At 52.2% G+C, this 102,388-nt stretch overlaps 1 protein-coding gene across 1 annotated transcript; it reads left to right on the forward strand.

Moving 5' to 3' along the window:
* The first annotated feature begins 27,642 nt into the window (after positions 1 to 27,642).
* ZCCHC24 (zinc finger CCHC-type containing 24) lies at positions 27,643 to 88,587 on the forward strand. Its single transcript, XM_025850560.2, has 4 exons — positions 27,643 to 28,080; positions 39,825 to 40,025; positions 77,107 to 77,271; positions 84,401 to 88,587. The coding sequence occupies exons 1-4, from the start codon at positions 27,835 to 27,837 to the stop codon at positions 84,512 to 84,514; spliced, it is 726 nt and encodes a 241-aa protein (XP_025706345.1). The 5' UTR covers positions 27,643 to 27,834; the 3' UTR covers positions 84,515 to 88,587.
* Positions 88,588 to 102,388: the final 13,801 nt, after the last annotated feature.

Genomic DNA, 102,388 nt, shown 5'->3' on the forward strand with positions numbered 1-102,388 from the left:
AGGGTCAGAGGGAGAAGCAGACTCCCTGCTGAGCAAGGAGTCCAATGTGGGACTCGATCCCGGGACTCCGGGATCATGACCTGAGCTGAAGGCAGTTGCTTAACCAACTGAGCCACCCAGGCGCCCTAAGTGAATAAAATTTAAAAAATAATAAATTTACTGGGGCGCCTGGCTGGCTCAGTCAGAAGAGCATGCGACTCTTGATCTCGGGGTCATGAGTTTGAGCCTCATGTTGGGCGTATAGATTGCTTAAACAAACAAATAAACAAACTTTTAAAAAATCAAGATTAAAAAAATAAGTTATTTTGGTACAACTGAGTTTTTAAAGTCTTGGGAGTTAGATAAAAATCATTCTGACTTCAGGTTCAATATAGCAGATGAAGACACACAGCGGTGAACAAAACACAAAAATGCCTGCCTGGTGGAGCTTACAATCTAGAAATTCCATAGATTTTATATTATTCTTGTGACACTGGAATAACCTAGGAGGAGGGCAAGATAAGATAATGTGAGGAAAATAGAAAGGCAATTATCAAAAAAAAAAAAAAAGAAAGAAAAGAAAGGCAATTATCAACTCCAAGAAAAAAAAAGGCAAGAGAAACAATAAAGGCAATGTAATTATAGCATACTATTGATTACACAGTAAAAAAAATTTTTAATTTCATTTTTTATTTAAATTCTAGTTAGTTAACATATATGGTAAAATTGGTTTCAGGTGTAGAATTTAATGATCCATCATATTTTTTATTTTAAAAATAACTGGTAAACAAAGCATAGAAACTTAGGATTAAAGACAGAATGTCAGTGTTAATGATCTTGATAATATAAAAATACATGTGTAGTCAATGGAATACTTAAGTTGGGGCGGACAATGAAATAAAAAGTGGAGGAGTTAATAGCCTAGTTTTTGAACAGATTGTCGAGATATTGAATAGCGTTGAGAAAAGAAGAAATAGAAGTATAAGTACATTGTTTAAAAATGTTCAAATGTAAATAATAGAACACAGAGTTAGATGATGATGATAGATAGAAAGATAGATAGATAGAAAGATAGAACAGAGAGGAAGAGACAAAGGAGGGAGTTTATGTGAACTAAATTCTTGTTTTTCTTTTTAAAGATTTTTATTTATTTGACAGAGAGAGCACAAGCAGAGGGAGGGAGAGGGAGAAGCAGGCTCCCTGCTGAGCAAGGAGCCCAATGTGGGACTCGATCCCAGGACCCTGGGATCATGACCCGGGCCAAAGGCAGCTGCTTAACTGACTGAGCCACCCAGGGGTCCCAACTAAATTCTTGTTTTTCATACTATGAAGTCAATAGACTAAAGTCAGTAAATCAAAAAACAGATCCATAAACATTTTATTCAGAGTTTCGGAGACTAAGCACTTCAATAAACAAAACATAAATGATTAAAAGAGGTTGCCTTAGGGACATAAGTCAGAGGTAGGGAGGACTGGGCCAAGAACTTGTTTTTCATCACACCCAGGTATATAACTTGGGTTTTCTTTTTTTTAAGAATACAGTGTAACATATTATTTTCATGTTGTTTTAAAAAATTCAAATCTACTTTCCTCATTAATCATATGAAGAAACTTGAGGCCCTGAGAGTAGAGGAGACTTTCCTTAGGTCATACCACCAGCAAGAGGAAGGACCAAGAATGGAGGCCCTGTCTCATGACATCCGCACCTCTGAGCTATATGGGACTGCTCCAAGCAACCCTAGAGTTCTTTCTCACCCTGCTTCTATGATTAACCCATCCTTCCAAGCCACTATGCCTTTGCCACCTGCTCTTTTCTGGGCTTGGGGTGGGCCTCCCAGCTTCTTTCCCTGGCGTGTGCCTGTTCATTTTTCATAACCCAGTTCCATGTCAATTCCTTCAAGACTATGACTCTTGTCCTCCTGCTATACTGCCCCTGCCTCTACTATTATGTTTTTTTCTGGTACCACTGGACCATAAATATTTGGATACCCATGTGTCTGCCCATCTTATTGTCTCATTTGCTAGGCCATGAATCCCTCAAGGCAGAGGTTTATGTCTGATTCAACACTGTACCCCAGCTCCCACCCCAAAGCCTGCTGCTGGGCATTCAAAAGTGTTTGGGGAATTTGTGATGGGCGGAGCACATGAGTCTCTGCCTCTAAGATTCTGGGCTGGTGGCCCAAGCCCAAACCCTGGCCACAGGCCTCACAGCTGTGCAGGAGGCTCTCCATCAGGTTCAAACTCATCCCTAAGTGACTCCCCCACCCCCAAACTTCATATGCTGTCACCCTCCTGTCTTCTTGCTCTCCTCTCACATCTCAAGGTTTATCTGCAAATCTCAGCACTCTCAAAGGGCACGCTTTAGGAGCCAAGTGGAGCCTTCCATCTGGATTGAATTAAACCACTGACAGAGTTACGTCCCCAAGTCAGCAGGGGCTGGAGGAAGGCATTGGGGAAGGGACCAGACCTTTACTCTTTAGAGGAACTAATTCAGAAGAAAAATAATGTGTTGGTAAGAGCTGCCCAAAGGGGTGGGAAGAGGAGATGGACAGATTGAGTAGTTTTTGCTGGACATCTGTCCCCAGGCAGGGTCTTGGTGTCTCTGGGCCTCTGTTTTCTCACCCACATCATAGGGGAGGTGATGCGTGCTCATGGTTGGGGGCGGGGAGAGTCAGTGAGGAAAAGTACGAGGAGGTGTCTGGAACAGTGCAGGCTCAGAGTGGTGCTCAGTCTACGTGTGAGCTTTCTTTCCTCTCCAGTTCTTTTTCTATTTTTCTTTTTTTGTTGTTGTTTTTATTTTTATCACATTTATCCATGGACATAGTCAAAGAGGCAAATTGTTCTTTTGTTACAACAAAAGCTAGTTTCTTATTCTGTCTTCATTGTTTATTTTTCTCCAGAAGTAACTACTTCCAATTTTTTTTAACAATTCTGCTGGTATTTACTTCCATATTTCAAAATAACTTGCTTGTATTGATACTTTTTGAATGCACCTACTGAGGAACATCTTGGTTGCCTTTAGTTTGGGGCAATTATGAGTACAGTTGCTATAAACATTCACGTGCGGGTTTTTGTGTGGACAAAGGTTTTCGACTCATTTGGGTGAACACCAAGGAGCTGGATTGTATGGAAGGCTATGGTTAGCTTTGCAAGAAACTTCCAGACTGCATTCTGAAGTGGCTGTACCACTTTGCATTCCCACCAGCAATGAATGAGAATTCCTGTTGCTCCACATGCTCACCAGCATTTGGTGTTGTCAGTGTTTTGGATTGTAGCCATTCTAATAAGTGTGTAGTGGTGTCTCGTTATTTTAATTTATAATTCCTAATGATATATGATGTGGAGCAACCTTTCATATGTTTACTTGCCATCTGTATATCTTCTTTGAGAAAGAATCTGTTCAGATTGTTTGCTTATTTTTTAATTGGGTCGCTTGTTTTCTTACTGCTCAGTTTTAAGAGTTCTTTGTATATCTTAGCTACAAGGCTTCACCACATCTGTGTTTTGCAAATATGTTCTCCTAGTCTTTGGCGTGTCTTTTTCATTCTTTACGTACTGAACTTTTGTTCTAATTATGTGTTTAATTTCTAAGGGCTCGTTTTTTTCCTTTGGATGCTCTTTCTTATGGTTCCTCTTTTCGCTTCATGTATGGAATTATCCCTCTCATCTCTCTGAAGATATTCATGACCATTTTTCCTATGTTTTCTCCCTACACAGCCTCTGTTTATTCCAAGTTGCTTTTGTCTCTTAGTAGAGGCTTTCCTCAAAAGATAGGTGATTCTTGGCTGTCTTCTTGTCTGAGGAAGACCCCAAAATCTGACTGGGTGTTGTGCATGCGTGCGCGTGCGTGCATGGGTGTGTTGAAGGGGTGCTTGGTGACTATGGGCTTCTTTCTAGGCAATCAGGCCAGACGTTTTGTCAGGGAGTGCCTACATAGTCCGTGCCTGGAACCTATATGCCTCACTGCTGGTGCTCCAAGATTAGAGTGGGGGAAGAAGACTGAAGGTTTCAACATCTATTAAGTAAACTTACATTTAATCCCATTTTTAATACTCCCCACTCATCCGTGCCTGCTGTCTTCCTGTCTGGATATCCTCATTTTATCCTGTCCAGAAAATGAAGCCTCAGGCTTCTGCTGAGCTGAACAGACAGTCCCCAACCTGTGTAGTGAGGGAGGGAATGGCTCCAGGGGTTACACTTGTTCTTAGATTATTTGGGGGGGCAGAATATATTGAGTTCATTCCAAAGAGAAAATTTCATTTTCCCCCAATGTTTTCGTATTCTACAAGAATAATATCTAACGTCTTTTTATGGCGCTCGTGGACTTAAATTTAAAAATCAGAAGTGATGATATGAGAGTATATGTACTTTACACTAATTTCTAATAACTCCCTTTTAATACAAATATGATAGAATTATTTCTCTGTCATCCTAAGATTAGATTTTACTAAAATTTTTACTTTTCTGTCATGTTCATCCAAAGATCCAATTTTTTTTTAAATCCTTGATCTGTTCTTATAATGAGTGAACTTGAACAAAATACTCTTATCAGAAAATATTTCTATATCTGCTTGTTGAGTAGATTCTTCAAGTGTTCTGGGTTCTAGCTAGTCTTATCTAGGATTTATTGCTTCCATGGATTTAAAAAAATAAACTTTCTGTGTCCAGTCATATCTCCTTAGTCTCCTCCTGGCGAGAACTGTGCTCAGACTTTCCTTGTTTTTGATTATCTTGACAATTTTGAGGAGTACTGGTTGGGTATTTTGTAGAATGTCCTTCAGTTGGGACTTTTTCCTGAAGTTTCTCTAGTGATCAGGCAGGAATTATGTGTTCTTGAGAGAAAGACTACAGAGAGGCATGGTGCCATTTTCACCAGATTCTATCAAGAGTACGTAATATCAACATGGCTTATCACTGAGGAGGGTAACTTTGGTCGCCTGGCTGAGGTACTATTTTCAGGTTTCTCCATTCTAAAGTGGCTCTTTCCACCTTCCCCCACCACCATACTGTGATCTTTGGAAGGAAGTCACTGTGCACAACCCATATTTAAGGATTGGGGAGTTATGTTCTACCCCCTTAAGGGCAGAGGATCAATATAGATTTGTGGAATTCTTCTGTGCAGGAGATTTGAGTGTTCTCTGTTTATTCTTTTATATCATTACAGACTCATGGACCTTTATTTTATACTTTGAGTTGTAATTCAATGCTGCTTTATTTTGTTGCTCAAATTGTTCTAGCTTTGGCCGTTAGGAACTCTTTCACTTGGCTCCTATGTCCTTTGACATGTCCCCATCGGTGTGGGTGCAGTGTATGTGTGTGCGCGTGCGCGCCCACGCGTGCACAAGAGAGAGAGGGAGAGAGCACACAAGAGAGCACTTTCTTACTTTTTAGCACTGCAAGATGCTCCTGGCTCATTTGTGTATTTCCGGCCCCAGTTCTAGAATCAGCCATTTCTCCAAGGAGTCCTGGTTCCTTTTATTGGAGAGTAGTGTTAGAAACCAAGATCTGGGTACCGGGTGTGCACACTGATGTTGGGATGCTGTTGCTTCCAGGCTTGCTCAGTGGATAGAGCAAAAAGATATCTGTATGTATATTAAGCCATGTGTATATACATATCTATAAATATTCCTATATGTAGCCATCTATATGGTATCTATATTAAGCCAAATATGCATTTAGCATTTTTATTTCGCATTATGCATTTTTAGCCTCTTCTTCCTACCTATTTGTAACCTCCTACTCTGACAGTGAGAAGTCAGTCTCCATCCCGTAACCTAAGTGTTCAAGTCCACGCATAGCATTGTCAGAATGTTCAGCTGTACTTCCATGGGGGGGTGGGGGTGGGGGCGTGTCTTCGAGTAGAGCTAGAGCACAGTGGTTACATCCAGCTCCTTTTGTCTTTATTTTCTTTCGTTTCCAGAATGCCTCAGGTCAGCGCCTTCGCTCCATCCCTTCCAGTCAGGTTCACTCACATATTTGTAATTCAGTTAAATTGTTCTGTCACATCCTGCATTCTGTCCTGGAATCTGATGACCTTCTAGATGATTCTTTTAAATTTGCATAAATTAAGGTTCATTCTTTGTGTAAATAAGTTCCATGGGTTCTGACAAATGCACCACTACAGTATCGTTCCAAGTGGTTTTGCAGCCCTAGACACCCCCACCCCTTCCCCGTGCTTTACCTGCTCAGCGCTCCCCCAATCCCTGGCATCACTGAGCTCTTTACTTCTTCTAGAGTCGTGTCTTTTCCAAGACTCCATCTGTTTGGAATCACACAGTATGTGGTCTTTTGGACTGGTTTCTTTCCCTTAGCAATATGCGTTGAAGTTTCCACCATGTCTTTTCACAGCTTTGGAGCTCATTTTGTTTAATAACATGCAATTAGGGGGATATACAATTTTGTTGGTTTGTTTATCCATTCACCTATTGAAGGGCATCTTGGTTGCTTCCAGCCCAGGGCAGTTATGAAGAAAGCTGTTGTAAACGTTTGCATGCAGGGTTTCAAAGTGTGGGCACACGTTTTCAGATCAGCTGGGTCATTCAACAGACTTGTGACCGATCATTTTTTTGTTGGCCCCACCTTCACACCCACTTCCAGGGGAAAGGGATGCCGCCTGTTCTCAAGCCTCTGGGGATTCTGTGGTGTAGATCCACTTGCTTCGTGGCTTTCTACCTGCGTGCGTGCGATTCAGCTTTCTCTGGTGTGCTAAGCTGGTTCCACTGTTCCATCAGCTTTCCAGCCTGGAATATGATGTTGCTTAATCCCCTCTTCTCCTCCCATTATCTTTGTGGGTTTATACCTTCTCTTGACCCTTTCGCTGTCATTTTAGTGGGAGGGAGTGAAAATGTCAGTGTTCAGCCCACCAACTGCAACCACCAACTTCCCCTTGCCTCTCTCCAAGGCTGCGAGTTGATCTCCCTGGGTGTGGAGTGGGTAGAGCCCGTGTTTGTCAAGTCATGGCTGCTACCACTCCAGTTATGGGAGAAGACCCTCTGCTCCCAGTCTGTCTCCCGGTCCCTGTCCCAGCCGGGGCCTCAGTCCCAGCTCCCTGCCCTTGGTGATCACTGCCTTGGGGATTTGAAGGCCCACACCTGTGGAGAAGGGAGGGGGTGGCTCAACATTCTGAGCTGGAGGCAGGGACATGTCTGGAGAAATGACACCAGTGTGGGACAGCCGGGAAGGGGCAAAGAGAGCAAGAGCCCCATGAACACGAAACATCTTCTGCTCTCTGTTTGGTCCATCCATCCGCATCTTCCCAACAAGCAGTGTCTTGCTTGCAGAAAGCCTTCTGGGGAAATGACCACAGCAGTGAAGTTCAGGGTTATAGTCGAGAAATTGAATGATTAGTCATTGAATGGAATCACCTCCCTCTGCCCATCCTCTAGTAATCTTGTCCTCATCTCTTTTCACTCTACCGGGAGTACCTTCTCCCTGGTGAGTCCTTCTACTCAGTATCCTCACTTGCAGCCTGTATTGTATCCTAAGGACTCTCTGACTTGTATCTCCGGCCACAGTCCCCTTCCTGCTCTAGCTGAGTGGTGATGGTTTGCCAGGTATAGTAGCTGTGTGTGTTCTGTGCCATGCTAGCCCTTTCTAGATCCGGACCCATCATCTGTTTGGGTTTCTTAAGGATTCCTCCAAGTTTCTGGTTCACTTACATATCGTCTTCTTGTTTCTGAGAACTGTTCTGTATTAATTTGTTAGCTTTTAAATGTCTTTGCTATAGTTTTTTAGGTCTTCGAGCTGCCGGGGTTGGAGGAGGGGCAAGACAGCTGTGTGACTTGAAACTTGAGAGAACACCTACCTCCTCTCCTGGGGTTCATTTTTGAAGGGCCTTGTGGTATTCCTTCAGCCCTTAAACCATCTTAAGATGAGTCAAAGTCTGCTTTCTTTGGAGAGGGAGGTTTCCCAGCCTCTTATGACAGCACAGTTTAGGGCCTCACAAACATGCGCGAGTTTTTCTTAGAGTTTATTTTAACCTCCATTTTTTCTCCTACATCATTAGCTCATCTCTCAGTGGGGTTAAAAACAGCTTCCCAGCTCTCTGGTTTCCCCACTGGAAAATACACAGGAGGTCTTGTTCCCATGGGAAGGATGGGATGAAAATCTGGTTCCTAGAATGATTCCACAGCCATTTCACCAGTGACCGGGGGCTTATGCAATGTTCTCACTGTTGCCAGGCCTGTACCAGTAAATCTGCGTGGCCTGTGGGAGAGAACCCGTCCTGTAATTAAAGCCACTCGACATCTGCAGGGATGGCCTTATCTTGGGGCTGCAGTCAGGAGAACACAGAGGTTAGGAGCGGGGAGCGCCTGCGTGCCAATCCGACTCTGCCCACACACTTGCTGTGAGACTTCGGGCAAGTTACTCAATCTCTCTGTGCCCCAGTTTCCTTCTCTGCAGACCAGTAAGTGATGGTCATAACAGTGTGTGTCTCTTGGGTTTTCGTGATGATGAAATGAATGAACAAGGGAAAAGGGGCTCAGAATAGTGCCTGGTGCTCAGAAGGTGCTCTGCAGCTGCGTCCCGCTCTCCTCACCTCCTGTGCGTCCCAAGATAGAGCCCCTTCCCTGGTCAGGCCCGACCACTCCCTGTTTCCCTCCCAACTCTGATCTGTACCGTGGAGTCCAAGGGCAAGATGAAATCCCCCTCTTCCTTCGCCTTCCTTTCTTCCTCCTTCTCTTATTATCAATGATAACTACCGTGTATTAAATATTTGCTATGTGCTGCCAACTTTTCAAGAACTATCCATAATCCTGAAAGGCTGGTAACACTGTCCTGTTTCAGGGAGGAAGAAGCAAGCCTAGGAGAGGCCAAGTAAGTGGCTCTGCTGGGTGGCCGAGCTGAAGGGTCCATGTGACATTGATCTCCACGGCATGCTCTTTCCCTGTCTCACCCAACATTCACTGCCTGCCACCCCAACCTCCAAGGCCATGCTTGGGGGCTCTCCTTGTTGTGAATTAGATCACCCACGATGCTTTTGGGTGCAAGTGATAGAAGCCCCAACTCAAGCTGGCTTAAGCTAGAAAGAAAACGTGCGGTTCACAGAAATGGAATGTTTAGAGAAAAGGCAGACTTCCAGCAAGTGTGGATCCCATAGCTCGTCGATGTCCCCAGGGACCCACTTTGCCTTGTTCTCCTGCCCCACCTTCTCCCGTGGTCCTGGTCTCATCCTTACACGAGCTCTCACAAGGCTTCAGGATGGCTGTCAGCAGCAAGCTGGGTACTTTAGGCTAGATTTCCTCCAGATCCTGAGCCGAGGATGTGAGATTAAGTAGTTTATTTGGGACGTGATCCCAGGAAACACGAGCAGGAAAATGGAAAACTGACTTGGGAAGGGAAATAGCCCATCAAGGGTTATCTAGACAATTAGAGAACTGGAGTGCAAGGCCACTGAGGAATTTGGGGGAACAGTGTAGAACCATGTATCACTTATCCCACCCAGTGGCCCTGGTACTTCTGGCCTGTGCCGACAGCAGGCACAGTAGGCTCCAGCAGCCGAAAAAAGCCTCAGACCGAAAAAACAAGACCAAACCAAATAAAAAAGCCAGAGTTGGCAATTGACAACGGGACAGGGGCTCTGGGGAGGGCGCTGAGTGTATCTGTTACCCCAAGTGTGTGCCTCCTCAGTCCTGCCCGCTGGGAGAGGGAGCAGTCCTTCCCACAGCTGGTGCACCACAGTCCTGGGGTGTACTGAGGCTTGTCCTGCTGAGGTCCCCCATGCCCACATATGAACTGAAACCCGTGTCCAGGAGAATACTCGGTCCTGATTGCCTTTGTCTTCAGTTACTGCCCACCCAGCCACCTATCACTGTGGCAAGAGATGGGCTCATGCTCCTTGGCTGAGGTGCGCCCAGTCCTCCCCCTGGCGCTGGGGTGGGGCCAGTCCCACCAGAACGGAAGAGCAGCTGTTCTGGAATGCTGGGAGGGCGGGGAGGATCCTGGGAAGCAAACAGCGAAGTTCATCATCTAAGTATTCTCTAGAACAAAAAGAATGGAATGGAAATAAAGCTTCCAAGAGGAAGACTACAGACACTTGCAAGCTCGGGGCTGGGAGAGGACTAAGAATGTCACCTAGCATAACCCACCTGCATTGCTCCTCGTCTGTCCTCCAACGTGATACTCAATCTCAAAGTGTATACGTCCAACGCTGGGGAGCCCGCTCTTCACCCAGCAACACACCTTTGTCCTGGAGACATCTCTAACCACTGGAAGTCTCTCATTACATCGGGTTGGAATCTTCCTATGTCTTCTCTGGGGCTTCCAGGACACATCTGTTTCATCTGTCCTAAATCTGAGTCCCACGGGGATGTGTAAACAGTGATGGCATTTCCTCCAAGACTTCCCTGGAGCACGCTGACCACCGCCAGGCCTCTCATCCCCCACATCATGGCCACAGAAGGGCCCCAACATCTGGAGTAGGGGGTTGGGGGAGGTCCTTGGGCAGGCATCTTGGAGATGGTGGAGCCTCAGATGGGTTTCTTAGGAAGTATCAGCCGGTCTCTCCAGGTCAGCTACAGTTTACTGCTCAGAAGCCGATCAAACGGTCTCAGTCACAGGGAGGCGCCCCAGTTCCCTCATGGATGTGTTTACTTGGAGGATGTGAACTCCCAGACACACAAACACTCTGCCTGCCTCCCACCCCAGCAGTTCCCATGGGAGCTCTGGAGTGCCCCGCGATGGCCACATGCCCTGTGGCTGTAGTCTTGAGGTCTAGGCTGCTCCCGTCTGGCCACATTCAGCAAGGCCCCACACCCAGCCCCAGCCCTGACCTCTCCTCACCTCAGGGGTCTGCAAAGAGGGAAGCAGTACACAATAATGGAAAGACTCCAAGCTGGAGTCACAAGTTCTCCAGTGAGTCCTGCTCCACTGGGATGAGGGACTTTGCCCCTCCGAGCCTCAGTTTCTCTTATCTGAAAAACAGGGAAAAGAACGCATTTGGAGACATTCTGGGAAAGTGAAAGCACCCGGCGTGGGCCAGGTTCTTAACAGATGTGTATATTATGGAGCTTTAGTGGTGAAAGCTTCCTTCCATGCTCCCCGGATTATCAGGATCTGTTGAGACGGTTATTAATCTTTTGTTCTGGTAGCCCTGCAACTTTGAAGGCATCAGATGGTAACTCTTCTATCACGGGAACATTCCTGAACTCCTACCTTTCTCTAAGACACCCTCACATAATGAACAGATAGGGCAGTGGTCCTACCCTGTCCCCCACCTCCAACTTCTATAGACCTTCTAGAAGACACCTGTTGTTCTGATCCCTCTCTCTTCTTGGGAACTGTCCCAACCCCGTTCACGTGTGTACAGAGGGAGCGCTGTGCCAGATTACTACTCATCCCCCGGGATCCTGTTGATCTGACCTTCTCCGTGACCTAAGCTGGGCTAACCAGGGTTCTTCTCTGGGACTCATCATGTTGAAAGTGGAAGCATCTTTCTTTCTTCAAGGCGTTTGGTTTCGAAGCTGTTGGAAGCCACATGGGGAGCACCACCTGACATACAGAGAGAAGCAGAGACAAAAGACACAGCATGACTGACTGAGTCCCCGGCTCAGGGGTTCTTCGGCCCTGCCTGTCCCACCGCTTAGCGGCGCAAAGCATCCTGAGATTACCGAAGGAGTGGCCCACGTCCCCCAGCCTCTTCTGAGGTCCAATTGATGGGACTGTGGGTGGCTTTTTGACCCTGGGGGAATCAATCCAGAAGCTGGATTGATCCAATCAGATTATGTCTCCTCGAACTGGAGTATAGATGGTCAGGGTCAGATGTTAGCCGATGCGGAGCTCTTGAGGTAAATAGGACCTTTGAAGGTCAGTCGTGAGGATTCTTACATAAGCCGAGGTGAAGCTTGGGGCAGTGCTCCGAGGGAGGCTGGGAGGGGGCCTGCCCTGGGTCCTGACAGCTTTCCCTTCCTGTTTTCACTCCTCCAGAGTCCTGCCCTGCCACCCCTCAGGTAGCATGAGCTATTCCTGCATCTCTCTGGCAAATTTTCCCTTTTGCTCAAGCTACTTCGAGAGGGCTCCTATTCCACGCCCCCTCCCTCCACCAGCCCCCCTGCTATCCTGTTTCTTCGACACAGCCCAAGATGGAGGCAACAAGCAGGAGTCTGAGTTTGCCCTACGGGAGCACTGGAGAATGGGTCCCTCCAGGACCTGGGAGTGCACACTCAGGCTTTTTTAAAAAATTGAGATATAATCCACAAACATACATTCATCTTTTTAAGGTATACAATTTAGTGGTTTCTTAGTGTAGTCACAGATGTGTGCAACCATCACCCCTCTGTAGTTGCAGGCCATTGTCATCACTGGAAAAGAAACCCCGCACGCATTAACAATCACTCCCCATCCTCGCCCCTGCTCTCCCTAGCCCCTGGCTACACCTAAACTGCTTTCTCGATATCTATCCATTTGCCTCTTCTGGACATTTCGTATTAATGAAATCACGCACAATGAAGTCTTTGGCGTATGGCTTTTTGCGCTTACAAGAACGTTCCGAGGTTTACGTTGTAGCGTGCTTCATCCCTTTCATTCCTTTTCATGGCTTGGTGATCTTCACATTTTGCTTATCCCTTCATCAGCTGATGGACATTTGGGTTGTTTGCACCTTTGGGCTACTGGGAAGAGTGCTGCTGTGAACAGGTGTGGACAACTGTTGGTCAGAGTCCCTGTTTTCAGGTCTTTGGGGCATCTGCCTAGGATTGCCAGATCACATGGTAACGCTGTGTTTATGTCTTTGAGGAGCCGCCAAACTGTTTTCTACAGCAGCTGCACCATTTTCCATACCCACCCCCAGTTTCTCCACATCCTTACCAATGCTGGTTATTTTCCTTTTTCAAGAAACAGCCATCCTAAGCGGGTGTGAAGTGGTATCTCATTGTGGTTTTGATTTGCATTTCCCCAATGACTAAGGGCATGAAGCAGCTCCTCATGTGCTCATTGGCCATTTGTTGCTCTTCTTTGGAAAGATGTCTATTCTTTTTTTTTTTTTTTTTTTTTTAAGAGAGAGAGAGTGTGTACGAGAGGAGGTGGGGAGGGGAAGAAGGAAAGGGGAGAGAGAGAGAGAATCTTAAACAGATTCCCCATTGCGTGTGGAGCCCGATGCAGGGCTTGATCTCACCACCCTGAGATCATGACCTGAGCTGAAATCAGAGTCTGATGCTTAACCAACTGAGCCACCCAGGTGCCCCTGGAGAAATGTCTATTCAGTCCTTTGCCCATTTTATTTTAAATGGTCATTTGTCTTTTAGTTAATAGGTGACAATAGTTCTTCATACGTTCTGCATACAGATTCTTAATCAAATGTATGATTTGTAAATGTTTCCTCCCATTCTGTGGGTTGCCCTTTCACTTTATGGTGCCCTTTAAAGCACAAAGATCTTTAATTTTGGTGAAGTCCGATTTATCCAGTTTTTTCTTTTGTTACTTATGCTTTTGGTGGCATATCGAAGGTATACTCAGTCTTCAACCTTAAGTTCAGATTCTTTCCATCTGTGTAGTTCTGAATTCTGCCTGAGGTTTGTAAATGTCTTTTCTATTACTTGCATCTTGAACAAGTCTATCTGTCTCAGATTACGAATTCCCAGGGCAGTGACCAATTCTGAAAAACAAGTTCACAGTGTACAATTAATTAAAGCTTTAATGACGAGGACGATAATGATCCAGAGGCCAGTAAGTCCTCCCTTGGGTTGAACCTCATCTTGCAGAACAAATCCATTTCCCCTTCACAGGTACTGAAGATGACTTTGACATGAAGGTCCCAGAGAAGGGGGTGGCCCCTGGACACCAGGGAGGGGGTCAGGAGTGGCTGAGCTGCTTGGATCATGCTCACCAGTAGAAAGAACTTCTGCTAAGTCTGGCTTTGTGCCAAGTCAGGGGCAGCAGTTTGTGCTGGGGTGATGATGGGGGCTGGGAGTTGGCATTGCCTCTCCCACTGCAAGAGGGTAAACTGTGCTCCCTGAGCAAAATCAAGTCTCTAGCGCCGTCAGCTCAGGCTAAGGGCAATAACACAGGGGAGGCAATCAGACGGAGGGAACGGAAAAGGGTGGTTGCTCAGCTCCTAGTCTCTAGAGACCCTCTGTGGCGGCAGCTCTTTCTGGTCAGCTGACTTAGAGCTGACCCCTGTGGGACTCTGGGGATCTTCCTAGGCTGTGCCGGGGCAAACCAGTCCTGAGCAGTGGATGGGGACCACAACTGACCAGCTTCAGATTCCAAGCTGCCCACACCCATGGGCTTTGGCAGGACTCACTAGCACATTCCAATCTGGCATCATTTAGAAAGCTCCTACCAAGCGCCCGTGCCAGGTCCCACAGGGCTCTCTGTCTTGGACCTCAGCTCCCTCCCTGGCGCATTGTGGGTATTTGGGTTGGTGTTTGGGTCAAGAGTCCCATGTCCCTGCTAAACTCAGAGGCCATGGAAAGAATCCGGGTTTTGTTATGAGAATAGTTTCTATGTTGGATTACCACTTAATCCAAGTGTGATTGGGGATAAGTCATTTAACACCTCGGTGTGTCTCCCCCACATCTGGGAAATGATGTGACTGATGTCCCACGGTGGCTGTGTGAGCAAATGAGGTGAGGTCTGTAAGTGTCTAATGTCTGATGGGATGGGCTTGCTAAGTTGTAATCATTCACTGCAGAGCCAACTTTTCGTCCGATCTTGCTTTAAGCTCTTCTTTAATCTCCCACATTGGCACCTCAGCCCAGATATCTTTCCCAAAGACTTGCATATCCGATTAGTCCCAGGCCTATCTACCTGTTCACCTGGGGCCTGGGTGCCCAGGCTGTCCATGCTGGGCTCCTCATCCCTCCCTGAAAACTCGCTTCTCTTCTCTCCGCATGTATGCAGTCTCAGTAAGGCCTGACCATCCAGACAGTGACCCAAGCCAGAGAGCTGGGTGTTTTCCTAGAGCTTTGCCCTTGCAGATTCCCCGTACCCCACCAAACTTCCTTGACAACTCCCGATTGCATCCTTCCCTCTCTGTCCCATGGCCCATGCAATTAATTAAAGCTTTAATGATGACTGGGATGATGACCAAAAGCAGGTACTCAATGAAGTCTTGGTGAATGAATAACTCCTCTCTGGTTTCCTGCCTGCCAGGCCCTCCCCTCCAGTTTCTGCTCCACATTTTAGCCAGGGCATCCCTCCAGAAGCACATATTCCTTCCTGCCTTTGCCAAGACCAAACATTTAGTGACTTCAGACTGTCCGATTGTGTGAGGTTCTCCAGCAGCCCTTGACGGCCCAGGCCGGTCCAGAGAAGGCTGATGATGAATGAATCCGTCCTGCAAATTTCTCACCCAGGTGAGACGGCAGGGCCGATGGGACCAGAGGGATTTTTACAAGAGGGATTGACAAGGTGTGCCAAGACATGGAAGGTAGATGGGGAAAAAAAGGGAGTAAGAAAAGCTAGGCTATCACCCAGTCAGTTGGAAGGAGAGCAGTTATGGTCAGAGTGATGTTTGCATTCTCAGCGTCAGAGGCAGGGTGGCTCTGGGTGACATGGCCAGAGTATGGGGACCAGAGGGCAGGGGCAGTGATGGTCCTTGGAGAAGGACCAGTCAAGGACCTGAAAGGGTAGGGTGGCGATGGGTCAGCATATAATGCATTGTCCACTTTTGCAAGTGAAAGGAGGCTTTCTTCATGTACAGTCCACATAGGAGTAATAGGCATGAGCCTGGATTGTCCTGAGCAAACTGAGGCAGGTGATCGTTCATTTCTTAGCCACTCAGGCCAATGGCAGGCCGCAGGATGGGGAAGATGAAGATGAAGTGCCAGGTCTGATGTCATCAGACACTGGTGGGGCGGGCAGGCAGTTGAGCACAGAGCGAGGTAAGGTGGCACGACCGATGCCAGGAAGCTCGCCGAGCAGGGGCTTCCAAGCGGTGGAAGAGCCTGGGTGGGAAGCTTGGCTGGGGGACAGTGGAAGACACAGATACCACCTCCAGACCTGGGGGAGAATAAGATTTGCTCAACCTCATAGCTGAGTCATACTTTTTTGGACTTTCTCAAGCATTTTTTTTTTCAGTGTCATAACTTTCTTGAAAATTATCTGTTATGTTTCCTTTTCAGAAAACAAAACCAAGGCAGAATGTGATGTAGGTTGATTGACCCGAGGCAAATTGAGGAAACTCCTGAAGTAGGGTTGCCAGATAAGGTACATGACACCCAATTAAACTTGAAATTTCAAATAAACAACGAATAGTTTTTTAGTATAAGTATGTCCTAAATATTTCATGGGACATACTTAGATGAAAAACATTTTTTCCTTCTTTGTTTATCTGAAATTCAAATTTAGCTGGGCAGCCTTATTTTTTGGTTTATTTGTTTTGTTTTGCTAAACCTGGCAATCCAGAGGAAGATGAGGAGGCTGGAACGGCCATAGGAATCAGAGAGCCTTGTCAGTGGCCCGGGAGGCTGGGAGGGCAGGGCCAGGTCTGAGCATGGCTGAGAGAAGAGTATCAGCCTGAGGAGGGTGACCAGCATGGGGAAAGGACTCAAAACCAGCCAAGTCAGCTTCTGGACAGGAGTGTCCGTGGGGTAAGAGACTGATTTCTCTTCATGACTGTGCGCACTTGCTCACTATCAGATTGAGCCTCAGAGTCCACGAAGGGTGCTCAGACGTGCGATTTTAATTGGATCCTCTCAGCCTCAGGAAGTGGGCACAGCACAGATCCCAGTGCCAAAAGAGCTGATGCGAACACCAAGGTCCAGGGAGGTTTTGTTGAGGCTCTGGCGTTGGGGCCCACAACGTTGGGAAGGGCATCAGCTCTTGTAGGGCGGATGGGGGAGCTGTGGCAAACCCTGAAACTCACCCGGAAGGGGAAGGCCCGGGGGGCGGGTGCATAGTGCCTTCTTCCCAAGCCAGCGGGGCACGGGGGGGTGGGGTGGGGGGACTCAGCCTGAGGGAGCTTTCACCGGGGAGGGAGGGAGATGAAGGGAGAATAAAAATGACCAAAGCTCAGGATTTCCTAGTAAATCATTAGCCTTTGCCAGAATACAGAAGCTGTGGACTGTGATTATAAAATCCTGAGATGCAATGAAATACAGCCCAAATAAAATGCAATAAAGCAAAATAAAATAACAAAGCTAAAAGGAATAAAGGTGTCAAACCATCTGATAAAGGTTCAGAAGAGCCAGAACTCCCACAGGACTGGGGCCTGAGGTAGGCTCAAGGACAGAGCCTTTGGCTACCGGCCGGGGAGCCCAGGGGCAGCAGGGGACAGTGGCTGCACTCCTCATTCTGCACACTCGCTCAGTGACCTTATGGCATCTCTTATCTCTTTTGGCAGGGGAGGGGGCGGCGCGGTGAGTTAGGTAGTGGGTCACAAGGGCAGTTGTGCGGAGGTGCTCAGGGAGAGCTGCGAGCTCATTTCCAGGTGTGAGAAGACACTGAGGGCTGTCCTAGGTGCTGGGGTCAGTGCATTGACCCACCAACACACAGCGATGTCCTACTGTGTGCCAGGCAGCGTGCCACGTGCTAGGCAAGGCCCCTTCTTCATGGGGCTGACATCCTGGTTTGGAGGTGGGTGAAGTTGGGGGGACACAACCAATACGTAAGTGAACAGATACGTGAGCAGGGAGGCAATGTTCGAGGTAAAGCCCGAATGAAGCGTGCAGCCTGGCACATATTTGGGGCTGAGCGGTCCAGGCAGTGGAGTTGGCTCGTACAGAAACCCTAAGGGGTAAACAAGCTGAGGATGTTCGAAGAACGAAAAGAAGGCCAGCGTCTAAAAGAGAGGGTGAGATGAGAGGGAGGGCAGTCCCGCAGGGTCTGGGGAAAGGGGAAGGTCTTTGGGGTTGGTTCAAGTGGGCTGGAAGCTGTCGGAGAAGTTTGGACAGCACCGTAGTGGCGTCTGATAGATGTTTTAGAACGGTAGCTTCAGAAATACATGTTGAGGACTTTGTGCTAAATGAAATAGGCCAGGCTCAGAAGGACACATATGACTTGATACCACTTACATGAGGAACCTAACATAGTCGAACTCATAGAAGCAGAGCGCAACCATGGCTGCCAGGGGCTGAGAGGAGGAGGAAATGGGTACAAAGTTTCAAGTATACAAGATGACTAAGTTCTAGAGATCTAGCATACAGCAGAGTGCCTGCAGTTAACCATATTGTATTGTATACTTAAAAATTTGTTAAGAGCGTAGATCTTATGTTAAGTGTGCTTATCTCACACACACACACACACACACACACACACACACACATAGGAAAGAAAGAAATACACGTTATATCATGACCAGGTACACCAGGTATGTATACAAACATGTTTTGTAAACATATCAAAATAAAACAAAAGTGTCACAAAACAATAGATATTTGGTGCCGTGTATTCTGATAGTCCCAATTCTTCTGTTTCATTAAAATGAAAATCAGGTCATGACCCACTGAATTGATTTCACACCCACTAATTGGTTGTAACCTACAGGTTACACTGCTTTTAGAATATTGCTCTGGCCCTTGGGTGTAAAATAGATTGCGGGGGGAGTGGGGGGAAGCAAGAGGAGTGGCAGGAAGACCAGTGAGGAGGGTGTTGCACAAATCCGGACACAAAAGGGTAGAGGATTGTACTGGGATGTTGGCGGTGAAGACAGAGGCAGATGGGCAGACATGGGATGTATTTTAGAAGCAGCATGGACAGGACTTATTAATGAATTAGATGTAAAGGGAGAGAGGGGGAGGAATTAGTAATGACTTAGTTTTTGGCTTGGGTTGCTGGGGAACAGCAGTGTTGATTACTGACATGGGTTACCATGGGGAGGGAGCAGATTTGCAGGTAATCAAGAGTTCTGTTTGGGCAATGTCAGTTTCAGCACAATTTCACTCCTCTTAATTGTTCCTGCTTGAGGCTTAGCATCAGCTCCTGAGAAAGCACACAACAGGTAGAAAGCAACCCATGGTGAAACATTAAGGCAAAACGAAAAACTTAGTTAATAGCTACTCAGAGCTTCCTCTCTGCCCAGCAGTGTTAAAAGCATTATGCATCTTCTTTTAATTCTCGGGATAATGCAATGAAATAGGGGCTATTACTGTCTTCATCTTATAGAAGAGGCACAGAGAGGTTACTTTCCTGGTTCTTAGTCACATAGCAAATACCTGCCTGAGCAGAGATTTAAACCAGTTCTGCCTGACTGCAAAAGGTAGCTCTTGTCAAGGAAAGAGGTACTCAATCTTTTGGAGAAGGATAACTCTTGACTTGGAAAGATGGCATATTATCTTGCAGAGCTGAAAAACAAAAATAGGATTCAGACAGTAAACGGTACATGCAGTTTTTGATCTGCTTTAATGTTAAAAGATAAAGAGAAAAGACTAGAATGATGTATATCACAACGTTAACACTGGTTATTATTGGCTGGTGGGATCACAGGTGGCTTAAATTTTTGACAGTGATAATATACAGCCATTGTAAAAGAATTTCCTTTAAAAATGGAGAAAAAATGAGATAGTGTTCTGCATATCTAGAGAGTTTGCAGCAACACAGACCCACGGGACAAGTGTGGTGTGGGTTGTGATGGAAGCCTCAGAAAGCCTGGACTCTCCTCTCCGTACCACCCACGACTCACTGCGTGGCCTTGGGCAAATCTCAAGCCCTCTCTGGACCTCAGAGGGGGGATTTGGAGGAAGTGCCTAGGAGCAGTGGCATCCTGGTTAATGTTTAACAACTAGCTCTCCAAAAAAAAAAAAAAAAAAAAAAATCCTTGATTTGTAGCATTCACTGATTTCCATGGTATAAATACTCCTGCCAGTTTCAAGGTTGGATTCAGGTGACCAGTGTGTACCGGGAAGAGATGCACAGGAACACACCATTACATAGCATTTCCACCATGAAAATAGAATGCTCTTGTTATCAAGAGCGCAGGTAACAGTAAGACATAATAAAATAATTAGGACTTGATGAGTTTTGAGTATTTACTACCTTTGTGTTCAAAGTAATTTAATTGTAATCTTATATAATTTAATGTTTAATAATAGCGGTGTTTAACAACTGGCTTACAAAATCCATAAACACGTAACAGTCTGCTCCAGTGAGTGCGTGTGAGCCTGCTCTAGCTCACCACTGCCCTGGAGCTTTGAGCTTTGACACGCGGAAGGTGCAGGGTTAGATGGAGCTTGGAGCCCACAGAGGTCATGACCTGTGGGAACTGAGCTCACCCTCCATTCCTCCACCCCACACAGCGTCTGGGCCTGAATCACGGTCTCTGGAAGGAGAGAGAGGAAGGAGCACAGGAGAGAAGGACTCTAACCAGAAGGCAAGGGGCAGGAAGGGCTGGTGGCATCAATGTTTCTGTTGGGGCTGTTTTTCTCTGTCTTATCAATGGCAGAGACCAGGGTAAACAATATCCTTGACTTAATATCACTTCAGGAACCAACAGGAAAAGCCCCCAAGCCTGGGTCTGTGAGGAGCTGGCCTCTCGGGAGGGCCTGAATCTTTTCCCAGCCCTGAGCGCTCATGTTCTGCCTGCTTCTGCTTCCCGTATTCCAGCTGAGCACCCAGCTCTGCGGGTCAGATGCTCCTTCTCTGCAGTGGTGCATCCTGCCAGGTCCCCAGGCTTCAGATGGGAGTAGCGGCCAGCTGTGAGGGCCACGGCAGAAGCAAGGCCGCCTTTCTGCTCCTTGGCTTCATGTCTCCCACACAGACACCACCCAGTCTCTACGTCATCTTCAATTTGGGAGCTTTGGAGGCCCTCTGAGTATCACCTCCCTGCAGCAGATTTGGAAACTGAAGTCCAAGGAAATCGGGGAGCCTGCCGCAGTGTCAAGAGGACTAACTGCACACACATTGTGGCAACATTAAAAAGTCTAAAATCAAGTGTTGGGGAGGGTGTCGACCCACAGGACCTCTTATGCTGGAAAACATTTAGCAGTATCTTGAAAAGGTGAACCTCTACATATTCTACAATGCAGCAAATGCGTATACTCAAGAGATGCTCTTATGAATGAATGTATGTCAGGAAGAGTCCTAGCTGCACTGTGTCAAGAGCCATCAGTCGGAGAGTGGCTGAGCGGAGGGTGAGCTCAGTTGCACTATGGGCTAGGATATAGCATCTTAATGGATGAATTACAGTGGCATGACTTTAATATGATTCAACTTTAGCAGTACTATGAGAAGGGGAAGAAGTAAGTCACAAAGATTTCAAACAGCATGACTCCCTTATAATCATGTAAAAGAACAAATCAAAGATATATTTTTAGAGTACACATATATGAGGCAGAACTTTCTAAATAAGAAAGCAAGGAAATGGTTCCAGACGGTGATTATGTCGGGTTGGGAGCCTGGGGGATTGGCTAGGGGTAGACCTCATAGGTATATATAAGTCATTGCCAAGGTCCTAGTTTATATGTTGGCTGGTTTGTTCGCAGGGGCTGATTACATTTATAAATAATTGATTGCAAAATAATGTTACAAAGCTAGGGTTATGGTTAATGCCCTTGCATGCAGCTGGGCTGAGGGAGAGGGACAAGGTTGGCATTGGACATCAGAGACGTGACTGCGGTCACCCCCTAATGTTTCAGGGGCCAACTCAAAATCACAGAGCCAGAAGCCACATGATTTTCCTCTTCTCACTAGTAGTTTTCAAATGGGTAAAAAGAGGTTTTTGAACCAGATCATCTTCGAGCCCCTCCATTAGCTGAGCTAGAGCAGACTCTGCTTCTGCAGCAAATAAGCCCCCAATCTCAGGGGCCGAAGAGCAGGAAGTCTGTCCGTAGTGCACATCGCAGTCTGGGAGGTTCTCTGCCTCAGATCTCCTGCAGCACTGATTCAGTGATCTGCCCTCTTCTGTCGTGGAGTCGTTCACTTCCCATCTCAAGAATGGGAGAGAGAAACCACGGGGAAACCACACCTCATCTTGCTGCCTCATTAGAGACACCTTGCTTCTACTCACTGTCCTGGTGTCGAGAACAAGTCCCATGCTGTCTCCAGCTGCAAGGGAGGCTGGGAAGTGGAGAGAGGACATGGACGCTTAGTGAACAGTGACCCTTCTTGCCAGAGCCCCCCTGCGTTCCTGCAATCGTCGAGTCTCTGAGTTGTTCCAGATCAGATTTGACGGTCTCCTGTCTCTGAGTCCACAAACCACAAAACCTTGCTGAGTTTATTCACTCATTCCTTAAGTAAACAGACGGCATGTTCTGCTCCAGTGCTGGGTCAGCCAAAGGAACTCATAGTCCAGTAGTGTTGCTGGGTGTAAGGGGGTGGGAAGGGAGGACTGACCATTCTACGAATATCATAATGCCATGCAAACACCCTCTAGTCAAGAATAAAAGAGAATAACGAATGGGCAGGTGTGAGGGTGAGAACGGGGGTTATGATTACAAAATTCTTCTTTGAGAAAGTCATTTTTTCAGCTGGGTTTTGAAGGGTGAGAGCAGACTGCCAAGAGGCTAACAGATGAGACTATTCCTGGCAGGGGAACAGCATATGCTAAGGCCTGAGGCAAAGAAGGCCTTGCATGAGTGGGAAAGGCCAGTTGTTTCATTTCGCTGGAGGGTGGGGAACACATGTGGTTTAGAAGCTGGAGGTAGATTGGGCTGGCAATTAGGGTACAAAGGAGGTCAATAGCCAGAGGCCCACAGGGCCTTGAACACCATGCTCTGTAGGTGTTTGGACTTTATTCAGTGGGTGGCCATGGAAAGATTGTCTAAGTAAGCAAGAAAGGCCAAGGGGTGCCTCGAGGGGCAGGTTGAGCCCCTCCCAAAGTCTCCATCAGCCAACTTTCTCCATTCTTTGATATGGGCAAGACTTTTCCCAAAATAGTGTAAAGTGCTATGCACTCAACTTTAGGGTGTTTTAATTCACATTTTCCAAACAGATGCTTCATAAGCCTAAATACATGGAAATTCCAGAGCCACTCCCCCAAGTACTCTACAAGAAGACAGGACCATGTTTTGATCACAGGTCCTGAGTGACCAGGCATCTTCTTTCCAGCCCTGGGGGCCCGGGATATCTGCACAGATTGAGGTTTGCTAAGGGGCTATTGATAAAATGTATATAGCTTGTTTTTTGTTTTTAAGGAAAAGTTGATGTGAAATTGAAAGGAGTGGAGGAGAATCATGGCTTCCTCTAGCTCCTGTGTGAAGAAGGACCCATCTCTGCCCCAGCACTTTTCTGAGGGCTATTCCTCAGGGAGCAGGGGCCTATTAGGCCTGCTCCAATGACTTCTGGGGATCAGAGGTCCAGGGCCTTTGGCCAGCTTGCCCCGGGCCATGCACAACGGTAGGTGAGAGAACCCGAGGCTTCTGACATCCAGACTGGTGCCCCTCATGCTCATGCACATGTCTAGCCTTGAAACCCAGCAAGCACCCTCTGAGGGCCTTCCAGAGGCCAAGGTCGTCAGAGCGTCCAATGCCTTCCTATGTCTTAGGGTTCAAGTAAGGGAGAAGATTTTGCACATGAGCAAGTTGTCAAGCAGAGGATAATCAATTCACCAAAGTCACAGCTGGGAAATGGACCATCTCCAAAGGCCCAGGCACTTTCCACAACTCAGAACCGACACGGAATGGGTGGCTGAGTTTAAGGTTCATGGATCCCCTCACCTTTTGTGGTTCTTTTATCAAGAGTCATGAGTCTGTGGGTGGGGCCCGGAGTGGTCAGGCTGCCCCCATGGTTTGACGGTCAGAGCCTTGCATGAAGACGCTGAAATCGAGCTAGCAGTCACTGAGTTATATGCCCTGGCAACAAGGACGCTGTGTCCACGGGAAGAGGAAATAGCAAATAGTCTTCATCTTCTAGGTCAGCTCCACCCTTCATGGTGACACAGAGTGCTGTGTTGAGAAGGAATCTGCAGTCATGTCTGGGGAAGAGTTCTGCACTCAGTGATTTCTGTCCTGGGTGGGGGGATGGGGCAGTGGCGTATGCAGGGAGAGTCTTTGCCATTTTGCTATCACTGCTGTAAACCGACACCTTCTGTGTCAACACACAGTCCAAAGGAACCCAATGCCTAGCCCTGGCCCAGAGGAGAGACAACACTCAGCCTTCCCAGGGTGCACTTTGCTGTTTATTGCTGAGGCATGGAGTGTGGGCAGGTTCAAGAGGGCTAAGGGTTCCAAGTCACCATGCTATATGCTTTAGAGAAATAAGCAGCATCAACTAGCACAGGATCGTGAAGACCCCTCTTCTTCCTCTGCTCATGTCTGGTTGCCTTTCAAGCTCAAACTGAGGCTGATTCCCCCATGGAGACCTCTGCTTGCTCTTCTTTCCAAAGTTCCTCTTGCTTCTCTGAGCTCAAAGCTCTTGGTTTGAAACTTCCCCCAAACATCTATCAGACTGTTGTCTGGGGAACTTTAGGGACAGACACTCCCCTCCACGCACCCTTTTCCTCTCAACCACCACTCCAGATAAATTGAGTATTTCCCCTTTTTCAATTATTAATACCACGCTTCTCTTTTGAATGACGGCTTATTCAGAGTTAGCAAAGCACCGTGCTCCTGTTCATATCCTCACTTGACCACCTCAGTCAGTAATTGAGAAAATGGAGGTTTAAAAAGAGATGGCAGAGACTTGCCCAAGGCCACTTGGCCAGGTCTCTGTTTTCCAAGTCCAGTCTTTTCTCCATTGTCCCATTCTGGACACCATGAGGTAGACCAAGTACCAGAAAGGGAAGGGGACAGGGACCTAAGTAAGCCTCACCTGGGATTCCCTCCTACCTCCGTTTCTGGGACCAGAGCTGCCACACCAGTAGACTGCCAGATGAGGACCAATGAGAGGGGAATGAGGATGTGGAGTGGATTAGGAAAAGGTGGCTTAGCCATCAGGCTTCCAGGGTGAGCTTGGGCAAGTTGCTTTCCTTCTCTGGGCCATGAGGCATCCTCCTCTCTGAAGCGAAGGCTTCGGCTAGGACCTCTGACATTTAAATGCAAGGCGTCTTGATGGGTACATGACGGGGTGAGGGGAGGCACAGAGTTTGGGCCTGGGTGGGTCTTTTTTTTTTTTTTTTGGATGGGTCTTTTGAGCCTGGTACCCAGGCCCCTGATACCCATCTGGCCCTCCGCACCCATCACCTCCCATCCCACAGGAGGTGCTGTTTCAGGGACTCTTTGGGGACGGGCTGAGGGGCTGACCTCAGGGCAACCAGCTGCTACTCAGGCAAACTGCCTGTCAGTTGTTCACATTTATTGATTACTCATTGGGTACAGAGCTCATGTGTTGGGCAGGTGTGCTGTGGGCAAGAGGAGGAAGCAAAGTGCAAAACCAAAGGAGCCATTCAGGCTTCAAAGGGGAGCAAAATCAGGCCACCCCTCCCACCCTCCAACCAGCCCTCCACCTAGCAAACATTTGGAGATCATCTACTTTCTATGCAGCAGGCCCTGTGTGGGAACTATGGGGCAGGGGTGGGGGTGGGGAGGGGGAAAAATGGGCAGAGACCACCAGCATGGTTGCCACATATGACAAGCACCCTCACAGCAGCCAATCATTGAAGAACAGGGAACCCCAGAGCAGATGTCTCTCTGGGCAGGTGACAGACTCAGATTTTCAGGCTGAGAACCATGACAGAAAGGTTTTGAGTAGCTAGCCCTTCTCCATAAGGTTCACTGCTTCCTGTTTATTGCTTTAGCCTTGGTGGTACCTGCCTGGCCCGTGAAGCAATGTGAATGTGCCACCCACACTGGGGAAAAATACCAGCACTGCTACGTAACAGGACTCCCTTCACCCAGAAGGAGAGTGGGGGGCAGAGACAGAGAGCTCTGGGCTGGGCCTGGGTGCCGCAGGGTCTCCTCTGTGCTCCCCGACTGCCTGCTTGTGCAGTTGGAAGATGTGCCCTCTGTGAACAACAGTTTTCTCTAAAATGTCCAGGGAAAGTCTAAGTTGGTGGTTTAAATACTATTCCTCCTCCTCCCATCCTGGAACCTTAAAGATAGTAGTGGAGTCCCGGAGATGACTCCAAATATTTCCAGGAGTTATTACATGTATTTCTAACAAATGTATATCTTCTGTTTAAACCAATAGATTGAACACTGATTTAAAATGTAAAGGGATAGGTCTCTGAAAAATAAACATACATTAAAATATACCTGACATACGTACTATCATTTGTATTAATAATCACAGATCGTTTGATAGACAAAATCTTTGACATCATCGAATGATCTGAGACAAAAACATTGAAGGGGTTCTTCGTGACATGGTGGGCAAGGGGGACACATTCCTGAAGGTCATTCAGGTCCAAGCACCCACAGATGCTGTCTGTGCAGATAGTGGGAGAAATCCTCGTGGAGGGGGTGGTGGAGAGCTGACTTTTATGGAATGTCTTCTGCTTACCAAACTCAAACTTGTCAGCTCGTAAACATCCCCAGAGGGACGGTGACCATCCCCATTTTACAGAGGATAAAATAGGCTCGTTCGCAGAGGTTAGGCGCCATGGGGAGGTCACTGAGCTGGAAGGTAGCCAACCTGGCACTTGAACGTCTGGAGGAATGGCTCCAGAGCCAGGGGTGAGGTGAGAGAGGTGACTAGGTCCCCTCCAGACGCCTTGCCTCCAATTCCCTGGCGATGGCGTAGCGCAGGCTCTGGATGACTACCCCAGACTGAGAGGGTGAAGGCCCTGGGCTTCGGGGTGTGTTAGGCGGAGGACGGGACGGGGGCGAAGGTTCCCCCCAGGCATACTTGGAGTAGCTGGGTCGTCCTGGAAGATGGGTGACAGTCGTCTTCCCGAGCTCCCCCAGTCCCATCTGGGGTCTTGGCGGCCCGCGGAGGCACCGGGTTGGGCTGGGGCCAGGGGTCTGGGCGGAGGAAAAGGCCGTCGCAGAGCAGAAATAGGAGAAGGGAGAGGGGGAGGGGGGAAGGCGAGGGAAGGAGGCGGGGAGTCCTTCCTGGGGCAGGAACCCGGGCCCCCCTTGGCGGAGCCGGCCCGCAAAGCGATTCCGCAGATGGAAGGAATTAAGTGGGAGGGGGAGGGTCCTACGGTGATAGCGGAGGACGGAGGGAGGGAGGCGCGCGCGCGCGCGCGCGCGCGTGTGTGTGTATGCGCGCGCGCCCGCGTGTGTCTGGGAGGGGAGAGGGAGAGACAGAGAAACATATCAGACTAGACGGAAATAGAAAAGACGACACACACACACACACGCGCGCGCGCGCACGCGCGCGCACTTAGACAGAACCACAGAAAAAGACGACGAGCCGGACAGAGACAGGGACACAGGAGATACTAATCTGAAAGAGAGCGGAGAGAAAATGAGAAAAGAAGAAAAATAGGGCAAGAAAAACGAGTGAAAATGAAATAATTGCAGAGGATTTAGAAGAACGAGAGACAGAAGAGCGCCAAGCATAGCGAGAGCAGATTGATTAGGTCGGGGTAGTCCTGAGCTCCAGCAGGCTCCGGGAGCGGGGGGGGGGGGCGGGGGGGGGGGGGGGGGGGGCCGGGGAGGGGCCCGCCCATGGGCGGGCCAGCAGAATGCTGCAAACACAGATGAGCCGTAATTCCCCGGCTGGCCCCGCCCCGCTACTGCTCCATATTCAATGAGACAGCCAATGGAGGGCAAGGACGGTGGATAAGGGGCGGGGCCTCTCTGGACCCCGCCCCGGGAGCGGCTGCCGAAGGGGTCAGCAATGAGGCAGATAGCGGATCGCGGGGCGGGGCGGGGCGGGCGGCGCGGAGGGGGCGGGCCCAAAAGTTTCCTGCCCAACTTTCGCTGCCTCCTTCCTCCGCCCGCGCGCGCTGCGGCTGCAGTCGGGGGGAGGCGGCGGCGGCGGCGGCGGCAGCGGCGGCGGCGGCGGCTGCGGGCGGAGCGCAGGGCGCACGGCACTGGGCGATCGCCGTCGGGGCTCGGGCGGTGGGCAGCGGGCTCAGGCTCCCCGGTGCCCGCCCCTCCGCTGCGGGGGGGGGGCGCAAGCGGGTGGCCGGGGAGGGGCCGGCACCGCCGCCGCAAAATGAGCCTGCTGTCGGCCATCGACACGAGCGCCGCTTCGGTGTACCAGCCCGCCCAGCTGCTCAACTGGGTCTACCTGTCGCTTCAGGACACGCACCAGGCGAGCGCCTTTGATGCTTTTCGGCCCGAACCGCCCGCCGGCGCCGCGCCCCCAGAGCTGGCCTTCGGGAAGGGCCGCCCGGAGCAGCTGGGCTCGCCCCTGCACTCCAGCTATCTCAACAGCTTCTTCCAGCTGCAGCGCGGAGAGGTGGGTGCCCCCGCGCGCCCCCGCCCTCCGTCTACCGCGCCGGGCCTTTTCCAATCGGCCCCGCTCTTCCTGGCCTGGCCCGGCCCGGCTCCGTATTGCCCGGCCCTGCTTGGCTTGGCTTCGCTTTGCTCTGCCAAACTCGCCGCCCGATGTCCCCGGGGCGCCGGGAGCGCGTCACCTCCCGGCTGAGCCCGGCTCGCAGCAGCTCGGGCGCGGGCGGGGCACTCTTGCTCCCTCTCCCAGCCCGGGGCGCCCTGCTCTAAGGGGACTGGGGGAGCCCCGGCTGGGCGGGGGGCTCCGGATTCTCTCCAGACGGCCCGGGCGCGGCCAGGGCGGAGAGCCCCTTCCAAGTGTCCTTCCCACGCCCAACCCCATCCCCCTCTTGGCCACCGCTCACTGGGACCGGGAGTGCAGATTCTGCTCAGAGCTCCTCCGCAGGGGCCTAAAATCTTTTCTCCTCCGACCTCGGTGGTGGCCGACCCGAAGGGCACCCTGGAGAGCAGGGTTTTTCCTGCTCTTCTTACACAGGGACCCCCAGATACATCCTCCAGCTGCTTGCCCTCCCCCAGCCACATAGGAAGTGGTTTGTGAGGGCTTGACCCCACAGACTGCGCTGTCCCCCGCCCTCCCAGCCTGGAAGGAAATGAAAGGGAAATCCTCTTGAGCTCTTGGGAGGGGGGCTAGCCAGGGGGAGAGGTTTCAGCTGCCCAGTGCCTTCTCCAGAAACCTGGGCTGGCTGCTTTGCAAAGTCCGCCTGTTGGGTGGATTCGGTTACAAAGTGGAAGGGGCAGAGCCGTCTTCCCCAGCCAGATAAATACACAGATTGCCAGGACCTCCCAGCCCCTTTTCAGAGGTCTTCTCCAGAGCTTTCCTAGATACCACTCCTCTCTGCTTTGAGCTGGACTCCTCCTCTCCCTCCCCTCCCATTTACTCCTGCCTCTTTTGGGAATGGCAGATACCCTTCTGTGGCCTTCACTCATCCATCTTCTGGCAGCTCTCCCTGCAAAAGTGCAGGGGGAAGGAGTGGAGGAGAGGACACACTTGAGGGTTCCTTTTCCTTCTGGACCTGAGCACAGCATTTAGTTTTAGGAGAGTCAGAGTCCTGAATGGGTCAGGGAGAAGGGCCTGTGAATGTGTGAGTGTGCTAGGGACGAGATGGGGAAGGCAGAGGGTCTCCCTTTCTGGTCCCATAATGTGTTCAGCTCTGCCAGTACTGACGAGGAGGGGGCATGGACATATAAAACACTGGCCTGAGGCCAGTACCGGGCGAGCTGAGGGAAGGATTGGTTGACCTTTGTTGGGCTGGTTGGGCATAGTGCAGGGAGATGGGTCTGGAGAGCCACCACTTGGTGCCAGGCGAAAGCATTTGTCTACCAAAGCTCTTTGTAAACTGTAAAGCACTCTCTCCATGGGAGGAATTATTCTTGGCTGGGAATCCTTCTCTCTTATAAGAGACCTTGCCACCTCTTCAGGGAATTGATTGCAGTGACCAGTGACTTTGGAGTACAGGTTCTGGGTGTTTCCTCCCTGCCGGGGTCTTTTTAGTCGTTATCTTACCAAACATTTGTTGAGTTCCATGTGGACCCTTGGGGAAGCAGGGACAGGCCAATGGGGGCCCTGGATGAGAAGATAGACAAGATGATACAATGTGAGTGGTAGGTAATTTCACAAGGGTGCTGTGGGAATCCCAAGGGAGGACAGTGACCATGACCCACGTGACCGTGAACTCTTACCCTTCACAGGTCAAGTGGGGGGTCCATAATCATCAGCCTCTACTAGCCTTTCCGAGCTCCTACCTGATGGTGGTCTTCTTCCCCAAATGCGGGTCCCTGCTGAGAGGCCTGGGAGTTTGGGGCCACCCAGGGTCTTCTGTAGGAGTAAGATGTGGTGCCTTCTCTTGGAAATGTCTAACATCCAGGATCCCAGCTGGACCTTAGTGAAACTTGTCTCTGGTCACTTTACTGCTGCTCACCCCAGTTTCCCTGTGAAGAGGTACATTCCTTCTCTGGGACCAGTGTAAATGGAGATGGTAAAAGTTATGCAGAGCAATGGTAGAAAAAAGTCTTTTATGACCTGACTTTGGGGGAATACCCTGTCTCTGTCTGGACCTCAGTTTACGCATCTGTTGAATTTAGTCTCTGCTGCCCCTTAGGGTGGTATGTATGGGATTTGAGAGATACGTACGCAAGCAGACAGGCTGAGTTGGGGGAGGTAAGAGGGGCTTCTCCTACGCTTGCAGGCCAGTGGCTTCCTTGGGGGGCTGGAGGGCTGTGCCGGCTAACTTCCGGAAGGCTTTCTTGGCTTTAGACTCACTTGCTCTCACCCCTCACCCGCTTCGTCTCCTAAACCCTCTTGGAGCCCCAGCTGTGCTCCTGGGCTTTCCTGCGTCCAGGGCTTAGCCAGTGACCTAATATGGCTCCAAAATAGCAACTGGCTGAGAAGGCATGAAAAAATACCCCCCACCTGAATGCCACCAAGGGGCTGGTTGGAGAAGAAGCAAATCATGTGTGGGCCGGAGGGGACTCTGCGAAGGGACCCAGGGACTCAGGAGCATCGCCATTCTGTGCAAGGCCTGGCAGGCCTGGTGGCAGTGCCTGCGGATGTGACTTGCATGCTGACCGCTGACCATGGCCTGTCTGCACTGGTCCCTGTGCCAAGAGCCCACCCCCTCCTGCACCACCCCCAGGGCTGCTCCCACCACAATAGCAAAACACCATGAATGCAGCTGGGATTTGGGCGGGGGGGTTGAGGACATGGGGGCACAGAAGCCCATTGTGCCCCTGGAACCTCAGCTCTGGAAGCTGAAGATAAGCCAAGGGTTCTGAGCGGAACACTGGCCCCGGGAGCTGAGAGAGATGGCAGAGTCCGTGTACGAGGGCAGGAGCGAGCACCAGGAGGTGTCTTGGATGCTGGTGGGGGCTCTTCGGCATCTCAGCTTGTGGTAAGGGTGCCAGGCCAAAGCAGGCACAGACAGTGTGCAGTTTTTTAAAAAGGCCTCGGTCTAGAATATGGGCCCTGTGAGCTTCAGTTTCAGCCCCTGGCCTGTGGCAACAACTATATGTCTTTGTAGAGAGACTCCTGGGGCTCTTGGCTGAGCCCCTCCTCTCTCCCCTTAGGTACCCAAGGAAGGCCGTTCTTAGAGGGAGTGGGGGTTGGGGTGGCTTGGGGGGGAGGTCTTCCCTGCCAAGTTTAGCTTGGAATTTAAATTCGCAGTGGCATGGGGGCTGTGGGACTCTACCTCCAGAGAAGGAGATGTACCCCTCATTGTTGAGCATTAGCTCTCGGGCCCCTCAGAGGGACGCCTGCGCCCCTACTCCCTCAAGGGGAGCTATGGCTGTCCCGTTCCAGGTCAGAGTCTGAGGGGGGCTGTTATCTTTCCCTCTTCCTCCACGGATAGACAGACATGGCCCTACAGTCAAATGATGGTTTGTGGAGGCCGGGGGATGGGCTTTGGGGTCAAATATGTCTGGAAAGCCGAAGACTGTCCTCCCCTTGGAGACACACAATGCTCCCCCCCACCCCCCTGCCCAGCACTGTGAAGGCTCTGAGAAGCCCTGCAGCATGGAAACTTATTTACCTTTCTTCAGCCCTGCACTTCCATCAGTATTTGACTGGACAATGTTTTTGGCATAGAACATTTGACAGTGTTCTTCTGAACATCACTAGGCCCAGGGACGGCTCCGTTGAGGCACATCTCTTCCAACCCTTAGGACGTTCTTCCAGGAGCTGTTGACCCAAGCCCTCTCCCCAGCGCAATCAGCTGCAGCACTGAAGACCCCCTCTTCGCAGCCCTGGTCTGTCCACGGGAGGCTCGAGAACAGCAGGAGGGGTGTCACAAGGCTTTCTGCAGACAGGGCTTTTAGACACTCCAGGAGCCACCAAGGTGTCCTGTTTAAAAGGCCCCCAGGTCTTGACAGTCTTGTGAAGGTTTTGTGTGTCACCTGTGCCGTCCACAGGTGTGGGTGAGTCCAGGCTGCCTGACCAGTGTGGATGTGTGAACAGAGCCACATGTCTGTGTGAGAATGGAGGTTTGCCTCAGTGGGGCTGAGAGTGGGCTTCTGGGGCTGGAGTTCGTTCCTAGCAACTTTTGTGGTCTGTGTGGTTGGCGGGGAGGGAGCAGCGCCCGGTCCTAGGAGGAATGGGCCTTCCGGCCCAGCAGAGCTTGGGAGGCTGCCTGGCTCCCTTGGCCAACCCTCGGAAGCTGAGCTCTGACTCAGGCAAGGAGGACCGTCATTTGAGGGCCTGCAGGCTGAGGTGGCCTGATCCTCCCTCCATCAAATTGAGTTGAGTGGGCAGGCCTGGACTCAGGGGGGAGACCACACCTTATGGACCTTCTGAGTCAGGTGGGAGGGAGGAAAGCAGGCAGGATTAGTGATTTGTAATTAGCCAGGCTCTGTCAGCACGCAGAGGGGCTCCTCGCAGAGAAGATGGCCCCGAGTCACAGTCCCCTACTCTTGGGTGGTGCTTTCTTCTTGCCATCTCTTTCTTCAGAGCCCCCATTTTACAGAAGAGAAAAGAGGCCTGGCAAGTGACCCTCAGAGAGTCAGTGGCAGAGCCACATCTGGAACTCTTCCAGATTCCAGCTACAATTGGCTCTGTGGCTCATGGTGCTGGCTGTCCCCTGATCATTCTCGGGGCCCCAGTGCAGGGCAGGCAGTCACCAGGGACTGCAGTCCTCTGCTGTGTTGTCTCTGGCCTCAGACCTTTTGAGGAGTGGTAGGCATTGGTGCATTGGTCACAGGGCCCAGCTCTCCTGCTGTGTCCGTACCTCAGTGGTACCCACGGCTCCAGCCCCTCCCCAGGAACCTGGCGTGGGGCTCCAGGGGATGGAAGTCCAAGGATGGCCTGGCTTGAGAGTCAGAGGATGGCCGTGAGCATTTACTAGATTTTTATCTCATGTCATAGTCTGTGTGCAGCGTCCCCATTGTCCAGGTGGGGAAACTAAGGCTCTTCAAAAGGAGGGTGACATAGTCAGGGCATCAGTGGCAGGACCTTGGTCTGTGCAGTGTGGGTGTAGTTGTGGTGGAGTATAATCTTTTATTCTGTCCTCTGGCCATACTGTGAAGCTTCGTGAAGACACTAAGCTTTGCACTGGCTGTTGCTCGTACCTCAAACACTCTTGCCTGCCCTCAACAACTGACAGATTCCAACTTCTTTCTGGCACAAGAGGCTGCCCCTTCTCTGAGAGGCGTTCCCCAGCTGCGATGGGGGAGCACACCTCCCTCCAGCGTCCGTGGCCCATGACAGAAGAGCTGTCCATGTTTCTGGTGAAGCGTGCCATAGAATTTGCTAGTGCGGAGGAACACCCGCTGTATGTGGGTCTGTCACATCAGCTATGTTGTGAGCACGCTGAGAGTGGAAATCCTGTCTTTTCCCACCTGCTGTTGCTTGGGCAGTGCCTGGGGCCGACTAGGTGCTCAGGTGCTAAGTGGTTAGGTGGGTGGGTGACTTGTGACCACGTGAATGCTCTCCTCGGCCTCTTATCTCCTGTTTTATCTCGTCGGGGGAATGCTTAAGAATTGCTTGATAAACTGGAAAGAGTTGACTTGGGAGATCGTAAAGCCCTGTCCTTAGAGGTGTCCCAGCAGAAACTTAGGTGCGCTCAGGGTTCTTGACCTTCTCTGGTTATGGACCTCTTCGAGAATCTGAAGAGCGCAAGAGTTCTCAGCGCTCATGTACAGAGCACAGACATATGTGCACACACAGACTCACGCCTTTGCACATGATTTCAAGGGGGTCATGGCACCCCCTGTGATGACAAAAGACCCCAAACCGAGGCCCCCTGCTCTAGACACTGCAAACTTCAGTGGTACTGGGGACTGGCTAAATATTAGGGTCCCTTTCAGCCCTTAGGTTGTCAAATTCATGCTTTCTGCTTTCATTCCATGACTACATTCTGGAAGTGAGAGGCACCTGGTCCCCAGCGCTTATGCTCTAGCTGGGCAGAGGGCATATGGCTATAAAATGTGGGCACCAGTCAGGTGAGCGGTGAGCTGGGTGGGAGCCAGAGGGATGGAGTCCGGAGGGAGGGTCTCCCTGGGGCTTCTCTGCTGTGTCCTGCTGCCACCGAGCTCCTCCCTCTCGGGGTCTTTTCCCCATTTCTTTCCCCTCCCCCCCCCCCCCACCAAAAGGCACGCGGACCGCTTATTTAAGTTAGAATCTTTCATTGAGCTCCGGCTGTGTATGGGGAATTGTGTTTGGCACACGGGGGTGAATGGGCCTCCAGGAGGCCATGGAGCCCTTGGGGGTCTTGGGCGAGGGGTTGCTGCCTCTGGCCATGGCTAGCCCTGCCACCTTCCTGGCCCACAGGTCAGCTTTGCACCCCAGAAACAGGAGCCAAGCTGGGCTCTGACCGCACACGAGAAATCTTTAGTCAAGGTGTGAGTTCACTTTCCCATCAGCCAACTCCTTGCCCTGCCAAAGGGTTGTCTCCTTCTGTCCCTGAGCGCAGCACACATCCACCTGTTCTTGTGGATCAGGGATGGGGGTGTGGGGGGTGTGACTCTGGGGGCTGGAGCCCCAGAAAGACCCTAGGGGTAGAAGTGCAGCTCCCCTTGGAGAAGGGGTGGAGCCATTTGTGAAATGAATGGCTTCTTGTGTTAAAGAGAGGGGTGTGGGTGTGTATGTGTGCACGCGTGTGCGCGTGTCTGTGTGTCTGCAAGGGGGTGTGGGGTGACTTTTTGGGATAAGAAAGCAGTTGTCCAGCTGATGAAAGAAGAGCTGGGGACTAGGATCAGAGAGTCCCTCCCCCCGCTTCAGGGCCATCTCTGGCCCGGGGGAGGAGGCAGGACTCAAGCCTTTGCTCCGGCCACACGTCCTCAGACGCTCCCCTTCTCATGGCTTTGCCCACTGCCATGTCCTATTCTGTGGGTGTGCTTCTACCTCTGCCGGCTATCTCTCCTCTCTTCTCTGCACTGGTTTCCTCTCTCCAGAGCAGACTTCTCTGCACTTGCCCTCACTCCTGTCTGCCCCCCTCCCGCTGTGCCCTCTTCCTGTCCTGGGAGGGGGGAAAGGAGAAAGCACAGCATGGCAGGTTGAGTCAGCCCTGGAAATCTCGGCCTCCACACCCCAGGTCCCTCCGCAGAACCCCCAGCCCGAGGGCCCAGACCCCTCACACAGCACAGAGAAGGTGGTGCCTCATCTTGCCAGGGCCGAGGGGCTTGGCAACATGAAGTCGCAGGCCCAGGGAGAGTGGTCCCCACCTGTGTTTTCCTCTGGCTCTCCTTACTGTAGGAGAAGCCAAGCCTTGGAAGCCATGTGGGAGCTGAAATATAACAGGCCAGCTCATCTGGGTGGGAATCTCCCCTTAGCCCCATGCTGGCTCTTTTACCGTGGGCAAGTTGCTCAGCCTCTCTTAGCCTCAGTTTCCGGCTCCGTAAAATGGAGCCAATAATGCCCATCCAAATAGTGTTCTTGCAGGTATAAGAAAACCAAGAAAGCGAAAGGATCCAGTGAAGTCTATGACACAGGCAGAATCAGAATAGATTTCAGCATCTTCCTTTCTAACTGTCCCCAACAGCCAAGTGAGAGCCTCGGAGAAGTTCCAGTGATGGGCAGGAGCCCGATGCTCTGTCCCCTGGATATGGTAGGAGGATCCCACATTCCTGCTAGCTGCTGGGAGGACGGAGGAGGGAGAGGTGGTCTCTTTCTTCAGGCTGGTGATTTGGGTCCAGTGGCTTCCATCCACCACAGTAGTGGGGCTGCCCTTAACCAGTGCCCAGAGCAGCTTAATCTTTAGGGTGAGAGTGCCTTTGACTTAGTCCATGACAACTCGGAGACCCCCCACAACCTAAATCTTTAAGGTGTTAGGGCATTCATTACCTCATCTGTCAAGTAGGGTTCCCAGACCTTTCTCTGCCTGTGATGGTCTGCACCCAGGACAGTGTCAGGCGTGAGGAATGGCAGAAACAGTCTGGGCTCTGGGGGTGACCGAATGTTGCAGAATCTTTGCCTTTCGATATGTCCAGCCTTGTGGGGGAAATGAAGGGGCTTCAGAGCTCCTTCGGTCAAGGGTCAGCAGAGTCACAGGGTGATCCCCACCCAGCCTAGCCCTGCCGGACAGGAGGCCGTGAGGTCCAGGAGGCCCCTGGAGGAGGCAGGGGCATCTGAGGCCTGAGTAAGCGGAAGGGGTGGGTTCAAGGCCACACCACTAGAGAGTTCTGACCAGATCGAGGGCCAGGTCCTGAAGGGGGTTGGATGGACACAAGAGAGGGCATCCTGTGGGGGGGGACACCAGTTCAGAACTAGAGGGAGGGAAGCAGGTGCCCTGTGGGACACCAGGAGGAGCAGCGTGGCTGTTTAAGAGTTAGGAGCTACCTGATGAAGGGCCTCTCCCGCTGGGCCTCACCCTCCAGCTATAGGCAGCAGGACTCGGAACACATGGTGCCCATGGGGACCAAGTGCCCTCTGTGTGTCAGGCTTTGGGGGTGTCTTTCAGTAGCTGGTGTCTGGCCCCTGAGAAAGCAGGACTGCCGGGATCGTCCATGTTGCCCTCCGTCCCTGTTCTGGGTTGCAGTTTATAGATGGGAAGCCCGAGGCCGGGCTTGACTCCGCAGCTGGAGAGGAGGGAACACGGCGTGTCCAGTCCCCACAGGCCGTGGAGAGGGCTGAGAGGCAACTCGCCTTTCACCTCCATGGCCGGAGCTCCTTGGGGCTTCGGAGAGGAAACAGCTTGCTGCCGCACCCGCCCTTTTAGCCAGCCGGCAAGCAGGACTCGTGGCCCTCGGGCCTGGCTGTGTGCCCTGGTCTGTGCCCCGGGCTGCTCTGGGCCTCAGTTTCTCCATCTGGAATGTGAGAGCAGTTGGGTCAGCTGTCTGCTCTGTCCTTCCTGCTCAAAGGTGGTGTCCTCTTGAGTTGGGGAGCCGGAGCCACCAGAAGGGACAGGCCAGAGCACCCAAGGGAGGGGGGAGAGGCGGTGAAGAGGAGAGCTCTAACTGCGCTTCTCTCCCCGGAGCTGCTCATGGGACAGGAGCTGTGACCCTCGTGAGGTGGGGGGTGCGGGCGTCAAGCTGCTGGGGAGAGGACAGGCTGCTCGGAGGCCTCTGGCTGCCCAGGGACGCCCGAGGGGTCACCCGTGGGCAGGGCAGTGTGGCCACAAGACGGGGGAGAGGCTGTTCAGGGTGTAATTAATGCACTTTCTGGCACCCACCAGACTTCCCTTTCCTCTTGACAGTTTGCTGCCAAAACAGTCCTGATTCCTGTGAACTTGCTTAAATCTTATCCAGAAAAAAAAAAAAAAAAAAAAAAAAAAGAAAGAAAAAAAGAAAAGAAAGAACGGGGGAAAAAATGAAGAGGGTTGTTATTTGTGAAATTGCATTTCCCAGCCATGAGGGTGAGTCACACCATTTGGAGCTTGGAGTTTCTTGTTTGGTTGAACTTTTCTCCGGGAGGCCGTGGTGATGCTGTCCTCCCTCAGGCCAGTTTGGGTGAGGAGGGGCCTCCACTCAAGCTAAGGAGAAACCTGGGTGGGTGGAAAGTCCAGGTGCTCCTGAGGCCAGGTAGGGCCTGGCGGTCGGGATAGACGGCCCCGGGAGCTTGAACATGCAGATCTGGGCTGGGGGAGGGAGGAGCGGGGAGTTAGTGTGTCAGCGGGAGAAGAGTTGCAGTTTGGGATGATGAAAAAGTACTGGAAATGGATGGTGGTGTTGGTCTCACAGTCACGGGAATGTACTCGGTGCCATGGAACCGTATGCTTAAAAACATAATTAAAATGGTCGACTTTATGTAATGTATTTCTTACCACAATAAAACGGTAGGTTCTAGGCTCTCGGTCCCAGGTGACCGACTGCTTTGGTAGGTAGGTCTGAGGTGGGGCCTAGAAAAGTGTATTTGTTAAAAGTTTCTCAAGGCGTTCAATGCAAGTTTGGACACACTTGCCTCCTCTGTAAAATGGGATAGTGACTCATAGGGTTGTGGTGAGCATCAGCTATCTTAGTAAGTGTACAGTTTCCAGTACCTGGGACATTGTAAGTGCTCAGTAGATGTGACTGGTATCATCGAATCCCATGACCATTGGACCCCTCCGCACAATGCTTAAGGTTGTCCAGAATCAGCTCGCACACCTCCAGGGATGGGAGACTGTCTGCCTGTCAGAAGGGACCACTCTCTCGGCTCCTCTGAGAGCTGGAGAATTGCCCTCACACTGAATGCAAGTTTGTGTGGTATTTTCCACTGGTCCTGGGTTTCGTGGTAGCCCTGGGCAGTGGTAGAGTGGAGATGGTCATCAGCAGCCTTTGAGTTTCGTGCCCAGACATCATAGGCTGACTGACTATGTGTTTGGCCTGGATGCCTTGGATGTGGTATCTGTGTCTTTTTTTCCAGATCTTAGGCTCCAGTCTGAACCTATAGGAGAGGGAAAAGAGGCCTGGAGAGGGAAAGGACTGGCCCCAGGCCACATAGCAGAGTGTCCAGGGAGCCAAGAAGAGTGGTGGTCCCCAGATGGTGAGGGCTGTGTCCTCTAGGAGGGAATGCCAGGCCCCAGAGATGGAACAAGTAGGGAGGCTGAGGTATACATGTGTGAGGGGTGGCATCTGTCCTGGTTGGGAGAGGGGTACTTGATCTCCTGGGGCCTGCTCTCAGCTCCCCTCCCTCCCTGCCCACACTGAGGGGACACAGGCAGGACTGTGCCCACTCTGAGCCTCCACCTGCCCCATCTTTGTAAGGGAACCTGAGGCCACCTCCTCTCAGGGGCTCTCTTCCCCTAGCGGCCTGGGGACTTCCAGGAACAAGGCTGTCTTCCCATTAGACTCAAGGCTCCCCAAGGTCTATGGTTCCCTCCTGGAGTCCTTGAGCACTTGAGCTGGGACCAGAGGATGCCCAGGCCCCATGCCCAGGTTTGTCATTGACCCTCCTGCAGGAGCTGCCTCTTTACAACCTTGGCCTTGCCCCAGGAAGAGGGGACCATGGCTGTTCCCTGCCAGCTTCACCACAGGCCCCACCTTTGCCAAATTCCAGTGTGCCTGGCTGCCCAGAGCCCGTGACTCCTATAAATAGAGGCTGTATACACCAGGAGGGGGCCTGGGCCGCATCTGCTTTGAAGCCAGGCAAGACATCTGGTTCCTGTCAACTGGAGGTGGGAGAGGTGGGCCGCTTCCTCCCAGGCTCCCAGAGGGCGGGCCTGGGCCAGCCCTGGGGCTCCCCGGACACAGTCTGCACGGGCCTCATGCCACAGGAGACCAGGCAGAGCGCTGAACCTCAGTCTTCTCTTCTGTACAATGGAAACAATCCTACAAGCCGATGCTCCTCTTTCTTGTAAGATGGGGAAACTGAGTCAGCTCAGAGCTAAGTGACTTGTTTAAAGCCCTAGTAAAAGGCAGAGCCCCAGATCTAACAGGTGGCTTTCTGCTATGCCTTCTTACCTCCTGGCAAGAACTAATAATCCTCTTCCACCTCCTCCTCCCCCGCCTCACTGCTTACTGAGTGGTTCCTAAGTGCCAGGTGGGAGATAAAGGGACCTCACTTTAGCCTCATAGGCACCCCAGGAGGTGGCTATCGTTACTTCCGGTTTTCAGAGGGGTACTCTGGGGCCCAGAGTGGTTCACTGGCTTGCCCACGGACGTACAGCTACAGTTAGAACATGAACTCAGGCTCCAGGAGGCCGGAGCCCCCAGGCGGCTCGGGAGTCAGTGTGAATTCAGGAGCGTGCATGTGCGTGTGCGTGCCCGTGGACATTGCCCTGAGGCCACAGCCGCAAATGAGCTGCAAATGAGGCCTGGGCAGCCCTCACAGCCTCTGTCTCCCCACAGGCGCCAAGCAGCAGCATGTACAAGAGCGCCTCGCCCTACGGCTCCCTCAACAACATCGCCGATGGCCTCAGCTCCCTCACTGAGCACTTCTCGGACCTGACCCTCACCTCTGAGACCCGCAAGCCCAGCAAGCGGCCCCCACCCAACTACCTGTGCCACCTGTGCTTCAACAAAGGACACTACATCAAGGACTGCCCCCAGGTAAGGCGGCCCCGCTTCCCTGGGTAGAACAGGCCCAACAGCCCCCCACCCCACACACTCCCTGCCCCAGGGCCCCTTCCCCAAACAAGTGGCCCTGTGGTCCTCTGGTCTCTACCTATTTCTCCCCTCTGGTATTTCTGAGGCAAGGTTGGTTGGCGTGGTTGGGACAGAGCCCCAGCCTGGGCCTGCCCTGGCTAGTGAGCAATTGGGGTGAGGGCCGCCCGAATGAGGTTCCAGGCCTTCACGTCTCCACCAGTCTTCCTGCCAGGGTGCAGCCTGTTACAGTGGGGCAGGACGGGGGCCAGCAGCCTCCTCGCAGCTCTCCCGAGAGAGACCCCATCTCCTCACACTCACAGGGAAGGAATGCGGGCTCTGGGCCAGGAATCCAGATGTGTACCCCCTCCCCCAGACCCCACTTCTCTCTCCTCCGCTGTAGTGCTTCCTCAGTCTCCTGCCTGTGAGAGGGGAGGTGAGAGGTCCTTGCCCCCCTCTTTGTGTCTCCAGGGTAGGTCTGGGTGAAGGCCTCAGACACCGCAGGCTGGGCATCTCTCATGGGGTGGGAAGGGGCCAGGAGATCGGGAGTGCGGGGAGCAGCCCCTGTCTCCCACCCAGTGCTTCGCTGTGACAGCATGGGGCTCCTGGGGTCAGATCCCACTCACAGAATGACTCCTGACTCCGAAAGACATGGCTTTGACCTCCTGGGGAGAGAGGTTAAGGTCGTTTTAAATACAGTACAAGATGGATCCATGATTCTTTTTCTTACTATTTTTTCATATTTTCTAATGTTTTTATAATGTGTATTTTTACTTTTATTTTACATATGTAATGGAAATGGGATCTTGGAAACTCAGAAAATCCATGTAGTCTTACCCTCCAGATGGTGGAAGCCCAGGCTGTGGTTGGGTGGGGCTGGGTGCCTCCGGACCAATGGAGGCCGAGATGAGCTTGTTGCTCTTTGCTCCTCTCAGAAATAGCTGTGCCATGCTTTAGGTCCTTGCTGCATCAGTGTCATCTGGGAGCTTGTTAGAAATGCAGAATCTTAGGCCCAACCCATAACTACATTTTAGTAAAAGTCCTGGGGATTTGTATATACCAGTGATCTCAGCCTCCACTTACCCTTGGTCAAGAGAAGTCCGCCCCGACCCTGAGTATGGGAGCTGGCCCACTGATGGCTGTCCTCCAGACCCCACACTCTAGTGGGCCCTGTCTGCCCTCAAGTATATGCAGTAAACGAGGGGCCCTTGGCATGAGGAGATTCAGCACAGGGTAAGGCCCCTACCCCCCAGGGGTTCTCCGGATGGGATGAGGAGCAAACAGACAGCTAGGGATCTGGTTTGTCCTCAAGGATGTGCCCCTGGCCTACCCAGGCAGCAGCCCCTTGTACCTTCCCCAGCTGAGCCCCTGCGAGGGGACTCTCACTTACTGTACCTTGGAAACTTCCCTCATCATCTCCTGCCTACAGCCTGTGCTCACAGTTACCCAGTGTGTCAAGTCTCTCATTAGCCTCTTGTTATATAATGCTTTGAGTGAGTCAAGCACTCATACAGAATCGTTGAGCCAGTCTTGGAGGTGCCGGAATTTTAACCCTAGCCAGCAGGTGACATTCAGACACCAACAGGGGCTCTTGGGGCTCTGAGGAGGTGTGCCTGTTCTGAGCTGGCAGCCTGGGAAAGCTTTCAGGAAAAGGACGGCTTGAGTGGGCTTGGCAGGTTGTTGGAAGAAGGGTGACCAGTATCCAAAGGCAAGGGATGATGAGGCAGAGGGGGAGGGATGGTGAAGGTGTGTGTGTGTGAGTGTGTGTGCATGCCTGGGCCCTCTACTAAATGTGGGGGCAGACGGTCCCTGACCTCAGTGCCTCTTGATTTCCAGCATAGTGCAAACCCCGGTTCTTCCTTTATATTCCTTTATATGGATTACATAGTGTCTTCACTCTGCAGAAGAAGTACCGGCCCCATTTTACAGGTGAAGAAACAGAGTCTCAGAGAGCTGAAGTGCTGGGGAGAGGGCAGAACGTCTCTGAGAACCCCAGTCTTGGGACCTCCGTGCTCTTTGCTTTCTTGAGCATCTATACCAATCCAGGCTGAGACGCTCATGGCCTGTGGGGCCTCAGTTTCCCTCTTGAGCTGGTAGAGGCCCTCTTCCAGCTCCGCCTCAGACCTGATTCTATCAGAGACTACTGCAGGCCCAAGGACTTCCTCCACCTTTCATGAGAGTTTCATCAGCTGTAAAACAAAGCTGATGAGAACACTAACACATAGCAATGTTGTGAGGATTCAAGGAAGGAATGCATGGAAAGTGCTTAGCACAGTGTCTGGTAAGCACTTAATAAATGTTGGCGAGCATTATTTTTTTCTCCCTTGGGTAACAATGGAGAGTGTGCCTATTTGGCAAGGTAGAAGGTATTTTGGCAGGCTGGAATATAATTAGATGTTCCCCACCCCTCAGCTGACTACAAGCTCCAGGGGCAGGTGCTGGGCTAGATTCATCTCCGTACCCCCATGCTGGCCCAATATACCACACACAGCAGGTGCTCAGTATAAGTCTTCCGGAATGAAGGAATGGGCAGACAAAGCTTTTATAAGCCATGGAAACCTCTGTTTCAAATGAAATATTATGAGCTCGGCATATATAATATTTAAAAGTGGAGTGGGAATGCTTGTTTTGGTAAGACCTTTAGTGAGATATAATTCACATACCATATAATTGACCCATTTAAAATGTACAAGTCAATGATTTTTTAGTATATTCACCGAGCTGCTCAACCATTACCACAATTATAGAACACTTTTTTAAAAGATTTTATTTATTTCAGTAATCTCTACACCCAGTGTGGGGCTTGAACTCACGACCCTGAGATTAAGAGTTGCATGCTCTACCGACTGAGCCAGCCAAGTGTCCCAATTGTAGAACATTTTTATCACCCCAAAAAGAAACCTCATACTCTTTAACTATCACTACCCCCTGGTTCCCCAACTCCTAGGAACTCATATTCTACTTTATATCTCTATAGATTTGCCTATTCTGGACGTCTCATAAAGATAGAATCATATAATATGCGGTCTTTTGTCACTGGATTTTTTCACTTAGTATATTGCTTTCAAGTAGTAATTACCAGTTCCATGATTTGGGAAGTGTTCTATCCTGTTCTATTTTCTGGAAGAGTTTGTGAGGAATTAATATTAATTTTTCTTTAGGGGCACCTGGGTGGCTCAGTCAGGTGAGCGTCTGCCTGGGATTGAGCCCCACATCGAGCTCCTTGCTCATCAGGGAGTCTGCTTCTCCCTCTGCCCCCGTCATGCTCTCTCTTTCTCTCTCAAATAAATAAATAAAACCTTTAAAAAAATAATTCTTCTTTAAATGTTTGGTAGAATTCACTCGTGAAGCCATCTGAATTTGGGTTTTCTTTTTTGGGTAGATTTTTAGAATTATGAATTCAATCTCTTTTTGTGTTATAGGTCTATTCAGATTTTCTATTTCTTCTTGAGTCAGTTTCTGTCGTTTGTGTATTTTGTAGAATTTGTCTGTTTCATCTAAGTTATCAAATTTATTGGCATACAATTGTTTGTAATATTCTCTTATAATCATTTTCATTTCTGTAAGGTTGGTTATAATGTCCCCCTCTTTTCTTCCTGATTCTCATAATTGAGTCTTCTCTCTTTTTTTTTCCTTGGTAAATCTAGCTAAAGGTTTGTCAGTTTTGCTGAACTTTTCAAAGAAACAAATTTTGGTTTATTTGACCTCCTGTACTGTTTTTCTGTTCTCTATTACATTATTTTTCACTCAAATCTTTTAAAAAATTGTGGTAAAATATATACAACATAAAATTTACCATCTTAATTATTCTTACATGTCCAATTCAGTGGTATTAAGGAGAGTTGACCCTTGAATCATTTTGGTTTGAATGTATACATAGATTTTTTTCGGTAAATACAATATAGTACAATAACTATGTTCTCTATGATTTTCTTAATAACATTTTCCTTTCTCTAGCAAACTTTATTATATACAATATAGAATACATGTAACATGCAAAATATGGGTTACTTGACTATTTATGTTACTAGTAAAGCTATTAGTAGTTAAGTTTGGGGGGAGTCAGGAGTTATACACAGATTTTTGACTGCTCCGGGGTTTGGCACCTCAAACCCCACGTGGTTCAAGGGTCAACTGTACATTCACATTGTTGGGCAACCATCACCACCATCCATCCATGGAACTCTCTTTTTTTTGTGAAACTCTGTACCCATTAAACGATAACCCCATCTCTTTCCCTCCCCCAGCTCCTGGCAACTACCATTCTACTTTCTGTTGCTATGAATTTCACTACTCTAGGGACCTCATATAAGTGGAATCACACAGTATTTGTCATTTTGTGATTGGCTTAGTTCGCTTAGCATAATGTCCTTAAGGTTCATTCACGTTGTAACACGTTTCAAAAGTTCCTTCCTTTTTTTTTTTAAAGATTTTATTTTTATTTATTTGAGAGAGAGAGAGAGAGAGAGAGAGAGAGAGAGAGAGAGAGAGACAGCATGAGAGGGGAGAAGGTCAGAGGGAGAAGCAGGCTCCCCGCTGAGCCAGGAGCCTGATGTGGGACTCGATCCCAGGACTCCGGGATCATGACCTGAGCCGAAGGCAGTTGCTTAACCAACTGAGCCACCCAGGCACCCAGTTCAGTTCCTTTCTTTTTTAAGGCCAAATAACATTCCTGTGTGTGTGTGCCTGCATGTATGTAGACCACATTTTGTTTATCTAATTATCCATCAAAGGACAGCTGGCTTGCTTCCACCTTTTGACTATTGTGAATAATGCTTCTATGAACATGGGTGTGCAGATAGCTCTGAGTCTTTGCTTTCAATTCTTCATTCTAATCTTTATTATTTCCTTCCTTCAGATTGTTTTAGGTTTAGTTTGCTCTTCTTTGACCAATTTCTTGAGATGGAAAGTTAGGTTACTGATTTTACATCTTTCTTCTATTTTTAATGTAGATATTCACAGGTATAAATTTTCCTCTGAGCCACATCCCATAATTCTGTGTGTTGTATCTTCCTTTTCGTTCATCACAGAGTATTTTCTGATTTCCCTTGTGACTTCTTCTGTGACCCACTGGTTATTTAGAAGTGTATTGTTTAATATCCACATATTTGTGAGTTTCCCAAATTTGTTTTAAAAATGATTTCTCCTTTTATTCCACTGTGGTCAGAGAACATACTTTGTATTATTTTAGTGCTTCTAAATTTTTCTAAATTCTAAATTTGTTGTGGTTTGTTTCATAGCATTTGGGCTATCCTTGAGAATGGTTCGTGGGCAGTTGAAAAGAATTAATTCTGCTGTTGGTGGTTGTAGTGTTCTGTAGGTATCTGTTAGGTCTAGTTGGTTTACAATGTTGTTGGTGTCTTCTGTCCCCTTGCTGATGTTCTGCCTTGTTCTTGTAACCATTATTGTAAGTGTAGGAGTGTTTAAATCTCTATTATTGTTCAATTAGCTATTTTTTTCTTCAATTCTTTTTTTTAATAAATTTTATTTTTTTCTTTAAATTTTTATTGTTATGTTAATCACCATACATTACATTATTAGTTTTTGATTTTTAATAAACTTTTTTAAAGATTTTATTTTCTTTATTTGACAGAGAGAGACATAACGAGAGAGGGAACACAAGCAGGGAGACTGGTAGAGGGAGAAGCAGGCTTCCCGCTGAGCAGGGAGCCCGACGTGGGGCTTGATCCCAGGACCGACCCTGGGATCATGACCTGAGCCGAAGGCAGACGCTTAACGACTGAGCCACCCAGGCGCCCCTTTTTTCTTCAGTTCTGCCAGTTTTTGCTGCATGTATTTTGGTGTTCCTTTGTTAGCTATACCTATGTTTATAATTGTTGTATTTTCTGATGAATTGATCCTTTTATTGTTCTATAGTGGCCCTGTTTATCTCTAGTAACATTTTTGTTTTAAAGTCTAATTTGTCTGATGCTAGTATAGCCAGCTTCCTTATGTACATGATAGATCTTTGTTCATTTTTACTTTCCTATCTTTAGATCTAAATTGTGTCTCCTGTAGACAGCATGTAGTTGGATCTTGGTTCACTCTTTATTCACTTTGGCAATCCCTGCCTTTTGCTTGGATTGTTTGATCCATTCATGTTATTGATAATGCTATTATTAATGCTCTTTTGATATATGAGATTATTGCTATAGTTGGATTTAGGTCTGCTGTTTTACTTTTTGTTTTCTGAATTACTCATGTCTTTTTTGTTTCCTCTTCCTTCTGTACTGCTTTCTTTTGCATTAAGTGATACTTTTCTAATGTGACATTTTGATTTCTTTCATGATTTTTTTTTTCACTTTTTAAAGCTATTTCCTTAGTAGCTGTCCTGGGGCTTATTTTACATACTGTAACATATAAAATCTGCTTCAGACTTATACTAACTTAATTCCGATGAGATCTAGAAATATGACTCCTTTATAGCTCTATTCTCTTTCCCTGATTTTTGCGGCATTATTGTTATACGTATTACATCTTTGTATGTTGCAAATTCAACAATACTTGTTATAATTGTTCCTTCATGTAATTTTATGTGTCTTAGAGAAGCTAGAAGAAGAAAAGAGAGCAGTTATATGTCCATAGCTTTTGGCATTTTAGCTCTTTTATTTCTAGCTTCTAGGTCTCTTCATTTGTTCCTGTGGGACTCAAGTTACCACCTGGAGTCATATCCTTAGCCCAAGACAGATTTGCTTCTAACTGCCTCCTCTGTGCTATCACTGGCAAATATCTTACATTTCCAAATGTTATAGGACAGATAGTACAGTAATATATATTCGTTTTATACGTTTGGTTTTTCAATCAACTAAGAGAAGAAAGGAAAAGAAAAATTCATTTGTGCTGTGTTTTATAATCACATAACCACCTTATCAGAGCTCCTGTTTCTTTATGTGTATTTGCATTATGTCTGGGGTCACTTGCTTTCAGCCTGAAGAACTTCCTTTACTATTTCTTGAAAGGTTGGTGTGCCAGCAATGAAATCCTGTGCTTTTGTTTATCTGGGAATGTCTTTATTTCACTTTCATTTCTTAAAGGTAGCTTTGCAGGGTATAGAATTCTTGGCTGACAGTTTTTCCCTCCTTTGAGCACACTGACTATTACCCCACTGCCCTCTGGCCTCCATGTCTGATGAGAAGTCAATTGTTAATATTGTTGGAATTCCATTGTAAATGATGTGTCATTTTTCTCTTGATGCTTTCAACATTGTCTCCTTGTTTTAGCTTCAACAGTTTTACTACAATGTGTCTATTTGTGAATCTCTTTGTGTTTATCCTACTTGGACTCTGTTGAGCTCCTTGGAAGTGTTGATTAAGGTTTTTCGTTGGATTTGGGAACTTTTCAGCCATTAGTTCTTCAAATAGTTTTTCTGATCCTTTCTCTTCTCCCCTTTTGTGGGATGATTTTTGAGTGGTCTAAGTGCTTTTAAAATCTTAAATGGTCTAACTGGGGGTAGAATGTGTGGAATCCTAGGCATTCACTGCCAACAGCCTGGGTGGTGGCATACAGGAACCAGGAGATACTCTGTGGCCCCCGGTGCAGTCAAGAAGGCCAGGGTGGGTTGGGGCTGCCAGCTCTGGTGGCAGGAAAAATCCCAGCTGGCTCTGAGAGAGGCATGGTTGCTGTCTGTGGGGCCCACCTGCAGGCTTACCTGAGCATTTCATGTTGGCTTCTACGCCCCACTGTGGCAGGCTGTGAAGACCCGAGTGGCAGCATTTTGCTCTGAGCCCGCTGGAACCTGCATGGGTATGGGTGTTTGTGGTGGGGGCTTGGCTCGGTGCCACCTCTGTGCCCAGGATGCATAATCTGCCCAGGACAGAGCTGGGCCCAGGACGTACTACAGAGTGTACAGGAGCCTGGTACTCGGTTAAATGATTCTTTTCCAATCGTAAGGGTGGAGAGAGGTGTCCAGAGTTCAGCCATTGGACTGATGGGGCTTCTCATAGGTCCTGGGGGGCAGTGTGAGGGGGATTGGGCACTACAGGAAGACTGGGAGCCCCCTGAAGCAGATGCAGAAGGTGCTGGAAAAAATCACCAATGGTGCTGAAGGGCAGCCCCTTTTTGGGGGGTGAGGCTGTACCTGGGCCAAGGTCCATCTCCTGCCAATGTCAGCACTGACCCTAAAATGTCCAGGAGTTAAGAATGTCTACCATTCAGTTCTTGAAAACCCTGTGCCTGCAGCTGTCTCCACCCTGTGCCAGGTGTCGAGTTCCAGGGCAATAATAATATTAACAACAGTGATGCTAGTCTGTACGTGCTGCGTTGACCACTAAGCTAGGTGTGAAATATGCATTAACTCATTTAATTCTCTCAAAAGCTCTATCAGGTCAATTGCCAGATGATAAAACTGAGGCCCTGAGGAGTTAAGTGACTTGCCTAAAGTCATGTAGCTAGAAAACAGCAAAGATAGAATTGGAACGTAGGCCTTCCTCATTCCAGAACCCATATTTTTATTTTTTAAATATTTTTTAAGAGGGAGAGGGGGTGGGGAGAGGGAGAGAGAATCTCTAGCAGACTCCCTGCTGAGCATGGAGCCGGACTTGGGGTTCGATCACACGACCCTGAGACTAAGACCTGAGCTGAAATCAAGAGTCAGATGCTCCACTGACTGAGCCACCCGGGTGCCCCCAGAGCCCATGCTTTTTAAATTAGGGTCTATGATCTGCCTCAGCAGCCAGCCTGATCTCCACTGTCAATCTCAGAAAGTCAGGGTTCTTTATTATTTTTTTAATTTATTTTTTATTTTTTTAGATTTTAGTTCACATATAGTGTTATCATTAGTTTTCAGAAAGTTGGGGTTCTTTATTTATTTTTGTTAGTCAGGGTTCTTTACAAAGGTGGGTTACTGGAAATGAAGAGGGGCAAGGACGATGTGAGTAGAGACCATAACAGACCTGGTCTGGCCAAGTTGTTGTGTCTGGAAGATCGCAGCACTGGCCCAGCCCCAGGGTGTCTGCGGCCCCCGGTGCAGTCGAGAAGGCCGGGGTGGGTTGGGGCTGCCAGCTCTGGTGGCAGGAAAAATCCCAGCTGGCTCTGAGAGAGGCATGGTTGCTGTCTGTGGGGCCCACCTGCAGGTTTACCTGCACATTTCATGTTGGCTTCTGCGCCCCAGCGTGGCAGGCTGTGAAGACCCGAGTGGCAGCATTTTGCTCGGAGCCCGCTGGAACCTGCATGGGTATGGGTGTTTGTGGTGGGGGCTTGGCTCGGTGCCACCTCTGTGCCCAGGACGCATAATCTGCCCAGGACAGAGCTGGGCCCAGACACGCTACAGTCGCCCAGCCATCTCTGAGCTCCTACTGTGTGCCAGGCCCATGCTCGATAAGGCTCCATCCCTGTCCTCAGTGGGATAGACAGAAGCACTGAGGGCTGTTCCGGATGACCAGGGCTCCGGTTGAGGTTTGCGGCGCAGGACCGGCTCGGCCTGTGGCTTCATGTGAAGCCTCCGAGAGGACGAGCCTAGAACTGGGGTGGGGAAGTCTTCCAAGCAAGCGTGTAAATGAGGGTATGCTTTCCGGGAAGCACAAACCCTTGGCTGAGGCTGGTGCGCTGGGTGCCTAAGGGGAGGAGAGGGAGGTGTGGCCACAGCAGGTGGTGAAGGGCCTGCGTGCCAAGCTGCACAAACTTGGACTTTATCTGGAGGGCAGGGGGCAGCCACCCAAGGGTTTAGGTGACATGCTCCGATTGGCATTTTGAAAGCTCACACTGGTGGCAGTCGGAGGCCGGGCTGGAGGAGGCGAGACTGCAAACAAAACCAGTCCAGTAACGTGGATGGATGATAAGACCAGATGTTGGGCAAGGAAGGGTGAGCAAAGGTTGGAGGTGAGGGGACAAATTCCAGACACTTGTAAGAAGGTACCATTTCTGGGGCATGGTGACCACTCTGGGCCACCTTTCCTCATCTCCACAATGTATCTGCGATTTGGGGGTCTGTGCAGGACTCCCTGCCCTGATGGCTCACTCACATCTCTGTAGGGAGGAGGCAGGGGGTGTGGATGAGGGCAGGACATCCAGGACCCGGTGTCCTTGCCCTAAGCCCTCTGTCCACCCTTCATGGCAGTCAGGCCCAGCCACACTCAGCCTGGCAGCCTCCCATCAGGCGCTGAGCTGGGAGCAGAAGTCCTCCAAGCTCTCAGGCTCTCTCACTCCCAGGACGTTCTTGGTGGTGGTGGGGAGGGGGCTGCTTATGTCTTTGAGGGAGGTCTGAGGGGTGTCATCACCTGTGCCTCCTGTGTCCAGGGAAGGACCGGGCCCTGTGAGGGGTCCGGGGAGGGCCTGAGCCCAGGGGAGCTGCCATTCCTGAGTCAGCATGCCCAGGGCTGCTAATGAAATCCAGATGTCAGACAGAAAACAATCATCGCCCCCACCCATCTGGCGGCTCGGGTTACTTGGAGATTGCAAAAGAAGAAGAAAAATAGAGCAGGGAGAGAATCGATCCTAGAACAGCTGAAACCTTAGAGGTGGTATGTAAATAGTTTCAGGGTCTTGCTCAGGCAAGGGACGAGAGGTGAGGGAAGAGCAAAGGCTAGCCCAGGCCCCCTTCTCCCCCACTCTGACCTCGGCAGCTGCTGGACCCCAGCCCTTGCACTGCTCCCCAGGCCAGAGCAGGCTGGGGTCCCTGGGGGGCTCTGAAGGAGGCAGGGAGAGGTGTGACCTCCAGCCCATGTCTGACGCCTACCTGGGATTTCCAGCCCCCCCTTCCAGCCCTGCCCTCACTGCAGGCCCAGGTGTCCTCTGGGCCCAGGGGGGCTGGAGCCTGGGAAGGGGGCAGGCAGAGAGGGACTGAGCATACGCAGGATTTTCCCTGCAGAACCTTGGGCTCAGGATCCTTGATTAGTTCAGAGCCATCAGTATGCTGGTGGGGAAACTGAGGTTTTCTGGCAGCACGGGGCCAGGACTACATGTTATGAAGGATCCATAGAGTGAGGAAGGAAGGAGGAGGGGAGAAGAAGGAAGGAAGGGAGGGAGGGAAGGGGGGAAGACAAACAGCATCATTATGTGACTCCAGCAAGGAAGGGCCGGCCTGGGGCTGGTGGCCTGCGTGTGTACAGAGTAGTTTTGCAGGGGTTCCTCCGGACACTGGGGCTGGCTGCCCGGCCAAGGGGCTTGGGCTGTGACGTCCTGGCGCTTGGCACAGGACCTGGAATGTGTCAAGCGTTCGGGGAATGTTAGCCGGGATGGGTGTTGGTGGGGGACGGTGGAGGGCCTCCTGGTCGGCATAGGTGGTGACGCTGGAGAAGGACCCCAGAGCCAGTGTGGCAGCCTCTTCTGAGACCCCGTCCCTGTGGCAGGGTAGTTCTGAGCACAGACCCTGACGCCAGCCCTCCTGGGTTCGACCCCCGGCCCTGGAATGTACTAGCTGCGTGACTTTGGGAAAATTAATGGAATGTCCCTGGGCCTCAGTTTCCTCCTCTGTAAGATGAAGATCGTGGGAGGTTGTGAGGATAAATGAGTTCTCGCATCTGTGGTGCTTAACAGAGAGCCCGGCACCTCATACACACGCCAAGTGTTAGCTGTTGTGATTGTGTTAATGACCATCCTTACTGTTAGGCTCGGCTGTTTCAGACTGTTTTAAGACATTCCAGAGGTCTGAGGAGGTGCTTCAGGTCTATAAGCTTATCAGAGGGGGCCCAGTCCTGCCACCCGATCCTGGTCCCAAACAGGGGGCTGCTTCTGGGATGGGCCAGAAAGGGGCTGAGTGATCGTGAGTGAGCCTTGGGATGGGGGCAGGGGCAGGCTCGTAGGACTTTGGGTCACCTGGGTTTGTTTGAAGGACAGGAAGGTAGGGACTGGGTCCTGGAGGCTCCATTCTGCCCAAGTGGGTGCTCTCGGAGGAGGGCGCTGGGGGATGGCTGGAAGATGCCCAGTGCCCCCTGTGGGCTGTCAGCTCGCCTCTGGCCCAGCCAAGTGCTGGTCCTGGCACAGACGAGTGGGAGCAGCTGCGGGGGTGGGGGCAGGGGGGAGGGACTGAGGGGCGGGGTGCAGGGCGTGGGGGCTCCCTGGGTAGCCACTTGTACATCCTTCCTGCTGTCCCGGGCCTGGCAGGAAAGAGTCTGAGAGGGCCAGTTTCACATCCTCAGCGGCCAGTTCTCCTTTTAAATGGACCACAGATGGTGTCTCGGAGCCCCCAGCGATCTCGCCGTGTCAGTTGGCCTTACCTTCTCAATCCTCTGCCCCTGGGCCTCGAGGGACAGGGATGTTGGCAGAACGGGGAGCCAGGACCCATCCCTGGTCCTTGAACCACCTGCAGGGCTTAGTGGATGGAGGGCTGGAGCCAAGCAGTTGCATCCTTGGACTGAACAACTCCCCAGTGTCCCTTCCTCCAGACAGCCTTGTCTGGTTTCTCCGGTTCTCCAGGCCCAAAAGGACTGCTTTCCTCCGAACACCGAAGGACCCCATTCACTCACTCATTAATTCCTTACCTGCCCATGGCCTCTTGTGTGCCAGGCTCTTGGCCTGCCCCCTCACATAGTTTTTTCCTCTTGGAGAAGCTCAGAACCATGGAAGGTTCTGACGGGGTCATCCCTTGGCCCCCTCCACCTCACTGAGGATGGGAGAGTGCAGGGCAGTGGAATCTCACAGAGCTGGGCTCAGTCAGCTCTTCTGCCCTTTCCCAGCTGCATGTCCTTGTGCTTGTCGTACAGTGTACCCGGTCATCTGTAAAATGGGCTCACGCACCTTGCAGGGTGTTTGTGGGAAATGTGTGGGCAAAGCAGGTGGTACAGAGCTTGGCATCGCACGGCGGTCAGTAAATGGCAGCTCTTGTTAGTCCTACACGGTACACTGCGGGGCCTCCTGAGCCTCATCGGCCCTCGTTGGTGAAGAGCCTGGCTTCACAGTGTTGGCATGAGGTAGATGAGAAGCAGCCTGGGACGCAACGGGCACTGAACCTTCCTCCTTCCTCTTCCCTGCCCCACCCCCGCCAGGCCGCTTAACCACACGCACAGGTGCACACCGCATCTGCGCCTACACACGCACACCTGCGACTCTCAGCCTCTGCCTTGGCTCATGCCATCGCCCCCACCCGGCAGGGCCCTTCCCTCATCTCTTCCCTCCTACCCCCTTTCAGGGCCCAGAGGAATCTCCCTCCCTCAGGCACCTTTCCCGCCATCCTAGACCCACAGGCTCACCTCTCTGAACCCCACTTTTCATAACCAGCACCCCAACCCAGGCCTTCAATGGCTTCTCACTTGTACTGCCCCTCCATCTAGTGCCCAGAGGACAGACCAGGCCCCTCATGATGTGGGCTCTGCTCTGTTCCAGGCCTGGAATGGGGCCCCGGCGCGGCTCCAGGAGGCAATGCCCATGTGTTGGCCATTCGAGATCTGAGGCTTCCCATGCCCCAGGACTTTGCTAGTGCCATGCCCTTGGCTGGTAATTCTCTCTGTTTCTCCTGTCTTCTCCCAGTCCAGCCCACATGTCCCCTCTCGTGTGGAGCATCCTCCTGTGCCCCTCCATGCCCCCCGCCTTGCTGCTTCCCTGTCCCGCTGAGCCCTGCCTAGCCCTGGACTGATCCTCACACAACGCTCTGTCCTACTTTCTGGGGGCCCGGCCCAGGCGGGGGCTGTGCCTGCTTGGCCGGCGGAGGGGCATGCGTGGGCTATGGGGGCAGCTCTTATCCCAGGCCTGCTTCTCAGTGGCTGGTCACCTTTGGCCTAGCCTGTCCTGCCCTTGAGCCCTCACACTGCCTGAGCCTCTGAAATGGGGTCAGCCGGGGAGCCCACGTCAGGACCTGTGTGAGCTCCAGAGGTGGTGAGGCAGGCAGATGGGTTTTGAAAGCTGTCTAGTTGTGCCATTTGCCCCCACTGCCCGTCGAGCAGCCAAGTGCAGCCCACAGAATGTTTGCCTGAATGACTAGAGGGTATGTGGGCTTCTGATACCTGCCCTCTTCTGTGCCTGGGCCCTGGAGATACATTTGTGAGGGCAGCAGCATCCCTTCCTACCATGTCTGGGGTGGTGCCCAGGGACAGAGCCTGCTTTGGGTCCTCCTGCACCCCGTGGTTTTGTCTGGGGAAGGAGGTGGCCCGGCCTCTGTGTGCAGGGATTGGGCACCACTGACCTGGCTTGCCTTTAAGAGCTGGGCTCTCTCCCCACCATGTCGAAGATTGGGCTGCAGAGAAATTGGGCAGCAGGGGCCGGGAAGGAATGCCCATGGAGTGGGGTGGGGAGCCAGGGGAAATGAGACCTCCCTCTTGCCTGGCTTACAAAGCACCCCCGTCACTGGCTGATGCGATTCTCACTCTAGCCTGGGCTGTGTCTGCAGTCCGTCTGCCCACCTTCTTCTCTCTCTTCATCTCCCCCTCACTTCCTTTCTTCCTTCTTTTGTTTTGTAACAAAGCAGCATGGAGAGGGTTAAGTAATTTGTCTTACAGCTGGCGAGGATCAGGCCAAGTCAGCCCCCTTCCAGGGCCCAGCCTTTCCCACTGCCCCTCTCGGCCCACAGAGTGGTTCTGTCCACTAGGACACACTGTGCACCTGCTGTGCTCTGACCCAGGCAAAGATCAGGCCGTGGGAGAAAGTGTGCCCCCTTCTTGCCCGAGGCTTTCCTCGCTGCCTTGTATCCTGGCACTTCCCTGACTTTGGCTAGGGAGGGAGGCTTGGTATGGGAGCCAGTCTCTCATCCCACAGGTTGGGGTGACAGTGAGGAGGGGGTTGTGTTTCCAAGGTGGTGAGCATGATGACAAGGAGTAAAAGCTGCCAGAAGCCCAAGCTCCTCTGCCCCTTGCTGGGGAGCATGAAGCTCAAACAGGGCTGGGGGTCCCCTCCTCCCACCCGCCTTTCGAGCTGTCCCTATTCATCAGTTATGCCCTCCTTTGTGTTCCCCAAAGATCTGCACACAACCGGCTTAGTATTTTGTGTTCTGATTATGATCTTGGGGCAGGGGTGGGTGGGCCCAGGAAGTCCTGGTACACAGTGAGTACTCAGCAAATGTGAGCTGCTTCTGCAGCTCCAACCCTGGATGCCTGTGTCTGCTGTGGCATCTGCTGCAGAGCTGAGGCCGTCATCTGGAGGGGCGAGAAAGCACATTAGCTGCCTGTGTAGGGAGCGTTCACTACGTCCAGGTGCTGCTCTAAGCACTTTACGCATGTTGACTCATCTACTTCCTGCTGCAGCCTTCTGGGCTGGGGATCCTATTTTCCCCATTGCCCTGAGAGGATAAGTGACTTGGCCAGGGTCACACAGCACAGATGGAGTCCAGGCAGTCCTCCTTCAGAGGCTGTGCTGCCATAGATTTGTGAGGAAGGAAGGAAGAAATGAACAAGACTCCATTGGAATGTAGGGAAGGTAGGGAGGGAGCTAACATAGGCTGAGCATCCTCCATGTACCAGGAACCGCGCTGGGTCCTTGCACATCATCGATGTCCTTAGAGACATTGAAGAATTCCCCTAGGGTCACACAGGAGCCAAGGACATAGCTGGGATTTGAGCCCAAGGAGTGTGGCTCTGCAGCCTGGCTGATTCCTAATCCCCCCAGAGTTCCACCTACTCAGCCCATCAGGAGCTGGATCAGTAACCAGTACAGTTCAATGAGGGCCCCCTGGGGACCCCCGAGAGGCCTCAGGGCTGAGGAGCTGGCTTCTATCCCCAGGCCTACACAGTTGCGTGGTAGACAGGACAGGGAGTTGCTAGGTGAGGCCACTCATTGCTAAGCTGTGTGGTTCTAACCAACCACAGGAGGAGTTTAGAGGAGGGAGTACAGCCAGGTGGGTGACTTAGAACAAGCCCCTTGCCCTTGCTCTACCTCAGTTTCTCCTTCTGTATATCTGTATAGATGTGATATACATCCCATCTGCCCCTCAGAGCTGCTGTGTGGATCTCACGAGCCAGCAGGGCTGGAACGAATTGCAAGTCAAGCTGAACAAAAGTAAAGGGTTCTTCAGAATAAATATATTTTATTTATGAACATCTAAAGGCCTGCTTCTCAAAGTGTGGTCCGTGGACCAGCAGCAGCATCACTAGGAGCTTGCCAGAAATGCAGAACCTTGGGCCCTCCCCCAGACCTGCTGAATCAGAACAGGCATTTTCACAAACTCCCGGGTGACTGTTGGGCACATTACAGTTCGGTCTAAGGAATATCTGGACTCCTACTTCCCCATTTCTGAGCCTGCCTCTTGGGCCACCTTTCCATAGGCTGATAGGGGTTCTTGGGTGGAAATCCCCATCTCATTTTAGGAAGCACTCTGGCCCAGCAGGGCTTCTGTCCCTGATAGGAGCACATCAGATTCAAACTCTGACAGCCTCTGTGGCTTTGATGAGGCCACCCCCATTTGTTTGGGGGTACAACCCCCCTGTGAGTCAGCAAGGCCAGCCAGACCTGCAACAGGGGTGGGAAGGGGGGCATCCTCAGCCAGGGTGCAGGAGAGCTGGGGATTGCCTTTGAGCCAGGGAAGGGCGTCTGTGCCCAGACTGTCTCCATCTTCATGCAGAAAGGCAAAGGGCTGAAACAGTGGCTGGAATGTTTTGGGTTGGACATAAGAAGGAACTTACTAATTGGGAACAAGCCAGCAAAGGATGTTGAGGGCCCCCCATCCCCTTAAATGTGTAGCCATGTTGCGAGAGGTCAAGAGGCAGAGCTGGAAGAGATTTCCAGAAGTTCTCTGTCCAGCTTTTCTGCCTTAGGCTGTTTTGACATGGGCCAGGTGACTTGTCTAAGGCCACAGAGCAGGCTAGTGACAGCGAGGACCCCAGGCTTCTGACTCCCCATGCCTGGGGCGTTTCTTCATTACAGGCAACTCTAGACGCTTGGGATTGACCTTGATGACCTTCCTAGTGTCCTTCCAGCCACTCTTTGAAACGGTGTAGAGGGCTTGGAGCATGCAGGTGGGGGGAAGGGAGGGGCTGGCTTTGTGAGTCCAGCAGCTTCCAGGTGTCTCACTCTGTCCTGGCTCACTTGGTCCCCAAGACCACTGGGAATACCCTTGGAGCAGGGGGGCTATGAGGTAGACACAGCGAGTTGGGAACAGGGCCCCTGGAGATAGAGGGGTCCAGGTAGAGGAAGCAAGGGAAGGCCAAGGGGCCTGACCTTGGTGGAGGGACCACTGCCGTGGTCCTTGGACCATTACTTGAATTCTGTTTGCTTACCTGTAGCATGGAAGAAAGTTGGACCAGATCAATGATTCTCCATTGGAACTTCACAGAAGAACCGCTTTGAGAATTGTTTAAAAATTTGGTGCTAGAAATTGATTCAGGAAATCTGGGGTAGGCCTACCCATGGCATTTTTTCAGCTCTCCAGGTGATTCTGGTGTGTACCTTTGCCCAGGTCTGAAGTGGTGGGGAGCTCAGGCAGGTGCTGCAGGGGAAGGGCCTCTGCAGGTGAGCACACCATCATTGTCCTTCTGAGGTCCCAGGAATACAAGATGACAAGATTCCATGAAACTTGGAAATGGACGTTCCAGTGGTCCCCCTTCTAACAGTGTATGATCTTCAATCCCAGATTTCTTAGATCACATGATTTCAAAGTGTTACTGTTCTGTGGGAGTAGGCTTCTACGCAGGATGATTGTGACACTTGGTTATTCTGAATTGTATGATTTTAAGAGTCTGAGGTTCTATAATCATTCCATATCTGAATCGTGCGATTCTGCACTCATCCATGCTTCTCTGTATTTCAACCTGCTGTTATTATTGTCCTTTAAAATGAGGATCCCCTGCATCTCTGATTCTAACATATTATTAGACTGACTTTCAAGGATCCTAAGAATCTAAGCTCTTAACAGTACTAACATTTAAAAACAATTCTAAATTCAGCAACTTTGTGATCTATCAATACATCCAGGCAGTTGGCCGCCAGGGCCTGGAGCCTGGCATTTGTCTCCCCAGGGAGAGCTTGGATGGGTGCCCCCTCCCCTGCTTGGCCTGGACGACCTCTCTTGGGGGAAGGAGTGGGGGTGGAGAGAGCAGAGACCCCCCCCTCGCCCCAAGAGCTCTCTGGGCTCCGGCTCTGGCTGTATCATCACGGTAGAGGAGGGGAGGGCAGGGTGAGTATGAGGGCATGTCTGACCTCGCAGTGGAAAGGCTGGTGGGTGACATGCATAGCAGCATCTTGGGCTCACTTAATGCTGTCGTCAGCTTTGGCTCAAGACATTAGGGTCTATCCCATCCAAAGCCCCGCCCCCAAACACACACATGCACACACCCTGATTCCGGATGGGAAAACTGAGGCCCAGAAGCAGGAGGTGACTTGCCTGACAGTGCTGGTGCCCAGGGCCTGGACTCCTCTAAGCATCCAGCTACTGCCAGGTGCCCTCCAGCCAGTCCTCCTTAGGCCTCGCTTTCTGCACAGAACCACGGACCTTCTATAGGACCAAGTCAATGTTTAGGTCCCTCTGAGGTGATGGGGACCAGCCCAGCAATTCAGGATCACACATTCCTGGCCGGTAGCATGGCGGCTTTCACCAGGCCCAGGAGCAGCTCTCCCTGCCCCACATGACCTCCCCTGGCCATTTCCTGCCTGCCAGACCCACACCGTCTTCCGTTACACTCCCGCAGGACTGGTGTTGGCATGCGCCAGAGCACGTCAGGCTGGGAGACTGGGAGGCAGACGGTGGACTGGGAGCAGTGGGGCGTGGAGTGGGCATACTCACTGTGTCACCTCGAGAAAGCTCCTCTCTGGGGACCTGTGGATCCCAACCTAGATTCTTTTTTTTTCGGTTAGAGGATTAACTGAGATTCTGTACAGGAAACCCTGACAGGGACAGGCTGGGATGGGGCAGAGGCCAGCCTCATCCATTGCCCGCTCCGCACCCGCAGCACTGAGCCTGGCTCCAGCCTGTTCCTCGTGGTTGCTGAAGGAGACTGAAACTGGGCTTATTTATATTCACTGGGGAGGGGGGGGGGGGGGGGAGGGCAATTTGGGATTTCAGACACTTTCCCGGGTTTTAAAAAGTTTGGCAAGATAGGGAAGAAAGAGTATAGAGGCCGTGGGCATCTGAGCTTTTAGGCAGGTATCATATGACGATCCCCGCTAGGTCCTGGGTCCCAGCTCTGGGCCAAGCACTTTGCATTCATCAGCTCATTAAATCTTCTTGGCTCCCCACCCAAAACGCGTCATTCTTCCCCCTAGAGCCATGGGAAACCGAGGCTCAGAGAAGTTCAGCAACTCCCCCGGGCGCTTGCAACCGGTCACGGCAGAGGCAGGACAAGAACCCAGGTCAGAGCTGCCCGGCCAGCGCCCTCTTGCACTTTGCACCTGGCTGGCTCAGGAGCTAGACGGCGGCCACCTCCTCAGGCCGCCAGGGAATAGAAAGACATTTTCCAGAACAGGGAAGGGCGGCTGCAGTTTTCCTTCCTTCAGCATGGTTCCCTTAGCTTTCCAGGCAGTCCTTTGTGTCCTTTTGAGAAATCCAGAGCTGCCTGGGGCTGGGCCTCCCTCCCTGCCCCCCACCGAAGCTTGTGGAGATGGGTGTAGAGCAGGGGCTCTGTGCACGGAGCTCCGAGTGTGCATGCTGGCACGTCCGCCCCTCGCCGATACGCTGGTGCACACACTCGCACACGGGCTCACGCTGCTGCCAAGCCCCGGGGAGCCGCGAGGTTGGCCGGAAGCTTGGCAGACCGGCCTCCCTTTGGGTCCTGGAGCAGTTTGAAGGGCCACTGCTGTCCTCCTGACCATTCGCTTCCCTGTGGGTTGACTTAAAATGGTGCTGGCAGGGCATCTTAAGGTGTGTGCCCTTGGGACATTCCTGTGCGTGTCATGCCCTGTGGGGGGTGTGTGCGTGCGTGCGTGTCTGCAGACCTGTGGCTACCCAGGGCCCAGCTCGGTGCACGGGCTCAATGCCCCTTTGTGGGCAGAGCAAGGAGGCTTTGCTCCAGGGCCTCCACATGTCAGCATCTCCTAGGAGCTTCCTGCCATCCCTGCCATCCTGGCCTTCTCGGCTGCTGGGAGTGAGGCGTGGGTAGGAGACCAGGACCAGGAAGGAGCACGTGTGGGTGAGCGGCAGGGCCCGGGGATGTTGGGCTTCTGGGGGGGCTTGTCTTGGATCCTATACCGAGTTACTGCCCCGCCGTCATCCCTGGGGAGGGGCGACGTGCCCTCTTGGTGACGTGGCCGGAGACAGGTTGAACAGCTATCTCCTGGGCGTGGAGGCTCTCAGGGAGCGTGGTGGGGTCCCAGCCCTGAGAAGGTGGTTCCAGGAGGTGCTGGGAGAGCTGCCTGGAAGTGGCCTCCCTCCCTCCCTCCCTCCCTCTCTGTGTTTGTTTCCGACGTTCCCCTAGCACTGGACTGGGCCTGGGGGTCTGCGCTCTGTCCTGCCCCTCACAGGCTGCGTGATGCTGGAGGTCGCCTGGCCTCCCCAAAGACCGCATCCGGCTCTCTCCCCTCCTCCCGGGCCCTCTCCCTTTTGACACTCAACCTCTCCCACTGACTCCTTCTGGGCTCTGAAGAATCAATTGTTCTGGGGCTGAGCGGGCAGCTGGGAGCAGTGGGAGCTTCCCGTGGCCTGGCTGTTTCCCGCGTGGCCCTTCCTGCACTGAGGCTGTGTGCTCCCTGGCAGGGGAGTGTGTGTGTGTGTGTGTGTGTGTGTGTGTGTGTGTAATTATAGCACCACGGCAGGGTAGCTGCCCCCCACTTCCACGTCAGCTCTGGGGTGGGTCCTGTCCCCAGGGGCATCTGACATAGGCGCAGGTGACAGGTTTATAGGCAGCTCTTCAGGGCAGGCCTCAGGGATAGAGCCAGGGCAGACAGCTGCTACTGTGCTGTCCCATCGACCACTGCTGCGGCCGGTCCCCCTTCCATCATCACTACCAGCCGCAGGGCACTGCTGTCACCCTCCCTTTGTCCCCATCCCCTGGCCCCAACCAGCAGCCAAGAGGGGGTCCCTGGCCGACCCCCATAGCCACATAGGATGGTTGAGGCCCGACAGCCTCAGAGTCGTTCTTGACTCCTGGCTCTCCCTCTCCAGGGCCAACCCAAGTCTCCTGTCTGTCTCCCGAGTCCAGCACCTTCTCCTCTCTGCCACTGCTCCCCACATGGGACCAGCGGCTCCTCTCAGCAGCACAGGGCAGTAGTTCCTCCCTAGCTGGTGTCCTCACAGCCAGTCCCGCCCCCCATTCAATCCGTCCTCCATGCGCAGCTGGAGACCTTCTGGAAGTGCCAGGCTAATCTGGCCACCCCCGATTTTAAACCCTTGGCTCCTGGACTGCCATCCAACTCTGCAGTGTAGCCCCAGGAGCCTGTGCGGTCTGGCTCTCCGGAAGCCCCCTGCGCTTCCTGCCACCCAGCCCTTTACACAAGAGCATGCCTTTCATAGGGGTCCCCCTGCACTTGGTCCCCATCTGGCCCTCCTGCATCCCCACGGCCTCCTCCCCAACCATCCGGTCCTGTGCTCCCAGAACACAGGGCTCTACCCTTCAGAGCACATCTCTCACTATGTAGATGACCGTTGAAGTGTGTTACTTTCCTCGGTTAATTTGGCATGCGTTTATTGAGTGTCTAGTATGTGCCAGGACGCTGTTCCTGGTACTGGGGATGTACCACGGTGAGCAAAAAGACAGCAGAAGAGTGCGGCTCACACTTTTGTGGGATGACAGATAGTGAAGAAATAGATACAAATGGATATGCTAGGGGGTTAGGTCAGGTTCAGCTAGGGTTGTTGGGGACAGCCCCTCTGAGAAAGGGACAGCTTGCTAGAGACAGGTGAAGCAAGGAAGGAGTGATGGGAGAGGTCTATGGGAAGGGCAGTCTTGGCTGAGGGAACAGTACGAACGGAGGCCCTGAGGTGAGGCAAGGATGTGCTTGGCCTGTTCAAGGAAGAGCAGGAGGGCCAGAGTGGCCCTCCTGACAGCTCCAGCTCAGAGGGAGGGCTGGTTGGGAGGAAAGGGGCTGAGGCATAGGAGTGAGCAAGTCCCCAGCACTGCTCTCCCTTCTCCAGCCTCCTCCCCCAGCTGGGCAGCCTTCCTCTGGGGGACATAGATGGGCACTTGTCTTGAGAGCCCCCTCCCCTCCCCCTGCCCCTCTGAACACTCGCAGTGGGGACAGGAAGTGTCGGCCCTCGCCTCCCAGCTGCCCGGGTGGGATGCCACCACGCGGGCTGGCCTGCCCAAGGAGGGACAGAGGCCCTATTGAGCTCAGTCTCTGGACCAGCAAGGACAATAGCCACACTGAGGACCAGGAACATCAGCCGGCATGCTTGTCCAGGAAGTTGTCAGGCTGCTGCCCGCCCCCCTCCCCAGGCCTCCCCAACCCCTTCTGACTTTTTCCTCTAGCTACTTTTTTTCAGGCTGATAGTAAGATCCAAAATGGTCACTTTGTCCTTCACCTCCTCCCCAGAGGCTTCCTGCTCTGTGCCAGACCCTTGCTGGGCCCTGGGATCAGAGAAGAATCCCAGAGGGTCTCTCTTCCAGGGGAGGGGACCGAGGACGAGGCAACAGACTCACGAACCAAGTGGGGCATCTCACGTACCTCCTACAGGGATGTACAAAGCATAGTGGCCTGCAGTGGGCAAGGCTGGGTCTGCTGGGAGAGCTGGTAGGGATGAATTCCCGGTCGCAGTTCTAAAGTGCTCCTGCATCCAGGGTCCTGTTTCGAAGGCACAACGGCCGTGCGGCACAGGCAGGGCAGGACTAGTGCCTGTTACAGGCCCAGAGGTGGAAGGAAGTGATGGTCTCCACCTCAGGGTTCAAACTCTGGCTGCTTCTCCAGCCTGCATGCTGTCCACTTGCAGAACATTTGCACCAGAAGGCACCTAGGCCAGGAATGCCAGCACAAGTCATGGGTGCCTGTCAGCCCCCCGCCCACAGGCCCAGTGAGGCGGATACCACCCCAATCACACCCTCCTTGCCTGGAGACTCCTCACGCCATCCCTCTGGTGTCAAGGAGCTGGAGTGACACCCAGGATGACCTGCCTGGCCTTCCTGGCTCTCTTCGCTCCTCTCTCACTGGCCCGGGGGAGACTGTGACCCAGGCAGGGAAGGGGCTGGGCTCAGGTCACAGAGCATGTTGGTGGTGGTGGCGTGCTGGAGCCGGGATGAAGCTTTCTGTTGTGAGGCTTCAGAAGCTGGGACAGGCCCTGCCGTGTGGCCCCCCTCTGTGAAGAAGAGACCCCGCCGGCCCGTGGTGGCACCCCACAGCTTCAGAAGTGTAATGATCTGGATGAGATGCTTGGGTTTTTCTTTCCCACCTGACCGTAAGCTCCTGGGGGCCGGGGTTACATCCGTCCCGTTAGCCACCCTGCTCCAGTGCCTCGTAGATAGTTGGCACGCGGTACATGAAGTGTTGAGGGCATGAATGGGAGACCCTGTGGCGGAAGGGGTAAGTGCACACGGTGACCACTCCTCTGTCCCTTCCCCACTCCGGGCCTGTTTTTTTGGCCCCCGCTGGCCTGCAGAGGACAAGTGGGACCCCCAGGGGCAACATGGGCCCAGCCACCAAGCTGGTCACATACATGCCAGGACATGATAAGCAGCCAGCCCGGTGGGCGGTGGTACTTGAGCTTCCTGTGGGGAAACTGAGGCCCAGAGAGCCACAGTAGTGAGCTTGCAAGGGAGTCTTGCAACCTGGGCAGGGAGCTGAGCCAGAATCTCCTGACTTCTGGGCACCCAATCTGGCCACCAGCTCCAACATCTGTAGCTCAGGGACTGTCTTTTCCTGATAGCTGGGCCCCTCGGGAGCCATGCGTGCCAGTGCCAAGGCAAACAGCAGTGGCGCGGGGTGGAGTGGGGGAGGGAAATGCCTGTAGGCCCTGAGTTCCTTTGCTCTCCTGAACAGACAGGGCCAGAGCCCCAAGCAGCCAGGCCCCCTGCTCCCTTCATTGTTCCCTGTGATGGTTTCCAGATGCCGAGGAGTCACAGGTTTGGGGCTGAGCCAGGAGAGCCAGGCCAGCCCTCCCCCAGCACCCCGCCGCCACCTCCACCACCGCCAGTCCTGCTTTCAAAGACATGGCCCTTCCTCCCACTGCAGGCTGTCGCCCCACTCCAGCCCAGCAGCCTCTCTGTCCTGCCGTCAGCCCAGCTCCCGGGGCGAGGAGCCCTGCGCTCCATTCCCGGCTCTGGCCCTCACTTCCTATGGGGCTAGGGCTAATCATTTGCCTTCTGGGTGCCTCAGTTTCCAGGGCTGCAGAACGGGCATGTGGGGAGGGGGGCAGGGCAGAGAAGACAGCGTCTGACTGACACGCCTACTTTAACAGACCGTTATCAGTATCGTCTAGAGCAATCGTTCCCACAGTGGGTCCCCAGGGTTGGCAGCATCAGCATCACCAGGAACTTGTGAGAGATGCAGAAACTCAGGCCCACCCCAGACTTACTGGTTCCGAAATTCTAGGGATGGAACCAGCAGCCTATGTTATAGCGAAACCCTCCCCTCCCCAACCAGATGGTTTGGATGCAGGCTCAAGTCTGAGAAACAACCTGTGCTCTAGAATTACGAGCATGGGCATCTCGAGTCAGGGAAATGGAATACAGACTTCTCAGCTGGGTGGCTCTGGAAATGAGCCTTAGTTCCCTGGTAAGGAAAATGGATCGATATTCTTCCCGCTGTGCTGATTAAGTGAGACGCTTAGCACTGGTCAGCCTGGTTCCCGCACCACTCTTCTGGCAGAGACACTCCGTGAGGGCAAGATCATCTGTCTGGCTCATGCCACCCCATCAGCACTTTAAAGGATCTGGCTCAGAACCCAAGCAGAGGGCCCGTGCCCAGGCTATGGGGCGCAAGGGCACTGCTTGCCCTCACAGGCACAGGGTGGGCCCTTGTGCTGCCTGAGGGGTCAGGGCCCAGAGTGACAAGATGAGTCCCCCAGGGTGCAGAGACCAGAAGGGTCCCTGTAGGCAGAAGTGGGCAAGGAAAGCCTCTGGGGGGAAGCTTCCACTGGATGGGGGTGGGAGACAAGGTATGCCAGATAGAAAGACTGGTGTGCACAGAGGGGAATGTGAAAACGAGTACCACTAGCCAGCCCCCCACTCCAGTGATGGGTACACACTCTTTCCTCATGTGGGGCTGCCCCCAGACAAGGGCAAGGATACCTCCAATGCCCACTCCCCAAAATCAGAGTGGAGACCCTCTGGGAGGCATGTGGTGCTGTGGCAGTCAGCCAGGCCTGGGTTTGGATCTACTGCTTCCTGGCTGTGTGACTTCAGGCAAATCTCCCCACCTCTCTGTGCCTTGCATTCCTCATCTGTAGGAGTCAGAGTGAAGATGGAGGGGCCGGGGGTTGGGGGGGGGTGGCGGTTATGTTGCACATAGGCAGGAACCGTGCGGGTTTTGTAGCAGAGACCCTGGGGCCCAGGGAGGGGAATGGAGCATCTGGGGGCATAAAGCAGAGAGCTCCCCCAGAGCCACACTGCACTGAGCACTCCTGCCTTGGGGACAGTGGGGGAAGGGATGGCTTTGCTGACTTTTTTAGTCCCTGGGTGAGGAAGCAAGGTCTGCTGCAGTCTGGACTATGGAGGTGAGAAATGGGAGGCTTCTGCCTCCCTGTGAACCTTTGGAAAAGTCACCTACGAGCCTCTCTTCCTCTGCTAGGTCCTCACCCTGAAGGGGAAGAGCACAGGTAGGTTTGTGCCGTGGTCTGATGCCTGGCAGTGACCATGAGAGGCACACATATGCGTGCCTGCACACAAACTCACCCGGGTCCGTATGCACACCCACCCCCCTGCCCATAGTCCGTTCTCTGGTTTCCATCCGACACCGTGGAACCACAGGAAAAGCTGGTAGCTACCTGGGCTGGCCCGTAGGAGCCTCTTAACCTCTGCTCTGCCAAAATCACACTTGCCACAGGTGGCCTTGAAGCCAGTCCGTGGCCTTCGGGGCCTCACTTGGCAATGAGGGAATTGGACAATAGCCAACAAGGCTGGAGTGGTTCAAGGCCTGCCTTTTACTTGCTTGGATGGCCTTGGACAGGTGACTTAACCTCTCTGGGCCTCTGTTTCCTCATCTGGAAACGGGGTCACGATGAAGCCACCTGCAGTTCAGGTGCGTGGCCAGCACTGGTGTGCAGCGGACACTCAGCACGGTCCTTCCCCGTCTGTGGTGCTTGTGGTCTCCTGAGCGACTCAAGCTCCAGCACTCACCTGCTGAAGGTTCTCAGAGGTGGGCATCTTGCTTCTCGTCCTACCCCTCCGTGGCCAGAGGAGGAGATTGAAGCCCCGAGAGAGGAGGGACTGATGTGAGGACAGAACCGAGGCTGGAGGTCGGGCCTACAGCCTCCCTCCAGGCAGCCGTGGGAGCCCCAGCCCTGGCCCCAGCCAGAGTGGCCCCGAACTGCTGACTTCAGCGTTTTACCGGCCAGGGCAGATCAGATTTCTTTTCTGGCTCTGGGCCACCCTCCACACCCTTCCCCCATCGCTATTTTGAGCTGAGTTCCCCTGTCCCTTCCTCCCAGGGCTGTGGCCCTTGTACCAAAGCCTCATCCCAGGTGAAGATCACCACTGGGTATTCTACCGTAACCTTCCTGTCCCCAGCAGCGCCCCTAGGATTAGCGCAGAGCTTTCATCTAGCAGGTAGGACTGGGCTGGTCACATCTGACCTGGCCCGGCAAAGGACGGCCTCAGATGCGGAGCTGGGGACCAGCCAGCCTGCGGAAATCGTGCTCCCGGCCCGAGGTGGCCCTCCAGAGTGGTCAGTGGAGCCCAGGAGGGGCGTCCTGCAAGCGGAAGAGCCCACACCAGGACCCAGCATTGCCCCCTCCTGCCAGTGTGACCTCAGCCCTGGCCCTCACACTTCACCCATCGTGGGCAGTGCCCATGCCAGGGTCTCCTTAGAGCCCACGTGCTCTGAGCCTCGCCTGGTGCTCCGAGGGAAGCAGGAGATATGGAGGGCTCCGCGTCACCACAGCACATGTACAGACTGGTGGGGAGCGAGAAGGCAGAATGGTTAAATTCGGGATGAAATCGCTGGCATGCTGGATCATCCCTGGCATGCTGGATCATCCCTGGCATGCTGGAGGCAGGGTCAGGGCAGGACATGACCCTCAGCCAAGCGAGTGGTGCAGGCCACAAAGTCCCCTGGGAGTTTGGGAGCTGGGGCCTTCTCTGGGGGAGGCAGTGGGAGGGTTCTCAGCTAGCGCAGCAGCGGGGGACTCAGGATGGACTAAGCAGCTCAGGGAGGGCCGTTAACTGGGATGGGGGAGGCCGGAGGGCGTGGCCTTTGAGCTTGGCCTTGAAGGATGCAGGGCATTCACCAGGTGCAGAAAAATTTGACGCATCAGGAACAGCAAGAGCAGAGGCCTGGGGCAGGGGTAGGGGTGGGGAGGAGGACACAGCTTTGGCAGAAAATGATGTTGTTGACGTTGAGTGTAGGTCTTGTAGAGGGGGAGTTGCTGCCACTAAGGTTAGAAGGTCATCTGGGCCCCATGGAGAAGGGTCCCGAAAGCCTTCGGTGTTTTGCCTCAGTCCTGCAGGTGGGGGTGGGGCGGGGGGCCGTCCAAGCCTGCTGTGGTCATTAAAGTACCCGGGGGAGGCTGCCCGGCTGACCCCAGGTTGTGTCTGCAGCGGGAGAAGGGGGCACAGTCAGGAGAAAGGGCTCACAGAGCAGACGGGCCACCCGAACAGGGATGTGCGGGGACGTGGAGGCCCACTCCGAACAAATGGTTTTCAGACTCAGTGGCATCCAGCTACGGGCCGACAGCAGGGTGGTTGCAAATCTGCCACCCATCTCCTACAGCGGCCTCGGCTCTCTCTGCAGGCACATGGGGGGAGGAAAATCCACATCTTTTGCAATCGCTATGATTCGGATGTTTTTCACCCCTTCGGACTGGCCCCTCTTCCCCTCCCCGCCCCTGAGCTCTGCTCCATGCGGTTTGCTAGTGGAGGAAGGCCAGAAGCAGGAAACAGATAACTCAGGGAGTGGTTGTTCATGTGATTCAAAAGTGTTTGCTTTCCAAAAAGTTTAGCCCCAAAGTGCTTCACGTTGCCTGGCCTCGGGGTGGCGTTTGGAGAGAGGGGTATCTGCCCTGCTGTCGCCAGGGCTCCTCGGGGCACAGGCACCGAGCTGGGGGCATGTAGGGGTGCAGGGGGGTGGGTAGCTGGAGGGGCTCCTTGGTCTCCGTGTGTCCGTTTCCGCTTTCCCTTTTAGTCCGCCTCCCGCCTTCTCTCACCTCGGCCTGTCACTCCCTGGTCCTCTCCCAGACTCTGCGCCATCCTGCTCACTCTCGGCTCTCACCCCCGCCCACCCTCCCTGTCCCTTATTCCTGATGTCTCTTCGTCCCTTGCCCCGTTTCTCTCTGCACCCCCCTGCCTTGTTTTCCTCTCTCTCTCTCTCGCTCTCTCTCTCTCTCTCTCTCTCTCTCTCTCTCGGCCCTTCCCTCCTCTCTACACCCCCACTCCATGCCCCCTCCCCAGGGTTTTCCTGAGACCTTTTCCTGGCACTGTGAAAGCTCCCATTGTTCCCGGCACTTTGACAAACCCTAGTGTTGTGGAATCAGGATGGCATTTTTGCGGTGGCTTTGGGCTGGGAACAGGGCGGGAGGGGTGACAGGAGGCTGGGCTTTCTGGGCCCATGCTGGGCTGCGGCAGGAACCCAGAAAAGGGGAGGGGGCCGGGGGAGGTGGCCAGGATGCCTGTGCTCAGACAAGGGGGCCCTTGAGGCTCCAGAGGAAACCCAGGGTGGCCTCTTGCAGCGTCCTTCCTCCCTCCCAGCAGCCTGCGGGCCGCCCGGCCCGGCCCACCTGTCCCTCTGATGCCTGCTTCCTCTGGGGCCTCCGCGGAGCCTGCAGCTGCCTGGACCAGGCTGCAGACGCCGAGGCGGCCCTCCTGCCTGCCTCCACGGGCCGTGTGTGTGTGTGGACACGTGAGTGTGGGGGTCTTTGGAGGGTCCCCAAAGCAGGGAAGGGAAAGTGTGGGTCTCAGCACGGGCAGACTTGAGCTCAGAACCTGCCCCCCCCCCCACCTACTAATTATGTGACTTCGGACAAAGTCACTGCCCCCTCCCAAGCCTCAGTTTCCTTCTCTGTCATTAGGGTTAAGAGTGCTGATTTTGTAGGGCTGTTGCATCGATTAGAGATCGTCTCAAGTGTCGCCTGGGAGGGTGACGTGTAGCCTCAGCCTGAGGATATGGCTCCAAGAGTGTTTCTACAGGTGTGAGTCTCAATTGGCCCAGAGCCTAGAAGTGTGTGGTTGATGGTGTCCGTGACTGGTGTGGGCCGCAGTTGGAGAAAGGGTCACGGGGCTGAGCCCTTTGGAAGGCCCCGCTGTGAGAACATTCCTCATCTGTCTTCCTGGAATATTCCACCGCGCCTGGTGCAGAGTAGGTACTCAATAGCTGTTAGTTGAATGAATGAATAATGGAGGTGGGGGCCAGGAGCTGGAGGTCAGAGGTGGGATCGTGCTCCTAGGAATAGGCTTGTTCTCTGGTTTCCCACAGCTGTTTCGTGGAGAGGAGGGAAGTGTTGCTTTGGAGCTAGCAGATTGGGTTCAAGTCTTGGCTCTATGGCTGTGGGGCCCGGCACAGGTTACTTGGCCTCTCTGGGCCTCAGTTTGCTCTTCTGTCAAATGGGGAGGCTGTGGTTGGGAAGTGGCTGGCACGTAGTAGGTGCTCATTAGATGTCGGTGTCCCAGCTCCTCCAGAACAGCCCCCTCACTTGCAGGTGAAGAAACTGGTGATGAGCATGGGAGAGCCAGGGCCCAAACCCGGGCCGCTGGCCACAGCCCCTGTTCACCCCACATCGGCCCAGATAGCAGGGAGGGCAAAGGGGTGGGCCCGAGGAAGGGGGACTCAAGAGAGGAGCATCCAGGAGAGGGGCAGTACCTCCCCCAGGGAGGACCCCTAACATCCAGAAAGGGTCCCCAAAACCCTCTTGAACTATCCAGGAAGGGCCAGCAGAGCTGCGCAAAGGATCCTGGGACTATGAGTCAGCCACCCCTGCCCCTTCAGCCTCCGTATAGAAGAGCATCTCGAACTCCTGAGACCCAGGGCTCTTCCTCTCTCGACTCTGGGCCAGGAGCACCTCAGGCACCCGGCTGCAGGAGAGCATGCAGACAGGGTGGGACCGGGAGCCGGCAAGGAGCCCATCTGTTCCTTATTTCCTCCCCCTGCCCCTCCTGGCTACGGCCCTTGCCTCTCCGCTGGATGCACCGTGGGCTGCTGGCCTTGCGCTCCACAGCGGAGAGGGGAGAGTGCGTGGGGCTGCCAGGCACACGCTGACTTACGGGCCTTGGAGGGAAAGTGACCCTGTCTAGCAGGTCCAGCAGTCAGTGCCACCCTCATTCTGGAGATGGGGAATCTGAGGCCCAGAGAGGGGAAGGGACGCCCCCAAGGCCACCCAGCATGCCGGGACCCATGACGGTAGCAGCCGATCCCTGTTTCTCCGCGTCCTGGCTGGGCAGATTCCTCATCTTTGCGTAGGCCTGGCAGGGCAACTGAGAGAGTGGGCTCGAGTCAGGTGGCCTGAGTTCCAATCCAGACTCCACCACTTGCTGGCAGTGTGGCCTTGGGCAAGTCATTTTAACCTCTTTGTGCCCCGGTGTTCTCGTCGGAAACCTGGGACGGCTCATGCCTAGTGCACGAGGTGGAGGTTGTTGTAAGAATACAAAGAGAGCCTGGCCCTGACGAGACTTGAAAGGAGTGTGGTTGTTCCTCCGTTGCAGAGCTTGGCTGGCCACAGGCTGCCCTCCCAGGCAGGCAGAGGTAGTGTGGCCAAGGGCTGGGGTGCGGCCTGCGGCTGGGGCCACAGCTGGAACCCTATATCCAGAGAGCGGAGGCCTGGGGCAGAACCTGGCATGGAGTCCTGACATGCAGGTGACAGAGCCTCAGCAGTCCCACCCTGCTGCCCTCTCCTGGGCCCAGGCTCCCCGGGACTCTCTGCCACAAACTAACCACAGACGACAATGTCCTCTCCCTGCCAAAGGGACTCTATCGAAAAGGGGCCAAGAGGAGAGCAAGCTTCACCCTCAAGGCTTACTCACTCTGGGTGGGACTCCAGGAAGCAGGGGCAGGGAAATTGACTGGCAGAGTGACCAGCCAAGCTCTTATGTCATGTGACAGGTGTGGATACTTCCCAGCTGTCCTCAATTGAGGGAGCAGCTAGGATCTAGGAGGTGGGAAGTCTGCTCCGTGGCTGGGGGCAGGGCAGCTCTACGGACAGGACAGCCAGCAGCCAGAGGTCGGCCAGTGTCCAGCACGCGGGCCCCAGTGGCCGTTCCTGCAGGCGCAAAGGTGGGGGCAAGTATGGACTGAGTTGCCATCTCCATGGGTTGCCACCACCTTGGGAAAGCATAGGGCGCCCCCTCGTGGGCAGGAGGGGCTGGGGCCCGGGAGCTGGCTGATGAACCGTCATCATCTTCTCCATCAAAGTCAAACCTACTCATTAAAGACAATTCATTAATTAGAGTAGAGAATCCTCTCCCGGAGGCAACCTCTGAATGCTTCTGACCTTCTTCCTGCCGGCCCTTTTCATGCCCACTTTTCCTTTTTACGGTTTTACTCTGGAGAGCAGTCTATAAAGCCTATCACTTGTCCTGCTCTCTTTATAAACATTTTCCCAAACGCTTAAAAAAATTCCTCATGAGTATTTTAACGGCTTCGCTGTCATTCATCCAATGGGTGTAACATCACTGAAGGAACCAGAGCATTGGGGTTGAGTGTTTAGCCCGTTCTAGTTTTTCACGTCATAAACCATGCCATGATGAACATTCTTGAACACCCTCTTGGTCTATGCTCTGATCATTTCCTTAGGACGGTTGCCCAGAAATAGATTTGCTGGGGGAATGGACATTTCTAAAAGTTTGAAGGCTTGTTGCCTAGTTGTGCTCTAAGAATCTTATAGGAAATACACCTGTTCAGCCCCACCCCCCCGCAGTGTCTGAGAGGGCCCCTCTCCACACCTGCTTGTCGGCCTTCCCCAGCAACAAGAGTTGGAGTACTACAGAGATGGAAGAGCCCTCAGAATAACCTGGTCCAACTGCCTGACCAAGACAGAGGCCCCCTCGGCAGCCTCCCTGATAGTTGTTTACCCTGTCCCCTGCTTGCATACCCCCAGTGACAGAGAGCTCACCATCTTACCATCAACCATAAGAAATCTCGTGAGCTCTTGGGAAAAAAGCACGGAGCCATTCTGAGGAAGTGCCCAGATAGTGTCAGCATCACCCTCCTCTCTTCCCAAACTTGCCTGAATGGCTCCTCCCACAACCCACCCCACTTTGCTCTTGCTGCTCCTTGGCCCAGCTCCCCCTTCCCACCACCACAGCAGCCACCACTGCCACTTCCCAGGCTGCCCTGTGCAGGGATTCTAGCCATGGTATGGAGGTCGGAGGATGCAGCCCCACCTCCCAGCTCAGTCCCTGGTCTGCTGTGTGTCCTTGAGCAAGTTGCCTTGCGTCTCTGACCCCCCAGAGGCCCTGTCTGTGCTACGGGGGTGGTGTCCCAGCGCCAGTGAGTTTTGCCCGGGTTGCTGGCTGATGTGATTCCCCAGAGGGGTACGTGGCAGGGGCCCAGGTCAAGAGAGCAAGTCAGACCTGGCATCCTTCCCACAGCCAGGCCCGGTGGCGGCCCCTGCAGAGCCGTGGGCAGTCAGCGTCTGTTTCATGTTGAAGTTTATGAGAAGAGGCTGGCCTTTCTGGGAGGAGGCCGGGGGGGAGGGGGGGTAGAGAAGCCTTTGTTCCATCAAAAATTCCTCCTCCCTTTGGCCCTGCCTTCCTCTGTAATCATAAACAGTGTTGGACTAAGTCCTTCCAGGAAGTGGCTCCTCACTGCTGAGCGGAGAGGGCTGCCCGCTGGCCTGTCCTCCCCTCCCTGCCTCCACTGCCTCTTCACCCCTGCCCTGCAGGTCACCTCTCCCCTCTGCCCGCAGGAGGGCAATACCACCAGGCTGGGCTGAGCAGAGGGACTGGGGGGTTTCTCCCCCGGAATACAGGCCTCAGCTTCATGGTTGGGGACACACTTACGGGGTGACAGACAGCAAAGGGAAGCCAAGTGCAGCCTTGTCGGGCCTAGTCCTGCTGCTCACACGCTGGAAGCTCTTTGGCATGTCCTGCCCCTTCCCCGTGCCACCTCCATTTCACCATCTGTTAAATGGGTTTATGATATTCCTCGCCCCACAGGGTTATGGGAAGAGTTGAATGGGAGCCTGACAGGCCATGGTAGTGCCTCAGAAGCGTCTGCCCTCTTTGCTCTTTCCGCTGTTCTCTGCCAGCAGCACCTGCAGAGCTTCTTAGGCCTTCCTCTATCTTTCTTGGTTCCTCTTTGAAAATTCTAGAAGGTGAAGACACCTAATGCAGTCTCTTTTTTGGCTGCCACCTCCCCCACCACCGGGGATAGTGAACTCAGCCTCTACCCAGGCCCCCTCCCATCTTCGGAGCTTTCCTCCTGTGATTTCCACCCCCTGGTCTCAGCCCCAGCATCTGCCTCACCCAGAATGCCGCCGCTGCCAGCTCCAGCAGAAAATCATCCTGAAGTTGCTGATAGTCAGTGAGCCCCTACAATGCCCAGCCACCCAGCTAACATCTTCAGAGGCATGAATGCATCCCATCCTTCCAGCAGCGCTGGGGGGTGAGCCCTTACCATCCTCCTGGGGTTCCAGAGGAGGAAACCAAGGCACAGAGAGGTGGAGACACTGATGGAGGGTCCCCCAGATCATCCCAGGCAGAGGTGGAATGCCATCACCAGCATCTGGCCATGACATCCGTGGTGTGGGCCACATCTCATATAGTGGGGTGTCAGAGGGGGCCTTCCCAGGGTGGGAATGGTGTGCTGAGGACCTCTGGCCCTGCAGGAGGCCGGAGCCCCCGTCCCTGGGCCCTGCCCAGCAGTTCACACTCATGATGGATGGCTCCAGAAGGCTGGTTTTCTAATTACTTGGTGTTGTGGGTCTTCCCGACCCCCACCCCCCCATCTCGCTCCTGCCTCTCATCTGCCTGCTTGGGCCTTTGGTGCATACTCTGTATCATCTTTCTTGTGTGGGTTTCCTTCCTGCTCATTTCTGAAGCAGAGACTCTTTGGGAACCGAATTGTCGGCCCCCTCCGGATCCTCACCCTTCACTTGGCTGAGTGCCCCCTTCCTCTGATGCCTGCCCCCCCTTTGCCCCAGTTGTAGGACCTGTCAGTTTCAGAGTCAAGCAGCCTGTGGAGCCAGATCCCAGAGTGGGCCTGGCTGGCGATGCCCCCAAATTTCCTCTTTCAATCAAGGAGTCTCAAATCCTACCACTGGTGAGGCACCCCAGGCCTACCTGTCATTCCCTTTTGAATGGAGGTGCTTTGGTGAATGGAGACACTAGGGGAAGAGTTCACGCAGTACTTCTTTCAGGATTACTCAGGAAAGGAGGCCACAGAAGCTAGGGTGGCTTAGATGCCATGTGTTCCAGGTACCATGTAGGAAAGGTGGCCCTGGGAGGGATTAGAGGGCTCACTGCATACCTGCTAACTTGAGACCAACAGAGCTCAAAGTGCCTTCAGAAGCATAAGTTGACCCCTCCACTGCAATTTGACTGGAGCCTGGACGCTGACTGCACGCTGAGTGCTCCCCTTGGCATGACGAGCCGCTCTCACAGACCTGCAAGGGCTGAGAGCCAGCCCTGCCTTAGAGCTGAGACTGAACCTCCTTCCCAGGATATCATGGCTACCAAGGAAGGTCAATAAAGATCCAAAAGACATTCGGCAGCAGGCCCAAAAAGTCAGGGCAATATTCTTGTCACTTTCTAGATTTAGATTTATATACTCAGCACGTATGTCCCTTTTCAGTGTTTTGCCTGAAATTCTAGTAGGTTGTCACCAAGTGGTGGTACTGGCTCCTGGAAATAAGAGACCTGATTCCTGAAGGAAGCAATTATCACTTTGTATGCTGCTATTGTTCTGTATTAGTAAATCATAATAATAGCTAACACTGCTGTTTTATGTATCAGGCACTGTCCTAAGTGTTTCCCATGTATTATCTCGGTTAATCCTCAGAACAGCTTTATATGGTAGTTCCTGTCATTATCCTTGTGAAGTAACTTGCCCAAGATCACAAAGCTAGGATTTGGATCCAGAGTCTGTGCGCTTAACCTTTATGCACTCCTTCATTAATGGGCAGTTACCCAGAGAAACACTACTGTAGAAACGGATCACCTCGTAGCCCAGAGCTTCTTAAGCATAATGGCACATGCATTCCCTGGGGCTCTTGGTAAGATGCAGATTCCGATTCAGTAGATCTAAGGTGGAGCCTGAGAGTCTGCATTTCTAACAAGCTCCCAGGGAATGCTGCTGATGAAGTCTAGGACCCATACTTTGAAGAGTCCCAGCGTAGAACCCGTGTTTAAGTCGGTCTCAGACCCAGAGCCTGCAAGCACCAAGGACAAGACGTCAGTGTGGGGAGCTGCTGGTTGGAGTGGAGAGGACCTTCCTCGGCCCCAGCTGATGGTCACCACGGAGATTTCCGGACCGATGTGGTCGTAGTTCTATGTGAAACATCTTCCATTTTCAAATGCTGGGGTAACAAATCCAACTTTATAAAACACCCTGTAGCTTGTACACGAATGTTCATAGCAGTATTATTCATAGTGGCCAAGAATTAGAAACAACCCAAATGCCTATCATCTGATGAATGAGTAAATAAAACATGGCGTGTCCATACAATGGGGTATTATTTGACAACAAAAGGGAATAAAGTACTGATACGTGCTACCACCTGGATGAAGGTTAAAAGCATTACTCGGAGAAAAAGAAGGCAGGCCCAAGAGGACAATTATTGTCTGATTCCTCTTAATGGACTAGCTACAACAGGCAAATCTATAGACTGGTGGCTGCCCAGGGCTGCAGAGGGTGAGAAGGGGGGGGTAGTCTGTTGAGTGACTGTTAATGGATACACGGTTTCTTTCGGGGGAGTATGACAGAAGGTTCTAAAATTAGCTTATAGTGATGGTTGTTAAACTCTGTGAATACACTGAGGCCCGTTGACTTGTACACATTATATAGGTGAAATGTGGGGTATATGAGTCCTATCTACTAAGCTGTTTAAAACAAAAACACCATGCAGGAGAGAACCAGTCTCTTTAATAGATAAAGTGCCATTACAAATCAACAAGAAAAATAACAAACCACAGCAAAAAAAAAAAAAAAAAAAAAAAAAAAAAATCACAAAGGACACACACCAACACTTAACAAAGGAAACATGATGGTTCTTAAACGCATGGGGAATCCTCCGTTGTTCATAATAAAAGACATACATGTCAAAGCCGCTCTGAGATTTTTCTACCTCTTAGATTGGCGATGGTGGAAACTTCTGGCAGGGAGATGGGTCATTACGTTGGTGCCCCTGCAGTGTGGTGAGGCAGGAGCCAACTCATCATTACTTTTCAAAATTAAAAGTGCACATGCCCCGCAGTTTTGTTTTTGAGAATTATCCCACAAATGTCCTCTCCGATGCGCAGAATGTGATACACAACGCCCACACAGTTATCCACTGTAGCATCTGTAATAATAGTGCAAGAGTGCACCAACCCAGAGGCTCCGTAATGGCACCTGGCAGACACGGGACCTGGCAGAGACTCTGTGCTGGTACAGCTGTTAAATGCAAGTCAGTAGGTCTGTGTGTCCTGTGATTCAGGGAAAAGACATATCATTATGCATCTTGTAATGCTAATATGCCCGAGAGAGATTATGAAGTAAAACAGGGAAGGCGTAGAACCAAATGTCGTGAGGGTCAGGGATATGTGTGCATCTGCGTATGCTGCGTGTGTTTTATAAATGGAGAGCCCACCTCCGGGCTGGGGTAAGGAAATGAAAATGGCCTCCAGGAAGGGAGCTGGTGGCCAGGCCCCGGGGGAGGGGAGACACCACTTCACTGCACCCCAGATTGCATACTTGTGCCCGTGTTGCCTCGCCAACGACCATGCAAACCACACCACCGGGGGGTGGGGGCCGGAGAGCAACTGTGTGCTGGTGCATGGGACCCCTAGATGCCTTTTATGCCATGAGTCAGAGAAGGCGTTCCTGGCCACTCTCCTGTACTTTGCTTCCTGAAATCTAGAAAAGATGTGTATCGGGTCTCCCGGCCTTGGGATTCCCATGCGTGCTCTGGGGGTGGCCCTGGTGTTCTCTGGCCGGGGACAAAAGGCGCCTTCCCCCCCCCACCTGCATGGGGAAGACTGTGGGGACCCTGTAGGGGCATCATTTTGGCCTGGTGGACCCCAGTGCCCTTTGTTTGCTTCCTGTCCTCTAGGCACGTCCCAAAGGTGAGGGTCTGACCCCGTACCAGGGCAAAAAGCGCTGTTTCGGCGAGTACAAGTGTCCCAAGTGCAAGAGAAAATGGATGAGCGGGAACTCGTGGGCCAACATGGGGCAGGAGTGCATTAAGTGCCACATCAACGTGTATCCGCACAAGCAGGTGAGCCGGGCGGGGCTGGGGGCTGGGAGGCAGTGGCTGGAGGGGCTCTCTGAAGGGTCTCGGGGCCGATTTTATTCCTTATTGGGCCTCAGTTTACTCCTGCATGTGACACGGATGAGACCAGATCTCTCCAAGTTGGCCCTTTGCTGGTCTCCTCTGCAATGGGAGTGAGAGAGCACCGTTTTCCCGGGAAGGAAAGGAGGTTCAGCAAGACCCTGAGACCGCAGACCTAGGCTTGTTCTGAAACTAATGACCTGGAGGTGGTACTGCAGGATGAGCGGGGATGTAGGGCAGCAGGGCACTGCAGAGAACACACGTCTTGTTCATTTGTTCGCCCAGTTGCCTCATGTACACAGGGCAGCTCCAGTGTTCTAGGCACCGTGCATGGGGCTAGTGGCCAAGGTGCACATGGGCATGCGGGAGGGTGGGGGGCAGACGTGGTAAGGCAGCTCGTCCCACGGAGGATCCACTCACTGCAGGCTGCAAAGAGGAGGTCTGTTTACTCTGGGACCTGAAGGATGGGAGGAAGCCAGACCTGTCACACGTGGGGGACAGCAATCTTAAGACTGAACAGTTGGTGGAAGTGCCCTGTGACCTTAAGGACTTGGGTGCTCAAGGCCTAAACCTCAGTGAAGGATCAGGAGAACCAAACAAGAGGAATGGGGTGGGAAGCTGAATGGGGTGCTTCCCAGCCTTGGGGGCCACTCAAAACCCACAAGCAAAGAGCTTTCAGCTTTATTTTGAGATGGCTCTTCTGGTGTATGCAGAGATTAGTCTTGGTGCAGCTGGGTGCTCAAAAGTAAGGAGACCAGTGGGAAAGTCATGGCTAAAGTCTCATGCATGGTGGGAAAAGAGGTGGCCCTGGACCTGGGCTGGACACAAAGTGTCACCGGGTTGGATGTGGAAGGTGAGGGACGGGCAGGAATCCATGAGCACAGTCACACCTGAGTGGATGGAGGTGGGCTTACTGGGGTGGGCAGCCTGGGCTGGAGGCAGGGCAGGGTGAGACCCAGTGTCCCAGATAAAAACAAGAGTTCTCTGATACACATGTTACATTTGAGATGTGCCTGGCAATCTAAGTTGAGATGTCAAGAAGTTGGATTTGTTATGCTGAAGCTCATATGAGAAGTCATGGTGGCTCCTACATACTTGGGCATCATTGACCTTAAGGTATTTAGGGAGTGGATGAGATTTCCTGCAGAATGGAGACAAAGTGGAGACAGAATTCCCCAGACCATGTGTTGCAGAAGCCCAGCACTGGGGGATCAGATGGAGGAGAAGTCCATCAAGGAGGAGCACGGAGGAGCATAGAGTCCTGGGGTCGGGGCTGGGCCATCTGAGGGGACAGGCGTGGTTGGTGCAGAGATGTCAGCTTTCATGGCCGTGGATAATTGCCCTTGGGATTTGGCACTAAGGAGGTGGTCCTCAAACTTTGTGGGGCACCACTTTGACATGGAGATCTTGTTGAATTGCAGCTCGGCTCTGGGAGCCACGAAGCTGATGCCCTGCAGGTCAGGAGTGAGGGTGGAATGGGGATGTGGGTTCATGGGACCCGCTGGCTGGGGCAGTGGCCGCGAGGCCATGACCAGGGAGGGAGGGTTTTGTGGGGCTGGGCTGCAGAGGGAATGCCTTCACTGTCCTCTCCCTTGAGGGGCTTTGACTGTAGAGAGCAGTGGGGGCGATGGGGCAGTCTCTGCGGTAAGACAGGTGGCATTGAGGCGGGTATGATGGAGTTGGGAAGTCCTGGAGTGCGTTACAGGCAAATTAGAAGGAGCCAGAAGGAAGCGAAAGGTTGATGATACAGGCAGGGGAGGGCGATGCCTTACCATAGGCTCAGGGGGGCAGGACGTGGCAGGTGGTTAGGGAGGTTGGTGGGTTTGCTGGTGCAGAGAAGAGGAGCTTCCCTTCCAAGGCTTCTGTCTTCTCAGAAATGGGGTAGGAGGTTTTCAACTAGCCATGAGGGGGAGGAGGGGTGGGTGGCCTTGGGGAAGGATGAAGGAGGAAGTGGGCCTCCTGGAGAGATGGAGGTTGTAACTGTCACCAGCCCTGCCAGCCTGGCTCTGTGACTTGCCCCAGCGGGGGTCACGGAGCAGGTGCGGCCCAGAGTCCATGGACAGCGGCACAGGGCAGAGGTTCACCTTCCGAGGGAAGAAGGCTGAAGAGTTGGCGTATGTGCAAAAGTGTGATGGTGCATTCCTGATGGGCGGGCGAGGCGGGGGGGTGCTGCACTGGGTGGGGTGGCACAGGGAGCAGGGTTCTGAAGACCAAGTCCAGCGTGCGGCCAAGGGGGCGGTGGGAGAGATCATGCTGATGACATCATGGGGGCACTGAGGAGCCAGGGCTGGGGCCAGTCCTCCTTGCGGAGGCTAGGTCACCGGGAAGGATGGTGGGAGCAGTGGGGGCTGGGGGCGGTGGAGGCAGGATGGAAAGGGAGGTGGGCTTTGGGGCTCTTGGGGAAGGCTCCCCCGAGGCACTGATGTTGGCTGAGCTCTGGTGGAGGGTGGAGGGGGCTGCAAGGGAGTGGCCGAGGGGGAGGGAACAGCATGTGCAAAGTGGGGAGGCCAGGGTCAGGTACAGAGCACTGGGGGGCTGAGAGATGAAGCAGAGGTTGGAGGTGGGGTCCCAGCTGCATGGGGCTGGCTCAGAGGCTGTGGCCTGGAATTTGGTCTTTATTCTATTAGGAGCATGGGGGAGCCTTCTGAGCAGATTCTCGTGGTGGAAACATTTTGTGATTTTATGCCCCTCATGCTGGCTTCCACTGCCTCTGTTTGCAGACCCTCCCTCCCTCCTCTCCCCCCCCCCCGCCCCCGAGGGTCTCTGTGGTTCCTATCAGCCACATTGCGGTACATGGACAAATAGACTCAAAGCTGGCCATGGCGATCCAGTGGACGGGGGTCTCCTGAGTGGTGGGCCCCGGCCCACATCCTTATGGTGTCAAGGGGGAGACTGAGGCCCAGCAGTGCCAGGACAGGCCTGATGACCCAGTGGGTAGGCCCGGTGTTTTAGGAGCATGTCCAGGCTGTGGGGCCAGGGGTGGGCAGTTTAAAGGAGACACGGTGTCCTGGTTCCTGATTTCCTGCCAATTCCTGAGACGGTCTGAGACCCCAGTCCAAAAACCCCTTGCCCACCGTGTCAGACTAAGAGCACACTTCCCTTTGGGTTGCACTCTGCTCTCCCAAGGGCCCTTGGGCATGGCCAGTGCCGTTCAGTGGAATTCATGGCTTCTCTCACTGGGCGCACTTCGTCAAGGGCTCCTCAGGACCCAGATCTGAGTAGGTGCTGAAGGAGGACCAAGTTCCAGGGCTGCCAGGCCTTCCAACAGGAGAGACAGGAGCCGGTTAGCAACTGGCCCCTAGGGAAACCCCAGGAGGCAAGGCCACAGGTGCATGCCCGTGAAGGGAGAGGGCAAGAATGGAAAAATCGTACCAGTACTTAATACTAGCTACCCCCTGCGGTCAGCTCTATTGGTTTCCCATTGTACAGAGGGGGAAACTGAGGCAAGGGGCGTAAGTGACTTACCCAAGGTCAGTGGAGAAGCTGGGATTCATGAAGAAGGATCAAGTTTGGGGCCAGAGGGGGAGGGGAGCAGGGGGGCCAGGTCATGGCGGCGGGCTGGGGAGGGGAGTTGGTAAGGCCCCATTTCCTGTGGGGGCTCAGATGTGCTGGGGCTTGGATGTGTGCTGGGGGTCTGCAAGGCTCGGTCCTTATAATGCTCACACCCTCTGCAACCCAGGCAGAGAGGCAGTGCGCCCTGACACTGAAGCTCAGTCTCTGTGTAGGTACCCAATCCAGAAGGATCGTCTGAGAATATGCGGCTCTGCTCTTCCCCTCTCCCAGTCAGACAGCCCTGTTTGTTGAGCCCTACTGTGTGCAGCCAGGACACTAAGGCCCAGAGAAATGACAGGGCTTGAGCAAGGCTCCTCGGCCTGGCGATGTTAAGGGGGACTAGGGCCCGGTTTCTCACGGCCTAGCCCCCCTAGTCTCCTCTCCTGGACTCTGCATGCTTCTCCCCTGGCCTTTCTCCCTCAGGGAGATCACAGGCTGGGTGGGGAGGGGGTGCCGCCACCCTGCTCCCCAGCAATCGGGCCTTTGAAGAGCTGAGAGGAGGACTTGGAGTCCCGCCCCCTAGCCCCCCCCCCCCCCCCGGGGGGGGGGGGGGGGTTTTTTTTTCCCCCCCCCCCCCCCCCCCCCCCGCCGAGCTCTGACCTGTGCGGCATCCATCCCCTGAGAACCCTCTACTTTCCCTCTCCTCCCTCCCTTGCCACATCTGTTTCCCGTCAGGCTCCAGCTGCAGCCCCCCTGCCCCCCAGGAGAAGAAAACACTGAAGGGCTCTGCCTCCCTGCTGGGGGTGGGGACGGTCCTGGGGTGATCTATCCCAGCAGCTGGATGTTTTCCTCCGGTGGAGGGGAGTCGTCCTGACAGCCTCCCCTAGCTCCTCCACTCAGAGCCCAGACCCATGGAGGGCAAGGGCATGGATGGGGTCACGGCCAAGGAGGACGGATGGTGAAGATATTGCAGGGGCATTTCCCCGGGGACTCAGCTAGCTCCCCTGCCCCTAGCCTGCCCCCAGCCCTCCATAATACTAACGATAGTAGCAATAATACATGGTATTAATATTGGCCAACACTTTGCATGGATGATCTTATTTACTCTTCACAAACACCTTATCAAGTAGATACTCTTAGTAACCCCATTTTATAGAAGAGAAAATTGAGGTACAGAGAGCTTAAGTAACTTCTAGAGGTCACACAGCCATTATGAAGTCTTACAGAGCTCTTGAAGGCTAGTAAGTGCTTTAAGACAGTCGTCTTCAGTGCCTGCTCTCTCCATCACGCACACAGTATATGTTATTAAGCTCCCACCCAGGTTACGGAAGGGTGCGTTGAGGTTCTAGAGGAGAAAGCTCTTACCCACCGGCCCTGCGTAGATAGGTGAAGCTGCAGGCCCTTGCGCAAGACCCTTACTGTCTTGAGGCCTCGGTTTCCTCGTCTGTAAAAAATGAGGATAGTAATATGCCCCTCGCAGCGAGGTTGTCAGGTTAGGTGGTAGGGTTTGCGTGGCAGTGCTTTGTGGGGTGTAAACCATGGGGGGCAGGGGTGGTGTGGGGCCTGCCAACTCTGGTCTCTCTGGCCCCACCTGGAAGACAGGTTCAGGGAGGCGCCCTGGCCAGCACGGAGAGCTGGAAACCAGACCAAGTTTGATCTGGGGGAGGGGAGACTTGAGGGCCGCCTCTCTCAGACCTATGGGAGTGTGCGGCTCCTGTGTGGCAGTGATAATGAGGATGGAGGGATGGGGAGCCAGATTTCAGCTCCAGGTCAGGAAGCCCTTCTCACAGCCAGGCTGCTCGGCCACCAGGGAGCTCCCCAGCCCCGGCTTGCACGCCGTGCCCATGGGTTGTTGTTGGTCTTCCTGAGATGTCTGGGAGAGCAGGTCAAGGGGTCTTCCTGGGCCTTCCAGCTTGAAATCACCACCTCAGTGCCCCTTTCCTTGGGGGTGCACCCCCCCATTAGTAATCATAACAAGGTATATGAAGAGCTTTTATCTGCTCTGCTCTTTCTTTCCATTGAGTTGTAACAAGGACCCCACAAGAAAAGTGTTGCCAACGCCCCCTCTTACAGATGGGGAGATGGAGGATCAGAGGGACCAGGTGGCTTGTCCGAGGTCACACAGCTTGTACGTAGTTCCAGCTAAACTCTTCTTCCTCTCCCCTGGCCAGGAAAGCCAGTCATCTTAAAGCCCCTTGGACAAAGCCAAGGCTCCCGTCCTTTTTGCATGCCTTCTCTGCGTGGCTGCAGGCTTGGAAGCACAGAGATGGGTTTTATCACCCTTGGATCAGAGCCTTGCCCTTCCACCGTTTCTGTGCTCACCTCCCGGAGCCCTGTGGCTCTTCCATTTCGCAGACTGCTCTCAGTGTCCGCTTCGGGCCAGGTATTGCTTGAGGGGCCAGAAAAGCCCAGCTACTGCTTTTGGGAGGTTTGCAATCTGCCCGCAGCTTCCCTCCAGGACCATCCCTGGTCACGGCCACTGACACCAAGGTTCCGTGACCCCACAGCAGCCTTTGCTTCCTGACCCCTCTCCTCAGCATGTGCGTCCCAGCTGTCACCAACCAGCTTCCTTTGAGTCCCCCCGATCCAGGCAGGGGACCCTTCTGTAGGTGGGCGTTCTGGGCTGGCGGCTTCGACTGCCAGCCAAGAAACTCTGCCTCAGGAGGTGTGCCTAATAGCCTCCATAAATTTTCCAGGGAAACAAGTCTCTGCTGGCTTTTGCGAGCCAGGATGGGAGGGAAAGAGGGAGCAGGAAGCTCCTTATGTTGCAGAAGTGCTCTTTCCTGCATGCCTCACACTGCTTAGTTTACAAACATCTCGACATCCAATTCTTCCCACGATGTACAATGATGACCCGCTTTCCAGATGTGGAAACTGAGGCCCACAACCGATGTGCAATGATGACCCACTTTCCAGATGTGGTAACTGAGGCCCCCTGAGCTCACATAGTCCATGAGTAGCATCACAGGTCTGGCAAGCCACCTCCCTTCTCTGGGCCTCCGTTTCCCTGTGAGGACACAGTGGTGTTCTGCTCCTTTGACCACTCAACGGACAGGGCGAGGACTGTGCCAGGCCCTGAGGCGAGGGGCACTGGCTGCTAACCTCACAGAGCCGAGGGCTCATTTACCCCAAGCCTGAAGCACAGCAGTGACAGGTAGCCTGGGAAGAAGCCCCAGGTGTGCTGGAGGTCAGGAGATGTGGGCTTGGGTCCTCCTTGCTCTGGGCCTTACTTCCCTCTTCTGGGTAATGTCCGTGCGCCACCGTCTTGCCTGGGTCCCGGGCTTTTGTGAACTTCGGGGGTGACCGCTCCGATAGTCCTGGGGGAGGGCAAGGTGGCATCCAGACCGTGTGGGTCCAGGAGCCCCAGCCCCGGGCCGTGCACCGGCCACAGGCAAGAGGCAGGAAGGGCCCTGACCCCTAGGGAAACAACCTCGGTGACTCCAGGCTTTCTCTCCGGGCACCCCCACCCCTGTCTGTCTGTCTGTCTTGTACTGTCTCTGTGCCTCTCTCTGCATCTGTCTCACTCTCCCTGCTTCTCTCTGTGTTTCTGTCTTTCTCTCCACTCCCCCCTTCCTCTCTGCAGAGACCCCTGGAGAAGCCCGACGGCCTGGATGTGTCCGACCAGAGCAAGGAGCACCCCCAGCACCTCTGCGAGAAGTGCAAGGTCCTGGGCTACTATTGTCGCCGGGTGCAGTGAGCCGGCCCCCGCCGCTGCAGGAGACGCCCCTCCCTGTCCACCCGCCTTGCCGCGTGTCCTTGTGCGCGTGGGGGCAGCCTCACGGCCTTACGCGCCGGGCATGGGTGTCTTACGCTCTCGTCTCGTGTGTGCTGACAGTGTTACGGATGCGGCCGCCCCCACAGAACGCCGGGTCTGCCCCCCCAGGTGGGCCTGGGGTCTGTGTGCAGGGGACGGGGTGAGCAGAGGTCAGCACCCAGGACCCCATAAAGCCCTTGGTGTCCCCTTGCCAGCGGTCTTCCTCTGAGACTCCCTTTGGGGTGAGCAGCCTTGTATTGGCCACAAGTGCACTAAATGTACTGTGAATCCCAAAGCCTGCAGGGGACTGTCTCCCCAAGACTAGCCAGGCCTCCTTCTCTACCCAGAACCTTCCAGTTTGCCCTGTGTGCAAAGCCACTCTCAGAGAGCCCTATGTTTCTGTCCTGTTTGAGTCAGCAATCCTGGCGAGCTGATACCTGTTCTAGCAGCTGCTGGGGAGTGGGCATCTCTGCCCCCTGCCCACCATGAGCCCCAAACCCCACTGCCTGTGACATCATTAACATTGCACAACCTAGGGAGGAGCTGAATGTTGGACAGGGTTCCACGGTGTGACCTGGGGCACATCAGATAACACCTTCCCCTGCCCCCCACCACACACTTCTCCCACTTGGGATTGGATTTTGTCAAGCCCCTTCCCTACCCTTCTCCTTCACCCCCACCCGTGCTGGGGTCTACCCCCTGATCGAGGCCTTAGGGCCTGGCGGGGGAGGCCCTCTGGCAGGACGGACACAGGCCTGGTGGTCTGGAGACCTAGGTTCTCGTGCCAGCCCTGCTGCTCACACACTACGAGGCCTCGGGAAGGACTTCTCATCTCTGGCCCTCAGGGTGCCCACTGGTTAAGTGAGAGAGGGGCTCCGGGTCACACAGGCCCATTTCAGTTCTGGTGTTGTGGGGTTCACATGGAGCTTTATCTGGAGAGGCCCACCAAGTGCCACCTTGCACACGGCCACCTGTCAGTCACTTAGGATAAAGTTGAGGGATGCCGGTCCCTCCCCCATCACCGCCTGTAACCCCTGTCCTGCCTGATGTCCCCACCCCACCCCTGCAAAAATGAGGGAAAAGGATCCCCCCTCACACAGGGCAACCCCGACGTAAGCTGCAGAACCTCTCGTTTATAAAATGGGGACAATGATTTCCTACCTCCCAAGGGAGCAGGGAGGCCTCTGGGCAAGTCACACTGGTCAGGGAGACTGCTGTCCTGGCTGGCGGGAGGGGTCACGCTTGCCTCTCTCCTCTCTCCCCCATGAGAAGCCTTATTTTTACTGTCCCATCACCCCTCCTTTCTCCCAAGGAGAGGGAGAGAGCCGGCCGGCAGGACTGGGTCACTTGATTTTGCCCCAACATTATGCCTCTGTGGGAAAAAAAAAAAAAAAAAATCAGACCATGAAATGGACCTGAAATTCAGTGTTTACCATGGCTCAAGGTCACCCAACCGGGGCCCGGTCGCCTTTTGTTTTCAAATGAAAATGCTGTGTATAACTGAGGAGTTACAGTGAAGTGATAACCAGGGGTCCAGGGAGCAAGTTGAAGAGATGGATGAGTGTGTTTGCAGCCTGGGGGAGGGGGTTGCTGCAGGGGACATGTCAGGGGGCTGTGCCCTCTGAGCACTTAACAAGAGGATATTTGCTCCAGCCTGAGCCCCGTGGCCACCTCCCTGCTGCCCACAGGGGCAGAGTGCCCAGCAACCAACTGTGAACACCCTCGCTTCCCACTGGGAGTGCCACTGAGGAATCCCTCCGTGGTGGCAGGATGAGCTGGAGTCATCCCGGCCCAAGGCTCTCTGTCCCCAGGGAGAAGCTGTTCCTGTCATCCTAATGCACCACGGAAGGTAGTGTCCGCAGCAGTGGACGGTGCGCTGGTCTCTGCTGTGAGGACCGGGACCCAACCTTTCCAGGGACCTGGCCCCAGAGGGGGACCTTGGCCCCAGGAGGCCTGGAGACTGCCAACCGTGCTGCAGTGGTGGGGGCAGCCCACACCCTAAAAAGAACGCAGGCTCCAGACTACTAGAGTTCAGAGCCTTCCCTGGGCCAGTAGGAAATGGGATATCACCCCAAAGTGACCTTGTCAGTAGGCCTGTCCAGCTGGTAGCTGCCGGCCCCCCCATCTGTGCAGAGCTGGCCGACGTGGGGGCTGGGCCCTCCTGCCCGAGGCAGCCCCTCCGCACTCCCCACCCCTGCATGGCTCTGGCTGAACGTGGGAGCTCTCCGTGGGCAGCAGGAGCCGATGCTGTCCAGGCCGGGTACCGTGAGGATTAAGTGCTCAGAGGGCCCGAGTGCCCAGGAAACAAGAAAGTGTGAGGTTTGTATGTTCAAAAGGGACAATCGCCTGCAGTCAGTAGATCTAGTGATCTAGTTGAGAGATAACAGTGTTTAACCCATATGAAGTATTCGATAGTTCTACTTGTGAATTTGTATTTATTTTGAGTTATACTTGACACAGAATTCTTTTTTTTTTTAAGAAAAATACTATGTGTGTATTTTGAAAAAAAAATCATAGATGTTAAAATTTCTTCTGGTTACCAATTTTTCTCATGACACTGAATTTGTTACCTTCTCCCGAAAAAAATCTTCACAGTGATCTTTGTTTGTATATATTTGAGGGCCTTTTTTTAAAAAAAGAAAAAGAAAAGAAAAATATAATTGCTCGATTTTTGAGATTAAAAAAACAAAGGCATTTTCAAAACTTTGGAGCTTTCAGGAGGGCACTAGAATATCAAATGAAGATTTCTGGAAGTATTTTTGCAAACCCTCTGGTTGAGCTGCAAGAAAATATTTATGGTGAGAACTTTTCTCTTTTTTCCTGTTGTTGGTTTTTTTTTTTTGTTTCGTTTTGTTTTTGGTTTGATTTTTTACTATGCTTTGATCTGTAAAAAGTATGCAACTGAACTACATTAAGAAGGAAATATTGTCTACATAGAATATTATATGAAGTTGGTACATAATTCTGAGGAGGAAAAAAAAATCTTTGCAATTCTTTAAGCCATATTGTTGTTATTCTGTGTTGTTTTCCTTGGATGAAAATATCAGTATTAAGTAGCCAAGCATATTATTCAAGTGCTTAGACTTATTAATATGTTCGTGTCCTGTATTTATACGTATGTGTATTTTGGAAAGTATTGCTTTTTTTTTTTTTTTTTAAGGGAAGCTATTATTAGATACTTAGCCAAAAAGGGAATAGTGACCCCTTTGATCCTCTTCAGCTGAGGGTAACGAACACAGCATTGTATTCCATTCTCTTGCACCTTCTTATTATTATCTTGTTATTATGGTTATTAACTTTGTCGGGGGGCAGGGAGTGGGCCAGGGGAAGAAGGGGCCTCGCAGTATTACACAGCCATCGTAGGATGCCTAACCAGCCCCTCCATGGTTGGCCAGCTCCAAAGATGGCCTCCTTGGCCTGGTGGAGGGCTCGGGTCAGCGGGGTGCAGGAGGGAAGAGGAAATGGGAGGCAGACTTCCCCATGCCCCTCTTTGGAGCTTTGTCATCTGAGCCACTCCTCTGGGCCCCATGCTCTTTGAACTAGGATGTGCCAACCAGAGCCCTTACACCTGCCCTTCAACATCTAATAGAGTTGAATCTACTCTAAGTGAATATTTAATCCAACATCACTACATTGTAGCCCAGTGCAACAACTAATCCTGAAGTTTGGGAGGCGTTCCAGCTTTCAGGGAGGTGGCTGAGCCGTCCCCCAAGGGCTGGTGGCAGAAGGGCCCATCGCCGTCTGTCGCCAACCTCACCGTCGGATCTCCTCCGTTCCTGTGTGGTGACCCTGTCCGTGTCTGTATCTGTTAATACGTGTGTGTCCAGCTGAAAAGACAAACAGAACCCGTGGGCCCAGCTCGGAGGGTGCATGGAGAAGGCTCCTGACCTCTCCGAAGGGCCGCCCTCGGGATGGCATTCCGTTGTGTGCCTTATTCCGGGAAAATCTGTATACAGCCTGCCTATAGCAATATAGCCTTCTCATGTTGTATTAAAAGAACTTTTAAAAGCAAGAAAGCCTCATGGGTTTCCTTGTTCACACAGAGCATCAGTGGGGAGCTGGACGTCTTCACAGATTCATGAGGCCAAGCCGAGTGGGAAGGATTTTGAGCTGCCTTTCTCCTGTCCCGGGTCTGGGTCATCTTGTCTTTGCCCTGCCTCCACGCCATCGATTTGCCTGCTCCCAGCCCCTCTGCCCCCAAGTGGACACTCTCTCCAGAGTCAGGGCCCTCCCCAACTCGGGCCCCAGACTGGGCGAGATTGTCAGCACATTAGGTCACACGTTAGCTCAGCAGTGGGACTCCCGGGTGACCATATATAGGAGTGAATCTTCCTTGGAGGCAGCAGCCCTGGGCCTCACTGCCGTGGCCACATTTGGCCCTCCTGCCAAGTCCAGAATTTGGGCCTCAGACCCTGGGCATCACACAATGAGCAATCGGAAGTGTCCAGGCCTCCTGGGAAGTCCCCAGGAGAGGGAACAGAGGATCTCTCTCTTCTGAATGAGCCAGGATGAGGCCAGCCTGTCACAAGGTGGGACTCTAGCTGAGAGCCACAGACAGGAAGTCATGGATCTCAAGAAGCCACCCACACATGGGGCCCCTCGGCCCGGGGCCAGTGCTCTGGTCACTCTCAACCTTGCTGTTCACCGGAATCACGATGGGGGCTGTGGTCCCACCCCAGAGATGCTCGAGAACTTGGCCTGTGTCCTCAGGTCTTTAAAGCCCCCAGAGAAGTCCAATGTACAATGTCGAGAAATGTTAGGCTTTGAAACAATCCCTCATGATCCTGTGGGGCCAGTGGTGATGTCAGGGTCGGGGAAGCCTGTGGGCAGAGGTTCTGACCGCACTGGAGGGGCACCCCATCCTCAGCTCCGGCCAATTACTGCTATCTAAGAATATACTGCTTAGATGGTGGGGGGGGGGGGGGGTCCTGGAAATCCAGGTGGTTATGTGAAATTTTCCAACTTTACATTTTGGCAACTAGTCTACTAAAGTTGTAAATAGTATATAGGTCAAACCATGTGTCTGTGGGCCAGCCCTTGCCTCCAGAATGCAGCCTCCGAGACAGAGCAGAGAAAAAAATGTGGGTCCTTGGGATCAGGGACCACAGTGGGGAAGGGGCAGGGAACAGGCAGGAGCAGAGATCTCCGACTTCAGAAGCAGGGAGTGCGCCCCCTGTATTATTTGGAGTGTCCAGTGACTCCCAGAAGCCATCAAGCCCTTCCCTGCTTGCCGACACATTCACCCCCGCCTGCCTTCAGGGTGAGAGGTGTGGTCGATAGGGCTGGAGTCAACCTGAACTCAGAACCAGAGCCAAGCAGGTGAGTGGAGAAGGGGACCAACCCCAGCACGGTAGGAGGAGGCAGGGATCACCTCCTCGGAGTGCCTGTCTGGCGGCAGGCACCCTGCTGGCAGCCCAGGAGGGATCTGTGCAGATCTGGACACTGGAGCCCTGCTCCGTGAGAGTGTCCCTGTGCCGCGCAGCCCTGTCGCCCCTGGCCGTGTGAGGCTGAGCCGTGCCTCCGCCTCTCTCTGAGCCCTGGCTTCCCCAGGGATAGTGTGCAGATCAGACAGGTCAGATGGCCTTGTAAGCACCAGGCCCAGTGCCTGGCTTGGCACCCGGGGATTCCCCAGGGACGTGGCTCCGTTGCTCCTGTTGTCCGTGACTCAGGCAGCAACACCTTGCCAGAGATCACACAGGAAGTCAGAGGGGCAGCCAAGCCTCCCCCCACCCCAGGGCCCCCAGGTCCACTGTATGGCCCCGCAGGCGCTCACTGGGCACCCACTGTGTGCGGGGGCAGAGGCCGTGAGTTTAACATTCGGTTATCTGTCCTGGTGTGTCAGTGTGCTTGCGCCCATGTGTGTGTTTGGTTTTGTTTTCCGTGGAAAGAAAACAAACCCAAGGCAAACACAGCTTGCATTTCGCCATCTCCCGGAGCTTTGCAAACCAGTAATTCTCCTGGACAGGAAGGGTTTCCGGTCAGACTGAATGTCCGTGTGCAGAGGCAGCTGGCTGCAAGGCCCCGGAGAGAGCAGAGTCCACCTCGGAAAGGGGTGTCAGGGCACCAGAGAGGACAGCCCCACGCTAGGCCTGCCCCTGCCTCCCTTGGAGCCCGACACCAGCTCGCACCCCTCACATTTCTGACGGGCCCACATCGAGGCCCCCAGAGGAAGGCTTGCCCAGCAGGCAGGTGGCTGTGGCAGGGTTTGAACCCCGAGTTCTCAGGCCCCATGCAGGGCTGCGGAGGCAGCGCTGGGGCTGAGCCCAGGCCTTGGTGCACGGAGCCCCTCGGTGCCTGCTCTAGACACGGGGAGACCAAGGCCAGAGCGCTCAACCCCCGCGCCTTTCCCATCTCAGCATCAGCACCCACTGGGGGCCCCAGGACCCCTCGTGGGACCTAGACAAGGCTCCTAGCACCCCTCTCTTCTCAGAGTGTGTGACGCGGGGCCTCCGCGTCCTTATCTGCATGCCGGGGGCAATCGCGCCACACTTGCAGGCCGCGGAGGACACGCTCTGTGACGGCTACTTCTCGTCCCCCTGGGCCCGCGCTGTGGCGCTGTGGCTCCTCGCACTGGGAGACTGGGCCACGCCGCCATCCAGCCGCAGGCCCGTGTCTTCTCTGTGGCCCCACGGGTGCCCTGAACGGCCCCGGCAGGAGCCAGGGCAGGGAACAATATGCCAATACGGCAGGTAGAGAAACAGAGGGCCGGGGGGCCTATGACGCCCCAAACTGACAAGTGGGGTGCTCTGCTGTGCCCTCCGACCTCCACACTCAGTGCGGTTTCTGATCCTGATGGGAGACTCCCTGTGGACTCCCTTGTGGCCAGGTCTGGTGCCCTGAGCTGCGGCTGGGCCCCCCAGTGAGCTGGGAGTCAGGCCCCCGCCTGCTCTCAGACACCCTGACCCCTCTTCCCTTGGCCTGGGAAACCCAAGGTCCGGCATCCAAACACCACCCCAAGCAGCTCCCCGGCCAGGGCTGCCTTGGCCAGGCTCCCCCATGGCCTCTGGGAGAGGGAGAAGGGGCAGGAGGACCTGGGACAAGGGGGGGGGGCGGCCTGCTGGGGGAGGGCTGCCACCTCCAGAGTCAGGCATCTGGATCTTCCCTGGGACTCTGTGCAGAGCCAGGAACAGTCTGTCCTCAGGCACAAAGGCCCCTCTAAACACACCCGCTTTATCCAGAGCTGTTAGGGGTCCTGCGCCCACCTCACCCCGCCACACACGTGTTCACACACATTCACACACATGCACTCACACTCACCCACAGACACGCCTGGCTGTGGCCCTCGGGGAGTTCTGTGGGAGTGGGGAGCCCTGGGACACCCTCTCCAGCCAGAACGGTGCTCCTACAGTGTCCACAAGCTGGGGCGTCCCCAGGGCGGCCCCTCTCCCTGACCCTTCCGACCCAAGGGTCACTTTTAGGGAGGAGGAAACTCCAGCCAGAAGAGTCATGGACTCCATGTGAATCTGCCCATCCACCTCCCCACGAGTCCCTCCCCACGAGCTGGGGACCACGGAACCCTCAGGTAGGTGGGAGAAGCCAAGCCCCAACCCTTGGCCCGACGCAGGGAGCGAAAGTCCGTCCTCATTTCTCAAACGGTTGAGAGAGTCCATGCATCATGAGGCGTGACAACAGCATCGGGGGCGTGAACACCACGTCCTCATCTATTAGATTCTGGAGGATGTATGGGACCAGGTGAGCCGAGGCCTGCACTCTGTTTCTAAATCCTCCAGAATACAGGATGGGCAGCATGGTGAGGTTGGCTCCCGTGAGGCACGGGCGCCTGGGGTCTGATGTCCTGCACTCTCCACTCCTGGGCAGGAGACAGGCTGCAAGGGGAGCCAGGCCGAGGGAATGCACTGAGGCAAAGTGTTGGTGCGGGTGGGGGGTGGGAGGGGCACGCCAGACACGGCCTCACCCACACCCAGCGCCCTCCACGGTCCTCTCGCCCTGCAGCCAGGGCTCTCTCTGCGTCTCCAGCACCAGTGTGGCCCGGCACCTGGCAGGTTGAATGTGGAATAAATGACTAAATAAGCTCCAGCCAGCATCCAGTGGGCCCCCTGCGGTCCCAGCCACTGAGCGTGTGACTTCCATGCTTGCAAACACCAAGTGATGGGAGCTGGGCATGAGGATGGGTACCATTTGACAGATGGGCAAGCTGAGGTTCGGGGAGGTGGAGTGACTTGTCCAGGTTCATCTGGCTACAGGAGTAGAGCCCCTCCCCGGACCCCCTCCCAGGAACATACGTCCCCAGGGCTATGTCCAGCCCCGAGGGCCCAATGCCTGCCTCCTGCAGCTGTGTGCCCTCCCAGACAGCCAGTCAGACATCCGGACTGGCCTGGCCTGCCCTCAGCCCCCTCACACCGGCCCAGCCTGGCCTGCCAGCCTTCCTGCAGTCGCTCAGAGCCAATAACCATGCAGTGCAGGCCCCGTGGTGTTACTGCAGGCCATGTGGGAGCCAGAGCCCAGGCCCAGCCCCCTCACGGCCCCCAACCTGCCCACCACCCCCTTGAAAAGTTCGGGGGGATGAGGGGGAGCACTGCTTCTGCCTCCGTTGTCCCCAGGGTCAGCCAGGCCCAGCATCTGTGCCTCCTCTCCCTGGATCCTTGCTCTTTCTCCCCAGAGCCGTGCATGCAGGCCAGCTCCCTTCCCACATCCTGCATCTTGGTCCAGGAAGTGAAGAGTACTTTCTCCTGTCCCCACGCACTCCAAGCTGGGAGCCAAGCAGCAGTCCCCTCTACGCCCTTCTCATTGTGCCACTGCCCCCACCTCTGGTCACTCCTCTAGGTCAGGCTCGGCCCCCACGGCCCCTCCACACACAGCTCCTGCAGCCCAATGGGGCGATTTGGGGTCCAAGTCTGGGACCATGGTACCTGCCTCGACCTCCATCTCGGCCTGCCCACCCTCATCCTGGCAGGGAGTCTGGGTCAGATGGACTGGACACTGAACCACAGTTTATCAGCTGTCATCCTGAGCAAGTCACCTCCCACTCTGAGCCCTGGTTTCCTCGCTTGTAAGATGGGATAATGCCCGTCTATGTCCCTGAGGGTCCCTGTTACGACTAAAAGGAGGTAAAGTGCTTGGCAGCTAGAACGTGCTTAGGAACTGTTAGCTACTGCAGCCCTCACAGAGGTGGTGACAGTCCCCTGAGCCTGTGCTGCTTGGAAGTGAGCTCCCTAGGACCCCCTCCGCCTCTGCCTCTTAACCCTTGAGCTGTGTTCTGAAACCTTCCTCCTGACCGGGAGGCAGATGTGGAGCCCAGGCCTTGCTTCTGGGAAGGGACTTGGATTTGCTGGCTCCTTGGGCAGTAGACCATTCTCCTCCTCCCCTCCCCAGGCACCCACACCCCGTTGGTTCAGTGCTAACTGGGCTTCTGCCTCAGTTTCCTCCTTGGGCTGAGGCAAGAAACCTCTGCCTAGGTTTCTGACCCTTGGAAACTGACCCCAGCCCCGCACCACAGTGGAGTCTGCTTCAAACCTTGTGGTCAGGCTCTCTCTTCCCTGACATCCTTGCCAGTTCAGAAGCCCCTCCGAACCCCGCCCCCCCTCAGGCCTCTTGCAACAATCGGACGGTCCTCTGCTGCCCTCTGGTGGCAGAGTCTGAGAACAGTAACTTCCTGGGGGGAATTTTTTTTCCTCCGCAATTCCAGGCAAGTCCTGACCTCACCTGCACAGGGCTACCTGCCTCATCACCTTCGAACAATATCGTCAAGTGCTAATACCTGAGTTTGATTATAAAAATAATGCATGCACGATATGAAGTGGGTACAACACAAGGAAATAGGAACCAGGTTGTGAAAATACCGAGTGGCCCAAATTCCCCCAGAGAGCACTACTGTCAGGGGTTTGGCCAGATCATTCCATAGTCTTCTTGCTTCTACAAATCTGTGTGTGTGTAATGTACACACACACACACACACACACACACACACACGTTAACAGGATTTTACATGACACGCTGTTCTGTAACCAGCTTTGTCTACATTGTCATCTTGCCCTGTTAACACAGGTCTACCTCATTTGTCTAAGAGCTCATTGTACTTCTTTGTTGAGTAATGTATTTGTCATTTCCTTATAGAAGGATTTGAAGCATTATTGTTTTTAAAAGTCAATCATTTTACCTTTTTTAAAAAGTTTTTATTTGGGGGCACCTGGGTGCCTCAGTCGGTTAATCATCTGCCTTTGGCTCAGGTCATGATTCCAGGGTCGGGCTCCCTGCTCAGTGGGGAGTCTGCTTCTCCCTCTCTTCCCCACTCATGCTGTCTCTTGCTCTCTCTCTCTCTCTCAAATAAAATCTTTAATAAATAAATAAAAATAAGTTTTTACTTAAATTCCAGTTAGTTAACACACAGGGTGTACACTGCAGTGACCCGACACTCCCCTATAATACCCAGTGCTCATCTCGACAATCCCCATCACCTATTTCACCATCTCCCCACCCCCCGCCGCCGCACGAGTAACCACCAGTTTGTTTGCTATAGTTAAGAGTCTGTTTCTTGGTTCCTCTTTCTTTCTTTTTTTTTCTTTCACTTTGTTCATTTGTTTTGTTTCTTAAATTCCCATATGAGTCAAATCATACGGTATTTGTCTTTCTCGGGCTGACATTTTGCTTAGCATAATACACTCCAGCTCCATCCATGTCCTTGCAAATAACATGATCTCATTCTTTCTTATGGCTGAGTGATATTCTATTTTATACATATATATATCACATCTTCTTTATCCATTCTTCAGGTGTTGGGCACTTGGACTGTTCCCATAGTTTGGCTATTGTAGATAATGCTGCTATAAACATCGGGGTGCATGTATCTCTGTGGATTAGTATTTTTGTATTCTTTGGGTAAATACCTAGTAGTACAATTTCTGGGTCATAGGGTAGTTCTAATTCTAACTTTTTGAGAAACCTCCATACTGTTTTCCAGAGTGGCTGCACCAGCTTGCATTCCCACCAACAGTGTAGGAGGGTTCCCCCTTCTCCACATCCTCGCCAACACCTGTTGTTTCTTGTGTTGTTGATTTTAACCATCCTGGCAGGTGTGAAGTGACATCCCATTGTGGCTTTGATTTGCATTTCCCTGATGAGGAGTGGTGTGGAGCATCTTATCATGTGTTTGTTGCCCATGTGTATGTCTTCTTTGGAAAAATGTCTATTCATGTCTTCTGCCCATTTTTTAATTGGATTATTCAGTTTTGGGGTGTTGAGTTTAATAAGTTCTTTGTATATTTTGAATACTAACCCTTTATCTGATATGTCATTCGCAAATATCTTCTCCCATTCTGTCAGTTATCTTTTGGTTTTGTTGACTGTTTCCTTTGCTGTGCAAAAGCTTTATATTTTGATGTAGTCCTGACAGTTTATTTTTGCTTTTGTTTCCCTTGCCACAGGAGACCTATCTAGAAAGAAGTTGCTATGGCCGATGTCAAAAAGTTACTGTCTGTGCTCTCTTCTAGGATTTTGTGTGTGTGTCTGTGTGTGTGTGTGTTCAGCTCCTTTTATTAATTTTTTTAAAATTTTTTATTATGTTAATCACCATACATTACATCATTAGTTTTTGATGTAGTGTTCCACGATTCATTGTCTGTGCATAACACCCAGTGCTCCACGCAGAACGTACCCTCTTTAATACCCATCACCAGGCTAACCCATCCCCCCACCCTCCTCCCCTCTAGAACCCTCAGTTTGTTTTTCAGAGTCCATCGTCTCTCATGGTTCGTCTCCCCCTCCGACTTACTCCCCTTCATTCTTCCCCTCCTGCTATCTTCTTCTTCTTTTTTTTTCTTAACATATGTTGCATTATTTGTTTCAGAAGTACAGATCTGTGATTCATCAGTCTTGCACAATTCACAGCGCTCACCATAGCACATACCCTCCCCAATGTCTGTCACCCAGCCACCCCATCCCTCCCACCCCCCACCACTCCAGCAACCCTCGTTTGTTTATTGAGGTTAAGAATTCCTCATATCAGCGAGGTCATATGATACATGTTTTTCTCTGATTGACTTATTTCACTCAGTATAACAGCCTCCAGTTCCATCCATGTAGTTGCAAATGGCAAGATCTCATTCCTTTTGATGGCTGCATAATATTCCATTGTGTATATATACCACCTCTTCTTTATCCATTCATCTGTCGATGGACATCTTGGCTCTTTCCACAGTTTGGCTATTGTGGACACTGCTGCTATAAACATTGGGGTGCACGTACCCCTTCGGATCTCTACATTTGTATCTTTGGGGTAAATACCCAGTAGTGCAATTGCTGGATCGTATGGTAGCTCTATTTTCAACTGTTTGAGGAACCCCCATACTGTTTTCCAGAGTGGTTGCACCAGCTTGCATTCCCACCTACAGTGTAGGAGGGTTCCCCTTTCTCCACATCCCCGCCAGCATCTGTCGTTTCTTGACTTGTTAATTCTAGCCATTCTGACTGGTGTGAGGTGGTATCTCATGGAGGTTTTGATTTGGATTTCCCTGATGCCGAGCGATGTTGAGCACTTTTTCATGTGTCTGTTGGCCATTTAGATGTCTTCTTTGGAAATATGTCTGTTCATGTCTTCTGCCCATTTCCTGATTGGATTATTTGTTCTTTGGGTGTTGAGTTTGATAAGTTCTTTATAGATTTTGGATACTAGCCCTTTATCTGATAGGTCATTTGCAAATATTTTCTCCCATTCTGTCGGCTGTCTTTTGGTTTTGTGGAGTGTTTCTTTTGCTGTGCAAAAGCTTTTGATCTTGATGAAATCCCAATAGTTCATTTTTGCCCTGGCTTCCCTTGCCTTTGGCGATGTTTCTAGGAAGAAGTTGCTGCGGCTGAGGTCGAAGAGGTTGCTGCCTGTGTTCTCCTTTAGGATTTTGATGGACTCCTGTCTCACGTTTAGGTCTTTCAACCATATGGAGTCTATTTTTGTGTGTGGTGTAAGGAAATGGTCCAGTTTCTTTCTTCTGCATGTGGCTGTCCAATTTTCCCAACACCATTTGTTGAAGAGACTGTCTTTATTCCAGTGGACATTCTTTCCTGCTTTGTCAAAGATGAGTTGACCATAGAGTTGAGGGTCCATTTCTGGGCTCTCTATTCTGTTCCATTGATCTATGTGTCTGTTTTTGTGCCAGTACCATACTGTCTTGATGATGACAGCTTTGTAATAGAGCTGGAAGTCCGGAATTGTGATGCTGCCAGTTTTGCTTTTCTTTTTCAATATTCCTCTGGCTATTCGGGGTCTCTTCTGGTTCCATACAAATTTTAGGATTATTTGTTCCATTTCTTTGAAAAAAGTGGATGGTATTTTGATGGGGATTGCATTGAATGTGTCGATGGCTCTAGGTAGCATTGATATCTTCACAATGTTTGTTCTTCCAATCCACGAGCATGGAACGTTTTTCCATTTCTTTGTGTCTTCTTCAATTTCTTTCATGAGTATTTTATAGTTTTCTGAGTACAGATCCTTTGCCTCTTTGGTTAAATTTATTCCCAGGTATCTTATGGTTTGGGGTGCAATTGTAAATGGGATCGACTCCTTGATTTGTCTCTCTTCTGTCTTGTTGTTGGTGTATAGGAATGCCACTGATTTCTGTGCATTGATTTTATATCCTGCTACTTTACTGAATTCCTGTATGAGTTCTAGCAGTTTTGGGGTGGAGTCTTTTGGGTTTTCCACATACAGTATCATATCATCTGCAAAGAGTGAGAGTTTGACTTCTTCTTTGCCGATTTGGATGCCTTTGATTTCTTTTTGTTGTCTGATTGCTGTGGCTAGGACTTCTAATACTATGTTGAATAGCAGTGGTGAGAGTGGACATCCCTGCCGCGTTCCTGACCTTAGGGGAAAAGCTCTCAGCTTTTCCCCATTGAGAATGATAATCGCTGTGGGTTTTTCATAGATGGCTTTTATGATATTGAGGTATGTACCCTCTATCCCTATACTCTGAAGAGTTTTGATCAAGAAAGGATGCTATACTTTGTCAAATGCTTTTTCTGCATCTATTGAGAGGATCATATGACTCTTGTTCTTTCTTTTGTTAATGTTATCGTATCACGTTGATTGATTTGTGGATGTTGAACCAACCTTGCAGCCCAGGGATAAATCCCACTTGGTCGTGGTGAATAATCCTTTTAATGTACTGTTGGATCCTATTGGCTAGTATTTTGGTGAGAATTTTTGCATCCATGTTCATCAAGGATATTGGTCTGTAATTCTCCTTTTTGATGGGGTCTTTGTCTGGTTTTGGGATCAAGGTAATGGTGGCCTCATAAAATGAGTTCGGAAGTTTCCCTTCCATTTCTATTTTTTGGAACAGTTTCAGGAGAATAGGTATTAATTTTTCTTTAAATGTTTGGTAGAATTCCCCTGGGAAGCCATCTGGCCCTGGGCTTTTGTTTGTTGGGAGATTTTTGATGACTGCTTCAATTTCCTTAGTGGTTATAGGTCTGTTCAGGTTTTCTATGTCTTCCTGGTTCAGTTTTGGTAGTTGATACATCTCTAGGAATGCCCCCATTTCTTCCAGGTTATCTAATTTGCTGGCATAGAGTTGCTCATAATATGTTCTTAGAATTGTTTGTATTCCTTTGGTGTTGGTTGTGATCTCTCCTCTCATTCATGATTTTGTTGATTTGGGTCATTTCTCTTCTCTTTTTGATAAGTCTGGCCAGTGGTTTATCCATCTTGTTAATTCTTTCAAAGAACCAGCTCCTAGTTTCGTTGATCTGTTCTACTGTTCTTTTGGTTTCTAGTTCATTGATTTCTGCTCTGATCTTTATTATTTCTCTTCTCCTGCTGGGTTTAGGCTTTATTTGCTGTTCTTTCTCTAGCTCCTTTAGGTGTAGGGTTAGGTTGTGTATTTGAGACCTTTCTTGTTTCTTGAGAAAGGCTTGTATTGCTATATACTTTCCTCTCAGGACTGCCTTTGCTGCATCCCAAAGATTTTGAACAGTTGTGTTTTCATTTTCATTGGTTTCCATGAATTTTTTAAATTCTTCTTTAATCTCCTGGTTGACCCATTCATTCTTTAGTAGGATGCTCTTTAGCCTCCATGTATTTGAGTTCTTTCCGACTTTCCTCTTGTGGTTGAGTTCTAGTTTCAAAGCATTGTGGTCTGAAAATATGCAGGGAATGATCCCAATCTTTTGGTATCAGTTGAGACCTGATTTGTGACCTAGGATGTGATCAAATCTGGAGAATGTTCCATGGACACTAGAGAAGAATGTGTATTCCGTTGCTTTGGGATGGAATGTTCTGAATATGTCTGTGAAGTCCATTTGGTCAAGTGTTTCGTTTAAAGTCTTTATTTCCTTGTTGATCTTTTGCTTAGATGATCTGTCCATTTCAGTCAGGGGGGTGTTAAAGTCCCCCATTATTATTGTATTTTTGTCAATGTGTTTCTTTGCTTTTGTTATTACTTGCCTTATAAAAGTGGCTGCTCCCATGTTAGGGGCATAGATATTTACAATTGTTAGATCTTCTTGTTGGATAGACCCTTTAAGTCAGATATAGTGTCCTTCTTCATCTCTTATTACAGTCTTTGTTTTAAAATCTAATTTGTCTGATATAAGAATTGCCACCCCAGCTTTCTTTTGGTGTCCATTAGCATGGTAAATGGTTTTCCACCCCCTCACTTTCAATCTGGGGGTGTCTTTGGGTCTAAAATGAGTCTCTTGCAGACAGCATATCGATGGGTCTTGTTTTTGAATCCAATCTGATAGCCTGTGTCTTTTGATTGGGGCATTGAGCCCATTTACATTCAGGGTAACTATTGAAAGATAGGAATTTAGTGCCATTGTATGGCCTGTAAGGTGACTGTGACTGTATATTGTCTGTGTTCCTTTCTGATCTATGCTGCTTTTAGGCTCTCTCTTTGCTTAGAGGACCCCTTTCAATATTTCTTTCAGGGCTGGTTTTGTGTTTGCAAATTCCTTTAGTTTTTGTTTGTCCTGGAAGCTTTTTACCTCTCCTTCTACTTTCAATGACAGCCTTGCTGGATATAGTATTCTTGGGTGCATATTTTTCTCGTTTAGTGCTCTAAAGACATCATGCCAGTCCTTTCTGGCCTGCCAGGTCTCTGTGGATAGGTCTGTTGCCAATCTAATGTTTCTACCATTAAAAGTTACATATCTCTTCTCCCGAGCTGCTTTCAGGATTTTCTCTTTGTCTCTGAGACTCGTAAGTTTTACTATTAGATGTCGGGGTGTTGACCTATTTTTATTGATTTTTGAGGGGTTCTCTGTGCCTCCTGGATTTTGATGCCTGTTTCCTTCCCCACATTAGGGAAGTTCTCTGCTATAATTTGCTCCAATATACCTTCTGCCCCTCTCTCTCTTTCTTCTTCTTCTGGGATCCCAATTATTCTAATGTTGTTTCGTCTTATCGTATCGCTTATCTCTCGAATTCTGCCCTCCTGATCCTGTAGTTGTTTATCTCTCTTTTTCTCAGCCTCTTTATTTTACATCATTTGGTCTTCTATATCGCCGATTCTCTCTTCTGCCTCATTTATCCTAGCAGTTAGTGCCCCCGTTTTTGATTGCACCTCATTAACAGCCTTTTTGATTTCGACTTGGTTAGATTTTAGTTCTTTTATTTCTCCAGAAAGGGTTTCTCTAATAACTTCCACGCTTTTTTCAAGCCCAGCTAGTATCTTTAAAGTCATGATTCTGAACTCTAGGTCTGACATCATACTAATGTCAGTATTCAGTAGGTCCCTGGCAGACGGTACTACCTCTTGTTCTTTTTGCTGAGGTGATTTTTTTCATCTTGTCATTTTGTCCAGAGGAGAACAGATAAATGAGAGAACAAAATGCTAACAGGTTAACAACGTCCCCAGCAAGTATACTCTATACAAATCAGAAAAGACCTGAAATCAGGGGAAAAGAAAGGGAAAGAAAGAAAAAAGAAAGAGAAAAAAAGAAAAAGAAAAAGAGAAAAACAAACAAAAACAGAACAAAACAAAAAGAACAGAATATGATCAAATATGATCAGGCTAGTGCATAGATCAGTGCCACACACTAGATTTTGGGTGTATTTTGGTCTGTTAGAAGAAAGTGCCTCCTAAAATTTTAAAGGAAGAAAGACTTATATATGTACAAAATAAGGGTTGATACAATGAAGGGATGGAAGATGACTGTAAAGATGAAACTTATAAAAGCTTTTATAAACGGAATTGATAAAAAGTTGTTTGAAAGAAGAAAGAAGAAGATTTAAAAAAAAGAAAAAAGAAAAAAAAATGGGAGAGACTGTGATCAGGCAGGAGACTAGAACAAAGCCATACACTAGTGATTTAGGGTATATTTTGATCTGTTAGAAGAAACTGTATATCAAAATTTTAAAGAGAGAAGAACATATACATATGCCAAAAATAAGGGTAACTACTATGAGTGGATAAAATATGGCTCTAAAAATGAAAAATAAAAAATGTTTTTTTAAAAAAGGGATTGATAAGATGTTGGTTGAAAAAGGGAAAAAGAAAAATTCAAAAAAAACCCAAAAAACAAAAAACAGTTAAAAAAATTAACTTTGAAAAACTAATGAATCATGGTAAAAAAGCCATGAATTCTATGTGCAGTATTCCCCTAGCGCTGGAGTTCTCCCGTTCTCCTTGATCGGTAAACTTGGTCTTGGCTTGCTGGCTGTTCGTGCTGATCTTCTGTGGGAGGGGCCTGTTGCCGTGGTTCCCAAATGTCTTTGCTGGAGGCGTAATTGCCCCGCCCTTGTCAGTCCGGGCTAAGCAAGCTGCTTGGATTTGCTCTTAGGAGCTTTTGTTCCCTGCAAGCTCTGGTACAGCTTTGGAGGACCAGGGTGAACATGGTGGCCTCCCACTCTCTGCCCAGAGGAGC

Source organism: Callorhinus ursinus, unplaced genomic scaffold, assembly GCF_003265705.2.
Source record: "Callorhinus ursinus isolate GAN/ISIS: 27379988/994484 unplaced genomic scaffold, GSC_fseal_2.0 scaffold31, whole genome shotgun sequence".
NCBI classification, from domain to species: domain Eukaryota; kingdom Metazoa; phylum Chordata; class Mammalia; order Carnivora; family Otariidae; genus Callorhinus; species Callorhinus ursinus.

Coding starts and splice junctions, on each gene's coding strand:
- ZCCHC24 (XM_025850560.2), top strand. CDS start 27,835: ATGAGCCTGCTGTCGGCCATCGACACGAGCGCCGCTTCGGTGTACCAG. Junction 28,081..39,824: donor TCCAGCTGCAGCGCGGAGAG/GTGGGTGCCCCC, acceptor GTCTCCCCACAG/GCGCCAAGCAGCAGCATGTA. Junction 77,272..84,400: donor ACGTGTATCCGCACAAGCAG/GTGAGCCGGGCG, acceptor TCCTCTCTGCAG/AGACCCCTGGAGAAGCCCGA.